Source organism: Sus scrofa, chromosome 12, assembly GCF_000003025.6.
Source record: "Sus scrofa isolate TJ Tabasco breed Duroc chromosome 12, Sscrofa11.1, whole genome shotgun sequence".
NCBI classification, from domain to species: Eukaryota; Metazoa; Chordata; class Mammalia; order Artiodactyla; family Suidae; genus Sus; species Sus scrofa.
Genome location: NC_010454.4, coordinates 39,347,941 through 39,491,067, shown reverse-complemented (window position 1 = coordinate 39,491,067; position 143,127 = coordinate 39,347,941). Strand labels below are relative to the sequence as shown.

The 143,127-nt window shown below is 45.4% G+C and overlaps 3 protein-coding genes, 2 long non-coding RNA genes and 1 pseudogene across 24 annotated transcripts; 5 read left to right on the top strand and 1 right to left on the bottom strand.

Moving 5' to 3' along the window:
- LOC106507964 lies at positions 5,688 to 7,137 on the bottom strand (annotated as a pseudogene).
- On the top strand, positions 10,557 to 11,878 carry CCL4 (chemokine (C-C motif) ligand 4). The gene is given in 3 exon segments (NM_213779.1): positions 10,557 to 10,650; positions 11,119 to 11,233; positions 11,789 to 11,878. Coding segments are annotated over 3 exon segments (279 nt in total). The 5' UTR covers positions 10,557 to 10,574; the 3' UTR covers positions 11,877 to 11,878.
- On the top strand, positions 57,414 to 126,654 carry LOC110256043 (signal peptide, CUB and EGF-like domain-containing protein 3). 20 transcript variants are annotated; one of them, XM_021067383.1, is made up of 14 exons: positions 57,414 to 57,569; positions 62,837 to 62,944; positions 65,555 to 65,656; positions 71,162 to 71,262; positions 74,281 to 74,382; positions 79,875 to 79,976; positions 82,811 to 82,912; positions 87,316 to 87,423; positions 91,822 to 91,923; positions 92,334 to 92,435; positions 99,246 to 99,347; positions 101,210 to 101,317; positions 103,229 to 103,377; positions 103,553 to 103,796. In XM_021067383.1, the coding sequence occupies exons 2-14, from the start codon at positions 62,895 to 62,897 to the stop codon at positions 103,583 to 103,585; spliced, it is 1,263 nt and encodes a 420-aa protein (XP_020923042.1). In that variant the 5' UTR covers positions 57,414 to 57,569; positions 62,837 to 62,894; the 3' UTR covers positions 103,586 to 103,796. The 20 variants fall into 20 exon arrangements, with proteins under 20 accessions (XP_020923042.1, XP_020923040.1, XP_020923036.1 ...); XM_021067381.1 differs by having other exon boundaries at positions 79,869 to 79,976; XM_021067377.1 differs by lacking the exons at positions 71,162 to 71,262; positions 103,229 to 103,377; positions 103,553 to 103,796 and adding exons at positions 126,087 to 126,235; positions 126,411 to 126,654 and having other exon boundaries at positions 79,869 to 79,976.
- Positions 118,417 to 122,327, top strand: LOC110256048. The gene is made up of 2 exons (XR_002337224.1): positions 118,417 to 118,835; positions 119,754 to 122,327. It is a non-coding gene; the product is annotated as an uncharacterized LOC110256048 (long non-coding RNA).
- On the top strand, positions 130,213 to 133,733 carry LOC110256049. The gene is made up of 2 exons (XR_002337225.1): positions 130,213 to 130,252; positions 131,159 to 133,733. It is a non-coding gene; the product is annotated as an uncharacterized LOC110256049 (long non-coding RNA).
- LOC110256045 (protein Wfdc21-like) lies at positions 135,379 to 140,039 on the top strand. Its single transcript, XM_021067397.1, has 3 exons — positions 135,379 to 135,533; positions 138,685 to 138,784; positions 139,841 to 140,039. The coding sequence occupies exons 1-3, from the start codon at positions 135,437 to 135,439 to the stop codon at positions 139,872 to 139,874; spliced, it is 231 nt and encodes a 76-aa protein (XP_020923056.1). The 5' UTR covers positions 135,379 to 135,436; the 3' UTR covers positions 139,875 to 140,039.

Genomic DNA, 143,127 nt, shown 5'->3' with positions numbered 1-143,127 from the left:
TAAGATGAAAATTCTACAAGATGAAGAATTATCCAGACGCATATGTGCACGTGTAATTGTATATGTGTGTCCATGTATACATACATATACTATAAATGTTATAACCATATGTATGTACATATGTGTATATACATATATATGGATATAAGCCTAGGCATGGAAAAAATGTAAAGCTTTGGAAATAAATGCCCAAAGCATCAATAGTACTTATATTTGTGTGACAGATGAATGAGTGACTAGTTTTGTTTTCCTTTTTTTCTGGAGCTTTCTTATTGTTTTGGAGTAAGAATGTATTACCTTCTTGGAGTTCCCATTGTGGCACAGTGGAAATGAATCCGACTAGGAACCATGAGGTTGTGGGTTCAATCCCTGGCCTCACTCAGGGGGTTAAGGATCTGGCATTGCCTGTGGTGTAGGTCACAGACGTGGCTTAGATCCCGTGTTGCTGTGGCTGTGGTGTAGGCTGGCAGCTGTAGCTCCAGTTGGACCCCTAGCCAGGGAACCTCCATGTGCCACGGGTGCAGCCCTAAAAAGCAAAAAAAAAAAAAAAAAAAAAGAATGTATTATTTTCCCGGTCAGCCCACAAATTGAGGAACACATGCTGTATGTATGTATTTATTTACTTATTTATTTATCTATCTATTTATCTTTCTTAGGGCCACACTTGCGGCATATGGAGATTCTCAGGCTAGGGGTCAAATTGGAGCTATAGCTGCTGGCCTACACCACAGCCACAGCAATGCTAGATCTGAGCCGTGTCTGCAAGCTACACCACAGCTCACAGCAACACCGGATCCTTAAACCACTGAGTGAGGCCAGGGATCGAACCAGGGTCCTTATGGATGCTAGTCAGAATCGTTTCTGCTGAGCCACAATGGGAACTCCCACATTCTGTTTTAAAACCTTTACAACACCACCAGTTGGGAGGTAGGTTGTCTTTAATTGTTTAATTTGAGAATTTTTGGATAAATGTATTTAATTCTCTTTCCAGTGGCCTTTGCTAAAATGAAGTCTTGATTTCCATGTCTCTGAACTATTCCGAGGAATCTTTAAGATATTTGCATAAGTAATGCCAAATCCAGAGCGGTTTTCCTTTCCTGTTCTTTTCAACTCAAAATTTCAATTTCAAAAAGAGTCTCCTTGCTTAGCCAGATTTGTATATTGTTTCTTTTCTATCCTTTATTATTTTATTATTACAGAACTAATAGGCGTAGATCATATTTTGTGATGAAATAGATTTAGTTCTTTCTAATGATCTTTGTCCTCTAGATGCCCCCAGGCTAGTAGAAGTTGGTGGAGTATAAAAACAGATAAGCACAGCGCTTAGCAGAAAGTACTAAGATTCCTAGGAGAAAAATAAATGAAAGCTTAGAATATGACAAGGGAGCAATGACCTCCTTTGGGAGGAGAGGGGAAGAAGCCTTCACCAGAGGGATGGAATTTTGATTTGGTCTTGAAAGCTACACAGGCTTTGAACATGTGTGGCTGGCATGGCAGTGGAGGTCCAGGTGACCCAGAGTCACAGATGAGAAACTGCCCGCCCAGAGGGAGGGGTGTGTTGTTCAGAGCAGCTACACAGCAAACAGGGAGCAAATACGAATGAGGAAGCTAAATTAGGGCCGAACCAGGAGGGTCTGAATGCCCTCCCTCAAAGGGATCTTGAACAACCGCAGAAATAAGACAGAAGCCAAGTGAGACCACACCTTGGGGTTTACTTCTCTTGAAACACAAGGCTCTGTTTCCATCCCATCCAGGGTTGCTAATGCTGGTCCTGAGGGAGGTGAAGCAAAGCCAAGGAGGAGGGCCAGGGCCATGGCAGGCTTTCCTAGGGCTTTATCACCCAGCTGTCAATGGCTACTGTCAGTTCCAAAATAAGGAGTCTATCACGTGCTTCTTCCGCTGGAAACTCTAGATCACAGACAATGCCTCCTCACCCACACACCCTCTGCCCCAGCTCTCCCTCAAGTCCCTCATTTACTTCTTAAGGGAACCCCTCCCTTCCTACTTGTGATTCAGTTTCTGAGAGCGGGCATTTCTGCTTGAGGAAGGCAAGAAGGAAATGGAAACTGCTGAATCAGCCTCGTTTCTAATAGTGGACTGCTACTATTAAAGCACTCAACCGCATTGCATTATCATTAGCTGTCTACGTAATTATCTCTTCAAAAATTTAGACCATGCCCCTGCTGATTTTATTTATTATTAAAAAACTTTTGAAGTATAGTTGATTTACATCTTTGTATTTGTTTCTGGTGTACAGCAAAGGGATTCAGTTAAATATACTCTTTTTCATTAGGGTTTATTACTAGATATTGCATGTAGCTCCCTATGTATATATTGCTATGTAGTAGGTCCTTGTTTTTATCTATTTTATACATAGTAATTTGTATCTCTTAGTCACAAACACCTAATTTATCCCTCTCCAGGCCCTTTTCCCTTCGGTAACCATGTCTCTTTTCTGTATCTGTGAGTCTGTTTCTGTTTTGTAAATCAGTTCATTTGTATCATATTTTAGATTTGACATATAAGTGATATTATAGGATGTTTGCCTTTCTCTGACTTTACTTAGTATGCTAATCTCTAGGTCCATTCATGTCACTGCAGATGACATGATTTCATTCTTTTTTATGGCTGAGTAGTATTCCATTGTGTATATATGTACCCCATCTTCTTAAACCATTCATCTGTTGATGGACATTTAGGTTGCTTCCTTGTCTTGGCTATTGTAAACAGTGTTGTAATGAACACTGGGGCGTAGTATCTTTTCAAATTAGAGTTTTTGTCTTTTCTGGATATATGCCCAGAAGTGGGTTTGCTGGATCATATGACAGTTGTATTTTTAGCTATTTAAGGAAACTCCCAGACTGTTTTCCAATTTACATTTCCCCCCACAGTGTAGGAGGGTTTCCTGTTCTCCACACCCTCTCTAGCATTTATTATTTGCAGACTTTTCAATAATGGCCATTCTGACTGGAGTGAGATGATAATCTCATGTAGTTTTGATTTGCATTTCCTGATGATTAGTGCTGTTGAGCATCTTTTCATGTGCCTCTTGCATGCCCTGTGATTTTAAACCAAATTCATACCATGTCCTCTTGGATTTAAACCAAATTCTAGTACATGGTGATGATAACATGATGAATTTTCTAACGCAGTCTTTGTTTCTTATAATTTGCTCTTGTTAATAAAGGTGATATGTTGAATATAAAGTTCTATCTTAGTAATTATATACTTATAAGATTTTTCATATCAATCCTAAAGCCAGGAAATAACGCTTTGTCATATGTGTTTTTACTTGAATCAGAAGTTCCCAGGTGTCAGAGTTCCTGTGGTGGCACAGTGGGTTAATGATCTGGCTTGTCTCTGTGGAGGCACCAGTTCATTCTCCAGCCCAGAGCAACGGTTAAGGAACCAGTGTTGGCTGCATTTGTGGCGTAGGTTGCAGCCTTGGCTTGGATTCACTCCCTAGCCCAGGAACTTCAATATGCCACCAATGTGGCCAAAAAAGAATTCCCCAGATGTTGATCTCAGCTCTCTTCCTTTAGTGGCTATGGGCTCCATGGATGGGCTCACGGATAATGACCCCCTTGTTTGGCCCAGAGTTGGCTTCCTTTTTGCAACCACCAAGTCAGGTTGCAGCAGACTTAGCCCCACCCTTCATGTGAGCAGAGACAATACCCTGGGGGCCTCTTTCCAAGACAAGTTCCCACTAATGAAAACCCTTCTTTCTGCAGCCAAGTCCTTTCCTATCTTGAGTTTTTCTTGTCATTCTCCTCTGGCCATTGTGAGTGTGTATGTGTGTGTGTGTGCGCGCGCGCATGTGCGTGCAGATCAGGGCATAGAGTTTGATCTGAATTGGACCCTTCCACCTATACCCCATCCCTACTTCTGCAACTTAGTAAAAAGCATCCCCCTTACCAAGTTTCTAAGCCAGAAACCTGGGAGTCACGCTTAACTCCTCCCCCACCCCCCATCTCCTACGTCTCTATTCAACCACCTCCTCTGTTGTGTACTTGACATTAAGTGTATCTCCTCAGCTTTTCCACTGCCAGTGTCTTCAGCAAGCCCTCATTGCTTCTTACCATGACAGCTCTAGAGTGTCCTATCAATTGTTTTTTTCCTTCCTTTTGGCCTCTCTTCAATCTGTCTCATCAGGAGGCATTTAAAGTGATTTGTTCAAATCAGTCTCTGTCTCTCTCCGTTGAAACCCCTTCACACGTGCTAAGCTGTTTCCAGGGTGAAATGGAAGCTTCTCCTCTGAGACCTGACCCCTGCCTCCCACTTTGGCCTCTTCTGTTGCCACCTTGAAACTTCCTGGAAACAAAGACTCAGCTCCCTGAACTACATGTTTCCTTAAAAGTGCACGTCTCTTGTGATGATCGTTATACAACTATAAATGTAATAAAATTCATTGAGAAAAAAATTATAATGTGGAAGTAAAATAAATTATGCACAAAGTAAGCACACCAAATATTTCAACCAATTTTAGTCCATAGCATCAGCTTCTACCAGCACCTGAATAAAAGTGTTTTTTAAATTAAAAAAAAAAAAGTTACAGTGGGAAAATAAAAAAAAAAAAAAAAAAAGTGCAGGTCTTGTCTCTGCTTTTTATGAATGTGGTGTCACCGGGCAGAGCACAATTTCCCCTTCTCACAGATCACAGGGCAGAGTGAAATTCTTTGAGCATGGGCTGTCCCATGACAGCCGCAGAGATGCGTATTTAGAACAAATAAAGGAAATCATTGTTCCATTCCCTTAAAAAGAAAGTGATCCCTAGATTGCACTGTTTAAAAATGCAAAACAAAAACATGTTTTGCATCATAATAACAGAGCTTCAGCTGCTAAGCTTTTAACATAAATTTATGATAAGTTTATTTCCCTTTTCTGATTTATTAGCACTCTGGATCCATACCTCCTTGGTGTCATTTCCAAATCTATCATATCTGAGCTGTGTGTTCTTTTGTTGGTTACTTACCTCTCTGTGCTTCAGTTTCCTCATGTGTGAAAGGGAATAATAACAGTACCTATCTCAGAGGGATTGCTATGAATTACCTTAGTATCTATAAAAGGCTCATATGAAGTGGTATGTAAGTGTTGGTGACAGTTATCATTATTACTGAAATATTTCAATCAGTCTGTTCTATGTGTTGTGAAAAGTGCAGGTCTCCTTGTTTGGCAGATCAACCCCACCCGCACACTCTTCCTGGCTCATCATCCTTCAATTCTTGGCTCAATTTGGAATAGAGAAAAGTTAGAACAACTTGCATGAGCTGATCTAAGAAACAGAATGGTTAAATATAAATTTTGGTGAAAAAGTTTGATATATCCAGGCAATGAAACATCACACATGCTAGTTTGAAATATTTTTTTGAGGTTTTAATGATATGGAAGAATGTACTGTAACAATAATAAGCTGTGTTGGTTTCAGAAAGGATATTAAGTATCACTAGTAAAATGCAAAACCCTTATACAGAATGACGGGTAATTTTTTTTTCTTATTTCTGTCTGCTTGTGTTTCCCGAATTTTCTACAGTGACCATGTATATTCTCTGTTAAAGCAAACTAATAGAAATTTTTTAAAAAATTAGGTCTCAGAGTTCCTATCACGGCTCAGCTGCAGCTCTGATTCAACCCCTAGCCTGGGAACTTCCACGTGCCGCAGGTGCAGCCCTAACACACACACACACACACACACACACACACACACACACACAAAAGAAGAAGAAGACGACGTGGAGCTGCTGGCTGAGGGGTGCAGTGTGGCTGTCACTGATGAATGGCTTCCCAGCTCACTGTCCTACAGACTCCATCCAGAATCCCATGCTTAGGGTACTTATGTACTTACCTTTTCTTTTCTTTTTTTCAGTTGTCAAATAATCCTTTATTTAATTTTTCTTTGCAGTTCTTAACTAGCTGGGCTTTGCATTGCACCACTGTTGATGTCATCTATGATGGCATGAGGTGGCAGCCAGCAACATCACAGCCCACAGACTGGGCAGTCCCCAGGATCTCTTTAATGGCTCCTGAGAGTTCTCAAGCTAAAGATCAGTACCCCATCTGTCGGTCAATATTGACAATCTCATCAAAAGTGATGTATCCGTTGTGCTTAATGTTTTTCTGCTGCTTTCTCTCTCTTGGCAGTTCTTTGAGAGCTTTGATGGGCAGGGCAGAGGCAGAAGCTACCACCTCAATCTGGGCCTGTCTGTTCTGAATGGTCAGTTTGACTATAATCCTCAGACCCTTGCAGTCACCAGTTGCCTTGGCAACGTCATCACCAACTTTTTTTGGAGACAGACCGAGGGGGCCGATCGTGGGGGCCAGGGCAGATGGGGCACCATCTTCTCCACCAGTGCACCTCAGGTATATGACTTTGATCTTGTTGGGATCAAACTTAGGCTGCATGGTGGAGGCAGCCGGTGTCGGGTGAACCCAGATTTGGGACAGCTGAAGAAAGTTGCACCTTGGCCTCCTCTGAGCCGAAAGCTGAAAGCTGTACTTACTTTTTCATAGTACAATCCAATTTCTGCTCCCATTCCCCACAAGGGATGTGGCTACCATATTGGCAAGACCAAAGGATATAACTCTTCTTGGATTATTATCTTGGCAGAAGGACCACAGATTTCAGCTCACCTTGGCTTTGCAGTCTCAAGCTTCACTCGCAAAGAATTCTCCAGTTCCAGGCATTCCATCTCTGAGGGGCTAGCACTCTTGGCCCTGACACCCAATGGTCTCCCAACACTTGCATCTCAACAATTTTCTTTCCAGGAGAGCACAGAATGTCAGGATGGACCACCTGTTTCCTGCTCTTCAACAGCTCTGCAATCTCCTCTGAGAGTCTGGTACCTTCAGAGGCTTCCTACCTGCATGACCCCAGAGAGTCACACCTGTAAAGGAGCTTGGTCATCTCTGTACCAGGAGTTGGAAGACCTTGGATCTTGACACATATCCCATGTAACCTTCACCAAGTCTTTTGACTGCTCTAGGTCTTCCTCCCTAATCTGAGCAATGACAAAACAGATTGGGATCAGATAAAACCTCAGATGTGGTTATGCTGAGGGAAATCAAAAATACCAGAACTGGGAGTTCCCCTTGTGGCTCAACAGAAACGAATCTGACTAGCATCCATGAGGACGCAGGTTCGATCCCTGGCCTTGCTTAGTGGGTTAAGGATCTGGCATTGCCGTGAGTTGTGGTATAGGTTGCAGATGTGGCTTGGATCTGGTGTTGCTGTGGCTGTGGTGTAGGCTGGCAGCTGAAGCTCCAATTTGACCCCTAGCCTGGGAACCTACATATGCCACAGGTACAGCCCTAAACAGCCAAAAAAAAAAAAAAAAATACTAGCACCCTTGTAAGGTCATATTATGGCTGAGGTCAGGGGTCCTGCTTTCAGCCTGGGAAAGATGGGAAGGCAAAATGATAAAACAGATGTGAAAGTGCACAAAACGGAATTTTGAGCAGAGTGGCAGTCCCGGGCGTGGGAGGGAAACCTCTTGTCAGCATACGTGAAGGGAAGTGAAGGGCTTCCCTGCTCAGGAGTGAGGGGATGGCCCACAAGAGGCACATGTTGATCCCTGAAACTGTGGTTGACTCTCACTGTCACTTCTCACATCTCTGAGCTGGAAAGACCTGAGTCCTAGAATAGTATCCTTTACCACAAAACCACTGGGTCAGTAGGAGGAGGAGGATTACTATCCCATCAAGGCTGGGGAATCACATTCTGGACAGAAAGTCGGAATGTCCAGTTCATTGGTCCTTCACTTAGCGAAATGGACTTCATATCCGGAGTCCACGTTACCTATCATGCCCCCTCCCATTAAAACTGGTGGTTTGCGCTGCGTCTGGACACTTATGAAACAAGTGTTCATTAAACACCTACTGTGAACACAGAGATAAGTATAACACAGTCTCTACATCAAGGAGTTGCTTTCCGGGGGGAGGAGACAACCAAGTAGACAGATATGTTATAGATGATATGTAGGAGGGTAGCACAGAGGGAAATACGGAATTCGGCTGGAAGAGAAGTCAGGGAAGCTCCTCTAGAGAAGACGAGCACTTTTGTGGTCTTATATCTGAGAAGCATTTTTTTTTTTTATCATTCTCTGTTGACTATTACTTAGAAATAGCTTCAGTGTATAAATCTTGGAGGCCACTGATTTAGCAAAACATTTTGACACAAGCCTTTGTACTTGTAGTGTGGAATTTCACTGGCATGAACACAGCATTGTTGTTGAGACCTTTATGAAGATACCATTTTACCTCCATGAACCAAAGATCCAAGGAAGCTTAGGAGGCAAGAATCAACAGTCAAACTCATCATGTGGCTCAATGGAGACCAATCACCCATGCTTATCGATCGTCACTCTTATGTATCTTCATAATCCCACTGCAGCTTGAAGATCAGCATTCCCCATGCATTTAGACAGAGGTCTCTATGTCAAGGGCTCTTCCTCAGTGCACAGTGGATTTAGCCTTGGCTTGGAGCCATTCATTTATAGCCAAGGGATGACTTTTCTCCAGCCTTTGGGCTCTCTGACGTGTTGTTTCTACCTCTGATGTGACACATATACCTCATTCCATCTCACAAGAAAGTTCTTTCTGTCACTATCAACACCATCACTAGACTAAGAACTCTTTGAGGGCAGGGATGGAGCTTCATTCAGCTCCATATACCCTGACTAGGAGCAGATGATTACTAAATTGGGTTGAATGGAAATGCCATGGATAACTAAGTCTGTGTAGATTCTGGGTATCACACAGTCTCCTTCCCTTAAAGCAAGGTTGCATGAAGATGGAGCTCCGTCCGCCAGAAGAAACCATGAGAGATTCTAGCACACGCGGTATCAAGGATCATAGAGTGTTAGAGCTGGGCGTGGGGGTCTTGGGGAAGATCAGAACACATGAAACAATACTCGTGCAAAGAAAAGGGTGAGGACAGAAAGGATGGAGGAAAGCATAGTTTGTGTTTGTGTAGGTGGTGGGGGTAGGGAGGGTGATGAGATGGAATGACATTGTACTCTATTTAATGACCCTGAAATACTCCAAGATGCTGCTCTGACCCCTTCTATCCCACATCTCTACAGTACCCAGGAGGCCTGGCTCCCTCTTCTCATTCTTCATTTTTCTTTCTCAGAGCAGGTGGCAAGGTGGGTGAGAGCAGTTGAACTGAAGGTGGGTTGAGATCTTGATCCCATCATCCTAACTGCTCTCACTTGCCCTGATTCACACACTACTGTATTCCTGGGATCTGGAAACTTCAGGTTCACAGCAGCTGCCAAACCAGGCAGGGATTTACAGAAACAAAAGGAATTCCCTCTGGATGCCTGGGAAAACCCACATGCTTAGATTACAGACTATCTGTAACATTGATGAACTAATTCCATTTTTATACTGGAGGAACATTCTTTATCTGGGTCTTCCCAGCTTGATTCTTCCTGAATTCTTTTTCCTTTTCTACTATCGGACCCAGGGAGCATACTGAGATCTAGATTTCTTTTGCATTCTCTTCTTCTAGGATAGACTGACCCAAATGCCTTTCCTGCATTCAGCCCTAATAAGATGGAATAAGATGGGTCTTTGTGTGTGGCATGGCCCCTAGAGGTCACCAGTTTCTCTGTGGTCATGTTCCAGATATGTTCTGGAGCCAACAGGGTAGAAAGAAAACGGATTTTAGAGTCTGATGAATCTCAGTCCAAATCTTGGCAGCACCCCTTAACAGCTGTGTGGCCTTGAGGTCATCAGTGAACTCTGCTCTGCTTTCTGATCCTCATTGTCTCAGGAAAACAATCACAGGGTTACAGAAGGGTTAGATATCAAGTGTATGTGTGTATGTGTGTGTGTGTGTGTGTGTGTGTGTGTGTGTGTGTGTGTGTGTGTGTAAGCCAGCTTGCTCAGTGCCTGGCACATAATAAATGTCCACTAAGTAGAAGCTATATGTCTACTGCTGGGCCCTTGTGCACATCTAAGGCTGGACCGTTTCTTTATGCCCCAGGAAACACACAGAGCAGTAAAGTCACTCAGCCCAGCAGAAGGAGGTCCAGGAATGAGAAATGGAATCCTGGCTTCCTCTTTCTTCTTGGGGCCAGGCTTGTGGCCACCCTGGAAAGACTGACACGAAACCTTCAGCTTCTGGGGGGTGCTAACCACGGAGAAGAGCACCATTCTCATCCACAAGCCCCTTCTGGCAGGTGCGAAGTCTCCATCTTTCCTCTCGGGTTTGCGACTCTCCCCCCTGCCCCACCGCCCTGTCTCAGTCACTGTCTTTGGTGTACCACTTCCCTTTAGGGCACAGCCCACTTCTCTCCTCCACCTCCCTCCGCTTTCCTCCGTGATGACATCACTGAGGAAGAGCTGTGAAAGCTCCTCGCTGTCAGCTAGCTTCAGTTTCCTTATTGGCACCATGACATCATCTGTGCTCTGGAAATTCCACTCGCCCTCCTGTACTCTCGCCTCTCTCCAAGGCCTCAGAGCTCCTATAAAGAGGGGTTCCCAACTCAGCATCAGCACAGAACACAGGAGGGTTCTGAAGCTTCTGGGTCCTCTCCTCTGAGCTCCGGGCAAGTCTCTCCTCCGCCAAGACCATGAAGCTCTGCGTGACTGTCCTCTCCCTCCTGGTCCTGGTCGCTGCCTTCTGCTCTCCAGCGCTCTCAGCACCAAGTAAGTTCACTCTCCTGGCTGCTGCTGAGTCATGATGTAGCCACCATTGACTTTCCTAGTTGGGGCTGGTCCAACAGCAGCCTCTGTGTGGTTGGGACCAGAGGGAGCCGGGAAGGTTAGCCTGCTGTTAAATGTCAAACCTGGTAGCCGTTCGGTAGGAGTCAAATTCCTGTTTTCTTAAGAAGTAGCAACCCATAGGCTTCTTCGAGCAAGTCCCTGTCTCCCTCTGTGCCTTCATGTCTCCATCTGTAAGGTGAAGGGGGTTAGACCCAATCCAGCCTCAACTTCTAGAATTCTTTCATGATCCTCTCCTAGGATGCTCTGTTCAGAATAAGACTGCTACTCGGAGTGGGTGGGGTGGAATACAAGGGACCGCATCTGGGGATCTCGGGGTCCCTAAGCACCACGAGAAGCCAAAATGAATGGTTCTGTGGAGAGCTTCTGTCTCACCTTGGCCTTCCTTTCCAGTGGGCTCAGACCCTCCCACCTCCTGCTGCTTCACATACACCGTGCGGAAGCTTCCTCGCAACTTCGTGACTGATTACTATGAGACCAGCAGCCTCTGCTCCCAGCCAGCCGTGGTGTAAGTATCAAGCCTGGGGCCGGTGGGGGCAGGTGTAGGAAGGGGGCCTGTTCGGGGCAGGGGCGATTAAGCAGTACAGAGGCAGGTCTCAGGGCTGAAGGCCTCCCTGAAAGCAGTGAGGAACAGGTCCCAAAGGCACCTGTTGAGTCCTGGAGCAGGTGCTAGGAGGGGATGGGGAGCTAAAGGAAGGGGAGGGGCTTTCTGGGAAGGAAGTTCGCCAGAGGCCAGGAAACCAGGAAAGATCAAAGAGATGACAAGAGACATGGGCTGACTTCTTAAACACATGTGGAAAAATCATTACTCGGGGCAGCAGGAACCACCTGAGGAGACCTGTCCACATTGATTACAAAACTCTCCACTTCCTAATCTGGAAAACCCAGGAGGCCACAGCTAGACCAGGGGAGGAAGTGACAAGGAGTCAGGCCCCAGCAGCAACCTGGGAAGGGTGTCCCCTCCCACTGGGCTGTCCAACATGAGCCACGGTCAAGGACAGAGAGAGACCCACCATAGGCAAAGTCCCCTGGGATTCTAACCTGTCTGCTCCTCATCCCACAGATTCCAGACCAAAAAGGGCAGGCAGGTCTGCGCCAACCCCAGTGATGACTGGGTCCAGGAGTACATGGATGACCTGGAACTGAACTGAGCTGCTCTGAACCCGGGGAAGGTGTCCTCCAGGGAAAGTCACCTGAGCCCGACGCTTCTCAGCAAGACGCACCTTCTCGAGACTCCTGACTCCGCTCAGTAGTCGCTATTCCTTTTCCTAACTTAATCTGTATTACATGCTGTGTTGCTGTATTTGGTGTTCTTTCCCCTTATTTATGCTTTTTTTTTTTAACCCAAGGACATTTGTCCCCCATGGGGATGGTCCACCATCACTATTTCTCTGCTATTGTAGATACACGGATAATGCCCTTGATTCCAAGTGTTTTCATAATAAAACCTTTAAAAAATACAGATCATTTCTTTGTGTCTTAATTTGATTTGGGGATTGTAAGGGGAATTGCCTGGTTGTATGAATAGGGACAAAGTACAGGTTTCCCAACACAATAAGGATGAGCAATTACTGAGTACATAAAATGGGCTACCATGTCTAAAGACACAATTGCACTTAAAACCTTCAACAAGGATTTTAACACCCTTAGAAAACAGGGACTGTTAGCCCCCGTCTTACAGACGAGGCCACAGAGGCCCAGAGGGGATGTGACGTGACGTGCTAAGGCTTGCAGGTCTGCTTGAGGAGCACCACGAAAGGATGATTCCCAAAAGATGGCTCTGCTGCTAAGGGTTATCATTTCAATGTCTTGCAGGAAAGTTATAAATAGGAGCAGCAGCACGATATAGAGGGAAGGCAAAGTAGCTCAGAGTCAGAAAGGTGGGTCTCCATCACTTGCTCTCAGCACATCGTTAGGAAAGTTGTTTTGCCTTACTGGACCCCGATTTTCACACCTGTAAAGTGGAAGCGATATCATCTACTTGGAAGTGTTGGTAGGAGGTGTAAAACACTCACCACGGGACCTGGCATCTAGCAGATTCTGTCTTTCCCTCTCTGAGGCTCCACCTTTTCACTTAAAATGAGCATTAATGTTTCTCCTCTCTGGGACATCAGACAGATTAGGTTAATTATTAGATCAGGTCTCTAGAACCCAAAGCAAATGGGAATTGTTTTCATAAGGACAGAAGAATGAATGTTAGATTTGGTTCTGGAGTGTTGTAGGAGTAGCCTAAGGCCACTTCTCCATAACACCCTTCTATCCGAACCGCCTGTGACGTGGCTCAGAGAGAACATGAAATAGAACTATGTGCACATCCAAGTCTTGATCCACAGGACAGAGAATCACAGTCTATTAAAGCTGGGAGGAACCTCTCAGACCATCTGATCCAGCCCCTGTATTATGGACACTGAGAGCCAGGGGCTGAGAAGTGACTTGCCACCAAGAAAGTGTGCCAAGCCCAGGTTAGTCCGCTTCTTTGTATTCCTTGTGACATACCCCTGTGGTCCCCACAAAGACAACTCATTGTATAAGTAGGGTGAAGAGGGGGCTACCTTGAAAACTGTTTGAGTGTTTTTCTTCTAATTGAACTGTAGTTGATTTACGATATTGTATTTCAGGTATCACAGCAAGGTGATTCAGATATACATACACACACGTATATATATTCTTTTATATGTATGTACATATATTCTTTTTCAGATTCTTTTCCATTATGGATTATAACAAGGTATTGAATAGAATTCCTTGTGCAATACAGTAAATCCTTATTGTTTATTTTATATATAGTGGTGTGTGTCTATTAACCCCATACTTCTAATTTATCCCTGCCCTCTCTCCCTTTCTCCGTTGGTAATTATACATGTGTTTTCTATGTCTGTGAGTCTGTTTCTGTTTTGTAAATAAGTTCATTTGTATCATATTTTAGATTCCACATATAAGATATCATATGGTATTTTTCCTTCTCTAACTTCACTTAGTATAATAATCTCTAGGTCCATCCATGTTGCTGCAAATGGCAGAATTTCATTCTTTTTTATGGCTGAGTAATATTCCACACATACACACACATATATATTCTACATCTTTATCCAGTCATCTGTTTTTTTTTTTTTTTTTTTTTTTTTTTAATTTTATTTTCCCACTGTACAGCAAGGGGGTCAGGTTATCCTTACATGTATACATTGCAATTACAGTTTTTCCCCCACCATTTCTTCTGTTGCAACATGAGTATCTAGACATAGTTCTCAATGCTATTCAGCGGGATCTCCTTATAAATCTATTCTACGTTGTGACTGATAAGCCCAAGCTCCCGATCCCTCCCACTCCCTCCCCCTCCCATCAGGCAACCACAAGTCTCTTCTCCAAGTCCATGATTGATTTTCTTTTCTGAGGAGATGTTCATTTGTGCTGGATATTAGATTCCAGTTATAAGTGATGTCATATGGTATTTGTCTTTGTCTTTCTGGCTCATTTCACTCAGTATGAGATTCTCTAGTTCCATCCATGTTGCTGCAAATGGCATGATGTCATCCTTTTTTATGGCTGAGTAGTATTCCATCGTGTATATATACCACATCTTCCGAATCCAATCCTCTGTCGATGGACATTTGGATTGTTTCCATGTCCTGGCTATTGTGAATAGTGCTGCAATGAACATGCGGGTGCACGTGTCTCTTTTAAGTAGAGCTTTGTCCGGATAGATGCCCAAGAGTGGGATTGCAGGGTCATATGGAAGTTCTATGTATAGATTTCTAAGGTATCTCCAAACTGTTCTCCATAGTGGCTGTACCAGTTTACATTCCCACCAGCAGTGCAGGAGGGTTCCCTTTTCTCCACAGCCCCTCCAGCACTTGTTATTTGTGGATTTATGAATGATGGCCATTCTGACTGGTGTGAGGTGGTATCTCATGGTAGTTTTGATTTGCATTTCTCTTATAATCAGCGATGTTGAGCATTTTTTCATGTGTTTGTTGGCCATCTGTATATCTTCTTTGGAGAAATGTCTATTCAGGTCTTTTGCCCATTTTTCCATTGATTGATTGGTTTTTTTGCTGTTGAGTTGTATAAGTTGCTTGTATATTCTAGAGATTAAGCCCTTGTCAGTTGCATCATTTGAAACTATTTTCTCCCATTCTGTAAGTTGTCTTTTTGTTTTCTTTTGGGTTTCCTTTGCTGTGCAAAAGCTTTTCAGTTTGATGAGGTCCCATGGGTTTATTTTTGCTCTAATTTCTATTGCTTTGGGAGACTGACCTGAGAAAATATTCATGATGTTGATGTCAGAGAGTGTTTTGCCTATGTTTTCTTCTAGGAGTTTGATGGTGTCCTGTCGTATATTTAAGTCTTTCAGCCATTTGGAGTTTATTTTTGTGCATGGTGTGAGGGTGTGTTCTAGTTTCATTGCTTTGCATGCAGCTGTCCAGGTTTCCCAGCAATGCTTGCTGAATAGAGTTTCCTTTTCCCATTTGATGTTCTTGCCTCCCTTGTCAAAGATTAATTGACCATAGGTGTCAGGGTTAATTTCCAGATTCTCTATTCTGTTCCATTGGTCTGTCTGTCTGTTTTGATACCAGTACCACACTGTTTTGATGACTGTGGCTTTGTAGTATTTCTTGAAGTCTGGGAGAGTTATGCCTCCTGCTTGGTTTTTGTTTCTCAGGATTGCTTTGGCGATTCTGGGTCTTTTGTTGTTCCATATAAATGTTTGGATTGTTTGTTCTAGTTCTGTGAAAAATGTCATGGGTAATTTGATAGGGATTGCATTGAATCTGTAGATTGCTTTGGGTAGGATGGCCATTTTCACAATATTGATTTTTCCAATCCAGGAACATGGAATATCTTTCCATTTTTTTACATCTTCTTTGATTTCTTTGATTAAGGTTTTATAGTTCTCGGCATATAGGTCCTTTACCTCTTTGGTTAGGTGTATTCCGAGGTATTTGATTTTGTGAGGTACAATTTTAAAAGGTATCGTATTTTTGTATTCCTTTTCTAATGCTTCATTGCTGGTATACAGAAATGCAACTGACTTCTGAATGTTAATCTTATATCCTGCCACTTTGCTGAATTTATTAATCAGTTCAAGGAGTTTTGGGGTTGAGTCCTTAGGGTTTTCTAGGTATAGAATCATGTCATCTGCATACAGTGACAGTTTGATCTCTTCTCTTCCTATATGGATGCCTTTGATTTCTTTTGTTTGTCTAATTGCTGTGGCTAAGACTTCCAAAACTATGTTGAAGAGCAGTGGTGAGAGTGGGCATCCCTGTCTTGTTCCAGATTTGAGTGAGAAGGCTTTCAGTTTTTCCCCATTGAGGATTATATTTGCTGTGGGTTTATCATAAATGGCTTTGATTATATTCAGGAATGTTCCCTCTATACCCACTTTGGCGAGGGTCTTGATCATGAATGGATGTTGAACTTTGTCAAATGCTTTTTCTGCATCTATTGAGATGATCATATGATTTTTGACTTTTTTCTTGTTAATGTGGTGTATGATGTTGATTGATTTGCGTATGTTGAACCATCCTTGTGAACCTGGGATGAACCCAACCTGGTCATGGTGTATAATTTTTTTGATATGTTGTTGGATTCGGTTGGCTAAGATTTTGTTGAGAAGTTTTGCATCTATATTCATCAATGATATTGGGCGATAGTTTTCTTTTTTGGTGGTATCTCTGCCTGGTTTTGGAATGAGGGTGATGGTGGCCTCATAGAATGTCTTTGGGAGTATTCCTTCTTCTTCAACCTTTTGAAAGAGTTTAAGGAGGATGGGCACCAATTCCTCTTTATATGTTTGATAGAATTCACCTGTGAAGCCATCTGGTCCTGGGCTTTTATTTGTAGGGAGTGATTTTATGACCTCTTCAATTTCATTTCTAGTGATTGGTCTGTTCAGTTGGTCTGCTTCTGCTTGATTCAGTTTTGGCAGGCTGTAAGATTCTAGAAAATTGTCCATTTCTTCCAGATTGTCAAACTTATTGCCATATAGTTGTTCATAGTATTCTCTTATGGTTTTTTGAATTTCTGCTGTATCCGTTGTGATTTCTCCTTTTTCATTTATAATTTTGGTGATTTGGGTTCTTTCTCTCCTCTTTTTAGTGAGTCTGGCCAGGGGTTTATCAATTTTGTTCACCTTTTCAAAGAACCAGCTCTTGGTTTTATTAATTTTCTCTATTGTTTTTTGAGTCTCTATTTTATTGATTTCTTCTTTGATCTTTACAATTTCCTTCCTTCTGCTGACTTTAGGACTTCTTTGTTCTTCTTTTTCTAATTCATTTAGGTGGAGGGTTAAGTTGTCAATTTGGGATCTTTCTTCTTTTTTGAGAAAGGCCTGGATTGCTATAAATTTCCCTCTGAGCACTGCTTTCGCAGCATCCCATAGATTTTGAGAGGTTGTGTCTTCATTATCATTTGTTTCAAGATAGTTTTTAATTTCCTTCTTGATTTCCTCATTGACCCATTGGTTTTTTAGTAGCATGTTGTTTAGTCTCCATGGAGTAGGTTTTTTCTCTTTCCTTTTCCCATGGTTGATTTCTAATTTCATGGCATTGTGGTCAGAGAAGATACTTGAGATAATTTCTATGCTCCTAAATTTATTGAGATTCGCTTTATGTCCCAATATGTGGTCGATTCTTGAGAATGTTCCATGAGCATTTGAGAAGAATGTGTATTCTGATTTTTTTGGATGTAGTGTCCTGAAGATATCAATTAAGTCTAACTTTTCTATTGTTTCCTTTAGGATCTCTGTTGCTTTATTGGTTTTCTGTCTAGAGGATCTGTCCATTGATGTGAGGGGGGTATTTAGGTCTCCTACTATGATTGTATTCTCATCAATATCTCCCTTTATGTCTGTTAATATTTGTTGTATGTATCTGGGTGCTCCTATGTTTGGGGCATATATGTTGATGATAGTAACATCCTCTCCTTGGATGGATCCCTTAATCATTAAATAGTGTCCTTCTTTGTCTTTCTTTATGTCTTTTGTTTTAAAGTCTATTTTGTCTGATATGAGCGTTGCAACTCCTGCTTTTCTGTCATGTCTATTGGCATGAAATACTTTTCCCCAGCCTTTCACTTTCAATCTATATGTATCTTTTGTCCTAAGGTGAGTTTCTTGTAGGCAGCATATTGAAGGTTTTTGCCGTTTTATCCACTCAGCCACTCTGTGTCTTTTGATTGGGGCATTCAGTCCATTGACATTTAAGGTGATAATTGATAGATGATTATTTATTGCCATTTGATCCTCGTGTTCCAGTTGATTCTATGGTTCTCCATTCTTCTTTTTTTTTTTCTTTTTTTTTGGTTGGATGGTCTCCTGTTATTATCTGCTTGAGTGTATTTTTTTTTTTCATTTTTTGCAAATGCAATATTTGGTTTTGGCTTGTGGTTGCCCTGTTTTTTAAGTATGCTAACCCCTTCCCATAATTGTGTGTTTTAGCCTGATGGTCCTGTAAGTTCAAACACTTCATTATTATATTAAAATTAAGAAGAGAGACATACATACAAACAAAAAGGATTATTTACCTCCTAACATCCCTTGCCCACATTTTATGGTTTTGATGACTCTTTTATTTTTTTCTTTTTAATTTTATTTTGTTTGAAGCATGTTCATGATTAAATCTGTATGCTGGCTTATTTGAGTGACTGCTCTCTGATTGTATCTTCCTCAGTCCTAGTTCTTCCTCTTCTTCTTCTTCTTCTTTTTTTTTTTTTTTTCTTTTCTTTTTTCTTCCCTTTCCTTCCTTTCTTTTTGGTTTAGAGAAGCCCTTTCAATATTTCCTTTAACCTGGGTTTTGTGTTGCTGTATTCTTTAAGTTTTTGTTTGTTGGGAAAAATTTTTATTTCCCCTTCTATTTTAAATGATATTCTTGCTGGATAAAGTATTCTAGGTTGCATATTTTTTCCTTTGAGCACTTTAAATATCTCTTGCCATTCCCTCCTGGCCTGTAGTGTTTCTGTAGAGAAATCAGCTGATATTCTTATGGGGGTTCCCTTGTAGGTAACATTCTGTTTTTCTCTTGCTGCCTTTAGGATCCTCTCTTTATCACTAACTTTTGCCATTTTTATTATGATGTGTCTTGGTGTGGGTCTGTTTGGGTTCAGTTTGTTTGGGGCCCTCTGTGCTTCTTGTATCTTGAATCCAGTATCCTTTAGATTTGGGAAGTTTCCAGCGATAATTTCTTCAAATATATTTTCCATTCCTTTATCTTTTTCTACTCCTTCTGGAATTCCTATTATGCGTAGATTGGCCCGTTTTATATTATCCCATAGGTCTCTTATATTGCTTTCCAGTTTTTTGATTCGGTTTTCTGTCTGTTGACCAGATTGAGTGATTTCCATTATTCTATCTTCCATATCACTGATTCGTTCTTCTGCATTATTCATTCTGGTTTTTACTGCCCCTAGTTCAGTTTGCATCTCTGCAAATGAATGTTCTAGTTTTTCTTGGCTCCTCCTTATATTTTCTAGCTCCTTTCTGAGGGTATCTGCATTGCTGTTCATATCTTCTCTTAATTCCTTCAGTATTTTCACTATTTCTCTTTTGAACTCCAGGTCTGTCAGACTGCAGAGATCAGTTTCATTGTTGACTGTTTTAGGTGAGTTCTCCTGTTGGTTTGACTGGGGGTGGTTTCTCAGCTTCTTCATCTTGCTTGTTGTCTTCTTTCTCCTGAGGGAGTTGTACTCTCCGTTATCGGGTAGTGTTTGCCTTGTCACTGCCCTGGAATATTTCCTGAGGGCTGTCGTTGTTGGTCAATCTTTTTTTGAGGCAGTGTGGCTTTTCTGGAGTGTTGATGGGACTAACAGTGTTTCTTTGAAGCAAAGGAGGACTTCCTGAGGGCAGACAGGACTGGGAGGTCCACCCCACGATGGTAGCAGATTTCACTTGGTTCTCAGCACCCCCTGGGGTCTTGGGCGGGTAGCAGGGCCCTTGGAGACTCAAGAGGCTCCTCCCCAGGGCAGCCCGACTCAGAAAGACCGTCTGAGATCTTTTCCCGATTCGGCCAGGCTTGTTGCAGCTTTTCTGGGCTGCAGGGGGTCCTGCCTGGAGCTGGCAGTCCTATGCAGCTGGTCCACTAGGTCTCAGCACCCCTTGGGGTCTTGGGCGGGTAGCAGGGCCTTTGGAGACTCAAGAGGCTCCTCCCCAGAACAGCCCGACTCAGAAAGACCGTCTGAGATCTTTTCCCAATTCGGCCAGGCTTGTTGCAGCTTTTCTGGGCTGCAGGGGGTCCTGCCTGGAGCTGGCAGTCCTATGCAGCTGGTCCACTAGGTCTCAGCACCCCCTGGGGTCTTGGGCGGGTAGCAGGGCCCTTGGAGACTCAAGAGGCTCCTCCCCAGGACAGCCCGACTCAGAAAGACCGTCTGAGATCTTTTCCCAATTCGGCCAGGCTTGTTGCAGCTTTTCTGGGCTGCAGGGGGTCCTGACTGGAGCTGGCAGTCCTATGCAGCTGGTCCACTAGGTCTCAGCACCCCTTGGGGTCTTGGGCGGGTAGCAGGGCCCTTGGAGACTCAAGAGGCTCCTCCCCAGGACAGCCCGACTCAGAAAGACCGTCTGAGATCTTTTCCCGATTCGGCCAGGCTTGTTGCAGCTTTTCTGGGCTGCAGGGGGTCCTGCCTGGAGCTGGCAGTCCTATGCAGCTGGTCCACTAGGTCTCAGCACCCCCTGGGGTCTTGGGCGGGTAGCAGGGCCCTTGGAGACTCAAGAGGCTCCTCCCCAGGACAGCCCGACTCAGAAAGACCGTCTGAGATCTTTTCCCGATTCGGCCAGGCTTGTTGCAGCTTTTCTGGGCTGCAGGGGGTCCTGCCTGGAGCTGGCAGTCCTATGCAGCTGGTCCACTAGGTCTCAGCACCCCCTGGGGTCTTGGGCGGGTAGCAGGGCCCTTGGAGACTCAAGAGGCTCCTCCCCAGGACAGCCCGACTCAGAAAGACCGTCTGAGATCTTTTCCCAATTCGGCCAGGCTTGTTGCAGCTTTTCTGGGCTGCAGGGGGTCCTGACTGGAGCTGGCAGTCCTATGCAGCTGGTCCACTAGGTCTCAGCACCCCTTGGGGTCTTGGGCGGGTAGCAGGGCCCTTGGAGACTCAAGAGGCTCCTCCCCAGGACAGCCCGACTCAGAAAGACCGTCTGAGATCTTTTCCCGATTCGGCCAGGCTTGTTGCAGCTTTTCTGGGCTGCAGGGGGTCCTGCCTGGAGCTGGCAGTCCTATGCAGCTGGTCCACTAGGTCTTAGCACCCCCTGGGGTCTTGGGCGTGTAGCAAGGCCCTTGGAGACTCAAGAGGCTCCTCCCCGGGGGAGCCCGTCTCAGAAAAACCGTGGGAGAATTAGGTCGATCTATTCACGGCCTGGCTAGGCTTGTTCTAGCTTTTCTGGGCTGCAGGCCTTTTCTAGGGGGCTGGTGGTGTTTGGTGCTGCTCTGTGGAAGTGTAGCCCCTCCAAAGGGCAAGCAGGCCTGTGCAGGGAGAGCCCCTGCGGTGGTAGGCTTCAGGCAATTGTTGAGGCCAGCCCTCCTGGATGGCAGGCAGCCCCAGGTTCGGCGAGAGCATAGGGGGTGGCGGGGGTGGGGGGAGGGAATGCACTGGGAAGCACAGCTTTCTGCTAGCTAGCGGGCCTGTAAGCTTGCTGTGGCGTGGGGGGTATTCTATGGGGACCCACCCCTTCTTCTCTCCCCTCCCCAGCACGGGCGCAGACCAGGCTCTTCTCCCAGGTTCCCTCTGAGGCGGCTTTCCACTTCCCCGCCCCTAGAGTATTGCTCCCTTCCTCTGCGACAGCTTTGTTTTCTAGTCTCCCAGGCAGTCTCTGCCCCGTCAAATGGTTTAGAGACCTCCCAAGCAGTTTCCGCTCTTCCCCGCCCCCCTAGCCCAGGGACTAATCTCTGGAGCTGAGGTCTCGGTGCCCAGCCCCCCCACCAGGCGTCCCCCGGCCCTTTCTTGGGGACTAACCTTCGGAGGCGAGGTCTCGGTGCCCAGCCCCAACCCAGGCGTCCCCCGGCCCCCTCTCGGGGACCAACCTTCAGAGCTGAGGTCTCGGTGCCCAGCCCCCACCCAGGCGTCCCCCGGCCCTTTCCCGGGGACTAACCTCTGGAGCCGAGGATTCGGTGCCCAGCCCCCACCCAGGCGTCTCAATTTTTGCTGACTGTGCCCGTAGTTCAGATGGTCCGTTGGGTTCTTGATCTTTTTTCCGTACTCCGACTTACTGCTACACTCTTCTCTGCATCTGGAGATTCCTCCGGTTCGTTTGATCTTTCCCCCGGTAGGAGACTTTCCAGGGTGCGGGATCCCTTTCTCCTCCGCAGTTCCCTTTCGGGAGCGCCCGTCCCGCTCGGATTCACCTTCTCTCACTCTCCTCTTTTCTCCCGTTCTGCCCAATAATGTCACGAACTTCTTGCCGTTATTGGAGTTTAGGTTCCTCTGCCAGCGATTGGTTGTTGTTCTGTGCGAGTCATTTCTTCTGTAGATGTGCTTTTTTTGTTGTGTTTGTGGGAGAGGGCGAGCGTGTCCCCCTACTCCTCCGCCATCTTGTCCTCTCCCCAGTCATCTGTTGATGTATACTTAGAGTGTTTCTATGCCTTGGCTACTATAAATAATGTTGCAATGAACACTGAGGTGCATGTATTAAAATTAGAATTTGAATCTTTTCTGTATATATGCCCAGGAGTGGGATTGCTAGATTGTACGGTGACTCTAATTTCAGTTATTTAAGGAACATCCACACTTTTTTCCATATTGGCTGCACCAATTTATATTTCTACACACAGAGTAGGGGGATTCCCTTTTCTCCACATCCTCTCCAACATTTATTATTTATAGACTTTTTAGTGATGGCCATTCTGACTAGTGTGAGAATGTGAGGAAACCTCATTGCGGTTTTGATTTGCATGGCTTGTTTGAGTGTTCTTAGTCCAATGAGAAAGGAGAAGTGAGACCTCATACCTCTTTGGGGCCCACAGAAACAATTCCTTTCCTTGCCCTACCCTCAGCCGCTTCCCCATCCCACAGCTCCAGAGAAACGTCCTTCAGATTCTGTAGGGACTGAGAGAAGGAGGGGGCAGAACTAATCCCAAAAGGTGTGAGAAGAGGCTAGCAGCAAAGAACCGAGAGCAGTCTTGGCTTCTGCTTTTCATCTGCCTAGATCCAAGCTGTTCAATACATAGCCACAATCCACAAGCGGCTCTCTGAATTTCAATTTAAATGATTTTTCCTTGGCTGTGTCCATGGCGTGTGGAAGTTCCCAGGCCAGGGACCGAATCCACACCATAGCAATGACCTGGGCTGCTGCAGTGACAATGCCAGATCCTTAACCAGCTGTGCCACAAGGGAACTAAATTTCAATTATTTTTTTTATACATTATGTATAGTGTCCAATTTGATAAATTTCAACAGGTGTATATTCTGTGAAATGATCACCACAATCAAGATAATGAATAAATCCGTCACCTTCAAAATAGATCTGCTTTCTGTCACTGTTTATAAAATTCTAGAATTTTACATTATGGAATCATACAGGATGTACTTTTTTGGTGGGGTCTAATTTCTTTCACTCAACCTAATTATTTTGATTTTCATCCATGCTGTTGTGTGTCAATAGTTCATTAATTTTTATTCCTGAGTAGTGTTCCACTGTGTGCATGTACCTCAGTTTGTAAATCCATGCATCTGTTGGTGGATGTTTGAGTTGTTTACAGTTGCTATCACAAATGAAGTTGCAATGAGCATTCATAACTACATGCTTGCATGAAAATATGGTTTCATTTCTCTTGGGTAAATACCTAAGAGTGGAAAGAAACTGCCAAAGAGTTTCTCACAGTGGTTGTACAATTTAGCATTTCCACCAATTGCATATGAGTGATCCAGTTGCTCCCTGGACAACACTTGGTGGGATTATTAGTCTTTTCAAGTATTTTTTAGCTATTCCTGTGGATGAGTATTAGTATCTCCTTATGCTTTTATTTTGCACTTTGCTAATGACTAATGGTGAGTATTTTTTCATGTGCGTATTTGTCTTCCAAATCTTGGGTGAAGTGTCTTAAAATTTTTGCTTGTTTAAAAAGTTGGGTTGTTGGTGGTCCCACTGAATTTTCAGAGTTCTTCATATAGTCTTGCTACAAGGACTTTGTTGGGTAAATGTGTCGCAAGTAGTTTTCCCAGTGTTTGACTACCTTTTTCATTTTAATAACCATATCTATTGAAAACTAAATGTTTAAGATTTTGATGAAACTCTATTGATTGATTCTTATAGTTGGTGCTTTTTGCATCTTATTTATGAATTCTTTGGCAAACCCAAAGTCACTGAGATTTTGTCTATGTTTTCTTCTAGAAGTTTAGCAAGTTTAGCTCTTACATTTAAGTTTATGAGCCATTGAATTAGTTTTTGGTGTATGGTGCAAGTTATAAATCCACATTTTAAAAATACATGTATCTAATTGCTAAAGGCTTATGTGTTAGAAAGATTATACTTTACCCACTGCCCGGCACCTCTGCGCAAAGTCAAGTGACCGTATTTATGTGGCTCTAATTCTAGGCTATAATTTTCTTTGATCTTTACACCACTACCATACTATCTTGATTCCTGTTGCTTTATAATATATCATAAAACCAGAGAAAGTCTTTCAATTTTGTTCTTTTTCAAAGTTATTTGACTATTCTAGGTCCTTTGTATTTTCATAAAATTTTTAAATCAGTTTGTCAGTTTTTCCCAAAAGCCTGCTAGGATTTTGATTGTGATTCCATTGAATCTGTAGATCAGTTTAGCAGATATTTGACATCCTTACAATATCAAATCTCCTCATCTGTGAACTTAGTGTATCTCTCTATTTGTTTCTTTTGGTTAATTTTCTTAGCAATGCTTTCTACTTTTCAACGTACAGGTCTTACACATCTTTTGGCAAATTTCTCCCTAAGTATTTCATACTTTTCCATGTTATTATAAATGGCAGTGTTTTGCAGTTCTCATCGTGGATCAGTGGTTAACGAATCCAACTAGGAACCATGAGGTTGCGGGTTCCATCCCTGGCCTTGCTCAGTGGGTTAAGGATCTGGCATTGCTGTGGCTGTGGCGTAGGCCCGTGGCTACAGCTCCGATTCAACCCCTAGCCTGGGAACCTCCATATGCCGAGGGAACGGCCCAAGAAAATGGCAAAAAGACAAGTAAATAAATAATAAATGGCAGTGTTTTAAATTTCAATTTCTGACCACTCATTGCTAGCATATAGAATTATATTTTTTTGTATATCAATCTTGAATTCTACAGTCTTCCAACTCACTTATTAATTCTAATAGCTTATTATAGGTTCTATGTAAGTGATCATTTTATCAGCAGATAAAGACAGTTTTGCTTCTTCTTTTCCAATATAGATGCTTTTAATTTATTTTTCTTTCTTGATTGCACTGAATTCCTATTGTGGCTCAGTGGGTTAAGAACCCAACATAGTATCCATGAGGATGCAGGTTGGATCCCTGGCCTTGCTCAGATCCTTGGGTTAAGGATCTGGTATTGCTATAAGCTCCAGTGTAGGTCACAGATGCAGCTTAGATCCAGCATTGCTGTGGCTGCAGTGTAGGTCTGTGGCTGTGGCTCCAATTCAACCCCTAGCCTGGGCACTTCCATATGCCGCAGGTGCGGCCATAAAAAGAAAAAAACAAAACAAAATGCGGAGCCCTTTGCTTTCATGTCTCTTTCCCTTCATGTTTCTGGAGGGGAAGAGAGGGAAAGAGAGGGGGAGAGAAGGGAAGGAGGGAAGGAAGCACAATTACCTTTGGGTAGTAGGAAGCAAAGGAGATGAGGCAGAGAGGCCCTTTCAGCAAGATTCAGTGACCTGGTTGGCAGTAAGAAGTTATCAAGCTGACCAACCATGTCAGGAATAGCTTGAGGACCCAGAATCAAATATTCCATCCCTACCCTCAAGGCACTTGCAGTCTCCATGAGGCATAGACCAAAACAGGGCAAAGAACACACTGCCCAAGGCTAACTCCATGGTCCTCTAACTGGTCCTAAAATGCCATCCCTTTGAGCTTGTCCAGAACTTACCAGGGCAGATAAGAGCCAAGGATGAGGGCAAGGCTGAACACTTCCCTGCTGTGTATGACTCAGAAGGCAAGGAAACCCACTCTTACCATTCCTGTTCAACATGGTATTGGGGTTGAAGTCAGTGCCGTTACATTTAATTTAAATTAAATACAGTTTAAAATTCAGTTCCTCAGTTGTACCCATTACATGGCTACACGTGTCTGCCGTGCTGGACAATGCAGATATAGAGCAGTTCCATCATCATAGAAAGTTCCATTGGATGGATATTCACAGGGCCTAAAGGAAGTGAAAGGAGGGGAGTTTGGGTGGACTAGAGGGTGGGGGTGTGGTCTTTGGTGAAAGATACAGATCCCGGTCTGAGGGACGGGGTTGGGAGAGAGAAGAGATGAGCCCCAGGCCTCAGACATGGTGCAGATCACAGCAGCAAGCTGAGTAGTGGCCCCCAAGGTGTCCACATCCTAGTCATATGACAAAAAGGATTTTGCAGTCAAGTGAGGGATCTTGAGATGAAGAGATTAGTCTGTATTATTTTTCTGGACTCTAAATCTAGCCATAGTGTCCTTATTATATATGGAACAGGTAGAGACCGGGCTAGAGAAGAGATGACAGTGTGATAACAAAAGCAAGATGCCTTTGCCACTGGCTTTCAAGATGGAGGAAGCAGCCCACAAACCAAGGAATGCAAGACTGCAGTTCTAGAAGCTGGAAAAGGCAAGGAAATTGCTTCTCTCCTAGAGCTTCCAGAAGAAGCACAGCCCCCTTGATTTCAGCTCAGATCTTGGACATGTGACTCCCAGAACTTTAAGAGAATGAATGTATGTTGTTTTAGGATACCAAGTCTGTGTAACTTGTTGCAGCAGCAATAGGAAACGAATGCAATCCCCAGCTAAAGAGTCACTGACAGTGACCCCCTGAAGCTCATTGGGGGAAGCGATGGAACATTCTAGAAGGCGAGACAAACTTCCCCACAGGAAAAACCCAGGGTGAAGTGGATATATGCCAAGCTGATGAACTATGACCAGGTGAGGCACCTCAGAGTGAGTCACTTTAGCCGCTGAATATGCAGGCTGAAGCTTCACCAAGGATTCAACACCCACCAACAACATTAAGAAGAAGCCTGAATTAGAGTTCCCGTTGTGGCGCAGTGGAAATGAATCCGACTAGGAACCACGAGGTTGCGGGTTTGATCCCTGGCTTTGCTCAGCGGGTTAAGGATCTGGCATGGCCATGAGCTGTAGTGTAGGTTGCAGACATGGCTTGGATCCATTTTCGCTGTGGCTGTGGTGTAGGCTGGTGGCTGTAGCTCCAATTAGACCTCTAACCTGGGAACCTCCATATACTGCGAGTGCAGCCCTAAAAAGCAGGAAAAAAAAGAAGAAGAAGAAGCCTGATTCTTCCCGAGACTCCAGTGGCCCTCTGGGCATCTTAGATTTTTTTTTTTTTTTTCTGAAAGCTTTCACTCTCTCATTTGTCTGATGAAACCCAGAGCAGAGCCATAACTTATTTCTGGTTTCATTACTAGTGAGAGGACAGGGTTAAGGCCAGAATCTGGACCTTCTCCCTCGCAATGGAGCCCTCTCCCCACTGAGCAAACTGGGAGGGAGGAACTCAGTTCCACAGAGGCTGGAGGGACGATGGTAACGAAAAAACGAAAAAACGCTTTACCCAGGAATTGCAGTCGACCACGTGCGGCAATATTGGACTTCACCTGTTGTGCAACATCAGACTTTGTTTTCTCCTTTTTCCTTTTTCATGAAACTTCCCTTTCTTACCCAGACGCCAGGGAGCCCATTTCTGCTTATGGGACCATCCCGTTGGGGTTTCTCTGGGTTTCTGGGTGGGAGGCAGGAGCCACCACCAGACACCAAGCCTGTATTTTCTGCTCTCGTGCTGCGCCTACTTCCCCCATTTTCCTCTCCAGCAGGGAAGGAGCCTGTTTCCTCATGCTCTGGTTTATGCAAACTTTCTGTCCTCTCACTACCTCACCCCAGTCCAGAATCTTCTGTCATGTTCCCATGACAGGCATTTTCCTCTGAAGGGTCCAGAAGCTGAGCCAGCAGAAGCAGGAGCAAAGGATGCACGCTGAGCAGCGGATGCTGAAAGAAACCACAGCTCTGGAGTTCCCGTTGTGGCGCAGTGGAAACAAATCTGACCAGTATCCCTGAGGATGAATGTTCGGTCCCCGGCCTCGCTCAGTGGGTTAAGAATTCTGCAATGCTGTGAGCTGTGGTGTCGGTTGTTAATGTGGCTCAGATCCCGCGTTGCTGAGGCTGTGGTGTAGGTAGCTCTGACTTGACCCCCTAGCCTGGAAACCTCCATATGCCTCGGGTGAGGCCCTAAAAAGAAAAAAAGAAAAAAAAAAAAAAAAAAAAAAAAAAAAAAAAAAAAAGAAGGAAAGAAACCTCAGCTCTTCCCAAGGACCAGGCCCAGCGGCCCCACGGCTGTCCTGAGCTGCTCTGCATACTCACCTTCCACAGACCCAGGGACCTGTCCCCTGTGTGTCTGCTAGTTGTCTCTACCCCTTCTCCTTTCGAACACCTCTCCTCCTGGGTTCCTCTTGAGTCTAAGCAGACAGGAAAATGGAAAAAATGCAGGAATTGAGAGGCACATCTGTGACTGCTTTTCTCTACCTCAAAAATAATTTCATTTTTAGGTGTTCCCTTTGTGGCTCAATGGATTAAGAACCCGAGTAGTATCCATGAGGATGCGGGTTTGATCCCTGGCAGCGCTCAGTGGGTTAAGGATCCAGCGTTTCCGAGAGTTGTGCTGTAGGTCACAGATGGGGCTTAGATCCCATGTTGCTGTGGCTGTGGTGTAAGCTGGCAGCTACAGCTCTGATTCAACCCCTAGCCTGGGTACCTCCATATGCCACAAATGTGGCCCTTAAAATAAAAGAAAAATTAATAATTTTATTTTTAGGTATATGATAACGGTGTAATATATATTTAGAAGAGAAGATAAAATCACAGCCTTTTTGTTTGTCTGTTTGTTTTTTTAAAGGAAAGACAGGGGAGTCCCTGTCGTGGCACAGTGGAAATGAATCTGACTAGGAACCATGAGGTCATGGGTTCGATCCCTGGCCTTGCTCAGTCGGTTAAGGATCAGGTGTTGCCATGAGATGTATATAGGTAGCAGATACGGCTCAGACCCCATGTTGCTGTGGCTGTGGCATAGGCCGGCAGCTGTAGCTCCGATTCGACCCCTCGCCTGGGAACCTCCATATGTTGCAGGTGCGGCCCTAAAAACAATTTAAAAAAATAAAAAATGAAAAATAAAGGAAAGATAGTCTTTGTCCCAACAGGTCTGGGGTCTCCTCACTTCTATCACAACTTCCAGCTGGGAAAACAGCCTAGAGGCAGGGAAGCCATTTTTTCAGGCTGTATTAGCTCCTTCACAATCTCAGGGTTCTGGGCCCTGGGCCTCCCCAGGGGCATCTCAGTTATGTACAGTGACTCCTGATTCATCTTCTCCAGGAGGTTCCTCTTCCTCTGCGAAAAACATTTTTATGCCAGGCACTGTACTGCCTGGGTTTCATGTATAATCCTCTTTAATCCTGGCAAATACTTGGGTAGGTATCATTATTCCCATTTTATTTTATTGGCCGCCCCCATGGCATATGGACGTTCCTTGGCCAGGGGATCGAACCCAAGCCACCAAGGTGACAATGCCGGATCCTTAACCCATGGAGCCACCAGGGAACTTCATTATTCCCATTTTCAAGATGAGAAAACTGAGATTCTGAAAGGTCAAGTTGTGGATGCAGTGTGGGGACACAGGTTTTATCTTGTTCGTCTCAGCCATGATCTCTGCAGGCCAATTTGATTTTCACTAGCCCTTCTTTTCTCTCTTTTTTCCTTTTTTTTTATAACCTTCCTACCTGTCCGCCTTGGAATCATTAAGCTTCTCTCCTTTCTATCCTCCCTCTCTAGCTCCTTGATTGGGGAGGTTACAGAAGCTTATCTTCTCTCCTTGTATTTCTTAAACAATTTTTTTATTATAGTTGATTTGGAGTGGATAAGCAATGAGACCCCCTTTTCTTTCTTTCTTCTTCTTCTTTTTTTTTTTTTTTTTTTTTTTGTCTTTTTTGCCATTTCTTGGGCCACTCCCACGGCATATGGAGGTTCCCAGGCTAGGGGTCTAATCAGACCTATAGCTGCTGGCCTACACCACAGCCACAGCAACGCCAGATCCTTAACCCACTGAGCAAGGCCAGGGATGGAACCCACAACCTCATGGTTCCTAGTCGGATTCGTTAACCACTGAGCCACGACGGGAACTCCCCCCTTTTATTTCTTAAAAGAGCAAATCCCTTCTGGCATTGCCCCAGCTGTGGTGCAGGCTGCAACTGCGGCACAAGTTCCATCCGTGGCCTGAGTGTGGAGGAGGCTATAATATCTGTGACTCAAGATGACGCCTGGGGATTGAAGTCCTAAGCGGCAGTTGGAATTACTGACAGATGAGCACACGCCTAGTAATCTGATATCACACACTCTATGGCCTTAAAATGAATAACTTTTGATTTAGGTAACAGTGGACATTGCATATAACTCAAAATGCTATCTGATCAAAGTAAATCTCCCTCCCGCCTCCATCGCCCAAGCATCCTGTTCCCCAGAAGCCGGGAGTGATTGGTACCGCTCTGTAGTGACTTACCTCACTCACAGACTCAACAACCTTCCAAAAGCATCAGGAAATGGAACCACCAAAGCGGTAATAAGGACAGCTCAGGGCTTTCAGTTTCTAGCCATTATCCCGAAGGAGTTTTAAACCTCTCCTTTGACACATCTGGATTTCCAAAGTTCTTGCCGGGTGTGCTCCGGGACAAGCTTAATCCCAATCCCAAACACTTCCTTGAGCTTTGAAAAGGCTACTTTCTCTGCCCTTTACACCCTAAACCAAAGGCTGCTGGAAGCATCCTGGGGGAATTTCGTAAGACTGCCTAGATCATAGGATGTTTTTAAATGCCAATGTCCCAGACTTTGGGGTGCCAAAATGTAACTTTATTTTTCCCATAAATGAACCCAGCTCTGCAGTCCCTGTCTCTTTCGGTGGTAGAAAATTTCACCTGGCCGCAGGTAAACATAATTTCTTCCTGATGTTTTTTTCTCTAGTTATGAATCTTCCATCTGCCATCATTCTTCCTTGTCTCCCATCCTCCTTGGGTCCCCCTGCTGGTATGAAATTAGGCTGTTAGGGGGCAGAGGAATCCTACTCCTTGTTGTCTCCTGACCTCTACTGGCATTTGCTGAGATGTATCTCAGCCCTCTGGTCGTCACCCAACTAAACTTGGGTTCACCAGCCTGCACATAGTAAAGCCGACCTACGGACCCCAGGTTGCGGTGGCCCTGAAGTGGTTGTAAGGCCCTGAGGGAGGAGCATGCATGGCTTGTGCTCCAAAACCCTGAACTCCCTGCCTGAAGGGTTTTAGCAAAACATTTTTTTTTAATTTTTTTTTTTTTAATTTTCCCACTGTACAGCAAGGGGGTCAGGTTATCCTTACATGTATACATTACAATTACATTTTTCCCCCCACCCTTTCTTCTGTTGCAACATGAGTATCTAGACATAGTTCTCAATGCTATTCAGCAGGATCTCCTTGTAAATCTGTTCTAAGTTGTGTCTGATAAGCCCAAGCTCCCGATCCCTCCCACTCCCTCCCCCTCCCATCAGGCAGCCACAAGTCTCTTCTCCAAGTCCATGCTTTTCTTTTCTGAGGAGATGTTCATCTGTGCTGGATATTAGATTCCCGTTATAAGTGATATCATATGGTATTTGTCTTTGTCTTTCTGGCTCATTTCACTCAGTATGAGATTCTCTAGCTCCATCCATGTTGCTGCAAATGGCATTATGTCATTCTTTTTTATGGCTGAGTAGTATTCCATTGTGTATATATACCACCTCTTCCGAATCCAATCATCTGTCGATGGACATTTGGGTTGTTTCCATGTCCTGGCTATTGTGAATAGTGCTGCAATGAACATGTGGGTGCATGTGTCTCTTTTAAGTAGAGTTTTGTCTGGATAGATGCCCAGGAGTGGGATTGTGGGGTCATATGGAAGTTCTATGTATAGATTTCTAAGGTATCTCCATACTGTTCTCCATAGTGGCTGTACCAGTTTACATTCCCACCAACAGTGCAGGAGGGTTCCCTTTTCTCCACAGCCCCTCCAGCACTTGTTCTTTGTGGATTTATTAATGATGGCCATTCTGACTGGTGTGAGGTGGTATCTCATGGTAGTTTTGATTTGCATTTCTCTTATAATCGGTAATGTTGAGCATTTTTTCATGTGTTTGTTGGCCATCTGTATATCTTCTTTGGAGAAATGTCTATTCAGGTCTTTTGCCCATTTTTCCACTGATTGATTGGTTTTTTTGCTGTTGGGTTGTATAAGTTGTTTATATATTCTAGAGATTAAGCCCTTAGCAAAACATTTTTAAGGGGGAGGGTCAGAGTTCCCGTTGTTGTGGTGCAGTGGTTAACGAATCCGACTAGGAACCATGAGGTTATGAATTCGATCCCTGGCCTTTCCCAGTGGGTTGGGGATCTGGCGTTGCCTTGAGCTGTGGTGTAGGTTGCAGACGTGGCTCGGATCATGCGTTGCTGTGGCTTTGGCGATTAGACCCTTAGCCTGGGAATCTCCATATGCCGAGGGAGCGACCCTAGAAAAGGCAAAAGGACAAAAAAGGGGGGGGGGTCCAGGGGAGGGTCCCAGGGTATATGATGAGCTCATGCACAAGTTCTGTTGGAGTGATGGTGCAGTAACACGTCAGTATCACAGGGGTTAAGGTTAATAATCCTTAGGTGTCAGTAGGTCTGGAGACCTCGTGCTCATGATCATCAAGTGGTGAATGTCTTCCATTTGGCTGTGGTTTTAGCATCTGCAAACAACTCGGGAAAATGTGCATCAAACCCTATTATCATCTAGGTACTTCGGAGAGGAGCTCTAGCAGAGGACATGGGTGCATTACATTTATTTATTTATTTATTTATTTTTCTTTTTTTGGCTTTTTAGGGCCGTACCCGTGGCATATGGAGATTCCTAGGCTAGGGGTCTAATCGGAGCTGTAGCTGTGGGCCTACGCCAGAGCCACAGCAACACCAGATCTGAGCCGCACCTGCGACCGACACCACGGCTCACAGCAACAATGGATCCTTAACCCGCTGAGTGAGGCCGGGGATCGAATCTGCAACCTCATGGTTCCTAGTCAGATTTGTTTCTGCTGCGCCATGACGGGAATTCTGCATTATGTTTATTGATTTTTGCCACACGTGCCTTCTTGGGATAAATCCTACTAAGTCATGATGTATAATCCTTTTAATATGTTGTTGGAATTAGTCTGCTAGTATTTTTTGGAGGATTTTTGCCTCCCTTTTTATAAGGGATATGGGTGTATAATTTTTTTCTTGTGATATCTTTATCTGGCTTTGATATTAGGATAATGTTGGCCTCATAGAATGAGTTAGGAAGCATTCCGTCTTCTATTTTCTGGAAGAGTTTGAGAATTGTTATGGAATTTAAAATTTTTTGCATTATGGTTAGATAACCTAATCTGTACAATGGGAATAGGTTTTGAATTTTTCTGTGGCCTAGTACATGTTTGGTTTTTGTGAATATTCTATACACACTAAAAAAAAAAAAAGAGTATTCTCTGTTGTTGAGCATAAAGTTCTCAGAGTTCCCTGGTGGCTTAGCATGTAAAGGATCCAGTGTTGTCACTGTTGTGGCAAGGGTTTGATCCCTGGCCCTGGAACATCTGAATGCTGCAGGGGTGGCAAAATAAATAAATAAATACTTTAAAAATAAGGTTCTCTATTATCTACTAGATTTGAAATTTTTTTTCTTTTTTCTTTTTCTTTCTTTTTTTTTTTTTTTTGCATTTTAGGGCCTCACCCACGGCACATGGAGTTTCCCAGGCTAGGGGTCAAACCAGAGCTGCAGCTGCCGACCTACACCACAGCCACAGCAGCACCGGATCCTTAACCCACTGAGCAAGGCCAGGGATTGAACCTGCATCCTCATGGATACTAGTCCGGTTCATTATTGCTAAGCCACAACAAGAACTCCCTGAATTTGTTAATCTTTATAATTTAAATTATCTTTATTTCTCATTATTTTTGTCTATATTATCCATCAGCTTATGAGAGGGATATGATAAAATTTTAAATTATTTATTCATGTAGTCCTTATACTTTTATCAGTTGTTGCTTTGTATACATTTCAAGTAATATTTTTAGGACTGTCTATGCCTATGATCCCAATTATCTTCTTAATTACCTTTATATGTTTGACACTAAAGTCTATTTGCTAAATATCAAAGTTGATAATTCAACCTTTGTTTAGTTTAGCCCAGTAAAATTTTCTTCTCTTTGAGACTTACTATTAATTTTTTTTCATGTGTTTCCTAAAGAAATACATTGCTTGATTTATTGTTCTCATTTTTATCCAATCTGAGAGGTTGTGTGGTCAGTAAGTTTTACCCATTTATATTTATGACCCTAACTGTTAAACTAAGATTTGTTTCTGTCAACCAAATTTCTTGTTTCTTATATTTTATTTTATTTTATTTTTACTATTTTATTTTGTTTTTATGGCTGTGCCTGCAGCCTATGGAAGTTCCTGAGCCAGGGACTGAATCCAAGCTGGAGCTGTGACTTATGCCAGAGCTGCAGCAATGCCGGCTCCTTTAACCCACTGTGCCCCCCGGGCCAGGGTCCTGTGATGCCCTATGACACAAGGAGGTAGAAGCCCTCAAAAGGGCCTTTCTCTTGGTGCACACAGCTTGTCTCAGGACTTAATGAAGCTCTGGTTCTTCATGTCTCCGGGCAGAAAGGATGCTTGTGAAGGATACAATCAGGCAGACAAAAGAGCTCTCCCCTGAGAACTAAGTGGGCTACATTTTTATTTTCAAAGGAAAAGTGGGGAGGGGAGAAGACCACCTTCTTCCTCATTCTTTGACTAGAGCTCAAGCTCACCGCCTCAGCTCCTCCTTCACATGGGCAGGAGAGTTTCTGACCCACATGGTCAAACCAGGACTCTCGCCGCGTCTATGGTTCAAGGTCCAGTGGAAGTCACATCTTCCACATCTGGGGCCTGGTCGGTTCTAACCAGTTTATGTTGTACCCTCAATGGCTGTGTCATTCTTTTAATGGTTGTGCTCTGGTTCCCTTCCCTCCTGGCTCAGTATGAGGTGGCTGACCACATGACACCCAACATTGGATGAATGAGATGGGCAGCAGTTTATTTTATTTTATTTTTATTTATTTATTTTTTGCTTTTTAGGGCTGTACCCAAGGCACATGGGAGTTCAAATGGAAGTTCCCAGGCTAGGGGTCCAATCGGAGCTGCAGCTGCCAGCCTACACCACGGCCACAGCAACACAGGCTCCGAGCCATATCTGCGACGTACGCCATAGCTCACGGCAACGCTGTATCCTTGACCCATCCTTGACCCACTGAGCAAGGCCAGGGATTGAACCCGCATCCTCATGGATACTAGGCGGATTCATGTCCGCTGTCCCACAAGGGGAACTCCAGGCTGCAGTTTATTAGTCGCAGGTACTCAAGCCAGGGGGAGGAGGATCCTGTATGCCGTGCAGTGACCCCCGGGGATTGCACTTGGAGGCAGAGGGAACCAGCAGAAGCTGTGGGAGGCAGGCTTTGTCATACCAAGTGGGCGAAATGCCCATTGGTGCCCATGGGGGAGGGTGATGGGCTTGTTTGAGTAACTTCACAGGTTGGCAGGGAAGTGAGACTCGTCAAGTGGAGGACTGGGCTGGGGAGCCAGCCACGTGGGGAGCCTCTCCCCTGAGTGAGGGGCATGTTTGGAGAGAGCTGGAGAACTCACAGTTAGAACATGGGGCCTCAAAGATATCAAGGCAGCTCTTGAAATATTAGACCTTACAATACAAATGGGCCAGATGCTCTTTGCCTGGCTTCTTTCTTTTGAGATCCACAGGCACCTGTTGTCAAGATCTCTTGGTTCACGGAAAAAACTGGAGAAACCAGCAAAGATGCATGCCTGGTAGCTGCCCACAGTGCACTGAAGGCAGACTTGCTTCTTTCTGAACAATAAGCCTTTCAGCCAACAGCAATGTGTAGAGACATCCATAAGTGCAGAGAGAGTTCAGGCGGAAGAACTGGTGGGTTACATAGTGGATGCCGTCACCATAGATGGGCTTGAACAGTATCCAGTTTCATCCCTATAATAACCTTTAGAAAGAGGGCCTGCCTGGAAATGCCAAAAGGAACCTATTTGTGCCCTACGTGTGCCCAGAAGATTAATCCTGTCAGATTTATGTGAAATGCATTAGCAATGGCTGTGGCCATGGGTGCAAAGTCGTTTGTGAGGTCAGTAAAACCAGTCCCAGGGATTTTCACAGAGGAAAATGCGGTCTGGTCTTCCTTAAACTAACTGTGGGAAAAGCAGGATTGTCTTGCTTCCTCCAGGATTTCTGGCTCCCTTATCTGAATGTTTCTGTTGTCCTGGCTTTCCCAAAGAGAACCAAGCCAAGCAGAAGAGACAGCTTGATCCTGGATGCATGGAAAGGGAAGTTGTGTTAAGGCTTTGCCCAGATGTCAATAGTTTCCCAAATTCTGTGGGCCTTTTGAGCTCATTTCAGCCTGACAATAGGGCTGATGGTTTGGGAGAGGGAGAGAGAGAGAGGGACCCCCTTCATGGAGCTGCTGCTCTGGGTCAAGTGCCTGAATATAAAAGACGAATATGGAAATGTCACTCTCTTCAAATGCTTTCAGTCTAGATGGGGAGTTGGAACCGTAAAACAAACGAAGAAGCAATGTGACAAGGGAAACGAGTTCAGAGGAGGCACTTTCATCAGCGGGCAGCTGAGTCTCCAGAAAGCAGGTAAGACTCCAACTTAGGTCTTCACACGGAGCAGGGCTTAAGGGCAGGAAGAGGAGGACGCTCTGAGAGCTGGAGCCACAGAATTCAGAGGGGACAATGGGACATGGCCTTCCAGGCGCCAGACTGAGGGGGCTTTAGAGCACAGGAGGGGAATGAGGGGACTGGCTGTGGAGCACTGCAGGAAGAAAACTATAAGAGGAGGATCCAGACAGATTCTGGAGCACCTGAAAGAGCCCACCAGAGTTTGAAGGGGCACTGTGATAGGCGTTTCAGCAGGGGAAGCATGCTGATCAATTCCGCCTTCTATCTCTGCAGCAGTGACGGAGGCATTAATCTTTTTTTTTTTTTTTCTTTTGTCTTTTTTGTTGTTGTTGTTATTGTTGTTGTTGCTATTTCTTGGGCCGCTCCCGCGGCATATGGAGGTTCCCAGGCTAGGGGTTGAATCGGAGCTGTAGCCACCGGCCTACGCCAGAGCCACAGCAACGCGGGATCCCAGCCGCGTCTGCAACCTACACCACAGCTCACGGCAACGCCAGATCCTTAACCCACTGAGCAAGTGCAGGGACCGAACCCACAACCTCATGGTTCCTAGTCGGATTCGTTAACCACTGCGCCACGACGGGAACTCCTGGTTTTTTTGTTTTTTTTTTGGGAGGCATTAATCTTGATAAGAGTTGCCTGGCCGCCTCCTCAGACGATTCCTTCTCCATCCCCTGAGCCGCAGGAGAAGCACAACACTCTTCCACCGGCCTTTCCTGGGTCTTCTTCATCCTTGGAATCGCAACCAAGGGAAGAAATGTTGTAGCTACTCAATTTCTAACATTTTCAGGACTCAAGATTTATGCAGAAAGTCTTCATCTTGAAAATATGTATCCAGGGAGTTCTGGTTGTGGCTCAGCTGGTTACAAACTCAACTAGTAACCATGAGGTCTGGGGTTCGATCCCTGGCCTTGCTCAGTGGGTCAAGTATCCGGTGTTGCTATGAGCTGTGGTGTAGGTCACAGATGTGGCTCGGATCCTGCGTTGCTGTGGCTGTGGTGGAGGCCAACAGCTGTAGCTCTGATTTGACCCCTAGCCCGGGAATTTCCACATGCTGTGGGTGTGGCCCTAAAAAGACAAAATAATAATAGTAATAAAAATAAATAAATTCATTAATTTGCCTTTTTTCCTAAATCATAAATACAGCCTACTAAGGTCCAACTCCACTTACATCAGAAAGGAGATTATTGGCATCCTCTTGTGGTGCACCAGGCGAAGGATCTGGTGTTGTCACTGCTATGGTGCAGGTTCAATCTCATCCCTGGCCTGGGAACTTCCATGTGCTGCAGGTGTGGCCAAAAAAGAAAGAAAAGGAAAAAGAAAGAAAAGGGATTATCAAGAGACCAGGTGTACTCAGATCTTCCTTTTTGTTCCTTAAATCAGAATATAAAACTCCCAAGTGAAAAGCGCCCTCCCTATACCAGGAGAAAAGGACATTCTTCTCCAGGGACCCGGGACCTGAGGCTGGGAAATCGGTACAAACCCCCCTTGTTAAATGAACTCCTATCTTCCTAGTTACTTCTCCACAACTTACCACCCTTAGCCCAAACCCCTTTGTCTTGTCCACTCTTCAAATTTACTGTTTTACTGCCTGAAAGGTCTAAAAGCTTTCTGCTCTGGTCACTTCTTTGGTCTTCATTCTCCTGAGAAGTTTCCCAGGTGATCTTAAAGGTTAGGTTCTTGTCTCGTTGCAGAAGGAACTCAGAAATGAGATGGAAATTGCGAAGGAAAAGTGAGGATTTATTTAAATGAGAAATGTACCCCTTCAAGAGAGGCAGGCAGAGAGGCAAGCAGTTGGCATGCCGGTTATAAGGGTCCATCCAGAAGTTCCCACTGTGGCGCAGTGGAAATGAATCTGACTAGGAATCATGAGGTTGTAGGTTCAATCCCTGGTCTTGCTCAGTGGGTTAAGGATCCGGTGTTGCTATGAGCTGTGGTGTAGGTTGCAGACGTGGCGCAGTTCTTGTGGTGCTGTGGTTGTGGTGTGGGCCAGAGGCTACAGCTCTGATTAGACCCCTAGCCTGGGAACCTCCGTATGCCGTGGGCGAAGCACTAAAATGCACAAGAAAGGGAGGGGGACATCCATTCATGTGGCTTTATTGGTTATTCATTGAGTATTCATTGGGAAGTTTGGGTTTGGGGGTTGTATTCCTTAATTTTCATCCCAGCTCTGCCTTCTCAAAGGGAGGAAGGATTTTTGTCCTTATTTAGCATGATGGGTATTTCTTATCTGCATTGTTAATTTTATTGTAATTTTATTATAATGAGTGCATAATGAACAACAAGTTATATTTGGATGCTGAAGATTTGTGCCCTTTTCCACTTTTCTTTGTCTGCCACCCAGGTACTTATCACCCCCAAATGTGTGCTTTCCTGTCAGTTTGGAAGTTCCTGCTTTTCTTTGCCCATGGACCCTGCTGTTTGCGTGATGTGTCGTTTCCTGCCATCTGGCCCCATATTCCCCTTCTCTGCTCATACCTAACTGCTTGCCTGCTGTAACACAGGAACATGCAAATTTTTTTAAGTTATTTTTTTATTACCCGATGAATTTATCACACCTGTAGTCAGGTACATGTAAATGTCAATAAAACTTGTGTGCTTTTCTCATGTTAATCTGTCTTAAATCAGCTCAATCCTCAGGCCCAAGGAGTAGGGGGGAGTTTTTCTTCCCTCCAAGCCTCATATCCAGCCTCCCATCTCCCCAGCCACAGTCAAGGTTGCAGCTACCAAAGCTTCATCATCATAGATGCAACAAGGTCAACCTCGCAAGACAGAAAAGAATATTCCTCTCAACACCTGTGCCAAGGGCAACGAAAGTTCATAATTAAAGAACCAGCTGAACAAAACTGTAAAGAGCATAAAGTGATTGTGAAATCAGACTTTAAAATTCATTTTATGTGTATTTTATAAAAGCTGGCAAAAGGGAAGGAACACGATCCTATCTAGGGATGGCTGCTTCTCGTCACCATACAGTGTATAGCGAGAGACTGATTCATCGAGAAGAACTGCAGACTGCTGGTCTCGTAGGTGGTGGGGCCAGTAAAGAACTTGAGACAGGTGAGCAGAGTTAAAGAAATTGGGAGGGAGTGGGAGGGGGTGCCCAGCTCCTCCTTGCCCTGCCCCCTGCAATGTGACAGGCACACCTGAGCCTAAAGAGGGATGGGCAGTAGAGGAAAAGGCAGGGCAGGTGGTGTGGAGGGCAGAGCATGTGAGCTGAGGAGCCAGAAAGAATTTCTCTCCCACCCACCCCTACAACTAAGTTGCTCAGTCACGTAAACAAGGCAAGCTGCGTCTGATCTCTCACCGTGAACTGGAGATGCTCAATACGATGACATCTTTGGCTCAGCACAGTGAGGTGATGCCCATAGTGGGTGTGTTCCTCACTGAATCTCAGAGACAGAGTTTGGGGGGAAGGAGAAAAGAATAGCTTTATTGCTTTGCCAGGCAAAGGGGGGCAGAGTGGACTCATGCCTTCAAAACCTGTCCCAACCCAGGAGAATTTGGTGAGTAGTTATATAGCGACGGTTCAAGGGCAGAGTGGCTGATAAGGATCAGGGTATGGGCAGAGCCTGCTTTCCTTTCATCTGGCCTCAGGGGGCGGGTCTCCTGATGAGCTTCTGGTTCTCAAGGCTAGCCAACTGCGACCTTCTCTCTGGAATGGAGACTTCTGCAGAAGAGCTCAAAGGTAGTAATGTGTCCATCCCGCAGGGTCCTGCTTGGTTTCAGGTGTGGACAGGTACTCACTTAATGCTAGTTCTGTCCTCCCAGCTCCACTTTTCCTTCATTGGCTCACGTGGCAGTCCTTAGTCTTTAGCAGTCCTGGAAGGCAGTTGCTGTTAGACAAAGATCTTGTTTGGGAAAGAGGCACTCAGGGGTGTGTGTTATCCTTGGCCTGCTGCCTAATGGGCTCAAGCTTCCAGAACATGCTCTGGCTCAGCTCAGTAGGTGAGAGGGAGGTCGGCCTCCCTCAGCCCTGCTTCGGCTTCACGGAACCAAGGCTTCAAGCGACGACATGGACTCCTGGTGGGCCTCTTCTCCATGCATGGAACTAGAGACCCCCTAAAGCCGGAGAAATCACAGGTAACAGCTATTTCTTAATCTTAGGAGGATGGACGTGAGAAAGAGAAACCAGAGTCTCAGCATGGTGTTTTTGCCTTGCAGCCTAGTGCCCTCACTGGCTCAGGCAGAATTCATAGGGACCGAGGACAAATCCTGGTTGCAGTCCCCAAGCCAGATGGGTCCCCATCATCTCTGGCCACTACAACCTTGTTACTGTTGCCAAAACTCAGCCTCTGTTCATGGTTGCTGAATAGAAATGCAGAGGCAGAGTTTGGGGCAAAGGAGAAATGAGTAGCTTCTATTCCTTTGCCTGCAAAGGAGGCCACAGAAGGCAGAGGCCCTAAAGGCTATGCCCTTCTTTGGGAGGGAATAGGAGGTAGTCTTATAGTCTCAGGAATGGAAAATAGGGCCACAGATAAGGATGGGATAGATGCAAGCTTGCATTCTTCTTCAAAGCTGGCTTCAGGCTTCTCTGAAGAGGTTCTGGTGGTCCTTGAGGTTATCACACAGTGACTTTCCTTCTGAATATAGCAGTTAACATCTTCCGTTTGCTAGGGTTTTAATTCTGCAAAGGAGCTCAAAGACATTGTTAGGTGTGTCCTGTTAGGTTTGCGAGGCCGTTAGTAAAGCTAAAGAGATTTATGAAGGCATCAGAGGGGGACCGGCTGAGCTTAAGATGGTGTCAGCTCTAAAAAAGAAAAGAAAAGAAAAGAACGGGAGTTCCCGTCGTGGTGCATTGGAGACGAATCCGACTAGGAACCATGAGGTTGCAGGTTCCATCCTGGGCCTTGCGCTGTGGGATAGGTTACAGACACAGCTCGGATCCTGTGTTGCTGTGGTTGTGGCTATGGCCGGTGGATATAACTCTGAAGTGAGTGCGGCCCTAAAAAGATGAAAGACCAAAAAAAAAAAGATGGCGCCAGCTCTGACTGTGAGGAGGTGCTAGGCTTATAAAGGATCTGCGGCTGGCGTTCAAGGCAGAACGACAAAGGAGGAGGGGAAAGTCGAGGGAGGGGTAGGTGGGGAGGGGTAGGTGGTTGAGTCCCGTGGCAGAGGGCAGTTAATCCTTGTAGGTGGTTAATCTGTGCTCCACATTCTGGGAAAGTGTGTAGCTCTTGTGCTGGGCTGTACCTATGTCCACAGCAGGTCTCCAAGGTGAACAGTCACAATTTGGGGGGCGGGGCTCTGTCTCCATCCTCCTGGGAACCTATCATACCCTTGAGGTGAAACCAGGACCCTGCCCTCAGGCTGCGTTATTGTTTCTTGACTGCTCCCTTCTCTTGTTTCTGAATCCCCTGATTAGCACCTGTTTGAACCTGCCCCTTGGAACTCAGGGAGGGTCATGGAGGCTGAAGCCTATTCCCAGTGGGCAAGAAATGGAGGGACACCAAGAGGCTTCCATGCCCAGGAGCCCCACAGGGTCTTGCTCAGTTTCATTATTGGGCTGAATTCTCCTGCTTCTGTCTCTTCTTGCCCTCAAGGTGAGCCTGCCCTCACTCTCTGCTCCTCACTCTTTCAAGGCTAAATGACACCAGGCAGAGCCACCCAACTGCCTGGTCTGACCAAACTCAGCCATGCCCTCCTGTGAGTTAATTTACACAATTGGGTGGGGAGAAGCTCCCAGGAAGCCTGGGGCGCAAATGTCAGAGATAGAGGCGGGAGAGATGGAGGAACTGGTTTTCTACCTGTCCTCTCTAACCGATACCTCCCAGGACTTCTCAGCCCCGTGAAGAGAGGGGGCAGTCTCCCCATTGCTATCCAGAACACGAACTGACCATGTGAGTGTGGGACTTCAAGGCCTCTTTAAGGAGATAAGATGCAAAAAGCCTCTGGCCAAGACAAGAATTACCAGACTCTTATCATCCCACCTGTTTCATCGTAATTGTTACAAAGTTCCTGAGGCTCCCCCCAACAACCTGGCCTACCCCTTCCTACCCCTACTAGGAAAGGTATGTGGCCCACTCCCCACTCCACCCCTATAGGGGCATTATATTCCCTCAACCAACCAGCAAGTATATAGGAAGCCCCCATTTCACCCAACCAATCAGCTGGCCAACAGGTGGGTGGTAAGACCTCTATTCTCTCCCCTTTGTCCTTGGGCTATAAAAGCAGACTCACCCATGTGCTCAGGAGTCAGCTCTCCCTGATCAGCAAGAAATCAGGGAAATGTTAAACAGCATTTCTTGCCTCAGTCTTTTCTTCACCCTGATCTGAGTCTGGAAAATTCATTTTCCAATCGGGACTGCGACCACAACAGTGAGGATTAATGTCACCATTGTGGCACTTGGATGCAGCAAGGCTGGATCCTTAACCCATTGACAGAGGCCAGGGTCCTACATCCTCATGGACACTATGTTGGGTTCTTAACCCCCTGTGCCATAACGGGAATTTTTGTATGTATCTTTTTAAGGTATAGTTTTGTCCAGATAGATGCCCTGGAGTGGGTTTGCTGGATCATATGATAACTCTATTTTTAGTTTTATTGAGGAACCTCCATACTGTTTTCCCTAGTGGTTGTTCCAATTTACATTCCCACCAACAGGGTAGGAGGGTTCCCTCTTCTCCACACTCGCTTCAACATTTATTATTTGTAGACTTTTGGATGATGACCATTCTGACTGGTGTGAAGTGATACCTCATTGTGGTTTTAATTTGCGTTTCTCTATGAAGTAGAGCATCTTTTCATGTGCCTGTTGACCATCTGTGTGTCTTCTTTGGAGAAATATCTATTTAGGTCTTCTACCTATTTTTTTATTAGTTTTTTTTAAATTTTGAGCTATATAAGCTATATATTTTGGAAATTAAAATCTCTCGTTGGTCATATTGTTTGCAAATATTTTGTTGCATTCTGTAGGTTGTCATGTTGTTTATGGTTTCCTGTGGTCTGCCAAAGGTTTTAAGTTTAATTAAGTCCTATTTATTTGTTTTTGCTTTTGTTTCTAGGAGACAGATCCAAAAAAATATTGCTGCAGTTTATGTCAAAGAGTGTTCTGCCTATGTTTTTCCTTTAGAAGTTTTGTAGTATCTGGTCTTACATTTAAGTCTTTAATTCATTTTAAGTTTATTTTTTGTGCATATGGTGTTAGAGAATGTTTTGATTTCATTTTTTTTTACATGTAGCTATCCAGTTTTCCCAGCACCACTTATTGAAGACATTGTTTTTTCCCCGTTGTATATTCTTACTTCATCATAGACTAATTGACCATAATTTCTGGGCTACCCATCCTGTTCCATTGATGTATGTGTCAGTTTTTTGTGCACCATACTCTTGATGACTGTAGCTTTGTGGTATAGTCCGCAGTCAGGGGGAACCTGATTCTTCCAGCTCTGTTCTTCTTTCTCAAGATTGTTTTGGCTATTGGGAGTCTTTTGTGTTTCCACACAATTTAAAAAATTGTTTGTTATAGTTTTGTGAAAAATGCCATTGGTAATTTCATAGGGATTGCACTTAAGGTAGGGATTGCACGGAAGGTCACCTTGGGCAGCATGGTCATTTTAACCATACTGATTCTTCCTTGACTGGCCTTTTTGAAATGCCAAACCCCTGAGTACATTCAAGGAAGGATTTCTTTCCATATCACGTGCAGAATATAAGGCTGGGGAAATGGTAGCTTTAGGCCTAATTTGGGTCACTCCCCTTGCTCTGTTTTTCAGTCTTCTGGAAGTCTGTGGTAGGAAAGTATCATCTGGGAAGGAGCATCCTTCAAAGTTTGTTTCCTTAATCCCAAATGAGCCCTTGACTTGGAGAAAAAAAACAAGTCATAGATTCTGAAAGAGTCTTTCTTTCAGTATCAAGAAGTAAAAGCCTTATTTTCTTGTAAGCCATGATCACTCATTGCAAAATGATTGAGAAAACAGCAAACAAAAGAATGATGCCCATAGAACCAATAAACCAATTAAAAAAAAATCCATCGTGATACTTAATAGCTCCCCCCAGTTCACAAAGAAGATTGGCTTATTTTAAGCTTCTTCCCACCCCCTCGTCCCCCAAATTTATTCAAACCTCAGTGTATAAGGCTTACTCATCTTGAGCTGTTTGGATAGGTATGTGGAAGTAATGAGCAGGTCAGAATGGGAGCATTGGATGTGAAGTTGGGATACACACAACACTCCAGTGCAGGATGACTTTCTCAAGGAGAAATATCCTCTGAGGCCCAGATCCTACAGGACGTGCAAGAGAAAGTCAACATTTTCTATTTTAATCTGGGATTACTTAGTAGAGCTCAGTGGGTAAGGACAAATAGGATTTCTATTTAGCCCTTCTACTCAAAAAGTATCCTTTGCATCTGCAAAGGTAGGGCAAGAACCAGGCTGTTATGTAAATATATTATTTATGGCAAAGTGTATAGTGAATGAACCATTCTAGGAACTTGAAACGGAAACTCCAAGAGTTTGTGTGTGTGTATTATTTATGAAATGCTGAAACAGCCTCTTTGGGAGGTCATGCTATTGTATAGCTTAGATCTTCACTTTTGACATGCATGAGAAACTCCTTGAACATAATTCTCAAGGATACCAGGAAATTTTGTGTCAGAGTCTGTAAATAGATGAGGAAATTAGTTGAGGACTTTTTCCAACTATAAATTGATTTGCATCTTTCTCTCTCCAAAAAATCATCTGAACCAGATAGAAAATTCTCCCCCTGCAGTAAAACAGAATAAAGGAACTGCATTGAAACTGACAGCACTAATGGCTTGAACCCAGCCAAAACCCAGTCTGGGACATAAACACACACTTTTAAATAGAATCACTCACCTGGTGTCTGGATTTACCGAGGTTCAGGTTCTTTACACCTCCGTGCAGAAGGAATTCAGCAAGAGACAAAGTGATAAGCAAGAAATAGATTTATTAAGATAGGATACTTGTGAGAAATGCAAGCGGGCAGGCAAGGAGGATTCAGTGAGCTACAGTTTTATCATCCTAGGACAGTGGGGGTGGGAAAAGACCACCCCTTCCTCTTTGAGTAATAGCTCCTCCTTGGTATCTGGTCATGGTACTTATTCAAATCAGCAGAAGGGCGGTCTTCAAACTCCTGCCCTTGGTCTGAATGTCAAGGCAGGCCTCACCCCATCGGCCATCCAATGATCTGAGGCATCTCTCATTCCTCCACTAGTCAGGCAAGCCTACCTTGTTCTGATGGCCCTCTTGAGCAGTTATTAACTTACAGTGATCTCCCAAAGTCCCCTAGGTTTCCCTCTCTATCTGTGGTCCCTTACTGGGACACCTATGACTACCTGTGCCTACTCCATCCCTATCAACATTACCGTGTGTGTATTAGTACCATGTGTGTACTCAGTGCCTCTCCTACCCTGGCCCAGCCCAGCTGCATTCCTGCATGATGGAAAGTTACCAAATGGGCTGTACCTGAATGTTTACCACACTGTCTGCTAACAGAAGGCTGGGTGCCTTCTTCATTCTGGCGGCTCTCTTGGCTTTGGGGATGGTGATGCCTGGGCTTATAGACTTGGTGCAATAGGTTAATCTGTTGAGGGCTTTCCAGTCATCAGACTTTGTGCTGCCCAAACTCTTCATTCACTGAACAGAAATGTGAGACAGGGGAATTCCCACTGTGGCTCAGTGGTAATGAACCCGACTAGTATCCACGAGGATGTGAGTTCGATCCCTGGCCTTGCTCAGTGGGTTAAAGGATCCAGCACTACCATGAGCTGTGGTGTAGGTCACCGACTCAGCTCAGATCTGGTGTGGCTGTGGCTGTGGTATAGGCTGGCAGCTGTAGCTCTGATTCGGCCCCTGGCCTGGAAACTTCCATATGCCCCAGGTGTGGCCCTAAAAAGACAAAAACAAACAAACAAACAAACAAAAAAAACGGAAACACAAGACAGAGTTTTAGGCAAAGGAAAAGAGAATAGCTTTATTGCTTTGCCAGGCAAAGGAGGCCACAGCAGTCTAATGCCCTAAAGACTGTGCCCTCCTTTGGAAGAGAATAGGAGGTGGTTTTATAGTTTAGGAGTAGAAAATAGGACCACCGATCAGGATCCAGGTATAAGCAAGCTTGGATTCCTCTTCAAAGTTGGTGTTTAGTGGCCCCAGGGCTGGTTCTGATAGTCCCCTATCTGGTTCTGATAGTCCCCTATCTGGTTCTGATAGTCCCCCCATCTGGTTCTGATAGTCCCCCCATCTGGTTCTGATAGTCCCCCTATCTGGTTCTGATAGTCCCCTATCTGGTTCTGATAGTCCCCCTATCTGGTTCTGATAGTCCCCCCATCTGGTTCTGATAGTCCTCCTATCTGGTTTTCATTTGTTGGTGGTTTTAGTTCTGCAGAAGAACTCAAAGATATTGTTCTGTGTATCCCTTGAGGAGGAACCAGGACCTACACCAAGGCTGCATTGTTGTTTCTCTACTGCTCTTCTCTTGTCTCTGCATCCCCTGTCTTCTCTGCTTAGCGACTGTGTGAACCCACCCTTTGGAACTCATGAAGGTCATGGCGGCTGAAGCTTATTCCCTAAAAACCAGAAATGGGAGACACAGAAAGGCTTTTGTGCCCAGGAGGCCCCTGCTCAGTTTCTTTGGGGAAGATTAGAAAAGGGAATTGAACCTTTAACCTAGGACTAGAATCTGGCACTCTCTCTACAGCAGATGTGAAAGATTTTCAGTTCTGAGTTCCAGTTCCTTAGATCCCTATGGACATTCTTTTTCCAAACATCTGCACAGCTCGAGTGGGAGTTTGTTGCAACTGGAGTAGTTGGGGACAGAATGGGGGAGGGCCTCCTCCCACAAGGAAGTATGAGTTTGTTTTGAGTCTTGACTCTAGAACAATTGCAGTATATTATAAAGACACCAAGATTGAGGCCTGCCCAAAAGGGCTTACAGTGCTTGCTTCATAGTCTGCACTGCGGTCAGAAATGTGGTGGCATTGGTGTGGGCTGTGAGTGTAAGGAAACTGTGCCCTGCTTGTGGGGGGAAAACAGCCCCTCTCATCTTCTCAGGTGGAACCAACATCCACCTGCCCCTCTGCCCACAGAAGCCTGTGTAAGTCCTGTGGAAGAGCAGTTGGTGGCAAAGGACCGGAGAACTTGAATTGTCCTACCTAATGTGAACTGGAGTTTGGCACTTGCCACCTGCCTCTACATGGCTTAAATCATGAGCCACTGTAGCTGCCCATCCACAGCACCCCCTGAGCGGAGCTCAGGGTGGAGACTGGGAGTAAGGCACCCTGTGCTCTGGGAAAACCAGAAGAACAGGTCTTTGTGTAATTAGATATTTTTTAGGAGAAGATTTTATGAGCCCAATTCTTGTATCTCCTCCTATCTGGGAAAACACTAAAAAGCTGTCAATAAAGACTGATGTCTGTGACTCGTAGCCGCCTTCACAAGACCAGCAGCAAACTTCTGTAAAATGTGTGCCTGGCTGCATGCCCCCCCCCTCCCCTTCACCTTTAGGACTTCTATCTTGATAGTCCCCCTTTCTTCTTGGGGGAAGTGTTTCAGAGCTGCTCCTTCAGAACTCCTTGTTCTCTGCCTCCTGGGCTGTAGCTAGTGGACAAAACAAAGATGTCAAGGTCATCTATGAGAACATCCACTCCCAAGGGTGGGCCAGTGAGCCCAGAGGGAACGCTGGGAAGAAACAAGACTGGCCCACAGTGGAGGTACATATCAAAAGAGTGATTCCAGGAAGCTCAGACCTTTACATCTTCCCATAGAAACTGGTTTTCTGTAAATCTTTTTATTCTGTAAATCCAGTTATCTGTAAATCATTTTTTTCCTACAACCTTCCCTTTATTGCAAAATCTCTTCTATCCTAGCTCCCCCCTCACCTCCTCAGAGCGGTTTCTCAGGGCTCCCTGAGAGGCTGTCTCCCTGCTTTAAGTCCTAATTTTGTTCAAAATAAAACTTAATTATCAATGTTCAGGTTGTGCTTTTTTTTTTTTTTTTAGTCGACCCTCCCAGATTCCCAAGGTCAAGTTGTCCCAGGGCTGATCAAACACTGATCAAAATTCCTTGAGCTAGGTCCCTTCTGCCTAGTTGGGATAAAAGAAAAAATCTAGAGAGTAAGGAAGCATTTCTTGATTGCTGGTTGACACCAAGGAACTGTGCTTCTTGATGGAGTAAGAACAGCGATGAGGCAAGTTCAGCAAGACAGACCCATGTAGGTCATTATAATATAACCCACCTGATGCTATGGCAGAGATTTGTGCAAAGTTCTGCAGGAGCGTAAGGGGAATTATTTGTTATTTCCCAGGAGGTTGGGGAAATTTTTGGTGATATGAACAATGTGCGCTGGAACCTGAGAGGTGAGATTAAGATCACCAGATGGAGGGGAGCCAGATGAACTATCCAGGCACCAGGACAAGCATACACAAAGCCTTGGGAATAGGGGCTGGGGATAGGAGCATGAGGAAGCAGGGATCATGGGAAAGTGGGTGGGGAGGGAATTCTAGAGGGACTTATGCCAAGCAAGGTGGATAGAAATTCATTGGCAATATCAAGTTGGGGAAGTAGGATGATCAACTTTGTAGTTTAGAATAGCACCTCTGGTGGCAGTGAGGATAAAATCCCTTCTACCTTATACAATGACTAGTCCCAGAAAAGTCCCCTGAAATCTGTGTGCCCAGGATCCAGGGTCCTTTCCTGGCTGTTCTCTACTCCTTTTTTCTTTCTTTTCTTTCCTTTCCCTCCCTTCCCTTTCCTTTCTTTTCTTTTCTCCTTTTCTTTCCTTTTTTTCAGTATGGATCCTTAACCACTAGGCCACCAAGGAACTCCTTTTTCTCTACTCCTAGAACCACAGTACTGGAAGGGAATTTGTTGCAGGAAGAGAGACTCTTCCAGGGCCCAAGAATGGGCTCCTGTCTAACACTCAGAAATGAATTATCCAAGGAGACACATGTGCTGACAAAGCAAGAGATTTTATTGGGAAGGGGCCCCTGGGTGCTGTGAAGGAGAGTGGCAGGGTGAGGGAACCCAGGACAGCTGCTCTGCCATGTGACTCACAGTCTCCGGTTTTATGGGAAGGGGGTTAGTTTCTGGGTTGTCCCTGACCAGTCAGCTTGCTTGGCCCATGCTTGGTCTGTCCCAAGGTCCTTCTTGGTGGCGTGTGCACCTCTTAGCCAAGGTGGATTCCAGCACCAAGGATCCTGGGAGGTTGGTCATCTTCTCCCTCCTATTGGCCTCTCCGCAGTCCTCCCGGTTAGTCTTCAGGGCAGCACTTTGTTCCTTTTCAGGGCCTCCTGCTGTGAGACAGCTCATGTTAAGTGGCTGTTTTCGTACTTGGCCAAGGTGGGCAGTTTTGGTCAATGGTCCCCTAACAAACTGACCATGAATGTTTGATTTCTGAGGATTTCAGGTAGCACTATCCGGTGACCCATTTTCTAGAAACTTTTATTCCGAATAAACTCTTGCTTTACTCTATCCATGCTGGCTCATCCTAACTATCTGAGACGTATGCAGAAGTTCCTACAGCCAGCATCATCTTAACAAGGAAATACTGAGTACCACTTGGTCAGGGCTTACTCTAGATGATGGAGATGCCAGGAAGGCAAAGAAAATATCCTGCTCTCCAGTCCCTTCTTACCTACATCCTCCAGGCCAGGTCACCTGTACTCACTCATATGGGTCTATTGTTTCTGCCAAGGGCAGAAAGAATTCTCTCTGCATGGCCATCAGCAGTATAGCTCCTCCCTGGACTGTGAGACAGTAAGTAGGCTGTGTTCTTACTTTATGTACTTCTTCTGGTCAGAGTAAATCTGTAGGCTCTGAGTAAAGCAAATGTAAAAACATGGGTGGGCCTCATCCAATCAGTTGACAGCATTAAAAGAAAAAGACTGAGGTTCCCTGAGAAACCAGAAATTCTGCCTCCAGGCTGCCCTTGAACTCGAGTTGTAACTCCAACTCTTCCTCATGTCAGAACCTTTTTTGTCGTGGTCTATGCACATGCGTCAGAAAGAAGAATTTTCTGGCATGGCGAGGTGAAGAGAAAGAAGAGTTTACTGAGATAAGATACGCAGCTAGTGCAGTGGGACGACTTCCTTATAATCAAAAAGAGCCAACCCTGGGTGTGTGGTCATGTCTGTTTTTATAGCCTAGGGAGAGGAGAGGCCTTAGGATACACCTGCTGACCTGCTGATTGGTTGGAGGAAGAGGAGTCTTACGATAAACTTGCTGGTTGGTTGGGGCAAATAAGGTCCCCATAGGGATGGGGTGAGGAGTCAACCCTGTACCTTCCCTGGTAGGGGGCAGGAAGGGGTAGGCCAGGTTGGTCCAAGTGGGGTGATGATAAGGGTCTGGTAATTCTTGTCTTGGCCAGAGTCTTTGAGTTCAATCTCCCTGAATGGGACTTGAAGCCCAACACTTTCCCTTGAGTCCAAGAAGGTGAAAACCTCTTACTCCCAACAGGGATGAGTTTTAGGGTCTACCCACCAGCAGGGCATACACTGACTTGGAGTTCTGTGGGGCCACTGCTCTAGAAGAGAAGGCAGTCAAGGGACTCTAACATTGACAGTTAAATACTTTAACTGAGAATCCAATTTCATTTCTTTTACAAAGAAATTTTATTACAGTTGATTTACAATGTTCTGTCAATTTCTGCTGTACAACTAAGTGGCCCAGTCATGCATATATACACATTGTTTTTGGGGTTTTTTTGGTCTTTTTTTTGTCTTTTTGCCATTTCTTGGGCTGCTCTCGCGGCATATGGAGGTTCCCAGGCTAGGGGTCGAATCGAAGCCGTAGCTGCCAGCCTACACCAGAGCCACAGCAACGCGGGATCCGAGCCACATCTGCAACCTACACCACAGCTCACGGCAATGCCAGATCGTTAACCCACTGAGCAAGGCCAGGGATCAAACCCACAACCTCATGGTTCCTAGTCGGATTCGTTAGCCACTGTGCCACGATGGGAACTCCATCATATATACACATTCTTTATCTCACATTATCCTCCATCACGTTTCATTACAAGTGACTAGATATAGATCCCTGGGCTATACAGCAGGATCTCATTGCTTATCCACTCCAAATGCAATCGTTTGCATCTACTAACCCCAAACTCCAATTTCATTTTGAGTGAAAAGGAAATAGTCTTTGCCTAGCCAGGCACTCGTAAGGTATAACTAAGATCTGAAATCCGACCTCTCTACCACTCTGCCCTGGCTCGAGTCCCATGGCAGGACACGGAATGGATGTGAGTCAGTACTGGGAAGGCAGCTGTGTTCACTGCTCTTCTACCAAAGATGCCCCAAGAAGGCCAGAGGCTTGGGGACTGACATCTAAATTGTAGGTAATGATCCTTCCTTGTACTAGGGTTGGACCTTTTACAGGGTCATGTTCGGAAAGCAGCCAAGACCTGGAAGTGAATGACCTTGTCAGCTCACCATCTGTCATGTATTTTTTGTGTCTTTCTGAAAACTTGAGCGGAAGACAGGGAGCCTGAAGCAAGTGCTGTAAGATTTTGGTTCTTGGAATTCCCATTGTGGCTCAGCGATAATGAACCTGACTAGTATCCATGAGGATGTGGGTTTGATCCCTGATCGCACTCAGTGGGTGAAGAATCCAGTGTTGCTGTGAGTTGCAGTGTAGGTCGCATATGCGGTTCAGATCCTGCATTGCTGTGGCTGTGGCTTAGGCTGGCAGCTGCAGCTCCAATTCGACCCCCGCCTGGCAACTTCCGTATGCAGCAAGTGCAGCCCTAAAAAGCAGCAAATCACCAAACAAACAAAGAATTTGGTTCTTGTGGCCTTTCCAACACAGGTTTCATTGTGGCCCAGAGGGCTCTAGAGTATAAAATAGAGAGCTCCTGGGCTGGAGATCCACTCCAGCTAGTGATCGGAACAGGCTAACTGGGGACTAATTTGTGGTTTGTTAAGCTGTGCAAGCTCAAGAATATTTCATCCCTCTTTCCCTTGGGTTTGGCCGTCTAAGCTGAGAACCTGGTGCCCTGAAGTTTGGATTAGTTCTTCCCTTTCCTACAAACAACCTACAGCACAGCCACACAACTTCAGCGTCCCAGATTCCCCAGCCTGGGAATAGCGCCCCCTGGTGTGTGCCCTCTGCATAGCTCCGCACTTTGCCCAAAGGTGGCTCTTCAGATTCCTCCACTTCTCTGCCTCCCCAGCTTCCCAGGTATTTCCAGGACTGTCCCTCCTTTGACTACGAATAAACCTTTCATCATCATCTTTTTTAAGATTTTTATTGGAGTATAATTGATTTACAATGTTGTATTAGTTTCAGGTGTACAGCAAAGTGGATCACTTATAAATATATCCATTCTTTTTTCTCATATAGATTGGGGAAAAAAAAAATATATATATATATCCATTCTTTTTTCCCCATATAGATTGGGTAGGTTTTCCTGTGCTATATACAATAGGTTCTTGTTAATCCTCTATTTTATACAGGAGTGTGTGTATGTTATTCCCACCCTCCCAATTTCTTCCTCCACCCAAAGTTTTCCCCTATGGTAACCATTGGATTCATCGTCTTCTCTGCTGGCTTGTCTGTCCTGGTCTGACTCTCGTGAGGCCCCTTGTGTGCGGAAACTCCCCATCCATTTTGGGCCCCAGGGCCCTGTGTCCTGATGGCAATATTCTTCCTCCAAACCCGTAATACCAGTCGATCATGAGAAAGTCACCAGACACATATACAAATTGAAAGATGTTTTACAAAACATCAGATGAGAAGAGTCTGAGGCGCTGTCACAGAGCAGAGGAGAGTAAGGAGGGCTAACAAATGAATGCAATGAGATATCCAGGATCAGATCCTGAACAGAAAGAAAACATTACTGGAGAGATTCATGAAGGTCCAATAACTTCTGTGCTTTGGTGCTAGCAACATGCCAATATTGATTTTTTTTTTTAATTTGACTGAAGTGTGGTGGTTGGGTACAATGGTAACAATAGGAGACTGGTGAGATGTATATGGAAACTCTGTGTGATCTTTGCAATGACTTTGACAATTTTCGTGAAAGAGCTACATCCCTCAGAAGACACACGCTATTCTTGCACTGCCTCTCGAGATTCACCCTTTTAGCCTGTTCTGTGAAAGTAGATTGGGGTCCCTTACATTTTTTTCTCTTTGCTAGACTGCGCTGGAAGTGGAGAGATTTTAGGGGGAAGAGTTTTGCCTCCTGCAGCATCCAAGGTGACCACGATTCCATAAACCTGACTTTTCCAACAAGGTCTGCCTCTCAGGCCTGGGGGCAAGGAGTTGGGTCGGGGGTGGAGGGTGGGGGGTGGGCAGGGCTCTTTCTTGGACCCTCTATCTCAGGCCCAGGGTTAGTGGCTCTTCCTTATACCTGCCACTCTGACACTCTCAAGAATTCTCTTCATTCCGTACTAGTCAATCCCTTGTTACTCCAATCCCCTCTTATAGATGGTCATTCCTTGTTTTTTTTGTCTTTAAAAAAAGTTTTTTTTAAATTGGAGTTGATTTACAATGTATTAGTTTCAGGGGTATAGCAAAGGGATGCAGTTATATTCATTCTTTCTCAGATTCTTTTCCATATAGGTTATTACAGAGTATTGAGTAGAGCTCCTTGTGCTACGCAGTAGTCCTTGTTGATTATCTATTTTGTTATTCTTTTTAGGGCCGCATCCATGGTATATGGAAGTTCCCAGGCTAGGGGCTGAATTGGAGCTACAGCTGCCAGCCTGTACCACAGCCACAGCAACGTGGGATCCTAGCCTCGTCTGTGATCTACACCAGAGCTCATGGCAAAGCCGGATCCTTAATCCACTGAGCAAGGCCAGGGATCAAACCCGGATCCTCATTGACTCCAGTCAGATTAATTACCGATGTGCCACAAGGGGAACTCCCCATTTTAGTCATTCTTTGTATTAAATTTACTCTGTTCAAATTACTGTGTGGTGTCTTTTTCCAGATTGGACCCAGATGGATACCTAACCGAAATTAACTCAAGAAGAACTGGACGACCTGAATAGCCCCCTCCCCTGCCACCGCATCTCTTTTTAGGGCTGAACCTGCGTATAGAATTTCTTGGCTTAAGGGTCGAATTGGATCTGCAGCTGCTGGCCTATGTCACAGCCACAGCAACACCAGATCCGAGCTGCATCTGTGACCTATGCCATAGCCTGCAGGCAACCCAGGATCCTTGACCCACTGAGCAAGGCCAGGAAGCGAACCCACATCCTCATGAAGACTAGTCAGGTGCGTAACCCTCTGAGCCACCATGGAAACTCCAAGCCCTGTATCTCTTAGATAGATTAGGGGTTTAAAATTTTTCTCTGTAAAGTAAGAGGCGAGGTCATCTGTTGAGTGGGAGGGACTGAAAGAGATTAAGGTGTGAGGGACCTGGACAATGTTTGCAATAGTTCTTAGGAAGCATGGGAGCTTGTGCTGAAATTGTACTAAAATTGCAGGCCAGTGTCGAAGTCCTAAATGAAGCGGTCAATGATGAATTTATGTTGGGACTTAGGCGTGGGAAGGATAAGGTGCATAGTTAGGTGCCTCCAACAGGGGATTTGCCAGCAGGTGCTATTGAAAGAAATCAGAATTAGGGGCCTTCAGGGTATTGGCAAGGGGTTAGAAAGATGAAAGAGAAAGTTTAAAATGTGAAGGGGGCAGTAGAGAGAGAGAGATGGAGGGAGGGAGAGGGAGAAAGAAACCGAAAGCAGAGAAGAGTTTGCACTGATTTATAATCACGTGACTGCGCGGAATGAACAGCTGGATTTCAACTCATCTCTCTAGAGTCTCATTCTCCCCAGATAGGGTCAAGATTGAGACAATTTGGCTTCAGTGTGGTACATTCCATACGGTGGGGGACAGCTGGGGCGGGAGGGAAAACCGAAGTTGTTTACACACGAGAGCTGGCTCCGCTATTTTTTGGACTGATTACGCAAGAAGACTTCCAATTTTATTTCTTCTGAACATGTTAGGGTGGGTAGAGGGAGTAAGTGCCTTTCAGTGGTACCCAGCCTGGAGAAAGAGGGCTTGGCATCCAGGGACAGCTTTGTTCACTTCCCTCCCGGCACCAGCTAGTGGATTCTCAAGTCTTGTGGGGGAAACAGAATATCAGAGAGTTTAGAGGGGATTGGGGGCTTGGGAGGCAATTGGATAGCTGTGTTTATTTATCCTATAACATGATATGTTTAATAAGCCCCCCTAAGTGCATTTCCTGGCTCTAGTCATGCAACCTTCCAATCTAAACTCCATACTTTAGGGAGGGTTTCTTCCTCCTCTTTTTAACATAAATATATATATATATATTTTTTAAACATAATATATATATTTATTTTTGTCTTTTTAGGGCCGCACCTGTGGCATATGGAGGTTCCCAGCTAGGAGTCCAATCGGAGCTGTAGCAATGAGGAATCTGAGCTGTGTCTGCGACCTACACCACAATTCATGGCAACACCTGATCCTTAACCCATTGAGTGAGGCCAGGGATCGAACTTGCATCCTCATGGATACTAGTCAGACTTGTTTCCACTGAGCCATGATCATGACAGGAACTCCTCCTTTTGTTATTTTTTTTTTTTTTTCTTTTTAGGGCCACACTTTTTAGGGCACATGGAGGTTCCCAGGCTAGGGGTCAAATAGGAGCTACAGCCACAGCAATGCAGGATCCGAGCCACGTCTGCGACCTACACCACAGCTCACAGCAACACCAGATCCTTAACCCACTGAGCGAGGCCAGGGATAGAACCCACAACCTCATGGTTCCTAGTTGGATTCGTCTCTGCCGTGCCACAGCAGGAACTCCCTCCTTTTGTTAATTTTTAATTGTACAAGTATTACATACCTAGTCTTACTTCAGTTGAGTCTAAAGACCTCTTGGTTACCTAAAGCCTCCAACTCATTCTACTATTTTGGTCTTTTTGCCTTTTCTAGAGCCGCTCCCGCAGCTTATGGGGGTTCCCAGGCTAGGGGTCGAATCAGAGCTGTAACCGCCGGCCCACGCCAGAGCCACAGCAACACGGGATCCGAGCTGCGTCTGCGAACTACACCACAGCTCACAGCAATGCTGGATTCTTAACCCACTGAGCAAGACCAGGGATCGAACCCGCAACCTCATGGTTCCTAGTCAGATTCGTTAACCACTGAGCCACAACGGGAACTCCCTCATTCTACTATTCTTAAGAAGTGGTGAGTGCTGTCATTATTTGAGAGGTTATGGTTCCAGAATTTTTCTGCATTTTGTGTGTCTGTTTATCTATGTACATATACATCTATATGCATATAAATGCCCAACTATTTAGCAGTGCCTCAGGGAAGAGGGAGAACAGATACGTCTCTGAACAGTATCACACAATGCAATATAATACTTAGACCTAGGTCCTGATGCAGCGACAAAGTGTCATAGAAAAGAAGTCATGAGATATGATGCCCTATTTCGTAGCTCTGTAACTTCGAGCAAGCTATTTAACCTTGTCGTAACTCAATTGTGGTATTTAACAGGTAAAGCATCTTGCATGTAGATATTCTTGAGTTACCTCTCCTTTTGTCTGTCTGTCTGTCTGTCTGTCTGTCTATCTATCTATCTATCTATCTATCTATCTAATCTTCTTTCATTCTCTCTCTCCTTCTCATCTGATACATTTCTTTATTACACTAAGGAGATATTCCCCTTGCCTCAGAGAACTTGTTTAGAAAAAACAAACATTGCTCAATACCACAAAGGTGGGGTGTTTCTCTCTCTCTCTTTTTTTATTTATTTATTTTTTTAGAGAAGTCAGCTTCTTGGCAGAGCCTAAGTTTCAATTTTCTTACACGCTGATGGTGGCCTTTGACCTCTGGCCCAGTTTAACCATTCCAGGAGAGTATAAATGTCAGCTGCTCTAGTCTTGGCTGCATTACCACCGACCAGTCCTCAGCCGGCAACATGAAGCTGGGTGGCCTCTGCCTCCTGCTCCTCCTCGCCGTCCTTCTCACCCTCAATGCAGAGCTCCAGGCAGTTGGTAAGTCCAGGCATTGGCAGGTCCCACCTCTCAGAAGGAGAGTCAGAACGTGGGATGCCTGGGGCTGGGCAGGTGCAGCGTGGCAGAGGGGATGGAGGGGAGGCTGGGTACATAGGGGGACCGTCCACATGGGAGACCCGGGGGCACATTTTAACTGCCCCCTCCACCCCCATCAGGATGCCAGCATCCCTCTGTGTCTGCCCACCTCCTCTCTCCTCTCTCTTTGTGCCAAGGCCAGCCCCTCCATTTGCACGTTCCAGTCCTTCCTTGCCTCCTGCTCTGCCTTGGCTGCCTTGGCTCCTGGGTCTCTCTCAGGCATCTTTAACCCTTTTCTCTCCTTTTGTTTCTACCTGCAAACAGAGAAATCTCCCTACTGTTGAGAAGACTTTTTTCTGAACTCTGCTTTTGTCGTCTCTGCCTCTCCCCAACCACTGAGTCCCTTCCAGTCTAGCTCTAGCCACTAACTACCACCACCACCATCACAACCACTGCCAATATGCCCCCTCGCATGGTACCAATAACTTCCTGGTTGACAATCTTTTTTTTTTTCTTTTCAGGGGCACACCTGCGGCATCTGGAGGTTCCCAGACTAGGGGTCGAATCGGAGCTGTAGCCGCCAGCCTATGCCACAGCCATAGCAATGCCAGATCTGAGCTGTGTCTGTGACCCACACTGCAGCTCATGGCAATGCCAGATCCTTAACCCACTGAGGGATGCCAGAGATCAAACCTATGTTCTCATGGATGCTAGTCTCATTCTTTTCCACTGAGCCACGACAGGAGCTCCTGGTTGACAATCTTAATAGTTTTCCTCAGTTGTCAGTCTCCTTGAGATCTTTGCAGTATCTGACATTGTTCAGGATTCTTTCACTCTGAAACCCTCTCATGAGATTCCTCCAACTCTTTCTTGGTCCTTCTTTTTCTGCGCCTTTTGTTTCTTTTTCTCTATTTGCTCAACATTATGGGCCTTCAGACAAAGGTGGTTTCTCTCTTTGCCTTGCTCCCCGCTCCCTGTCTGGAATCAATCACCAGACTTTGTCTGATCTTCTTTCAAAATTTCTTACATCCTTTCCAAGCCCACTGCCACCCCTCTAATCACATAACTGGATCATTGCAATACTCTTGAACCCTCTCTCTTCTAAAATATGCATTGTGGGAGTTCCCACTGTGGCTCAGTGGAAATGAACCTGACTAGTATCCATGAGGTTTCGGGTTTGATCCCTGGCCCCCATCAGTGGGTTAAGGATCCGACATTGCCGTGATCTGTGGTGTAGGTCACAGACATGACTTGGATCTGGTGTTACTATGGTTGTGGCGTAGGTAGGGAGCTGCAGCTCTGATTCATCTCCTAGCTTGGGAACTTCCATCTGCCACACCTACAGCCTTAAAAAAAGAAATAAATTTAAAAAATAAAATATGCAATATATATTGAGTTCCAGCCAGTTCTATGCATAAATGTGAGATTGTTCCTCCCAAAATGCAGGTCTCATCAGGCTTTTGATTTCCTCAAAATGCAATGTATTCTCTCATCTGACAACCCCCCCACCTCTGGCTATTTCCACCATAAGCATAATCAATATACACAGTCATTCTAGCTAGAGCAGTATTTCTCAAGTGTTGATATGACAAGAAGATCCTGTTAAAACACTGGTTGTGATTCAGGGCTGGGGGCTGGAGATCCTGCACTAACAAGCGTCCAGGTGATGCTGCTGCTGCTGCTGCTGGTCCACAGACCACATCTTGGGTAGGAAGAGGCTCTGCCAACATGTTAGAACCACCTGAGAAGCTTTTTTAAAAGACCAGTGCTGAAACCATACAACTCAGATGGGACTGGAGCCCATAGGCTGGGACTCAAACCAGCCCAAACCCAGATTGGGACTGGAGCCCACTGTCTTTTCATTAAAATCGCACACCTGGTCTCAGGACTTAACTGAAGTTCAGGGCCTTTGTGTCTCAGGGCAGAAGGAATTCAGTGAGAGGCAAAGACAGGTAAGAAGCAGATTTATTGAGAGAGAGAGAGAGTGTGGGCCATCTCAGAAGATGAGAGCGACCTGGAAGATGTACTTTCTGTAGAGAGAATGCCCTCCGCAGCCCATCTGAAAAGGTTTGAGAGCGGCTCCAAAGTAGGGGGTGGTTAGTTTTTACGGGCTGGGTAGTTTCATTGGCTAATGAGTAGGAGGGCTGTTTCAGATATTTCAGGGAAACGGCAGGGATTTCCGGGAAGTGGGCCACGGTCCACTTTTTGGACTTTTAATCAGTTTATGTCTTATCCTCAATGGCTATGTCATTCTTTCATAGGTTGTGCCCTGCCCCCCTTCCCTCCAGTTTCACTGCCAGGACCCTCTGCTGGACCAATTAAATCAGGCTTTCTGGATGTCTCTTGTTCTGTGTGTGTGTGATATAAAAGTCACCATTTTAAGGGGTACACTTTGGTGGGTTTTAGTCTATTGACAGTGTTGTGCAGGCATCACCACTATCTAACTGCAAAACTTTTTCACCACCCCAAAAAGAAACTCCATCCCTATTGGCAAACTCCCTGTTCCCTCCTTCCTCTAATCCGCTTTCCATCTCCAAGCCTTGTTCTATTCCGGGTACTTTATATTAATGAAATCATACAGTGGCATCTTCTGTGTCTGGCTTCTTTCATTATTTTCAAGAATCATCTAAGTTGTGTCTGTCAGTACTTTTCGTGGCTAGGTGATATAGCTGTACCAGGTAATATTTATACATTCATCAGTTGATGGACATTTGGGTTATTTCCATTTTGCGGCTCTTATGAAATAATGCTACTATGAGCATTCATAGTAAAGTTTTGTGTGGACATGTTTTCAGTTCTCTTGGATATACACGGAGGAGTGGGATTGCTGAGTCATGTAGGAACTTTGTGTTTAATTTTTCGAGGAACTGCCTAAGTCTTTTCCATAGAGCCTGCAACAACTTACATCCCCACCAGCAACATATGAAAGTTCTGATTGCTACAATGTCCTTGCCAACACTTGTTGACATGTGACTTTTTTATGCTAGCTGTCACAGTGAGGGTAAAGGGGGCTCTCATTAGGTTTTTCCTTGCATTTTCCTAGTAACTAATGATGTAGAGCACTTTTTCATGTTCTTAGTGGTCATTTATAAATTCTTTGGAGAAATTCTCTATTCACGTTCTTCTCCCTTTTCATAATTGGAGTGTTTGTCCTTTTGCTGTTGGGCTATAGGAATTCTTTATAGAGTCTGGATAGTAATAACCCTTATCAGATATAAGATTTGCAAATATTTTCTCCCATTCTGTGGCTTGTCTTTCTACTTACTTGATAGTGTTCTTTGATGCATAAAAGCCTTTAATTTTATAAAGCAAAATTCACCTACCTCTTTTGTGGCCTGACTTTGGTGTCATATTTCAGAAACCATTGCCCAATTCAAAGTTACAAAGATTGACATCTATGTTCCCTTCTCAGAGTTTTATACTTTGAGCACATACATTTAGGCCTTTGATCCATTTTGAGTGAATTTTTGTATGTGTATTTGTATAGGTACATGGCTTGAGGTAGTGGTCCAATTTATTCTTTTTCATGTGGATGTCCATTTTCCCCAGAACCATTTGTGGAAAGACTTCTTTCTCCATTGAATGGTATTAATGTGTATGTATGTGTGTGTGCGTGTGCATTTAAATCCGCAGCTAATTCTCTACAGCACTGATGGTTAAGCCACTCATATCCTTTAACTCTTAGCAGGACCTCCTTCACGGTACTTACTACATGTATAGTGCTGTGAAATGTAGTTATAAGAGAACAAACTTTGATTTCCCATTCTAGATTTTTCCTGCCTTGCTCACACAAACCCTGACTTAATCTCTACTTCCTGAAAGATCTAGTCCTGTCCCTTACATACAGGAGGTAATTAATTAATTTATTTATTATCTTTTTAGGGCCACACCCACGACATGTGGAAGTTTTCAGGCTGGGGTCAGATTGGAGCTACAGCTGACAGCCTACTCCACAGCCACAGCCAAGCCAGATCTGAGACGTGTTTGCGACCTACACTGCAGCTCAAGGCAACGCCGGATCCTGAACCCACTGAGCAAGGCCAGGGATCGAACCCGCATCCTCATGGATACAGTCTGGTTTGTTAACCGCTGAACCACGATGGGAACTCCTCCAGTAGGTAATTTTTAAACATATAAGTTAATTAATTAGGGACAAGAAAAGAAATGAATGAGTAAATGAACAGTGAATGAACGAATGCTTAAATATTGATAGAGAATTATGGTCCCCAGTTTTCCTTCCCAAATTGGCAGCAGCTTGTGGACTCCTATCGTGTCAGAGCCACACTGGCTCTGGGAGGGTCTCTAGGCCAGTTCTACATCAGTGTTATTGGGGACACTCATTAAAATCTGCATCTATAGGCTCAGCCTGGAGAACCTGAGCTATCAGGTCTGGACCAGGTCCTGCTCTCTGTACTTCTTTCCAAAGCTCCCAGGTGATTCTGAGAATCAGCCACATTTGGGGAGTCACTCAACTGGTCTAGTCTTTCCCCACTTCCCCAGACCACACCCAAGACAACTTCAGTTTGCAGATGATAAAAGGGAGGCTGAGAGAGAAGGACAGGGCTAGTGGCAGAAGCAGGTCAGCCAGGTGTCAGGACCCGCAGTGAGAATTCTCTTGTTGATGGTGCTGTGATGATGGCACAAGTGTTCTTTTAACAGAGAACTGGGTAAAACGAACCCAAGGCTTTGATGTAGCTTCCAGGCCTGTCCCCGTCTTTCAGCTCTATCTCCTACAGTAGCAAGAAGTCACATTGAGACTTTTTAGGGGTTAGAATCCAAGAAATTGTCTACTTCCATCAGAAAGAATTTTGGGAACTCAACTTTGTACTTAAGGGTAATTTCACTGAGCTGTAGAGCAAAAGGGACCTGAGTTTTCAAGGGAAAAACTCCTGAATTCAAATCCCAGCTCTGCCATTGACCAGACAACCTCTGCATGTCCTCATCTATAAAATACAAAGAAAACCTACTGATTAAAGCCTATTTGTGTTACCATTAACCGGCTTTCTTTGCAGCTTTCTCTCCTACAGATACTTCAATCTTAAGGAAATCCTGCAAATACTCTTGCAAATACTGCAGATCTTCTTTGTTAGAGGTCAGATAAGGTTCTATGTGAGATCATGTTTAAACAGTGAAGTGTTAGATCAATATGTAAAGGACTATTATGAGGTCAGGGTCATTTATAAGAAAAGTACTGGTTTCATGTAAGCATCTCAAACCTGTCTTTTCTCAAGATGTAGGTATCTGTGTGACGGAGTGCAAGGTAGACCAGGACTGTGGGGCAGGAAGACGATGCACCAGCAATGGATGTGGCCGGGTCTGCTCCCCAGTCCGGCGAAGAGGTAAGGCTGAGAGCCCTGTGGGCACATGAGCTTGGTCCTGCCCACCCTTTCCAGATTTGTTCAATAGTAATGAATGCTTGAGTATGGTTTTGGAGTTTTCATCATAAAATACAAAATAAACGGGATTCTTTGGATTTCTCCATCATGATCCATCCCATTGCTTCAGTCATTCTCAGCTTTTTTCATTGTGGGGATTTCTTTTTAAGAATAACTCTTGGGGAGTTCCCGTTGTGACCCAGCGGTAATGAATCAGACTAGTATCCATTAGGATTCGGGTTTGATTCCTGGCCTCACTCAGTGGGTTAAGGATCCGGTATTGCCATGAGCTGTAGTATAGGTGACAGACATGGCTTGGATCCCAGGTGGCTGTGGTATAGGCTGGCAGCTACAGCTCCAATTGGACACCTAGCCTGGGAACTTCAATATGCTGCAAGTGGGGCCCTAAAACCAAAAAGAAAGAAAGAAAGAAAGAAAAAATCACTCTTGGAGAGTTTCCATTATGGCTCAGCAGGTTAAGAACTCGACTAGTATTCATGAAGATTTGGTTTCGATCCTTGGCCTTGTTCCATGGGTTAAGTATCTGTCATTGCCACAAGCTGTGGTATAGGTCACAGATGTGGCTTGGATCCCACACATTACTATGGTGTAGGCTGGAAACTGCAGCTCCAATTCAACCTCCAGCTGGGAAACTTCCATATGCTGTGGGTGTGGCCCTAAAAAAGAAAAATAAGGATTTCCCATTGTGGCTCAGTGGAAATGAATCTTGCTAGCATCCATGAGGATGCAGATTCGATCCCTGGCCTCGCTCATCAGGTTAAGGATTTGGCGTTGCCATGAGCTGTGGTGTAGGTCACAGCCACAGTTTGGATCTGGTGTTGCTGTGGCTGTGGTGTAGGCCAGTAGCCTGGGAACCTCCACATGCCTTGGGTGTGGCCCTCAAAAGATGAAAAAAAAAATTAAAAGAATAGCTTTTGGGAGTTTTCTGTGCCTCAGCAGGTTAAGGATCCAGTGTTGTCACTGCTGTGGCATGGATTCCATCCCTGGCCAGGCAACTTCCCCATGACATGGGTGTGGCTTACAACAAGAATAACTCTTAATATTTTTATCCCCATAAATATATGTTTATGGTTGAAAAACAAGACTCAACAGCCCAAAGTATTTAAACAAATAAATGGCACCCACAAGAGCACCATCCGGAAACATCATTGGTGACCTTTCAGGGTGTATCTTTCCACACTTTGTGTGTGTATTAGCATCTTAGTGATTTCACACTCTTAGTTAAATTGATGTGATTTTTTTAATATTCATATCAATCATTTTATATTTTAATACCTGATATTAATGTGTAATTTTCCCATTGAGTTATTCTGAACATCCCTCAACCTATTTTAACTCTTTATTATGGGAATTTCTAAACACATACAAAGCAGACATTGGTCTAACAACAGACCAGACCGTATACCCATCACCCGGCTTCAGCCATTGTCAGTGTCATTCTTCCTTCATCTCTAACCCCACCCACTTCCCCTCATCCTCTAATATTTTCAAGCAAATTCCAGACATTATTCATAACATGTTATTTCCATAGGTATTTCATGAAAATAAGAACTCCTTTTGATCGTATGGTTTATCCTGCCTTTTGTTATTATTTTATTTACTGTTGTAGACATCTTTTTTAGAGAGAGTCTTTCATTATATAGTCTATGTTATTTGTGTAATCGCTCTCTTTCATTTTTTCTCTCTCTTACTATATTTGCATTAGGAAAGATTTATGTTTTTGTTCTAATAGTTACCTTATTACTAAGACTTTTGAGTATTATCCTTGCTCTCTCTTTTTATTTTATTTTATTTTATTTTATTTTATTTTATTTTATTTTTTGTCTTTTTGCCATTTCTAGGGCCGCTCCCGCGGCATATGGAGATTCCCAGGCTAGGGGTCGAATCGGAGCTGTAGCCACCAGCCTACAAGAGTCACAGCAACTTGGGATCCGAGCCACATCTGCGACCTACATCACAGCTCACGGCAATGCCGGATCCTTAACCCACTGAGCAAGGCCAGGGATCGAACCCGCAACCTCATGGTTTCTAGTCGGATTCATTAACCACTGAGCCACTACGGGAACTCCCTCTCTCTTTTTAAATTATTACCTACGGGTTTCCTACTATGAGTAAAAGTCCTAACAAAATTAGATCATTTCCTCCTTTCCTTCCTCCCTCTGCCCATGCCCCCACCCCCAGCAGCTGCTCTTAGGTAATGTCCTTGCATTCCCACTTAACCATTTTCAGGTAGTTGTCAAGCTTAGTCTCCTTTTCATGTGTTCTTTCCATCCCCTTCCCCAGTGTTTGATAGGTATAGTGTGTTTACATTGTCAGAGCATATAGCTATTCCATAGACTCTCTCCATATACTGTTAATGAGTCTCAGTTCTACTGTGAATACATATTTAATGGCTTTATTAGGCCCCATGTTGATGTCTCTCCAGGCACTTTGGTTGGCTGTTTTATTTCTAGGTAACTGATAGACTTTTGAATGATACTGTAAATGCAATTAAAACCTTATTTTCTGATTATAAGACTTCAGAGCTTTTAACCGAGTCTTTCCTCTCATCAGAGGCCTGCGAGCACCAGTGCAGAGAAGACAGGGACTGTGGGAGTGGACATCAGTGCGTGAGGAAGGGCTGTGGGCACGTCTGCGCCCCCGTCCATCAAGTCGGTGAGTCCTGAGGGCCTCCACCCCAGCCTGTCCCAGGAGATGTAGGAGCTTGGCGTGATTTCAACTTTCACAAGTATGTGGTTCCCCCAGAAAGGTGGGGGAAATAAATACACTGACTGCCTGGGGTCTCCTCTGCTCTTTGAGAAAAACTGCAGTCATGAGATCCTTTATCCCAACATTTTCAAGTCTGAGAATCCCGAGAGAAAAAATTTTTATCAAGGAATACATACTCATTAGAAAAAATCAGGAACCATGGACAAGAAATAGAAACAAAATGTGCCCATAATTTCATTAAGGAGGAGATAAACATTGTTCTGTGCTTGTTCATATCCTTCCGCATGTATGTTCAGGGGGTATGGTGCCAAAAAATCATGGCATCACAGCTCATAGACATTTTAAAACTTTCCCTTTTGTGTGTGTGTGCTTTTTTTTTTTTTGCTTTTTGCTTTTTAGGGCTGCACTCATGGCATGTGGAGGTTCCCAGGCTAGGGGTCAAATAGGAGCTACAGCCACAGCAACACAGGATCTGAGCCTCATCTGTGACCTACACCACAGCTCACGGCAACACCAGATCCTTAACCGGCCAGGGATCACACCTGCAACGTCATGGTTCCTAGTCAGAGTCATTTCCACCACAACACAATGGGAACTCCAAAAACTTTCCTTTTTTGAAAAACAATTAGTAATACGGAGCAAAAAGTTTTCTATGAATATGGACATATTTCTACAGCTCTATTCTTTATTCAAAGGCTTCACAGCATTTTCATTGTGGATATACCACATTCTGTTTTCTGATTCTTGACCAGTAGATTTATAAAATTTCTCTAATATTTTATGATCAAAGGATTCCCTTTGAAGTAAATCTCTCTGTGTAAAACTTGGTTATTTACTTAGGAAACATCCCCAGAAATGGTATTGCTGACTCAGAGCCTGCGTGTTTTCTTGATCCAAATATACTTTGCCAATTTTCCTTTCTGAGGAATGTATTGTGTATGTCAAAAAGTTGACAAAATTAACAGGGCCGGAAATATTTTATTTTTTTGCTATTTGTCAATGGTAGAAATGTCATACCAATTTATGACATTTTTAATTACATGCAACTTATAAACAAACTTCAATGATGTTTATGAAATATTTACTTGTCTTTAGGGATAGTCCTTAGCAATAGTTAGCATCCCCCAAACTGTGAAGAATGAAAAACATCTATTTGGCAACGTCTCTGTGCCAGGTCTTTTCAAAACCTATTATTTTGTTTAATTTTGCGAACGTTAGGTAGCAGAGATGGAGATATTCATCTCACGTCCATTTTACAGATGAGAACACTGAAGACTGATCCAAATATTTTTTTTCTTCTATTCACCTTCCCCTGATTCTTCTCTACCCTCTTCCTTTTTTTTTTTTTTTTTTTTTTTTTTTGGTCTTTTTAGGGCCACACTCACAGCACATGGAGGTTCCCAGGCTCGGGATCAAATCAGAGCTGTAGCCATTGGCCTACTCCAGAGCCACAGCAAAGCCAGATCTGAGCCGAGTCTGAGACCTACACCACAGCTCATGGCAACTCTGGATCCTTAACCCACTGAGTGAGGCCAGTGATTGAACGTGTGTCCTCATGGATGCTAGTCAGATTCGTTTCCTCTGAGCCATGATGGGAATTCCCTCTACCCTCCTCCTTAGGTCACTTGGCTCACACTGCAAATAGTGCCCCCAAGAGGTGCCTTAACAGTGCCCCCCACTGGACAATGTAAATATCCACAAAATGGCAGGTAACCCCATGATGGTTGATTATCCAGTGGACTCGGTGATGCTCTTAAATTGTTTTGTAATTTATTAGGTACAACGGATTCCACAAGTGTTTGAAATATGGCAGTGTGAACTGTTTGACAATATTTTGTGTCTAGAAGGCTTTATCAGCCTTATGCATTAACTGATTCCCTGACAGACACACAGGCACTGTGGGAAGAAGCATCAAATTCTCAACTCCTGCCATTTGCCAGGCATGTTGTGAGATGACTGCTTTTAAATTTCAGAGTTAGAGTCATACCAGGTATCAGTGTTACACAGCTGAGGACACCAGGCTTAGAGCAGTGAGATGACTTACCTGTGGCCACATTGATAAGGATGGGGAGAGCCCAGGTCTGTCTGTGAAGCATAAGGAAATTAGCCCAAACCCTCTACTGTGGCCTCAATTTGCCTAAATTAACATATCCTATTTTCTTGTATAAAGTATTGTATCATGCATAACATAAACATTTTACAGTTTAACATTAGTCCTGGACATCTTTCCATGTCAACACAAATGCATCTCATTCTTTTTAGATGATATGAATACTAAGGAACAACCTTATTGTAATTCATTTCAGGTACCCTTTGGTGGTCATTTTATTTACTTGATATTCTTTACTGTTGCTCAGGAAGCTTTAATGAGTGTGATTTTATGTTTTTGTCCATCTGTGGAACTGTCTCCTGTAGAATATTCTTCTTAGGAGTGAAAGGAAAAGGTCCAGGTTATGAATGTTCATTTTCATACATATTCTCTCCCCTTTCCTCTCCCTCCTTCCCCCCTCCCTCCTCCCTTCCTTCTGATACCCCTTTCCACCCTCCTTCCTCATTAACTACAAAGACTTTCCCCTCTTCTGTGGGATGAGAACTCACATATGTCCTGCATCTTCTCTCTGCTCAGACTTCTAAGCCTTGTATGTGTAAAGAGGCACTTCTGACATTTAGAAAACCTTTTCTCTTTCTGCAGTTCTGTTGTCTAGTTCAACACTGCCTGGTTTGAAACTCTCTGCCATGTCCTCTCCCCTTTGTTCCAGGCTGGTGTGCCCTTCCCAGGAAGCACGGGCTGCCATTGACTCCATGAGTTGTAGGGGTTGGGGAGAGGGCGTTGGCAGGGGAAAACTAGGAGGAGTCAGGAACAGTAGATACACTGGATCAGCATCTCAGAATAAAATCATCTCCTTTACGTCATGTACCTTGTAAAAGCATTCGTTAAAATGTTAAATTCTATAGAGATTGTGAACTTTTTTGGCAATAGTAGATTTTTAAATAAATTGTACAATCCTTTTTTCTTTCTTTCTTTCTTTTGTTTGTTTGTTTTGTATTGTTTTTGGCTGAGCCTGCAGCATATGGAAATTCCTGGGCAACAACTGAATACACACCCCAGCAGAGGCAGCACTGGATATTTAACCCTTGTGGCCACAAGGGAACTCCTAAATTGTATAATTTGTTAAAGTGATAAAATGCCCAGATGCTAACACTTAGGAAGGGGTCCATTCATTCTTTGCTTCAGCCCTTTCCTAGCATCTGCTCCTGAGCCTTAAGTTTTGTGTGTTTGTGTCCATGCGTCTCTGTGTGTGTGTTTAAATCCCAGATTATTCTCTAGCACATTAATGGTTAAGTCACTCCTATCCTTTAACTCTCTGCAGTACCTCTTTCAAGGTATGAATGTAGTTATAAAAAAGCAAACTTTGCTTTCCCATTCTATATTTTGTCTGCCTTGCTGACATAAAACCAGTCTTACATCTCTAATTCCTGAAACTTTCAGTCCTATCCCTGACATATAGGAGGTAATTTTTTAAAAGAATAAGGTAATGGGAGTTCCCATCGTGGCTCAGTGCAATGAACCCAGCTAGTATCCATGAGGATGCCAGTTCAGTCCCTGGCCTCGGAGAGTGGGTTAAGGATCTGGTGTTGCTTTGAGCTGTGGTGTAGGTCACTGATGTGCCTCGGATCCTGGATTGCTGTGGCTGTGGTATAGGCTGACAGCTGTAGCTCTGATTTGACCTGTAGCCTGGGAACCTTCATATGCTGCAAGTATGGCCTTAAAAAAAAAGAAGAAAAAGAATAAGGTAATGAATTAGGGACAAAGGAATGAATGAATGAGTAAATGAACAGTGGATGAATTACTGAATGAGTGGTTAAATACTGAAAGAGAGTTATGGTCCCCAACCTTCCTTCCCAAATTGGCAGCAGCTTGTGGACTCCTATCGTGTCAGATCCACACTGGCTCTGGGAGGGTCTCTAATTCAGCTCTGCATCAGCATCATCAGGAGACACTCATTAAAATCAGCATTTAAAGGCTCAGCCTGGAGAACCTGAGCTATCAGGTCTGGACCAGGTCCTGCTCTCTGTACTTCTTCCAAAGCTCCCAGGTGATTCTGAGAATCAGCCACATTTGGGGAGTCACTCAAGTGGTCTAGTCTTTCCCCACTTCCCCAGGCCACACCCAAGACAACCCCAGTTTGCAGATGATAAAAGGGAGGCTGAGAGAGAAGGACAGGGCTAGTGGCAGAAGCAGGTCAGCCAGGTGGCAGGACCCGCAGGGAGAATTCGCTTGTTGATGGTGCTGTGATGATGGCACAGGTGGTGTTCTCTTACCCAAGGCTTTGATGCAGCTTCCAGGCCTGTCCCCATCTTTCAACTCCATCTCCCTCAATAGCAAGTAGCCACACTGAGACCTTTTTAGGGGTTAGAATCCAGGAAACTGTCTACTTCCATCAGAAAGAATTTCTTGACCTTTGGGGGCTCAACTTTGTATTCAAGGTTAATTTCACGGAGCTGTAGAGCAAAAGGGACATGAGCTTTCAAGGCAAATAGCCCTGAATTCAAATCCCAACTCTGCCATTGACCAGATATCTCTCTATGTCCTCGTCTGTGAAATATAAATAAGAAAACCTACCAATTAAAGCCCGTTTGAGTTACTATTAACCTGCTTTCTTTGCAGCTTTCTCTCCTACAGATACTTCAGTCCTCAGGAAAGCCTCCAAATACTCCTGCAAATACTTAGATCTTATTTATTAGAAGGGTCCTATGAAGTTCTATGTGAGATCGTGTTTAAACAGTGAAGTACTAGGGAGTTCCCGTCGTGGCGCAGTTGTTAACGAATCCACCTAGGAACCATGAGCTTGAGGGTTCGATCCCTGCCTTGCTCAGTGGGTTAAGGACCCGGCATTGCCGTGAGCTGTGGTGTAATTTGCAGACGCAGCTTGGATCTTGCATTGCTGTGGCTCTGGCATAGGCTGGCAGCTATAGCTCCGATTCGACCCCTAGCCTGGGAACCTCCATATGCCGTGGGAGTGGCCCTGGAAAAGGCAAAAAGACAAAAAAATAAAATTAAATTAAAAAATAAACAGTGAAGTACTAGATCAAAATGCAAATTGCCATTATTAGGTCAGGGTCATTTATAATAAGATAAATATTGATTTCTTTTTTGTTTGTTCGTTTTTTGTCTTTCGAGGGCCGCACCCACAGCATATGGAGATTCCAATCGGAGCTGTAGCTGCCTGCCTACACCACAGCCACAGCAATGCCAGATCTGAGCTGCGTCTGAGACCTACACCACAGCTCAAGGCAATGCCAGATCCTTAGCCCACTGAGCGAGGCTAGGGATCGAACCCGCAACCTCATGGTTCCTATGGATTTGTTTCCGCTGTGCCACGATGGGAACTCCAAGATAAGTATTGGTTTAGTGTGAGCATCTCAACCCGGTCTTTTCTCATGATATAGGTATCTGTGTGACGGAGTGCAACGTAGACCAGGACTGTGGGGAAGGAAGACAATGCACCAGCAATGGTGTGGCCGTGTCTGCTCCCCAGTCCAGCAAGAAGGTAAGGCTGAGAGCCCTGCGGGCACATGAGCTTGGTCCTGCCCACTCTTTCCAAAATTGTTCAACAGGAATGAACTCTTGAGTATGGTTTTGAGAGTTTTCATCATAAGATGTAAAATAAATGGGATTCTTTGGACTTCTCCATCACCATCTATTGTTTTCAGTCATTCTCAACTTTTTCAGTATGGAAATTTCTTTGTAAGATACCTTTGGGAGTTCCTTGGTGGCTCCACAGATTAAGGATATGACATTCTCACTGCTGTGGCTCTGGTTAGCGCTGTGGAGGGGGTTGGATTCCCTGGCCCAGGGAACTTCCATATGCTGCTGGTGTGACCATTAAAAAAAAAATCTAGTTAAATTGCTGTGAAATTTTAATGCCTCATATTAATCTTATTTTAGTGTTTTAATATCTTATATTAATAAGTTTCACATTAAGGTATTTTGACCACCCCTCCACATAATTTATTTGTACCCTTCCTATTATGGGAAATTCGAAACACATACAAAGCAGAGAGCGTAGTATAACAATAGACCATGTACCCATCACCCAGCTTCAACCATTATCAGTGTGTAGTCATTTCATCTGTAATCCCACCCACTTTTCATCTCCTGTTATTTTGAAGAAAATTCCAGACTATTTCATTACATATTATTTCCACAAATATTTCATAAGAACTCCTTTTCATTGTGTAGTTTATCCTATCCTTTTGTAGTTATTTAATGTGTGTATCTTTATTAGACACATAATCTTACATTATATAATCTGTTTATTTGTGTAATCTTCTCTCTCTCCCCCTTTTCTCTCTTTTTACTATATGTTTTGCATTTTAAAAAGTTTATGTTTAGGGAGTTCCACAGTGGCGCAGTGGAAATGAATCTGACTAGTAACCATGAGGATGCGGGTTTGATCCATGGCCTCGCCCAGTGGGTTAAGGATCTGGCGCTGCTTTGAGCTGTGGTGTAGGTTGCAGACGTGGCTTGGATCTGGTGTTGCTGTGGCTGCAGTGTAGGCTGGCAGCTGTAGCTCCATTTGACCCCTAGCCTGGGAACCTCCATATGCCGTGGGTGCTACCCTTAAAAAAAAGGGGGTTTATGGTTAAACCTTATTTTAAAAGGTTTATGTTATTGTTCTAAAGGTTACTTTGTACTAAGACCTTGTAATACCATCCCAGATCCCTCTTTTTAAATTATTACCTGCAGGTTTCCTTCTATGAGTAATAGTCCTAATAAAATTAGCTCATTTCCTCCTTTCCTTCCTCCCTCTGCCCATGCCCCCACCCCCAGCAGCTGCTCTTAGGTAATGTCCTTGCATTCCCACTTAATCATTTTCAGATACTTATCAAACTTACTTTCCTTTCATATGCTCTTTCCATCCCCTTCCCCAGTGTTTGATAGGTACATTGTGTTTACATTGTCAGAGCATGTAGCTATTCCATAGACTCTCTCCATAGACTGTAAATGAGTCTCAGTTCTACTGTGAATACATATTTAATGGCCTCACTAGGCCCCATGTTGATGTCTCTCCAATCAGGTTTGTTGGCTGAAGATCAGGCTCTAGTGGATTCCTCAGGACGTTGTCCTGGGAACAAGGTCCCAGGTCTTCTCCATCCGTCACCTCACTGCCCCTGCAGACTCTGCACAGAGCAGACCCTCGCTGGTCTGGTGGAGGATGGTGCTTTGTCCCCTTCCCTCCACTCAGATTTGCAGTTTGAGGGGATAACCTTTTTTCCCAGTCTTGTTGTCTATGTGTTTTCAGTTTTGCTATTTTAATTGCTCTGTGTGTTTTTATGGGAAGATGTTGGAAGATTCAAAAATTATGTCAACCAGCACAACTAAAACCACCTTCCCAGAATCTAACATTATTTTTAACAACTTGCAACATTTTCTTTGTGAAGTGTCTGTTAGCCTTTTGCTTATTTTTCAATTTGGTTATCTCTATTTTTCCTATTGATTTGTAGGAGATTCTGGAGACAAGTGTTTTATTGTGTGTGTGTATGTGTCCTAATTTTAATGTGATGCTGTTTCTCTATTTTCATGGTCAATAATATTTCTGTAATATTTTTTAAAACTTGCCTATCCCAAGATCATGAAGCTATTTACTACAGTATCTTCCAGAAGTTTTAAGGCTTTCCCTTTCCCTTAGGTTCATGACCCATTTGTTTTTGTTTTTTTGTCTTTTTGCCTTTTCTAGGGCCACTCCTGCGGCATATGGAGGTTCCCAGGCTAGGGTGTCTAATTGGAGCTGTAGCCACCGGCCTCCACTACAGCCACAGCAACGCTGGATCCTTAACCCACTGAGCAAGGCCAGGGATCAAACCCGCAACCTCATGGTTTCTAGTCAGATTCGTTAACCACTGAGCCACCACGAGAACTCCCATGAACCATTTGGAACAGACTTTGTTGTGTGGTGTGAGATAAGTGACAAGGATTTTTTTTTTTCATGGGGACAGTCTTGTTGATCCAACCACATTTCCTGAAAAGACCATTCTTTTCCCTTTTGTGTTTCAGTGGGTCCTTGGTCATAAGCTAGGAGATCATGTGTGTGTCTCTGTCCCATTGGTCTCCTTGCCTGTCTTGTACCAACACCACACCATCTCGTTTCCGGCCACATTTTAATTAGTCCTGATGAACAGTAACTTAAGTCCTTCAACTTCATTTAAGACTGTCTTGAATATTGCTCATTTTTGGATTTTCATGTAAAGTTTTAGAATCAGCTTACCCATTCTCATGAAAAAACCTTCTGAGATGTTGACTGGAATTGGATTCCATTTCAGCTTGGGGAAAACTGACATCTGTGTAACACCGAGTCTTTTTATCCAGGAACATGGCATAGCTCTCCATTCATTAAGACATTTAAAATGTTTTTCTTAGTAATATCATGCCGTTTTCTAAACATAACTTGCTAGCATTATTTCTAGGTAACGGATGAATTGTGAATGATATTGTAAAGATAGCTAAAATCATTACTTTTCTAATTGTAAGACTTCAGAGCTTTTAACCGAGTCTTTCCTGTCATCAGAGGGCTGCGAGCACCAGTGCAGAGAAGACAGGGACTGTGGGAGTGGACATCAGTGCGTGAGGAAGGGCTGTGGGCACGTCTGCGCCCCCGTCCATCAAGTCGGTGAGTCCTGAGTGCCTCCACCCCAGCCTGTCCCAGGAGATGTAGGAGCTTGGTGTGATCTCACCTTTCACAAGTGTGTGGTCCCCAGACAGGTGGGGGGAATAAATACACTGACTGCCTGGGGTCTCCTCTGCTCTTGCTCTTTGAGAAAAACTGCAGTCATGAGACCCTTTATCCCAACATTTTCAAGGCTGAGAATCCTGAGAGAAAAATCATTGCATTTGCTCAAGGAATACATACTCAGTAGAGAAGATCAGGAACTACAGCCAACAAATGGAAGGCAAAATGTGCCCATTATGCCATGACCAGAGGATAAACATTGTTACATGTTTGTTCATATCCTTCCACATATATATTCAGAGGGTACGATGCCAAATAATTATAGCATCACACTCCACAAATGTTTAAAATCTTGTCCGTTTTCTTTTCTTTCTTTCTTTCTTTCTTTTTTTTTTTTGTCTTTTTGCCATTTCTTGTGCTGCAGAGGAGACCCCAGGCAGTCAGTGTATTTATTCCCCACATTCTGGGGGACCACACCCTTGTGAAAGTTGAGATCACGCCAGGCTCCTACATCTCCTGGGACAGGCTGGGGTGGAGGCACTCAGGACTCACCGACTTGATGGACGGGGGCGCAGACGTGCCCACAGCCCTTCCTCACGCACTGATGTCCACTCCCACAGTCCCTGTCTTCTCTGCACTGGTGCTCGCAGCCTCTGATGACAGGAAAGACTCCGTTAAAAGCTCTGAAGTCTTACAATCAGAAAAGTACTGATTTTAGCTATCTTTACAATATCATTCACAATTCATCCGTTACCTAGAAATAATGCTAACAAGTTATGTTTAGAAAACGGCATGATATTACTAAGAAAAACATTTTAAATGTCTTAATGAATGGAGAGCTATGCCATGTTCCTGGATAAAAAGACTCGGTGTTATACAGATGTCAGTTTTCCCCAAGCTGAAATGGAATCCAGTTCCAGTCAACATCTCAGAAGGCTTTTTCATGAGAATGGGTAAGCTGATTCTAAAACTTTACAGGTTCTGTATAGCAGCTCTTTGCTATAACTTGGGTTCAGCTAAGTCTGTCTGTCTTTCTTTCTTTCTTTTTTTTTTTTTTTTTTTTTTTTGGCCATTTCTTGGGTCACTCCCGCAGCATATGGAGGTTCCCAGGCTAGGGGTCTAATCGGAGCTGTCGCCGCCAGCCTGCACAACGCGGAATCCGAGCCGAGTCTGCAACCTACATCACAGCTCACGGCAATGTCGGGTCCTTAACCCACTGAGCGAGGCCAGGGATTGAACCCGCAACCTCATGGTTCCTAGTTGGATTCGTTAACCACTGCGCCACAACCGGGAACTCCCTTGCCCATTTTCTTTGTACAACTGGTAATATACAGTGACTAGCTTTCTCTGAGTGTGGACACATTTCTACAATTCTGTTCTTCTTGAAAGGATTCAAAGCATTTTCGTTGTGAGATACCACATTCTGTTTACTAATTCTTGACCATGGGACTTTGAAACTTCTCTGATATTTTGCTATCAGAGTCTCTCAGAACAAAATCTTTCCATGTGTAACTTGATTATTTGCCTGGGAAACATTCCTAGAAATGGTACTGCTGACTCAAAGAGCAGGCATGTTTTTTTTGATCCAAAGATACTTTGCCAGTTTGCTGTTGTGAGGATGCATTGTGTTTGTCACCAAGTTTGATAGCAGTTCCCACTGTGGCCCAATGGGATCAGCGGCATCTCTGCAGTGCCAGGATGAAGGTTTAAAGCTGCAGGGTTGCAGTTTCCATGGCATAGGTCACACATGTGACTCTGATCCCTGGCTCAGCAACTCCATCTGCTGCAGAGCTGCCAATACATACATACATATATAAATATTAAATGTTATTCTTAAAAAAAGTTTGATAAACTTCATAATGCTGGCTATATTTTCATTTTTCACTATTTGACAATGGTAGAAATTTCATATGAGTTTATGGTTTTTAAATTACCTGCAATTTATCAACAAACTTCAGTGATGTTTATGAACTATTTACTTGTTTTTAGAGATTGCTTCAATAATCCTTTGCAATAAGTTGGCATCCCCCGGAGTGTGAGAGAGTGAAAAACACCCATTGGGCAACCTCTCTGTGCCAGGTCTTTTCAAAATCCATGGTTTTGTTTAATCGTGAGAACTTTCGGGAGCAGAGATGGAGGTATTCCTCTCACCTCCATTTTATAGATGAGAACACTGAAGACTGAACCTAATTTTTTTTTCCTCTGGCTCTCCATGCCCTGATTCCTCTCTACCCTCTTCCTTCAGTCACTTGGCTCATACTGCAAATAGTGCCCCACCCCAAGAAGTGCCTTAACAGTGCCCCCAACTGGACAACATAATTATGTACACAATGGCAGGCAACCCCATGATGGTTGATTATCCAGTGGACTCAGCGATGCTCTTAAACTCTTTGTAAGTTGTTGGGTAAGAGATTCCATGTGTGTTTGAAAAATATCAGTGTGAACTATTTGACAATATTTGGTGTCTAGAAGGCTTTATCAACCTTATCCTTTAACTGATTCCCTGACAGACACACAGTCACTGTGGGAAGAAGCATCAAGTCCTGAGCTCCTGCCATTTGCCAGGCAGGTTCTGAGATGACTGCTTTTACATCTCAGAGTTAGAGTCGTGCCAGGTATCAGTGTTATACAGCTGAGGACACCAGGCTTAGAGCAGTGAGATGACTTACCTGTGGCCACATTGATAAGGATGGGGAGAGCCCAGGTCTGTCTGTGAAGCATAAGGAAATTAGCCCAAACCCTTTACTGTGGCCTCAATTTGCATAAATTAACATATATCCCATTGTCTTGTATAAAGTATCCTATTATGTTTCACATGTATCTTTTACAATTTAACATTAGTCCTGGACATCTTTCCATGTCAACACAAATGCATCTCATTCTTTTTTGGGTGAAATGATTATGAATGAATAAATTTATCATAATTTAAGCAGTACCCTTTGGTGGTCATTTTATTTACTTGACATTTTTTGGCCTTTCCTCAGGAAGTTTTAATGAACGTGGTATTATATTTTTGTCCATCTGTGGAACTGTTTCCTGTAGAATATACTTCTTAGGAGTGAAAGGAAAAGGTCAAGGTTATGAATGTTTGTTTTCATCAATAGTCCCTCCCCTTTCCTCTCCCTCCTTCCCCCCTCCCTCCTTCCTTCCCTCTGATACCCCTTCCCCACCCCCTCTTCCTCATTAACCAGAAGGACTTTCCCTTTTCTGTAGGATGAGAACTCACGTATGTCCTGCATCTTCTCTCTGCTCAGAGTTCTAAGCCTTGTATGTGTAAAGAGGCACTTCTGACATTTAGAAAACCTTTGCTCTTCTGCAGTTCTGTTGTCTAATTCAACAAAGCCCAGTTTGAAACTCTCTGCTGTGCCCCTGGACCTTTTATTCCAGGCTGGTGTGTTCTCCCCAGAAGCAAGGGCCGCCATTGACAAAATGGGAGTTGGGGGCAGGGCCTTGGGTAGCTGGAAACTTTGAGGAGACAGGAACAGAAGATACACTGGATCAACATCTCTGAATAACATTGTCTCTGTTATGTCATGTACATTATGAAAACATTCCTTAAACTGTAATGTTCTGTAGAGATTGTGAACTATTTTGCAATAGTATGCATTATTTTTTTTTCTGTTTTCAGCCTCACCCATGGCATATGGAAGTTCCTTGATCAGGGACTGAAACCAAGCTGCATCTGCAACCTACACCACAGTTGCAGCAAGGCTGCTGGAAGTTGAACCCACCGCTCTGGTCCAGGAATCAAACCATCCCCTCTACAGAGACAGGCTGGATCATTAACCCTCTGTGCCACAGCAGGAACTCCTAATAGCAGACATTTTTTAAATTGTAATATTGGATTTTATTTATTTTTTGGCTGTTCCTGCAGCATGTGGACGTTCTGGTGCCAAAGATGCACCCAAGCCACAGGAGCAAAACGGGCCATAGCAGTGACAATACTGGATCTCTAGCCCACTGTGCCACAAGGGAACTCCTAAATTCTATAATTTGTTAAAATGATACAGTGCTGACAGTAACTCTCAGGAAGGGCTCCATTCATTTTTGCGTCAGCCCCTTCTTAGCATCTGCTCCCGAGACCTATGTTTTGTGTGTTTGTGTGTGCGCGCGTGCCTGCCTGTGTGTGCATGCAGTTGTGTGTCTATGGGTAGGTATTTAAATCCCATCTTATTCTGTAGGATAGTAATGATTAAGCCACACCTCTCCTTTAACTCTTAGCAGTACCTCTTTCATGCTACTTTACTGTGAAATGTAGTTATAGAACAGACTTTCATTTCCCATCCTAGATTTTTTTCTGCCTTAAGGACTCCTGACATAGATCTCTACTTCCTGAAACATCTAGTCCTCTCCCTTACATATGGTAGGTACTTTTTTAAAAGAATAATTTAATGAATTAGGGACAAGGGGATAAATGAATGCATAAATGAACAATGGATGAATGAATGAAGGAATGGTTAAATATCAATAGACAGTTATGGCCCCCAGGTTTCCTTCCCAAGCAGGCAGCAGCTTGTGGATTCCTACAGTGTCAGCATCGCTGGGGACACTCATTAAAATCTGCATCTATAGGCTCAGCCTGGAGAACCTGAGCAATCAGGTCTGGACCAGGTCTTGCTCTCTGTAGTTCTTTCCAAACTCCAGGTGACTCTGAGAATCAGCCACATTTGAGGAGTCACTCAACTGGTCTAGTCTTGCCCCATTTCCCCAGGCCACACGGATGATAAAGGAGGCTGAGGGAGAAGGAAGGGCTAGTGGCAGAAGCAGGTCAGCCAGGTGGCAGGACCCGCAGTGAGAATTCTCTTGTTGATGGTGCTGTGATGATGGCACAGGTGGTGTTCTCTTACCCAAGGCTTTGACGCAGCTTCCAGGCCTGTCCCCATCTTTCAACTCCATCTCCTACAGTAGCAAGAAGCCACACTGAGACCTTTTTAGGGGTTAGAATCCAGGAAACTGTCTACTTCCATCAGAAAGAATTTCTTGACCTTTGGGGGCTCAACTTTGTATTCAAGGTTAATTTCACGGAGCTGTAGAGCAAAAGGGACATGAGCTTTCAAGGCAAATAGCCCTGAATTCAAATCCCAACTCTGCCATTGACCAGACAACCTCTTCATGTCCTCGTATATAATATGCAAATAAGAAAATCTACCAGTTAAAGCCCATTTGGGTTACCATTAACCGGCTTTCTTTGCAGCTTTCTCTCCTATAGGTAATTCAGTCCTAAGGAAATGCCGCAAATACTCCTGCAAATATTCCTGCAAATACTGCAGATCTTATTTGTTAGAGGGTCAGATGAGGTTCTGTGTGAGATCATGTTTAAACAGTGATGTATTAGATCAAAAGGCAAATCGCTATTATGAGGTCAGGGTCATTTATAAGATAAGTACTGGTTTAATGTGAGCATCTCAACCCGGTCTTTTCTCAAGATGTAGGTATCTGTGTGACGGAGTGCAAGGTAGACCAGGACTGTGGGGAAGGAAGACGATGCACCAGCAATGGATGTGGCCGTGTCTGCTCCCCAGTCCAGCAAAAAGGTAAGGCCGAGAGCCCTGTGGGCACATGAGCTTGGTCCTGCCCACCCTTTCCAGACTTGTTCAATGGCAGTGAACCCTTGTGTATGGTTTTGAGAGTTTTCATCATGAAATGTAAAATAAGTGAGATTCTTTGAACTTCTCCATCACAATCCCATTGCATTCAGCCATTCTCAACTTTTTTCAGCATGGGAATATCTTTTTAAAATAACTCTTGTGGGGAGTTCCCATGATGACTCAACAGGTACTGAACCAGACTAGGATCCATGAGGACACAGGTTTGATCCCTGGCCTTGTTCAGAGGGTTAAGGATCCAGCGTTGCCGTGAGCTGTGGTGTAGGTCGCAGACATGGCTCGGATCCTTATTGGCTGTGGCTCTGGCGTAGGCCAGCAGCTGTAGTTCCAACTTGACCCCTAGCCTAGGGACCTCCATATGCCGTGGGTGCTGCCCTTAAAAAGAAAAAAAGAAAGAAAAAAGAAAAATAAAAATAAGGTAAAATTAAAAAAAATAACTTGATGGTTCCCTGCAGGCTCAGTGGGTTAAGGATCCATCATTGTCACTGCTGTGGCTCAGGTTCTCAGGTGACTGCTGTGATGTGGGTTCTGGCCCAGCAATTTCTATATGCTGCCAGTGCAGCCATTAAAAAAAAAAGTTAAATTGATGTGAAATTTTAATACCTCATATTAATCTTATTTTTATATTTTAATACCTTGTATTAATGTGTAATTTTCACATTAAGATATTTTGACCACTCCTCAACATAACTTATAACTTCCTATTATGGCAAATTCAAAACACATGTAAAATAGACAGACTAGTGTAACCATGAACCCATCACCCATTATCATTGTGCAGTCATTCTCTTTTCATCTCTAATCCCACCCCTTTTCCTCGTCTCCTGCTATTTTGAAGCAAATTCCACACCTTATTTTATTACATATTATTTCTATATGTATTTTGTGGTAAGAATTCCTTTTAATTGTGTGTTTTATCCTCCCTTTTTGTTATTATTTTATTTACTGTTGTAGATATCTTTTTCAGAGAGATAGTCTTTCATTATATAATCTACTTTATTTCTGAAATCTCTTTCTTCTTCTCCTTTTCACCTTTTTTCTCTCTCTTAGTATATATTTGCATTTAGATAGGTTTTATGTATTTGTTCTAATACTTACCACATACTAAGACCTTTTAGTACTATTCCTGGTCCTCTCTCTTTTTTTTTTTTTTTAATTATTATTACCTGCAGGTTTCCTTCTATGAGTAATAGTCCTAATAAAATTAGCTCATTTCCTCCTTTCCTTCCTCCCTCTGCCCATGCCCCCACCCCCAGCAGCTGCTCTTAGGTAATGTCCTTGCATTCCCACTTAACCATTTTCAGATATTTCAACTTATTTCCTTTCATATGTCTTTCCATCCCCTTCCCCAGTGTTTGATAGGTATAGTGTGTTTACATTGTCAGAGCATGTAGCTAGTTCATAGACTCTCTCCATAGACTGTAAATGAGTCTCAGTTCTACTGTGAATACATATTTAATGGCCTCACTAGGCCCCATGTTGATGTCTCTCCAATCAGGTTTGTTGGGCTGAAGATCAGGCTCTAGTGGATTCCTCAGGACGTTGTCCTGGGAACAAGGTCCCAGGTCTTCTCCATCCGTCACCTCACTGCCCCCACAGACTCTGCACAGAGCAGACCCTCGCTGGTCTGGTGGAGGATGGTGCTTTGTCCCCTTCCCTCCACTCAGATTTGGAGTTTGAGGGGATAACCTTTTTTCCCAGTCTTGTTGTCTATGTGTTTTCAGTTTTGCTATTTTAATTGCTCTGTATGTTTTTATGGGAAGATGTTGGAAGATTCAAAAATTATGTCAACCAGCACAACTAAAACCACCTTCCCAGAATCTGACATTATTTCTAATAACTTTCAACTTTTTCGTTTATGAAGTATCTGTTTAATCCTTTTGCCCATATTTCTGTTAGGTTGTCTGTATTGTTCCCATTGATTTGTAGGAGATTCTGGATAAGTAAACAGTTTCTCCCAATGTAGCTTTTCTTTTCACTCTCTTAATGGTTTCATTCAACGAAGAAAATTCCTAATTTTAATGAGATCTCATCTCTCTATTTTAATGATAATATTTCTGCAGTATTTACAAAATATTTACCTATCCCAAGACCATGATGAAACTGTTTACTATCTTCTAGAAGCTTTATGGCTTTCCCTTTCCCTTAGGTCCTATACCTATTTGGGACAGAGTTTGTTGTGTGATGTGAGATACGAGACAGTGTTCTTTTTCTTCATATGGACAGTCCAGTTGATCCATCCTCATTTCCTGAAAGACGATTCTTTCCCCTTTTTTTGTATGGCAGTGGGTCCTTTGTCGTAAGCGAAGGATATTGTGTGTGTATCTGTCCCGTTGGTCTCCTTGCCCTTCTTGTACCAACACCACACCATCTCGTTCCCTGCCACAGTGTAACAAGTCCTGATGGACGGTTGCTGAAGTCCTTCTACGTTGCTTAAGTTTGTCTTGAGTATTGCGCATTTTTGGATTTTCATGTAAAGTTTTAGAATCAGCTTATCCATTCTCATGAAAAAGCCTTCTGGGATTTTATTCCATTTCAGTTTGAGGGAAACGGACATCTTCGTAACACTGAGTGTTTTCATCATGAACATGGCATATCTCTCCATTCGTGAAGATATTTAAAATGTTTGTTCTGCACATAACTTGTTTGCTTTATTTCTAGGTAACTGATGACTTTTGAATGATAGTGTAAACATACCTAAAATCGTTATTTTTCTGATTGTAAGACCTCAGAGCTTTTAACCGAGTCTTTCCTCTCATCAGAGGCCTGCGAGCACCAGTGCAGAGAAGACAGGGACTGTGGGAGTGGACATCAGTGCGTGAGGAAGGGCTGTGGGCACGTCTGCGCCCCCGTCCATCAAGTCGGTGAGTCCTGAGTGCCTCCACCCCAGCCTGTCCCAGGAGATGTAGGAGCTTGGCGTGATCTCACCTTTCACAAGTGTGTGGTCCCCCAGAAAGGTGGGGGGAATAAATACACTGAATGCCTGGGGTCTCCTCTGCTCTTGCTCTTTGAGAAAAACTGCAGTCATGAGACCCTTTACCCCAACATTTTCAAGGCTGAGAATCCTGAGAGAAAAATCATTGCATTTGCTCAAGGAATACATACTCAGTAGAGAAGATCAGGAACTACAGCCAACAAATGGAAGGCAAAATGTGCCCATTATGCCATGACCAGAGGATAAACATTGTTACATGTTTGTTCATATCCTTCCACATATATATTCAGAGGGTACGATGCCAAATAATTATAGCATCACACTCCACAAATGTTTAAAACCTTGCCCATTTTCTTTTTACAACTGGTAATATACAGTGACTAGCTTTCTCTGAGTGTGGACACATTTCTACAATTCTATTCTTCTTGAAGGCTTCAAAGCATTTTCATTGTGAGATACCACATTCTGTTTACTAATTCTTGACCACGGGACTTTGAAACTTCTCATATTTTGCTATCAAAGAGTCTCTCAGAACAAAATCTTTCCATGTGTAACTTGATTATTTGCCTGGGAAACATTCCTAGAAATGGTACTGCTGACTCAAAGAGCAGGCATGTTTTTTTTGATCCAAAGATACTTTGCCAGTTTGCTGTTGTGAGGATGCACTGTGTTTGTCAACAAGTTTGATAGCAGTTCCCACTGTGGCCCAATGGGATCAGCGGCATCTCTGCAGTGCCAGGATGAGGGTTTGATCCCCAGCCCGGCACAATGGGTTTAAAGCTGCAGGGTTGCAGTTTCCGTGGCATAGGTCACACATGTGACTCTGATCCCTGGCTCAGCAACTCCATCTGCTGCAGAGCTGCCAATACATACATACATATATAAATATTAAATGTTATTCTTAAAAAAAGTTTGATAAACTTCATAATGCTGGCTATATTTTCATTTTTCACTATTTGACAATGGTAGAAATTTCATATGAGTTTATGGTTTTTAAATCTCATGCAGTTTATCAACAAACTTCAGTGATGTTTATGAACTATTTACTTGTTTTTAGAGATTGTTCAATAATCCTTTGCAATAAGTTGGCATCCTCCGAGTGTGAGAGAGTGAAAAACACCCATTGGGCAATCTCTCTGTGCCGGGTGTTTTCATGGTTAATCACTGTGCCGCAACGGGAACTCCCCAGGTCTTTTCAAAATCCATGATTTTGTTTAATCTTGAGAACTTTCGGGAGCAGAGATGGAGGTATTCCTCTCACCTCTATTTTATAGATGAGAACACAAAAGATTGAACCTAGTTTCTTTGCTTTGGCTCTCCCATCCCCTGATTTCTATCCTCTTCCTTAAGTCACCCCACTCACACTGCAAACAGTGCCCCCAACTGGACAACATAATTATGTACACAATGGCAGGCAACCCTATGATGATTGATTATCCAGTGGACTCAATGTGTTTTGTAACTTATTGGATACAACAAATTCCTTGTGTCTTTGAAATACTGCAGTGTGAACTATTTGACAATATTTGGTGTCTAGAAGGCTTTACCAACCTCCTGTATTAACTGATTCCTGACAGATACACAGGCACTGTGGGAAGAAGCAAGTCCTGATCTCCTGCTATTTGCCAGGCAGGTTCTGAGATCACTGCTTTTACATCTCAGAGTTAGAGTCGTGCCAGGTATCACTGTTATACAGCTGAGGACACCAGGCTTAGAGCAGTGAGATCTAAGACTTAGCAGTGGCCACATAGATAAGGATGGGGAGAGCCCAGGTCTGTCTGTGAAGCATAAGGAAATTAGCACAAGCTCTATATTATGGCCTCAATTTGCATAAATTAACATATATCCCATTGTCTTGTATAAGGTATCCTATCATGTTTTACATATATCTTTTACAATTTAACATTAAATATGGACATCTTTCCATGTCAACATAAATGCATCTCATTCTTTTTGGATGAAATGATTACTAATGAGTAAATTTATCATAATCCATTTAACCAGTACCCTTTGGTGGTCATTTTATTTACATGACATTTTTGGCTGTTGCTCAGGAAGCTTTAATGAATTTTAATTTTTGTCTATCTGTGGAAATGTGTCCTCCAGAATATACTTCTTAGGAGTGAAAGAGGTTATGAATGTTTGTTTTCATCAATAGTCCCTTCCCTTTCCTCTCCTCTCACTCCCTCCTTCCTTCCTTCTGATACTGCTTCCCCACCCCCTCTTCTTCATTAATCAGAAAGACTTTGCCCTTTTCTGTAGGATGAGAACTCACATATGCCTGCATCTTCTCTCTGCTCAGAGTTCTAAGCCTTGTATGTGTAAAGAGGCACTTCTGACATTTACAAAACCCTTTCTTGCTCAGCAGAGCCTGTTGTTGTCTAATTCAACAGAGCCTAGTTTAAAACTCACTGCCAAGCCCTGGCTCCTTTACTCCAGGCTGGTGTGCCCTTGCCAGGAAACTCAGATTGCCATTGACTAAAGAGGGTAGGGCATTGGGTAGGCAGAATCTAGGAAGAGTCGAGAGCCATAAATACATTGATCAACATCTAAGAATAAAATCATCTCTGTTCATTCATGTACCTGGTGAAACCACTCTTTAAACTATAAAGTTCTATAGAGATTGTGAACTTTTTCGCAATAGTTGACAGTTTATAAAGTGTATAATTTCCTTTGGTTTTGTGGAGTTTTTTGGCTGCTCCTGCAGCATGTGGAAGTTTCCAGGTCATGGCTTAACCCAGGCTAAAGCAGGGAGGTCCTTATCCAACTCGGCCACAGGGAACTCCTGAATTGAATAATTTGTTAAAGTGAAAAATGAGGATGGTAACTCTTAGGAAGGGCTCCATTCATTCTTTTTTTTTTTTTTTTTTTTTTTTTTTTTTTTTTTTTTTTTTTTTTTTTTTTTTTTTTTTTTTTTTTCCATTCATTCTTTGGATCAGCCCTTTCCTAGCATCTGCTCCTGAAATCTAAATTTTGTCTGTTTGTGCAGGCACATGTCTCTGTGTGGGCATTTAAACCCCAGTTATTTTCTAGCACAGTAATGGTTAAGCCACTCCTATCCTTTATCTCTTTGCAGTACCTCTTTCATGGTACTTACTACATGTATAGTGCTGGGAAATGTACTTATAGGAGAGCTTGGATTTCCCATCCCAGGTTTTTTCTGCCTTGCTGACACAAACCCTGACTTACATCTCTACTCCCTGAAACATCTAGTCCTGTCCCTTACATATAGTAGGTACTTTTTAAAAAAAGAATAAGGAAATGAATTAGGTACAAGGGAATGTATGAATGAGTAAATGAACAATGTAGGAAGGAAGGAAGGAAGGAAGGAAGGAAGGAGGGAAGGAAGGATTAAATACTGAGAGACAGCTATGGTCCCCAAGCTTCCTTATCAAATTGGCACAGCTTCTGGACTCCTACAGTGTCAGAGGCACACTGGCTCTGGGAGGGTCTCTATCCCTGGGGACACTCAGTAAATTCTACATTTATAGGTTCAGCCCTGGAAAACCTGAGCAATCAGGTCTGGACCAGGTCCTGCTCTCTGTAGGTCTTTCTAAAGCTCCCAGGTGACTCTGAGAATCAGCCATATTTGAGGAGTCACTCAACTGGTCTAGTCTTCCCCCACTTCCCCAGGCCACACGGATGATAAAAGGGAGGCTGAGAGAGAAGGACAGGGCTAGTGGCAGAAGCAGGTCAGCCAGGTGGCAGGACCCGCAGTGAGAATTCTCTTGTTGATGGTGCTGTGATGATGGCACAGGTGGTGTTCTCTTACCCAAGGCTTTGACGCAGCTTCCAGGCCTGCCCCCATCTTTCAACTCCATCTCCTACAGTAGCAAGAAGCCACACTGAGACCTTTTTAGGGGTTAGAATCCAGGAAACTGTCTACTTAATCAGAAAGAATTTCTTGACCTTTGGGGGCTCAACTTTGTATTCAAGGTTAATTTCACGGAGCTGTAGAGCAAAAGGGACATGAGCTTTCAAGGCAAATAGCCCTGAATTCAAATCCCAACTCTGCCATTGTCCAGATATCTCTCTATGTCCTCGTCTGTGAAATATAAATAAGAAAACCTACTGATTAAAGCCCATTTGGTTACCATTAACCGCTTTCTTTGCAGCTTTCTTTCCTACAGGTACTTCAGTCCTAAGGAAATGCTCCAAATAGTCCTGTAAATACTTCGGATCTTTTTTTATTAGAGGGATGAAGTTCTATGTGAGATCATGTTTAAACAGTGAAGTACCAGATCAAAATGTAAAATGCTGTCATGAGGTCAGGGTCATTTATAAGATAAGTACTGGTTTAATGTGAGCCTCTCAACCCAGTCTTTTCTCAAGATGTAGGTATCTGTGTGACGGAGTGCCGTGTAGACCAGGACTGTGGGGAAGGAAGACAATGCACCAGCAATGGATGTGGCCGTGTCTGCTCCCCAGCCCAGCAAAGAGGTAAGGCTGAGAGCCCTGGTGGATTCCCTTAGCCCAGTGGGTATATGTGCTTGGTCCTGTCCAAACTTTCCAAACTTGTAGTAATAAACCCTTGAGTTTGGTTTTGAGAGTTTTCATCCTAAGATGTAAAATAAGTGTGATCTTTTGGACTCCTCTGTCATGATCCTATTGCATCAGTCATTCTCAGCTTTTTTCAGCATTGGAATTTCTTTTTAAGAACAGCTCTTGGTAAGCAGCTTGGGGTAAATAGATGCAGAATGTTGCCTTTGGGATGGATTAGCGATGGGATCTTGCTGAGTCACACTGGGAACTCTGTCTAGTCACTTATGATGGAACACGTAATGTGAGAAAAAAGAATGTATATATGTATGTGTAACTGGGTCTCCATGCTGTACAGTTGAAATATATATATATATACATATATAAATAAATGATAAAAAAAAGAAAAAGAAATCTGGGACCTGCCATGAGCTGTGTTGGATGTCACAGATGTGGCTCCAATTTGACCCCTAACCTAGAAACTTCCATATACCATGGGTGTAGCCCTCAAAGAGAAAAAAATAAAAGAAATCCAGGACTCAAAAAAAAAAAAAAAAGAAAGATTAACTCTTGGGAGTCTCCTGGTGGCTCATCAGGTTAAAGATTCAGTGTTGTCACTGCTGTGGCTCAGGTCACTGTTGTGTCACACATTTGATCCCTGGCCAGGGAACTTCCCCATGATGTGGGTGCAGCCAATAAGAAGAATAAATCTTTTTTTTTTTTTTTTTAATTTTCCCACTGTACAGCAAGGGGGTCAGGTTATCCTTACATGTATACATTACAATTACATTTTTCCCCCACCCTTTCTTCTGTTGCAACATGAGTATCTAGACATAGTTCTCAATGCTATTCAGCAGGATCTCCTTGTAAATCTATTCTAAGTTGTGTCTGATAAGCCCAAGCTCCCGATCCCTCCCACTCCCTCCCCCTCCCATCAGGCAGCCACAAGTCTCTTCTCCAAGTCCATGATTTTCTTCTCTAATCTTAATGTTTTTATCCCCCATAACTACGTAGTTATGATTGAAAATCAAGACTCTACAGCCAAAACTATTTAAACAAGTAAATGGCACCCCCAATATCATCACCCAGAAAAACAACATTGGTGATCTGTCAGGGTATAACTTTCCACATTTACTGCATCTGTTTGTATGAATACATTAGTGTTTTCAAATTAAGTTAGTTAAACTGATGCGAAATTTTAATATCTCATATCAATCTGATTTTTATATTTTAGTACCTTACATTAATGTGTAATTTTCACATTGAGGTATTTTGACCATTTCTCAACATATTTTAATTTAAAATTTTTTTGGAGTTCCCATCGTGGCTCAGTGGTTAACGACTCCAACTAGGAACCATGAAGTTGTGGGTTCAATGCCTGGCCTTGCTCAGTGGGTTAAGGATCTCATGTTGCCGTGAGCTGTGGTATAGGTTGCAGACATGGCTCGGATCCCACGTTGCTGTGGCTCTGGTGTAGGCCGCTAGCTCCGATTAGACCCCTAGCCTGAGAACCTCCATATGCCGCGGGAGCGGCCCAAGAAATGGCAAAAAAATAAATAAATAAATAAAATAAAATTTTTATTGTTGGAATTTCTAAACACATACAAAGCAGATATAATAGTATAATGATAGACTATATACCCACCACCCCACTTCAACCATTGTCAGTGTGTAGTCTTTCTTCTTTTATCTCTAATCCCACACACTTCCCTCATTTCCTGTTTTTTGAAACAAATTTCATACATTATTTCATTACATGTTATTTCTGTAAACATTTCATGAAGAACTCCTTTTAATCGTATGGTTTATCCTGCCTTTTGTTATTATTTTATTTACTGTTGTAGATATCTTTTTTAGAGAGAGAGTCTTTCATTATATAATCTATATTATTTGCATAATCTCTCCCCTTTTTTCTCTCTCTTACTATATTTGCATTAGGAAAGGTTTATATTTTTGTTCTAATAGTTACCTTATTACTAAGACTTTTGAGTACTACTCTTACTCCCTCTTTTTTTTTTTTTTTTTTTTTGTCTTTTTTTTTGCTATTTCTTTGGGCCGCTCCTGCGGCATATGGAGGTTCCCAGGCTAGGGGTCCAATCGGAGCTGTAGCCACCGGCCTACGCCAGAGCCACAGCAACGCGGGATCCGAGCCGCGTCTGCAACCTACACCACAGCTCACGGCAACGCCGGATCGTTAACCCACTGAGCAAGGGCAGGGACCGAACCCGCAACCTCATGGTTCCTAGTCGGATTCGTTAACCACTGCGCCACGATGGGAACTCCACTCCCTCTTTTTTGATTGTTACCTACAGGTTTCCTGCTATCAGTAATAGTCCTAATAAAATTAGCTCATTTCCTCCTTTCCTTCCTCCCTCTGCCCATCCCCCACCCCCAGCAGCTGCTCTTAGGTAATGTCCTTGCATCCCCACTTAACCCTTTTCCGGTATTTGTCAAGCTTATTCTCCTTTTCATGTGTTCTTTCCATCCCCTTCCCCAGTGTTTGATAGGTATAGTGTGTTTACATTGTCAGAGCATGTAGCTATTCCATAGACTCTCTCCATAGACTGTAATTGAGTCTCAGTTGTACTGTGAATACATATTTAATGGCCTCACTAGGCCCCATGTTGATGTCTCTCCAATCAGGTTTGTTTGGCTGAAGATCAGGCTCTAGTGGATTCCTCAGGACGTTGTCCTGGGAACAAGGTCCCAGGTCTTCTCCATCCGTCACCTCACTGCCCCCTGCAGACTCTGCACAGAGCAGACCCTCGCTGGTCTGGTGGAGGATGGTGCTTTGTCCCCTTCCCTCCACTCAGATTTTGCAGTTTGAGGGGATAACCTTTTTTCCCAGTCTTGTTGTCTATGTGTTTTCAGTTTTGCTATTTTAATTGCTCTGTATGTTTTTATGGGAAGATGTTGGAAGATTCAAAAATTATGTCAACCAGCACAACTAAAACCACCTTCCCAGAATCTGACAGTATTTTTAACAACTTCTAACTTTCTCTTTTGCAATGTCATTTGATTCTTTTGCCCATATTTCTGTAGGTTATCTGATTTTCCTATTGATTTGTAAGATATTCTAGATACATCATTATTTTGTCTGTGTGTATATATATATATACACACACATATGTACTGTATATAAATATGTGTACTACTCATATTATATGTATTATATATGTGTATATATATATATATATAGTAAACATTAATCTCCCAGTTTAGCTTTTCTTTTCTCTCTGTTAATGATTTCATTCAACGAAGAAAATTTCCTAATTTTTTTTTTTTTTTTGTCTTTTGTCTTTTTTGTTGTTGTTTTGTTGTTGTTGTTGTTGCTATTTCTTGGGCCGCTCCCGCGGCATATGGAGGTTCCCAGGCTAGGGGTTGAATCGGAGCTGTAGCCACCGGCCTACGCCAGAGCCACAGCAACTCAGGATCCAAGCCGCGTCTGCAACCTACACCACAGTTCACGGCAACGCCAGATCGTTAACCCACTGAGCAAGGGCAGGGACGAACCCGCAACCTCATGGTTCCTAGTCGGATTCGTTAACCACTGCGCCACGACGGGAACTCCAAATTTCCTAATTTTAATGAGATTCCATCTCTCTATTTTAATGGTCTGTAATATCTGTAATATTTACAAAATATTTGCCTAACCCAAGATCATGAAACTATTTACTATAGTATCTTCTAGAAGCTTTATGGCTTTCCCTTTCTCTTAGGTCTTATACCTATTTGGGACAAATTTTGTTTTCTTGTATAAAATAGGAGACAAGTTTCCTTTTTTCACATGGACCATCCAGTGGATCCAACCACATTTCCTGAAAAGACCATTCTTTCCCCTTTTGTGTTGCAGTGGGTCCTTGGTCATAAGCTAGGAGATCATGTGTGTGTATCTGTCCCGTTGGTCTCCTTGTCTGTCTTGTACCAACACCACACCATCTCGTTTCCTGCCACATTTTAATTAGTCCTGATGAACAGTAACTTAAGTCCTTCAACGTCATTTAAAAGTGTCTTGAGTATTGTCGATTTTTGGAATTTTCATATAAAGTTTTCAAATCAGGATATTCATTTTCATGAAAAATCCTTCTCAGATTTTGACTGAGACTATATTCCATTTCAATTTGGGGGAAACAGACATCTTTATAACACTAAGTATTTCCATCCATGAATGTGGCATATCTCTCCATTCATGAAGATATTTAAAATGTTTTAGTAATATCATGTGGTTTTCTACACATACTTGTTCAGTTTATATCTCAGTAACTGATGGCTTTTGAATGACATTGTAAAGGCAACTAAAATATTTATTTTCTAATTATATGACTTCAGAGCTTTTAACTGAGTGTTTGCTCTTGTCAGAGGCCTGCGAGCACCAATGCAGAGAAGACAAGGACTGTGGGAGTGGACATCAGTGCGTGAGGAAGGGCTGTGGGCACGTCTGCTCCCCCATCCCTCAAGTAGGTGAGTCTGGACTTTCTGTAGAGTGAAATGGACTTGAGCTTTCAAGGCAAATGTCCTTGGATTCAAATCCCAACTCTGCTGTTGACCAGACAGCCCCTTCATGTCCTCAATCTATGAAATACAAAATAAGAAAACTTACCAGTTAAAGCCCATTTGGTTACCATTAACCTGCTTTCTTTGCAGTTTTCTTTCCTATGGATACTCCATTCCTAAGGAAATGCTCCAAATACTCCTGCAAATACTTCAAAACTTATTTGTTAGAAGAGTCAGATGAGGTTCTATGTGAGATTATGTTTAAACAGTGAAGTGTTAGATCAAAATGCAAACTGCTATTATTAGGTCAGGCTCATTTATGAGATAAGTACTGGCTTTATGTAAGCATCTCAACCCGGTCTTTTCTCATGACGTAGGTATCTGTGTGACGGAGTGCAATGTAGACCAGGACTGTGGGGCAGGAAGACGATGCACCAGCAATGGATGTGGCCGTGTCTGCTCCCCACCCCAGGGAGGAGGTAAGGCCGAGAGCCCTGTGGGCACTTGAGCTTGGTCCTGCCCACCCTTTCCAAACTTGTTCAACAGTAATGAACCCTTGAGTATGGTTGTGAAGTTTTCATCATAAGATGTAAAGTAAATGGGATTCTTGGACTTCTCCATCACCATCTATTGCTTTCAGTCATTCTCAACTTTTTTCATCATGGGGATTTCTTTTTAAGAATAACTCTTGGGGGAGTTCCCATTGTGGCACAGAAGTATTGAATCCAACTCATATCTATGAGGACGTGGGTTGGATCCCTGGCTTTGCTCAGTGGGTTAAGGATCTGGCGATGCCGTGATCTGTGATGTAGGTCGCAGACACAGCTAGGATCTGGCATTGCTGCGGCTGTGGCATGTAGGCTGGCAACTGCTGCTCTGACTAAACTCCTAGCCTGGAAACATCCATACGCTGCAGGTGCCACCCCCCCCCAAAAAAAACAAAAAAACTCTTTTAAGTTCCCTGACGGCTCAGTGGGTTAAAGATCCAGTGTTGTCACTGCCGTGATGTGGGTTTTGCTTCCTGCCCAGAAATCTTCCACGTGCCATGGGAGTGGCCAAAAAAAAAAAAAAGAATAACTTAATGTTTTTATACCCCATATATATATATATATGGTTGAAAACCAAGACTCTCCTTTAATTTTTTCCTTTTTTAAAGACTATTTTTAATTAAATTAATTAAAATCTGCTCCTTAATTTTTTCATATCTCTCCCCTTTCCTCTCCTTTCTCTCCCTCCCTGCCTTCTCCCTCCTTCCTCTGATACCCCTTCCCCACCCCGCTTCCTTATTCGCCAGAAGGACTTTCCCCTCTTCCAAGGGATGATAACTCACATCATGTCCTGTGTCTTCTCTGTGCTCTGAGTTCTAAGCCTTATATATGTGAAGAGGCACTTCTGAAATTTAAAAAACATTTTCATTCTCAGAAAAGCCTGTTGTCTAATTTGAAAGTCACTGTGGAGCCCTGGCCCCTTTATTCCAGGCAGGTGTGCCTTCCCCAGGAACCACAGGCTGCAATTGCCTCACTGAGTTGTGGGGGCTGGCGGGGGGTGGGCATTGGGCAGCCAGAAACTAGGAAGAGTCAGGAACAAAAGATGCATTGGATCAACATCTCAGGATAAAATCATCTCATTATGTCATATACATTGTAAAAGCATTCTTGATACTGTAAAGTGCTACAAAGTCTGTGATTTTTTTTGTAGTGGTAGATACTTTATAAATTCTGTAATTTGTTAAAGTGTAAAAATGCAGACACTACCTCTTAGGAATTGCTCCGTTCATTCTTTGCTGTAGCCTCTTCCTGGCATCTGCTCCTGAGACTTTTTTTTTTTTTTTTTAAGCTCTTTAGAGCTGCACCTGCGGCATACGAAAGTTCCCAGGCTAGGGTGGAATCGGAGCTGCAGCTGCCGGCCTACACCACAGCCACAGCAATGCAGGATCTGAACCGAATCTGCGGCCTACAGCACAGCTCATGGCAACACTGGATCCTTAACCCATTGAGTGAGGCCAGGAATCAAACCTGCATCCTCATGGATCCTAGTCGGGTTCATAAACTGCTGAGCCATGACGGGAACTCCCTGAGACCTTTTTTTGTTTTTCTCTCTTTGTTTTTTGGTGTGTGTGTGTGTGTGTGTTTGGCTCTTTTTTAAATTTTTAAAAATTCTATTGAAGTATATTTGATTTACTATGTTGTTGTGTTAACGTCTGCGGTTACAACAGAAGTGATTCAATTATACAAATACACATATCCACTCTTTTCCAGATTCTCTTCCCACATAGGTTATCACAGAATATTGAGTAGATTTCTCTGTGCTCTCCAGTAGATCCCCATTGACCTAATGTTTGATGGATCTTCTCTGGCAGACCTCTGTGAGATCCAGTGCAGGAGAGACTTAGATTGTGGGGCTAGGAGACAGTGCATCAGGAAGGGCTGTAGCCAATTCTGCTCCCCTATCCCTGAAGCACGTAAAACCTGGAGCCTTGCCTGATTCCCCAACCAGGTGTACCAGGGTCACTCCTGCCTGGCCTTTCCACAACTGTGCTGCTGACCAGAAATGGGATGGAAACCCCTCAGGGTCCCCGGGGCATCTCCTCCACTCTTGCCCTACAGAGGGAATCAGGTCAGAGGGCTGTGTGCCCAGCATCTCATCAATAAAGACCCCTTCAAAAGATCTTTAATAATTTCCAAGAGTTCCCATCGTGGCTCAGTGGAAACAAATCTGATGAGCATCCATAGGGACACAGGTTTGATCCCTGGCCCTGCTCAGTGGGTTAAGGATTTGGTATTGGTGTGAGCTGTGGTATAGGTCAGAGCTACAGTTCTGATTCTACCCTTAGCCTGGGAACCTCCACATGCCACAGGTGCAGCCCTAAAAATAATAATAATAATAATAATTTCCTTTTTCTTTTTTACAAGTAATGCTCATTCTATAAAAAATCTGAAACCACTGATGAGCCTATATATATATGTATATGTACATGTATATGTATTGTGATTATAATATGATCATTATATCCACATGGGATGCTTCTCTACAATCATAAGATTTTAACTGCCTAGAAAAGAACATTTCCACAGCATACTATTTATTATTTGTACTCATCTAAATATTAACAATATTTACTAATATTATATTTTTAACCCCCCAAAAAGGTCATCCCCTTTGTTGTTGGGAGCCTCTCTTACTGTCAATGCTAAATGTATTTCATTTCACTTTATTTCCCATCTTTAATTACTAAACTTAAAAAACTTATTTAACAAATTAAGTTTACTGTACCCCCACCATATAGAATATACTTCATCATCTCAGTAAATCACCTTCTAGTGGACATTTCAGTGGAATTTTGTTTTGTTTTCTTATTTTATTTACTTTGGCTATTCTGAGCAGGGCATCCATGCCAGCTCTTCTCACCAGATTTTATGTACCTCTTTATGATGCCTGAATGAATAAACTGAGGTTTCTTGGGTTTAAGTGGCTGCAAAAGCCGAGAATGACTAAGTCGGGATTGATCCTGGGTCTGTGCTTGGCAGCGTGGGAGGTGCAGGGCAGGGCTCCAGAGCTTTCAAATCCCACCTCTGCAGCTCACCAAGGCAGGGTTTCAGGCAAGTTACTTAACCTAGAGTTCTTCTGCTGTAACATGGGGACTACCTATCCCAGAGGGTATGGTGAGGGCTGAATCAACTAATGTAGATCATGTATCTGACCCTAGCGCATAATTTAAAAAATTAATAATAGGGAAGAGAATAGAGTAACAGGGAACATTTCTGTAGAAGGTAACATCTCATGGGATTAGGAATTTATTTCAAAGTGTTGCTCTGGGGACACTAGGTAATATTTTTAACCCTCAGTTTCCCCATCAAGGAAACCCAGAAAGTTATATCTCTATGACTGCATTGTATGGGGATTAATGAAAGTGTATGCATAAAGCACTGTTAACCTTTTTCTTTAAAAAGGTTAACAGTGATTCAGCCAGCAACATCAGAAAACAGCAGTGATGCAGCCAGCAACATCAAGTTTATTTCTTTTTGTGCCTTTTTTTTTTGTCTTTTTAGGGTTGCACCTGCAGCATATGGAGGTTCCCAGGCTAGGGGTCGAATCAGAGCTGTAGCTGCTGGCCTACACCACAGCCACAGCAACACAGGATCTAAGCCGCACCTGCAACCTAAACCACAGCTCAAGGCAACGCCGTATCTTTAACCCACTGAGTGAGGCCAGGGATTGAGCTTGTGTTCTCATGGATGCTAGTCAGATTTGTTTCCGCTGAGTCAGGACAGGAACTCTAAGTTTATTCCTGAATAGCAGAGGAATTACAACTCTGAGACAAGCAAACTCAGAGTTTGCCTGGGCAAGTCTGGAAAGCAAAAGAGTGTTCTTTTATAGGGGACAGGAGGAAGTTGGGAGGGGTCGTTTTGGACAGAAGTTCATTGGAGGAAAATGAGAGTCAGAGATGGTAGGGACTTCCCATTGGCTGCAGGCGAGGGTGGGCTCTGTAGCCAGCCAGCAGGAAATCTTCCTTGTTCCTGCCAGAGGATGCAAGCTGCCATCCATGGTACCTGCGTGACAGCCCTCTAATACATGGCTGTCCCAATGTTGAGTTAGGTTTCCTTAATATATTTTCACAGTATAAATATCTGGTGAAGTAGAAGTGCCCTGTGGCTGAATTCAGGGGAGCTGGGAGAAGCCAAAAGAAGCTTAGCATCCACTCTTCCTCCACTCTCTTTTCTCCTTAAACCAGGTGGATTTAATTCAGGTCACCCAGAAGGAAATGAAGCCAAAATTGGAAAGGACCAAAGAAGACTTTCAGTTCTGGCATATAGTTTGTTGGATATGGATCAACCTCTGCTCTCAAATTACTTTATTTGTGAAAGGAAATCCATATTTCAAACAAGGACTCTATCCTGGAGAAGAAAGGAAGCCCGGGTTTGTGCGCTGGCTTAGCTGGGAGAACTATAGCCAGGAGTCTTTGTTCTGCTCTTCCCTTAAGGGCAAAGCTCTGGAAATGATAGTGGGATGAGCTGCTTCATGGAACAGTCCCAACAGGCCAGATGCAGGCAGGGTTAGACTGTGCTCTAGCCAGGAGTCAGAAGCAGGAAACCTGGAGCCTCAACTCTCCCCGTCATCAGGCCTGGGGGGCTTCTGATCAGGACCCCAATCTGAGGTCTCCCAGCCAGGCTCACTGGGAGTTTGCTGGTGCCCAGGTTAGCCTAGTTTCCCAAAGCCACGGGGGTGCCAGCTCACCGCGGATCAAGGGTGTTGGTTTCCCTGCAGGCTGCCATACTTCTTTGACAGGATTTGACATACTTCTTCTCTTGTGCTCTACTCCTGGGGCACGTAGCAGGGTGGCCCCACTCCCTGTCCCCTAAGAAGGCTGTGGTGCACATTCTCTTCAATTTGGCTTGCTCTTTCAGGGTGTCCTACCCCCACCCCCAAGTCTCCCAAGCAACCTTTCTGCTCCATTTTTTTGCACACCTGGATCAGGAGAAAATTTGAGAGGCCTTTTAAGAAGCTCCATCCCCAGCTGTCCCCCCACTTTGCCTTTAACCAGTGCCCCATTGCAAACCTTTGCTCCCCCAGAGTGATTTTCTTTCCTCTCCAATATAATTTTCTAACATGCAAGTTGGTGATAATTAAGGTCTGGATTCTGATAGGTGACTCCAAAAGCACAAATAGCGAATTCAGTCAAGTCACCTGAAGAGCAGATATTCTTTTGAACTAAAAGGATGTCGGTAACAACGGTCACCTCATAAGCACACCCTCGGCCTCACTGCCAAGACAAGGCTGTGCTTCTGCTGTGGCCAGGATGAGAGAAGGACCTGTCCTGGACCTGGTAACTTGAATAGTTTTTTCTGTCACTCAGTTTCAGGGCTTCAGTGACACAAGGTGGCTTTTTCTCAGTTAGCCTGTGAGCAGTTACCTTCTGCCATTCTATACCTTGGTCCTCCAATCCCAAGGAAGGGAAGAGGAGGCATTAGAGTTGGACTTGAGCCACTGGAAACCCCTGGTGTTGACTGCTGCCCATGCCCCTGGGATGGTGAGACCCACAGAGATCTCAGGAGGCCCCAGGGATTGGGAGGCTGAGAACCAGCACCATCTCCCAGGTGAGAGAGGCTCTAACTGGGTAGAATAGGGTAGAATGCCCCCCCCTACATACGTAGGAGAGGAAAGCCCTATTTGCAGGTGCACTGGTGTTAAGCAGGGAAAGGTTTACACTGCACTGCAAAAGATGCCACGGAGGTCGGGGTGACCGTGGGTCCTCTAGGGTTTATAGGTTTCTACGCTGAAGGCTGACTATTCACCCCTCCCCTCAAAAGTCATCGTCCCTCCCAAAAGACACTTCAGATCCTCAGGTATTTAAGACCCCAGCAGAACCAGTGCAAGAATCCGTGAGGGCATACATGCCTGTCAGGAAATCTCAGAGACAGTCTCTAGTCAATATGGACTTTGGGGCCAGGTCCTCCTAGGGTCCAGCCCCAGGCCCACCATGCACAAGCCCAGACTGTGGGCAAGTCAGTTATGTTCCCTGAGCTCCTGTTTCCTCGTTTCCTAAATGGGAGTGAAACACATCTCATCTCTTTGTGTGTGTGTGCAGCTGTCACACATAGGAATGGCTCTTTAAGGATGAAAATCCTTCTCCTTCTGTTTTCCTGCAGATCGACAGCGTTGGCCAAAACAATGAACTTATTTCTCTGAGTTTTCTTTATTTTCTTAATATAGGCTTTTTTTGGGTTTATTAACATTATACATTTCTTGCCAATGTTAAAATGTTAACACTAATCAAAAAGGGCTAATCTGTGTACAGTTCTGTCCCCTTGGAATAATCACTATTAACGGTTGGGTAAACACTGTTTCAATTTCCTCTATGAATAGGCTAATATATACTTTTTTTTTTTCTTGTCTTTTTAGGGCTGCACATGTGGCATATGGAGGCTCCCAGGCTAGGGGTTGAATTGGTGCTATAGCCACTGGCCTACACCACAGCCACAGCAATGTGGGGTCTGAGCCACGTCTGTTACCTACACCCCAGTTCATGGCAATGCCAGATCCTTAACCCACTGATCAAGGCCAGGGATTGAACCTGCACCCTCATGGATACCAGTCAGATTCGTTTCCACTGAACCATGATAGGAACTCCTGCACTTATTTTTATATGTCCTGTGTCATTCTCCATTTCACTGTGTGACGTATGTCATGTACAGGTGGGTCCATTGCCCAGTCTCCACCATGAGTGTGGCAGTCTCCAGATACCCACACCTAAGGCTCCTTTGTGCTTACTGAGTCTTTTCTGATGATAGGACTCTGTGTGGACCGCTGCCGAGGAAACTGGGACTGTGGGGCCGGAGAAGAATGTATCAGGAAGGGATGTGGACGGGTCTGCTCTCCAGCCCAGGAGCCAGGTAAGAGCCCTGCCTAGGTCTCCAACCCCACACAACCCAGGAGGGGACTGTGTGCTTACCTCTGCCTGGACTCCCCTTCCTTAGAGGGTTAATTCCCAGGGTCTCTGCTTTCACGCTTGTCCTTCCAGAGAGAAAAGCATGTCACAGAGCTGTGTGTCCTGACTTTTTGAGCGCAGAAACTTCTTTTATTTGGTGATAGAACTAATGCGTAGTAGAGAAAACTCAGAAATAGTACTAATTAAAAAGACAAATTATCCATGATCTCATTACCCAGATAACTATGTTAACTCAAAAGCTTCCATAATTCACACACACATAAACATGCAGATTTTTTTTTTTTTTTTTTTTTTTTTTGGTAAATCTTGGCACTATGCTGAGTGCTGGGAGATATTAAGGAGAGGTCTATGTCCTTGAAGATCTTTGAGGAACAGAGATAGACATAAACAAACCAACAAAAATCTAGGATATATGATTTTTACAAATATGGTATCATAGACCACCCCAATCAATAAATACAATTCTGACACATGTTTTTAAAAGCGTCATTGTTTTCTACTATGTGGATATGCCTTATTTTTCATTCCTCCTTCTACTATTACAGAATTAGATACTCTATCATTTTGAGTTACTCTTTAAAATAACAAATGCAAGATAAAGGCCCTTGAGTTAAATCCGACTTCTTTTATCCAAGTACTAACCTGGCCTGAGTCTGCTAAGCTTCCAAGACCAGACGAGATCAGGCATGTTCAGGGTGGTATGGCTGCAGACTAAATCATATTTCTTTAGGATAAATTCCTAAAAGTGGAATGTCCAAATCACTTTGGAAAGCTTTGATAATAGATTGCTAAATTATCTAATGAAGACGCCTTTCTCTTTTTTTGCCATTTCTTGGGCCACTCCCGCGGCATTTGGAGGTTCCCAGGCTAGGGGTCAAATTGGAGCTGTAGCTGCCGGCCTACACCAGAGCTACAGCAACTCGGGATCTGAGCCGCGTCTGCAACCTACACCACAGCTCACGGCAACGCCGGATCCTTAACCCACTGAGCAAGGGCAGGGATCGAACCCGAAACCTCATGGTTCCTAGTCAGATTTGTTAACCACTGCGCCACGACCGGAACTCCTGAAGATGCCTTTCGATACCAAAATAAAAATAAAAATAAAAGCATAACCTCACTCTACATATTTGTAATTTAATAAACATCTACTTGCATGATGTATGCATATATGTGTGTTCTCGATGTGCTTCTGTTTATATTTGTATGAGCACAGTGAAAATTCCAGGAGGAGTTGCCATTGTGGCTCAGCAGTAACTAACCCAACTAGTATACATGAGGATTCGGGTTCGATCTCTGACCTCTGATCAGTGGCTTGAGGATCTGACATGGGCACAAGCTGCGGTGTAGGTCACAGACACGGCTCAGATCTGGTGTGGCGTAGGCTGGCAGCTGCAGCTGCAATTCAACTCCTAGCCTGGGAACTTCCATATGCCATAGGTGCAGCCCTAAAAAGACAAAAAGACAAGAGGGAGGGAAGGAAGGCAGGAAGAAAAGGAAGGAAGGAAGGAAGGAAGGAAGGAAGGAAGGAAGGAAGGGAAAGAAAATTCCAGAAGGAGCTGGAAGAAATAGTAGATGCCTCCTGGGAAATGGACCCAATGGGTTAGGGGAAAGAGAGACTTACTGATATAGTTGAGTATTTTTTATGTTTAAAAATAAAAATGTACAACTTTAATAATAGTGCACAACATGCAGATATCCTGTCTATGAGTTGAATAAAAGTTTAAAACAAACAAGTCCTCTGAGAGCCTCCACCCCCACCCCCGTGGTCCTGCCAAGTTTAAGAGTTTTCAATTGAAATTTTTCTAGTGGTAGGTATCTGTGTGGATCAGTGCCGAAGACACTGGGAATGTGGTCCACGGATGCGGTGTGTCTCCACTGGATGTGGCCACATCTGCTCACCAGCCCAAGACCAAGGTAAGAGGTGCAAGCCTTGCCTTCCAAGCCCCTGACTGACTGAATGCTTAGCTCTGTGAGACAACAGCCATCAGGGCCAGCTGCACAGAGCAAAAAGAGGTGGCAGTTGCCATGGGGCCACTACTGGCCTCTGTGAGAATGAGAAAAGATGCCCCTTGTTCCAGGTCTAGAAGACCATGAAGACAGATGAATAATATCTTGCTTTTGAAGTATTTGTAAACGTAAAAAAGCTGGTGATGCTCTTAAAAATGAAATAACATTAAGGTACCAAATGATTCTTCAACTCAGGCTGAAAAGAACCCATTTATGGATAAGTTCGCTAGTATCTCAAACCCAAATGAATGCCCATGCTGGTGTGAGCCACACAGGTCCATTCATTCAGACCACCAATATGTAAGCCTGCCCAGGCTGATTCTTGCCAGCAGTGGCTGGCCAGTGCTATTTCCCCACAGAACCTTCAATTCCATTTCTTTCTTGACGGAAAGGCCTTATCAGCCACCCTCCATCTCCTCAGCTTCTCTCTCTCTCCATCAGTTTCTTTGTCTCTTGCTACAATACATTGGATTGACTGGAAAAAAACACTTTCTTGACTATATGAAACATCATCTTTCCAATTTCCTCTTTTCCATTCACCACCACCATCCTCAAAGGAACAATCTTAACTCTCTGCCCTTTCTTCCCCATAAGTCACTCCTCCAGCCCTTGCAGACTGACGATAGTCTCCATTGCTGCCCCCATCCCTCGCCTGGACCTTCTGGACAAATCCTTGACTCTCTGCAGTAGCCAGAGTCTTTAACCTCTGCAGCACTTGACACTATTGGCCCCCCCATCAACCCTCCAACTTTCTTCCCTCTTGGGCTCTCTTCTCCGTCTCTTCGTCTCCTCCCAAGATATCACTGGATTCCACTCTTACTCCTCTCTCTTCTTTGTTCCTCCCCCTACAATTAATGAACCGGTTGCCAAATACCACTCCTTCTTTGCAATTGTTTCTTGCACACGTGCCTTCTTCTCCAACCTCCATTGCCACACATTTCCAGCCCCGATTAGTCCATGCTTGGGCCATTGCAACAGCTTCCTGAAAGCTCTCCCTGTCCCTCTCTTCCTTCTGAAGTTTGCTTGCTTGTTGAATCCTGGTCCAGTCTATGCTCTCACCCTAGAAAAATCGTCATACGTAAACTGCCATCCTATCCCTCTCTTGAGCTACCGCTTGAAATCCCCACTCCTCAACATTCATCAGATCTATTCCATTTGATTCACAAGAGTAATATCCATCTTGCATTTCCCATGCCACTAGCTCGACAGCATAGGCTCTTTTGGGGAGGAGATGCAGCAGGGGTTCTGCAACATCAGCTTGCTTAACCTGAGGGGCTTTTGAAAATGTTAATTGCTGGACCCCAGCCCCTGAGTTCCTCTTTCAGTAGCTGTGGGGTGAGGTCCGAGAATCTGAATTTCTCCCAGGCTCCCAGGGGATGCTAATCCTACTGGTTCATGGGACCCAGTTTGAATAGCCCTAGGTACTGGGTTCAGGTTCTCTCTCAGGAAGGAAGGGTGGCAGGCTGTGGGAATCAGTGTTCACTGGCACCTGAAGGTGCATAGAATTGGTGGGAATCTGGCTCTGCCTGGCACCTGGGATTTAATGGTCTAGGTGACAAAAAGAAGGAGGTTAGTAGCAGTGCTCTGTCCTCTTCTCCCAAGATGCTGCACCTGCCGGTCATCGGTGCATTTTCCCATGGACGACACGGTACTATTGCTTCCAAGGCTGAGTGGGGAAGGATTAGGGGCATCAAGTAGGGAAGAAGCTAAGGGTCCATCGGGGAGTGAGACGCATCAGCCCTCTCTTTCTTAGCACCAAGCCCTACTCCCTTGTACAGAGCCAGCCTGGGTTTCTGGAAAGACTGTTTTGTGTTTCAGTTGAACAGAGACCCGGAAAATGTCCAGTGTTGCCAAAAGGAACGATTGGACTTTGTGCTGAATTTTGCTCTGGGGATGACTCCTGTCCCAGCGGACAGAAGTGCTGCAGCAATGGTTGTGGACACTCTTGCCAGACTGCTGTTCCAGACGTGAGTAGAAGATAGCTGCTGGTGGGGAGGATGAGTCCCCACTGGCCTCGGCCAGCCCAGAAGGGACCCCAGCCACCCCTCTGCTCCCTGAAATCTGGGTGGCACATGGAGAAAGCTGGTTGGTAGCAAGGAGCAGGAATTTGGGGGAAGTGACATCATGACCTTTGTATTCTAGGAGAAAACCTTCCCTAGCCGTTTGGATGACTGATGAACCTTGGCCTCCTTCCATAATTGTTCCCACATGTCACCTTTATTTGAAGAGCTGGGCTTTTCCAGGAACTCCACCTTTGCCAGGAACCCCAGGATCATGGGGTGAGGTTCTAGAATAACTTGGCTTAAGGGTTGAATTCTGGCAATTGTTTAAGGAATAGTGCTTGCAAAGGATCCTTCTTCTGAATAAAACGACTTCTCTGGCATTATCCAACCTGGGTCGTTATTTCTGGGTAAGGTTTCTGGTTCACTTACCTTAGTAGCTCCACCTCCACAAGTATTTAACTCCGGTTCTCTCTCTCTTTCATCACCATTCCCACTCATGACCCTTCTTGCTTCCTTTCTCCTGGGAACACTAAGCAGCCCAGGCACTCAACACTGCCTGGGAATTTAACCTCATTTCCCTGTGAAAATTCACTCTCCCCATAACCAAGATGGCCATTTCCTAGTTCGCTTTCTTCAAAGCGCCATCTCATGCACCTTTCACTCCAGCCTCCACCGTTCAAGTCTCACCACCTATCTCACCACATCCTTCATTGAGAAAATGGGTGCAAGTCAACACAAATTCCCTCCTCTTCTGTCCCCCTGTATTTGTACCCATTGACTCTGCTTCCTCCCCCGTAATAGTGGAAAAGACACAACCTACTCCTACTTAAGTCCAGCCCCTCCACTTACATTCTGGATAGCATGCCTTTGCCTTCCTCTCCAATCACAGCCTTCGCTTCCCTTAATTATCACCTCCAGGAACAGAGACACCTCCCCTGTTACTGGATCACCCCACCCGACATACACCTGTGCCTTGACTGCATGTTGCAATCTAGCGACCACCCACTCCACAGCTGGAATTCCAGCTATCAGTGTCTGTCTGTATTGACTTCTCTGCTTCCTGGCCACTGCCTCCCACGCTGCCTATTCTCTCCTCACAGAGCACGCTTCCCTCTTCCCTGTGGTTGGCTCCAAACCCCATTCCCCCCTCATTCCAGGACTCTAACCAAGCTTCCCCGGGTCTACCCCACACACCAAAACTTGGATAATGCCCGGGGTCTACCCCACATACCGAAACTTGGATAAGGCCACCCATGCATTAACACCTCCTGAAGGTCACCTCCTACTGAGACCCTCTGAGCAGGACACAAGGAATGGAAAGCTAGCACGCCCCAAACGGAGAGCTCTCAGGACATAGTAGAGGAGCTGAGGGCCCCTGATCTGGAGGACGATGCCCAACAGGGTGGCAATTAAATTGTGGTTCTTTTCGTGGTACCAAAGCTCCGTAAACGTTGTAAAGGTAAGAATAGCCTCTTGCCTTTAGGAACTGGAAACCCAACTAAGGGAAAGGATCCATTTACAGCAGTAGGAAAATATGTTGATATATTTCTACATGTGAGCTATTTTCCCCACATTACTTCCTTATCCGTACATCAGCCGCACGAGTTGAGGAGGCTGAGCTTGCAGCTTTTTGATTTTATTTTTTTCCTCTTTTGGCTGCATGTGTGGCATGGGGAAGTTCCTAGGCCAGGGACTGAACCCGTGCCACAGCAGCCACCTGAGGCATGGCAGTGACAACACTGGATCCTCAACCTGCTACACCACCAGGGAACTCCAGAGCCTCCAATGCCTGATGAGGAAACCTAAAGAAATTCATTGTCAAGGTCACACGGCCCGGTTGTGGTTGAACCTGCATTTAAATAGAGCTTGGTGACTCCAAAACGTCCTCTTTTTCTTATACTACCTCCAAAAATAAAAACACAGGATATATACCTAGACATTTAACTCCAGCTATATCACTTTGTAAGCTCTGTACTCACTCCTCTCCCACAGTGGGAAGCAATTGACCCTGAAGGGTTTCCTAATACTTGGTTAGTGAGCTGTTACAGATCTGGCTTAACATTTGGGCAACCAGGAGCTTGAAAGACCTGGATCAGGGAGTTCCCTTTGTGGCTCAGCAGTGAACAAACCCGACTAGGATCCATGAGGGTTTGATCCTCGCCCTCGCTCAGTGGATTAAGGACCCAACCTTGCTGTGAACAGTGGTGTAGGCTGCAGAGGTCTCTTGGATCCCGTGTTGCTGTGGCTGTAGTGTAGGCTGGCAGCTGGGGCTCTGATTCAACCCCTAGCCTGGGAACTTCCCTAAAAAGCAAAACAAAATGAAAAGGAACACCTGGATCAACTACAGAGTCTCTGTGCCGAGCTGATTTAACAGCCCCTAAAAGAGAGGCTGTGGGTGCTGGGTGGTCCCGAAACTTGCAGAGATAAAGAGGAACCCTCTAAGGTTGGGTTGTGAGAATAGCACCATCTCACCTTGAGTGGACTGCTGTCCCCCAGAGTCTAACGGCTACACGACGCTGCCTGGGGAAGCAGCTGCTTTCTGGCCAGTGCATTTGGATCCATGCAATAAAGAGTTACATGTGGCCCAGAGATCTGTACTTGTTTCCGGCTAGTCCAACTCCAAAATGCCTGTCCGCCTTACCCCTTTTCTCCTCTTCACTGCACTTCACTTTCTCAGTCTCATGCTGAGTCCCAGGACTCACGGATATTCCCCCTCCGATGCCAGAAAAATGCACAGTGGGGTCACGCCAAAGCCCTGGAGCCTCGCCAGCGTGTCATGTCAGGAAAGAGTGAAATTACATCTGAATTACAGCATAGGCTGACACGCCTTAAGTGCAATAAGAATGTATTTCCTGGAGTTCCTGCCGTGGCTCAGTGGTTAACACATCCGACTAGGAACCATGAGGTTGTGGGTTCCATCCATGGGCTTGCTCAGTGGGTTAAGGATCTGGCGTTGCCATGAGCTGTGGTGTAGGTCCCAGACTTGGCTCGCATCTGGTGTTGTTGCGGTTGTGGTGTTGGCTGGAAGCTACAGGTCCCATTAGACCCCTCACCTGGACACCTCCATATGCCACAGGTGCAGCCCTAAGAAAGACAAAAAGGCAAAATAAAAACAAACCAAAAAAATAAAAAAACCCAAAGTATTTATTTCAGGACAAGAGCATGGCCACAATAATTCAGGAAACATTAATACTGACTTAGGAAACTGGAACCACCCCCAACCGTCCCCCCACAAAGTTGCCATTCTCTGTAGGAGTGAAGTGTGTGTGTGTCAGTGGGGGCTGTATATAGGGGCAAGAGATCAGGCGGGTTTGTCAAAAGCGACATGAGTAATTAGAGTTCACATTGTATGAATTAGCAGCTGTAACCAATAACCCCCCAAATGCTACTGGCTTCACTCAGTTCAGGTTTACGCTCTCTGGTGTAAAATCCAAAACTGATGCATTTTTTGTTCTTTTCGGCCACACCTGCAGCATACGGACGTTCCCAGGCTATGGGTCCAATCGGAGCTGCGGCTGCCAGGCAACAGCCAGAGTCACAGCAACGCCAGATCCAGCCCCTTCTGCAACCTACACTGCAACACCAGATCCTTAGCCCACTGAGCAAGGGCAGGGATGGAACTCACGTCCTCATGGATACGAGTCAGGGTCATTTCCACTGAGCCACAAGAGGAACTGCCAGCATGGATATTCCTGCACAGCAGGCAGCTTTCCTCCAAGTGGTGGTTTGGGGACCGGGCTCCTCCCATTCGCTGGTGTTCCCTGACGTCAACACTTGGCTGCCAGGACCACTTGCCTGTGTGCTTCAGACTAACCCGAAGAAGGAGAATGGAGGGCATGGGTCTGGGAGGGGCGGTCGGAACCTCGCCCCAGAAGAGGGGCACATCTCTTCTGTTCACCTGCCCCACGGCCATGGAAAACTGCAAGGAAAGCTGGGCGCTGTGATTAATCGACTGTGTTCTCAGGAAGAAGAAACAAGTTTGGGAAAGTCATTTCCCCGGTAAGTCTGATGCGCATCGCCCTTAATGGCCAAAGAGAGCCATGCTTGTGAAAGAAATGTTCTCCCAAACAGCTTTAGGAAAGCTGCAATGAAAAGTTTCATGTAAAAGCTGGATCCGCTTTTCCCAGAAGGTGTAAAAAGGAGAGGCTGGAGGATTCTGTGCAGGGTGGAAGGAGGAAAAAAGCCATTTAGACTCAGCAATGGAGTTCTCCTTCCATCTGAACAGAGCAGGAGCCTTATCTCCCCAAGAGAATTTCTAGTCGTTGGCAGGTGAGGTGTGTGACCCAGGGAGGAATCCCAGAGGGTTCCGTGGCAGTGGGGGGAAAAGACCAGGGGATGGTCCTTAACACGGCGAGACCAGCCTCGAGCCCTGGGGTCTTAATACCTAGGTCTAGAATCCAGTGGGTGGGACTGCGAAGGAAAGGGCATAAACCGTGTTGGGTGGAGGACAGAGCTTGAGATTTAGAGCCAGGAAGACCTGGGTCATGAAGAAGCTGTGGAATCCTGGGGAAGTTGTTATCTCCTCCTGTGTGAGGGGGAGAGAACCCCTGGGAGTGTTTTTGAAGTTAAAACACGAGTGGAGATCATGTGTGTGTGTGAGTGAGTGTGTGCACGTGCTTTAAGTGTATATATTTAAAATACATACATGTGTGTATTAGTGTGTGCATGAGTTTGTAAAACCTGGCACATTGAAGTGCCCAGTAAATCCCAGGTCCCTTTCTTCCCACCTCCTTTCCCTCTGTCACCTTGAGTGACCTCCATTCTTTGGCACTCTTGATTTTTAGGTGGAACAAGCTGTGTCTTTTGGCTCAGAGAGCTTGTTTGCAAATCCAGCATGGCTCAATGTTAGCTCCAGGTTTCTGTCATCCAGAAAGGTCCGCCGCCTATCAACATTCAATTATCCGTGTCTTGATCCAGGTTCCCCACACTGCTTTGCAGAGGCATGAAGCACTTGGTGAGGGGCAAGTTCAGTGTGTTGAGGACTCTGCCAGGATAGGTATGTGTGTAAAGCTGTCCATATACACTTGTCTGCCCAACAACCCTTTGAGGTAGGAAGTATGCCCACTTAGCTGATGAAGAAGGGACGCTCAGAGAGGGAAATGAATTTTCCCAAGGTCACACACAAGCTAGCAAGGAGGGGAGCCAGGGGTAAGCCAACCTGTCCCCCTGCAGAGTCCTCGCCCTTCTCTGCTGTGCTGTACAGGCACCGGTCTTCTTTTCACAACCTCGAAATGCCCTAGCAAACAGCCAGAATTAAGAGCCACCTGCTGTTCCTCAACTCTCCTAAAACCAAAATGACAGTTTTAGGTGGGTGAGCCCTCCCTTCGACCTGGCTGAGGGCTCAGAATCCTTCCTAGCCAGTGCCTTAGCTCCAAGCACCTGCGCTCTGCTAATAAGCTCTTGACAATGAGTACCATGCGAGATGAAGTGGGAGTTCTGTGTCCTCAGGAGCTCATCTTTCTGTGCCCCACAGGAGTCAAGATATTTCCTAAGAATTTGGACCTAACCTGACAGTAGTGCATTCTACTTAAGAGCCCTGTCTTTGGAGGTTGATCTTGGGTCTGCATTTAGCTATTATTTGGGGTCGATTACTAGACCGCTCTGGCACTTAGTTTTCTCGTCTGTAAAACGGCAGTAATCCTGTCTGTATTGGAAGCTATGTGGTGTGTCTTCCTCATGACAATGGCTCGCACGCACCTTCCCACACCCAGAGCCCTCAGCAACTTGGCGTTATCCGTCTCGGGGCGGGGAGGACATCTGACTCACGGGAGGGCTAGCCACTTCTCTCCTCTGGCATTTTCGATGTGGGATTGAGCACATCTAGTCCTTTTGTCTCTAGGACTCATTTCGACCTCGAGGGCTCAGGGGAGGTCACAGTCTCCCAAGCACAGGGTGTGAGAAACGGAGGGAGAGGATCGGCAGAGAAAGAAAAAAGATGTAGCCGTGAGAGCGAGGCAGAGATGACACCTTTGCCTTTTCAAACCAGATTCCCCCTGTCAGCAATGGGAATCCTAACCACCAAGCCACCTCACCGCCTCGTTAGGATGAAACGAGGAGAGGTCTGTAAAGAGCCGAGCCTGTAAAGCAAGAGCTCAATAAGTGGCAGCTGTGACTTCTTGTGCCCTTCACTCCTATCTGGGGCGGGATTCTCTTCACGTACAGGTCTTGCTGAGGTCCAATTTTTTGTGTCACAAGACAAATTCTTCTTTTTCAGTTTTTCTTAATTATACTTGATCAAATTTTTTCTTTAAGCTTTATAGACCAGTAAGGCTTTAATGTCCAACTGCCACAACAAAGAGCTGCACCCGAAGGTAAACCCAGGGAAGAGAGTGATGCGTCAACCCCTAGGGACCCTTCCAAGGTCACTGCTACTGTCCTGGGCAAGTTGGGAGCCCCACCACGTTTCAGTGCCAGTGGGGTTCTCCCGGACGGGCCTCAGGAAGCCAGACGGTGGCTGGTTTCCACTTCACGTGTGTATGAGCAGAGCATGGTCTCACATCACCCGGGTGCCGCCCAGCATTGACTCGTTCGCCCCCTGCCCTTGAAGAGCAAGCCAGCCGTGTTCACACCACACCCCCCACATTTGACACAGGGCGTGGCACGTGGCAGGAGTTCAGTAAGTATTGTTCCAAAAGTGGAATGCCATTTTATAGTCCCTGTCACATACCCAGGAAGTGGCCCCATGGAGGGATTCAAACGGAGGGTTCTCCAGCTCCAAAGCTGTGTCCTTTCTGCTGTTGGTGTCTTTATGGAGCTTCCACCCCAGCAACTAAAAGCTGCCTCTGCTCTGGGTCCTGTGTAGACTCAGCCTCATCCTCAGGTGTTCACCGTACCCATCTTCACCACCCCCACCCTTCAGTCAAAACTCTGATCCACGTATCCTCCTCTCCATCCTGGGCTCATGTAATAATTATTGAGCAGGATAAATAGCCACTGTTCAGCATGGAAGAACAAAAAGAAAAGAAAAGGAAAGCAAGCCTCCCCTCCCCCATTCTAGCCATCAGGATAGTCACAGAAAATATTTAAAAATAGTGATGATTAATTATGATATAGTGTGCTGAGTACTATGGCCAAATAAGTATGCAAAAAAAGTGAACGCTCCCAAGGGTAGGAGCTACAGAACGTTTCAGAGGTGACATTTGTGCTGACCCTTGTGGGATACGGCAGAGAAAGAAGAGAAAATGGAATTCCAAGTTCAAGGAACTGCCTGAACTGCTTTGCAGACACATGAAGCACTTGGTGAGAGGCAGCAGCCAGAGCAGGGCCACATGCCTGGGTGGTTAGAGACTGCAGGAGGAGGGAGGGGAGCAGACTGGGGACCCATCACCAAGGCTCTGAAGGCCCCACTCAGCTCTGAGTGACCAAAAGGACACACTGGGCATGTGCTTAAGGTACCAGCGAGACAGCCCCAAAATAAAACCACAAAAGAGAGGACATCGAAAAAGAAGGGAATGGAATTTCCACAGTCCTTGGAGTTTTGTGCACTCTTGAAAGATTTGTTTTTTAAGATCTAGACTTACATATGCAGTGATAGTCTGTCCAGGGTTTAGCATCTCTAAAAATGTCCTTCTGGCTCTGACCCTCTTGGAGAAATTAGACACCAGTCTATCTCAGCTGTGGGACAGGCAGGCCTGAATCAAGGACTGATCTGCAAAACTGCTTGAGGAGTAGCCCATAAATGTACCCCTCAACCCACCTAGGGGTACTAGCAATTTATGAGGTCAGGTGTTTGCCCAAAGCACCTCTAACTGGTGGATCTGGGGAACCGTGACAAGTGGAGCGCTAACGGGTCCGCCCCAGAATTAGGAACCAGGGCCCCTGGTGAAACATCCAGTCCTCCACTTTCTAAAGAGAAGTCAACCATCTGCAGGCCAGGTCTTCATTAAGGGCAGGCAAAGTGGTCCTGCCATCACCAACTAGCCCAGTCACCCTCACCTCCCGTTAAGGTAGACATCCTATGGAGACAGTATTTTCTTTTTCTTTTTTTTCTTTTTGTTTTTTTGTTTTTTTGTCTTTTGTCTTTTGAGGACCATACCTGCAGCAGATGGAGGTTCCCACCGAGCTGTTGCCGCTGCCCTATGCCAGGGCCACAGCAACACCAGATCCGAGCCGCATCTGAGACCTACACCACAGCTCACGGCATCGCCGGATCCTTTACCCACTGAGCGAGTCCAGGGATCGAACCCACAACCTCATGGTTCCTAGTTGGATTTGTTTCTGCTGTGCCACCACACAAACTCCCCTATGGAGACTGTATTGATGGTCACAGGGATACAGGCCTCCCCCATGCCCCCTGCCACTGGGGAGAGGAGAGTACATAGCCCTCCAAGAAACCAAGGGGAATCACCTTCAGAGGGTCACCTCTCCAGATCAGTGTCTACAAGAAGAGAGGAAATGAAATCTCACTCCCTAGCTGGTGGTTGACTGCAGCCCCACCGCACTCCCACCCCACTGCGTCACCATGAGAGACATTCTGGAAGAGTGGAACGTGTATGTCAAGAGTTTGGGTTCTCAGAAATGAAGGTGGACAACATGAGATGGAACTCCATCCCAAGAAAATCACACAAAATCATGTCGGCAAAGAGCACCGCACCTGCCTAGATACCCAGCCGTCAAGAGAATCAGACCAAGAAAGACGGAGACCAGAGGGGCCTCCATCCCACGAGCAGGTGGCCTAGGAGCACCCCTGCTGGCTGTCCCACTGCCCTTCCCTGCCCGCAGTACCAGAGATACCAGGGCCCAGAGCAGGGAGGGGTGAATGAGAGAGCAGGCTGCACCTTCACTAGCTAGCACCCAGTGTCTACGCTGTCCTCACTATAAGAACATATTCCCCATGCCTAGCAGTGGCCTGGCCCAGGGGAGACACCTGATACTTGGGTTGAAAAACGAATGAGGTGAATGAGAGTACCCCCACCCCGATCCACCCCCTTTCTCAGCCACTCACTGCTTTCTTATTTGTCAGTCAGAGAAGGGTGTTCCCTTGGGTCAGAGACTTGCTTAGGGAACAATGTGGTGTTACCCAAGGTACATTCACGTGGTGTGTGTGTTCTCCGGAAATACCAGCTTCTGGGCAGGGCTTAGGCTCCCACAGCCCCTAGCCCCACCCCTGGCCTCTCAACCCAGCTCACGGGGCCGGCCAAAGAGAATAAATTTCAGCTGTTCTCAGCCCTGCTGCATTCTTGCCAAAGACTCCAGCAGCAGCATGAAGTTGGGAGGCTTCCTCCTCCTTGTGGCCCTGCTCATGCTCAGCTCAGAGGTACAGGAGCTGCAGGCTGCAGTGAGACCAGTGAAATTTCCAGGTGAGTCTCTGCAGAAGGCAGTCCATCCTTCGTCCAGTGAGAGATTCAGAAAGCAGAACTGCAGCGACCAGGGACTGCAGGGTTAGGAGGGGAAGAAGGGAGAGAGGGCAAGATATTCCAGGTAAGGAGCCATTGCTGGCACCCATCTTAACAGCAGACTCTGCTGCTTTTACTTTTCCCCTCTCTGTCCCCAGGTCACCCCGCCATCTGAACTCTCCAAAAGAGGTGACTTTTGCCCCCTCATCAGCCCCGCACTCTCTCTCTTCAGAATCTCTCTCCATCACTTCCTTTGTTTCTTGCTACCAATACATTGGACCACCTAGAAAAAAACACTTTCTTGACTATACAAAACATTCATCTTTCCAATTTCCTCTTTTCCATTCACCACCACCATCCTCAAAGGAGCAATCTTAACTCTCTGCCCTTTCTTCCCCATAAGTCACTCCTCCAGCCCTTGCAGACTGACGATAGTCTCCATTGCTGCCCCCATCCCTCGCCTGGACCTTCTGGACAAATCTCTTGACTCTCTGCAGTAGCCAGAGTCTTTAACCTCTGCAGCACTTGACACTATTGGCCCCCCCATCAACCCTCCAACTTTCTTCCCTCTTGGGCTCTCTTCTCTGTCTCTTCGTCTCCTCCCAAGATATCACTGGATTCCACTCTTACTCCTCTCTCTTCTGTGTTCCTCCCCCTACAATTAATGAACCGGTTGCCAAATACCACTCCTTCTTTGCAATTGTTTCTTGCACACGTGCCTTCTTCTCCAACCTCCATTGCCACACATTTCCAGCCCCGATTAGTCCATGCTTGGGCCATTGCAACAGCTTCCTGAAAGCTCTCCCTGTCCCTCTCTTCCTTCTGAAGTTTGCTTGCTTGTTGAATCCTGGTCCAGTCTATGCTCTCACCCTAGAAAAATCGTCATACGTAAACTGCCATCCTATCCCTCTCTTGAGCTACCGCTTGAAATCCCCACTCCTCAACATTCATCAGATCTATACCATTTGATGCATAAGGGTACTATCCAACTTGCATTTCCCGTCCCCCCAACTCGACAGTGTAGGCTGGTTTTGGGAGGAGACGCAGTAGGGGTTCTGCAACACCAGCTTGCATAGGGATCACCTGAGAGGCTTTCTATAGTCCTAATTGCTGGACCCGAGCCCCAGAATTCCTGTTTCTTGGAGAGGTCTAAGAATCGGAGTTTCTCCAGGCTCCTGCAGGATGCTCATCCTACTGGTTCATGGGACCCAGTTTGAATAGCCCTAGCTACTGGGTTCAGGTTCTCTCTCAGGAAGGAAGGGTGGCAGGCTGTGGGACTCAGTGTTCACTGGCACCTGAAGGTGCATAGAATTGGTGGGAAGCTGGCTCTGCCTGGCACCTGGGATTTAATGGTCTAGGTGACAAAAAGAAGGAGGTTAGTAGCAGTGCTCTGTCCTCTTCTCCCAAGATGCTGCACCTGCCGGTCATCGGTGCATTTTCCCATGGACGACACGGTACTATGGCTTCCAAGGTTGAGGGGGTGAAGATTTGGGGCATCAAGTAGGGCAGAAGCTAAGGGGCCATCAGGGACTGAGACACTTCAGCACTCTCTTTCTTTTTCTTTTCTTTTTTTCTTTTTCTTTTTTTTTTAGTGTCAAGGTGGGGACTTTATTTGTTTATTTATTTTTTTATGTATTTGCTTTTTATGGCCACACCTGCACAAGTTCCCAGGCTAGGGGTTGAGTAGGAGCTATAGCCCCCAGCCTACACCACAGCTCATGGCAACGCCAGATCCTTAACCCACTGAGCGAGGCCAAGGATCGAACCCGCACCTCATGGTTCCTAGTTGGATTCCTTTCCGCTGCCCCACCATGGGAACTCCATCACTCTCTTTCTTAGCACCAAGCCCTACTCCCTTGTACAGAGCCAGCCTGGGTTTCTGGAAAGACTGTTTTGTGTTTCAGTTGAACAGAGACCCGGAAAATGTCCAGTGTTGCCAAAAGGAACGATTGGACTTTGTGCTGAATTTTGCTTCGGGGATGACTCCTGTCCCAGCGGACAGAAGTGCTGCAGCAATGGTTGTGGACACTCTTGCCAGACTGCTGTTCCAGACGTGAGTAGAAGATAGCTGCTGGTGGGGAGGATGAGTCCCCACTGGCCTCGGCCAGCCCAGAAGGGACCCCAGCCACCCCTCTGCTCCCTGAAATCTGGGTGGCACGTGGAGAAAGCTGGTTGGTAGCAAGGAGCAGGAATTTGGGGGAAGTGACATCATGACCTTTGTATTCTAGGAGAAAACCTTCCCTAGCCGTTTGGATGACTGATGAACCTTGGCCTCCTTCCATAATTGTTCCCACATGTCACCTTTATTTGAAGAGCTGGGCTTTTCCAGGAACTCCACCTTTGCCAGGAACCCCAGGATCATGGGGTGAGGTTCTAGAATAACTTGGCTTAAGGGTTGAATTCTGGCAATTGTTTAAGGAATAGTGCTTGCAAAGGATCCTTCTTCTGAATAAAACGACTTCTCTGGCATTATCCAACCTGGGTGGTTATTTCTGGGTAAGGTTTCTGGTTCACTTACCTTAGTAGCTCCACCTCCACAAGTATTTAACTCCGGTTCTCTCTCTCTTTCATCACCATTCCCACTCATGACCCTTCTTGCTTCCTTTCTCCTGGGAACACTAAGCAGCCCAGGCACTCAACACTGCCTGGGAATTTAACCTCATTTCCCTGTGAAAATTCACTCTCCCCATAACCAAGATGGCCATTTCCTAGTTCGCTTTCTTCAAAGCGCCATCTCATGCACCTTTCACTCCAGCCTCCACCGTTCAAGTCTCACCACCTATCTCACCACATCCTTCATTGAGAAAATGGGTGCAAGTCAACACAAATTCCCTCCTCTTCTGTCCCCCTGTATTTGTACCCATTGACTCTGCTTCCTCCCCCGTAATAGTGGAAAAGACACAACCTACTCCTACTTAAGTCCAGCCCCTCCACTTACATTCTGGATAGCATGCCTTTGCCTTCCTCTCCAATCACAGCCTTCGCTTCCCTTAATTATCACCTCCAGGAACAGAGACACCTCCCCTATTACCGGATCACCCCACCCGACAAACACCTGTGCCTTGACTGCGTGTTGCAATCTAGCGACCACCCACTCCACAGCTGGAATTCCAGCTATCAGTGTCTGTCCGTATTGACTTCTCTGCTTCCTGGCCACTGCCTCCCACGCTGCCTATTCTCTCCTCACAGAGCACGCTTCCCTCTTCCCTGTGGTTGGCTCCAAACCCCATTCCCCCCTCATTCCAGGACTCTAACCAAGCTTCCCCGGGTCTACCCCACACACCAAAACTTGGATAATGCCCGGGGTCTACCCCACATACCGAAACTTGGATAAGGCCGCTCATGCATTAACACCTCCTGAAGGTCACCTCCTACTGAGACCCTCTGAGCAGGACACAAGGAATGGAAAGCTAGCACGCCCCAAACGGAGAGCTCTCAGGACATAGTAGAGGAGCTGAGGGCCCCTGATCTGGAGGACGATGCCCAACAGAGTGGCAATTAAATTGTGGTTCTTTTTGTGGTACCAAAGCTCCGTAAACGTTGTAAAGGTAAGAATAGCCTCTTGCCTTTAGGAACTGGAAACCCAACTAAGGGAAAGGATCCATTTACAGCAGTAGGAAAATATGTTGATATATTTCTACATGTGAGCTATTTTCCCCACATTACTTCCTTATCCGTATGTACATCAGCCACACGAGTTGAGGAGACTGAGCCTGCAGCTTTTTGATTTTATTTTTTTCCTCTTTTGGCTGCATGTGTGGCATGGGGAAGTTCCTAGGCCAGGGACTGAACCCGTGCCACAGCAGCCACCTGAGGCATGGCAGTGACAACACTGGATCCTCAACCTGCTACACCACCAGGGAACTCCAGAGCCTCCAATGCCTGATGAGGAAACCTAAAGAAATTCATTGTCAAGGTCACACGGCCCGGTTGTGGTTGAACCTGCATTTAAATAGAGCTTGGTGACTCCAAAACGTCCTCTTTTTCTTATACTACCTCCAAAAATAAAAACACAGGATATATACCTAGACATTTAACTCCAGCTATATCACTTTGTAAGCTCTGTACTCACTCCTCTCCCACAGTGGGAAGCAATTGACCCTGAAGGGTTTCCTAATACTTGGTTAGTGAGCTGTTACAGATCTGGCTTAACATTTGGGCAACCAGGAGCTTGAAAGACCTGGATCAGGGAGTTCCCTTTGTGGCTCAGCAGTGAACAAACCCGACTAGGATCCATGAGGGTTTGATCCTCGCCCTCGCTCAGTGGATTAAGGACCCAACCTTGCTGTGAACAGTGGTGTAGGCTGCAGAGGTCTCTTGGATCCCGTGTTGCTGTGGCTGTAGTGTAGGCTGGCAGCTGGGGCTCTGATTCAACCCCTAGCCTGGGAACTTCCCTAAAAAGCAAAACAAAATGAAAAGGAACACCTGGATCAACTACAGAGTCTCTGTGCCGAGCTGATTTAACAGCCCCTAAAAGAGAGGCTGTGGGTGCTGGGTGGTCCCGAAACTTGCAGAGATAAAGAGGAACCCTCTAAGGTTGGGTTGTGAGAATAGCACCATCTCACCTTGAGTGGACTGCTGTCCCCCAGAGTCTAACGGCTACACGACGCTGCCTGGGGAAGCAGCTGCTTTCTAGCCAGTGCATTTGGATCCGTGCAATAAAGAGTTACATGTGGCCCAGAGATCTGTACTTGTTTCCGGCTAGTCCAACTCCAAAATGCCTGTCCGCCTTACCCCTTTTCTCCTCTTCACTGCACTTCACTTTCTCAGTCTCATGCTGAGTCCCAGGACTCGCGGATATTCCCCCTCCGATGCCAGAAAAATGCACAGTGGGGTCACGCCAAAGCCCTGGAGCCTCGCCAGCGTGTCATGTCAGGAAAGAGTGAAATTACATCTGAATTACAGCATAGGCTGACACGCCTTAAGTGCAATAAGAATGTATTTCCTGGAGTTCCTGCCGTGGCTCAGTGGTTAACACATCCGACTAGGAACCATGAGGTTGTGGGTTCCATCCATGGGCTTGCTCAGTGGGTTAAGGATCTGGCGTTGCCATGAGCTGTGGTGTAGGTCCCACACTTGGCTTGCATCTGGTGTTGTTGCGGTTGTGGTGTTGGCTGGAAGCTACAGGTCCCATTAGACCCCTCACCTGGACACCTCCATATGCCACAGGTGCAGCCCTAAGAAAGACAAAAAGGCAAAATAAAAACAAACCAAAAAAATAAAAAAACCCAAAGTATTTCAGGACAAGAGCATGGCCACAATAATTCAGGAAACATTAATACTGACTTAGGAAACTGGAACCACCCCCAACCGTCCCCCCACAAAGTTGCCATTCTCTGTAGGAGTGAAGTGTGTGTGTGTCAGTGGGGGCTGTATATAGGGGCAAGAGATCAGGCGGGTTTGTCAAAAGCGACATGAGTAATTAGAGTTCACATTGTATGAATTAGCAGCTGTAACCAATAACCCCCAAATGCTACTGGCTTCACTCAGTTCAGGTTTACGCTCTCTGGTGTAAAATCCAAAACTGATGCATTTTTTGTTCTTTTCGGCCACACCTGCAGCATACGGACGTTCCCAGGCTATGGGTCCAATCGGAGCTGCGGCTGCCAGGCAACAGCCAGAGTCACAGCAACGCCAGATCCAGCCCCTTCTGCAACCTACACTGCAACACCAGATCCTTAGCCCACTGAGCAAGGGCAGGGATGGAACTCACGTCCTCATGGATACGAGTCAGGGTCATTTCCACTGAGCCACAAGAGGAACTGCCAGCATGGATATTCCTGCACAGCAGGCAGCTTTCCTCCAAGTGGTGGTTTGGGGACCGGGCTCCTCCCATTCGCTGGTGTTCCCTGACGTCAATACTTGGCTGCCAGGACCACTTGCCTGTGTGCCTCAGACTAACCCAAAGAAGGAGAATGGAGGGCATGGGTCTGGGAGGGGCGGTCGGAACCTCGCCCCAGAAGAGGGGCACATCTCTTCTGTTCACCTGCCCCACGGCCATGGAAAACTGCAAGGAAAGCCGGGCGCTGTGATTAATCGACTGTGTTCTCAGGAAGAAGAAACAAGTTTGGGAAAGTCATTTCCCCGGTAAGTCTGACGCGCATCGCCCTTAATGGCCAAAGAGAGCCATGCTTGTGAAAGAAATGTTCTCCCAAACAGCTTTAGGAAAGCTGCAATGAAAAGTTTCATGTAAAAGCTGGATCCGCTTTTCCCAGAAGGTGTAAAAAGGAGAAGCTGGAGGATTCTGTGCAGGGTGGAAGGAGGAAAAAAGCCATTTAGACTCAGCAATGGAGTTCTCCTTCCATCTGAACAGAGCAGGAGCCTTATCTCCCCAAGAGAATTTCTAGTCGTTGGCAGGTGAGGTGTGTGACCCAGGGAGGAATCCCAGAGGGTTCCCTGGCAGTGGGGGGAAAGGACCAGGGGATGGTCCTTAACACGGCGAGACCAGCCTCGAGCCCTGGGGTCTTAATACCTGGGTCTAGAATCCAGTGGGTGGGACTGCGAAGGGAAGGGCTTAAATAGTGTTGGGTGGAGGACAGAGCTTGAGATTTAGAGCCAGGAAGACCTGGGTCATGAAGAAGCTGTGGAATCCTGGGGAAGTTATTATCTCCTCCTGTGTGAGGGGGAGAGAACCCCTGGGAGTGTTTTTGAAGTTAAAACACGAGTGGAGATCATGTGTGTGTGTGAGTGAGTGTGTGCACGCGCTTTAAGTGTATATTTTTAAAATACATATGTGTGTGTATTAGCGTGTGCATGAGTTTGTAAATCCTGGCACATTGAAGTGCCCAGTAAATCCCAAGTCCCTTTCTTCCCACCTCCTTTCCCTCTGTCACCTTGAGTGACCTCCATTCTTTGGCACTCTTGATTTTTAGGTGGAACAAGCTGTGTCTTTTGGCTCAGAGAGCTTGTTTGCAAATCCAGCATGGCTCAATGTTAGCTCCAGGTTTCTGTCATCCAGAAAGGTCAGCCGCCTATCAACATTCATTTATCCGTGTCTTGATCCAGGTTCCCCACACTGCTTTGCAGAGGCATGAAGCACTTGGTGAGGGGCAAGTTCAGTGTGTTGAGGACTCTGCCAGGATAGGTATGTGTGTAAAGCTGTCCATATACACTTGTCTGCCCAACAACCCTTTGAGGTAGGAAGTATGCCCACTTAGCTGATGAAGAAGGGACGCTCAGAGAGGGAAATGAATTTTCCCAAGGTCACACACAAGCTAGCAAGGAGGGGAGCCAGGGGTAAGCCAACCTGTCCCCCTGCAGAGTCCTCGCCCTTCTCTGCTGTGCTGTACAGGCACCGGTCTTCTTTTCACAACCTCGAAATGCCCTAGCAAACAGCCAGAATTAAGAGCCACCTGCTGTTCCTCAACTCTCCTAAAACCAAAATGACAGTTTTAGGTGGGTGAGCCCTCCCTTCGACCTGGCTGAGGGCTCAGAATCCTTCCTAGCCAGTGCCTTAGCTCCAAGCACCTGCGCTCTGCTAATGAGCTCTTGACAATGAGTACCATGCGAGATGAAGTGGGAGTTCTGTGTCCTCAGGAGCTCATCTTTCTGTGCCCCACAGGAGTCAAGATATTTCCTAAGAGTTTGGACCTAACCTGACAGTAGTGCGTTCTACTTAAGAGCCCTGTTTTTGGAGGTTGATCTTGGGTCTGCATTTAGCTATTATTTGGGGTCGATTACTAGACCGCTCTGGCACTTAGTTTTCTCGTCTGTAAAACGGCAGTAATCCTGTCTGTATTGGAAGCTATGTGGTGTGTCTTCCTCATGACAATGGCTCGCACGCACCTTCCCACACCCAGAGCCCTCAGCAACTTGGCGTTATCCGTCTCGGGGCGGGGAGGACATCTGACTCACGGGAGGGCTAGCCACTTCTCTCCTCTGGCATTTTCGATGTGGGATTGAGCACATCTAGTCCTTTTGTCTCTAGGACTCATTTCGACCTCGAGGGCTCAGGGGAGGTCACAGTCTCCCAAGCACAGGGTGTGAGAAACGGAGGGAGAGGATCGGCAGAGAAAGAAGAAAGATGTAGCCGTGAGAGCGAGGCAGAGATGACACCTTTGCCTTTTCAAACCAGATTCCCCCTGTCAGCAATGGGAATCCTAACCACCAAGCCACCTCACCGCCTCGTTAGGACGAAACGAGGAGAGGTCTGTAAAGAGCCGAGCCTGTAAAGCAAGAGCTCAATAAGTGGCAGCTGTGACTTCTTGTGCCCTTCACTCCTATCTGGGGCGGATTCTCTTCCCATACAGGTCTTGCTGAGATACAATTTTTTGTGTCACAAGACAAATTCTTCTTTTTCAGTTTTTCTTAATTATACTTGATCAAATTTTTTCTTTAAGCTTTATAGACCAGTAAGGCTTTAATGTCCAACTGCCACAACAAAGAGCCGCACCCGAAGGTAAACCCAGGGAAGAGAGTGATGCGTCACCCCCTGGGGACCCTTCCAGGGTCACTGTTACTGTCCTGGGCAAGTTGGGAGCCCCACCACGTTTCAGTGCCAGTGGGGTTCTCCCGGACGGGCCTCAGGAAGCCAGACGGTGGCTGGTTTCCACTTCACGTGTGTATGAGCAGAGCATGGTCTCACATCACCCGGGTGCCGCCCAGCATTGACTCGTTCGCCCCCTGCCCTTGAAGAGCAAGCCAGCCGTGTTCACACCACACCCCCCACATTTGACACAGGGCGTGGCACGTGGCAGGAGTTCAGTAAGTATTGTTCCAAAAGTGGAATGCCATTTTATAGTCCCTGTCACATACCCAGGAAGTGGCCCCATGGAGGGATTCAAACGGAGGGTTCTCCAGCTCCAAAGCTGTGTCCTTTCTGCTGTTGGTGTCTTTATGGAGCTTCCACCCCAGCAACTAAAAGCTGCCTCTGCTCTGGGTCCTGTGTAGACTCAGCCTCATCCTCAGGTGTTCACCGTACCCATCTTCACCACCCCCACCCTTCAGTCAAAACTCTGATCCACGTATCCTCCTCTCCATCCTGGGCTCATGTAATAATTATTGAGCAGGATAAATAGCCACTGTTCAGCATGGAAGAACAAAAGAAAAGGAAAGGAAAGCAAGCCTCCCCTCCCCCATTCTAGCCATCAGGATAGTCACAGAAAATAAATATTTAAAAATAGTGATGATTAATTATGATATAGTGTGCTGAGTACTATGGCCAAATAAGTATGCAAAAAAAGTGAACTCTCCCAAGGGTAGGAGCTACAGAACGTTTCAGAGGTGACATTTGTGCTGACCCTTGTGGGATACGGCGGAGAAAGAAGAGAAAATGGAATTCCAAGTTCAAGGAACTGCCTGAACTGCTTTGCAGACACATGAAGCACTTGGTGAGAGGCAGCAGCCAGAGCACGGCCACATGCCTGGGTGGTTAGAGACTGCAGGAGGAGGGAGGGGAGCAGACTGGGGACCCATCACCAAGGCTCTGAAGGCCCCACTCAGCTCTGAGTGACCAAAAGGACACACTGGGCATGTGCTTAAGGTACCAGCGAGACAGCCCCAAAATAAAACCACAAAAGAGAGGACATCGAAAAAGAAGGGAATGGAATTTCCACAGTCCTTGGAGTTTTGTGCACTCTTGAAAGATTTGTTTTTTAAGATCTAGACTTACATATGCAGTGATAGTCTGTCCAGGGTTTAGCATCTCTAAAAATGTCCTTCTGGCTCTGACCCTCTTGGAGAAATTAGACACCAGTCTATCTCAGCTGTGGGACAGGCAGGCCTGAATCAAGGACTGATCTGCAAAACTGCTTGAGGAGTAACCCATAAATGTACCCCTCAACCCACCTAGGGGTACTAGCAATTTATGAGGTCAGGTGTTTGCCCAAAGCACCTCTAACTGGTGGATCTGGGGAACCGTGACAAGTGGAGCGCTAACGGGTCCGCCCCAGAATTAGGAACCAGGACCCCTGGTGAAACATCCAGTCCTCCACTTTCTAAAGAGAAGTCAACCATCTGCAGGCCAGGTCTTCATTAAGGGCAGGCAAAGTGGTCCTGCCATCACCAACTAGCCCAGTCACCCTCACCTCCCGTTAAGGTAGACATCCTATGGAGACAGTATTTTCTTGTTCTTTTTTTCTTTTTGTTTTTTTTTTTTTTTTTTTTTTGTCTTTTGTCTTTTGAGGACCATACCTGCGGCAGATGGAGGTTCCCACCGAGCTGTTGCCGCTGCCCTATGCCAGGGCCACAGCAACACCAGATCCGAGCCGCCTCTGAGACCTACACCACAGCTCACGGCATCACCGGATCCTTTACCCACTGAGCGAGTCCAGGGATCGAACCCACAACCTCATGGTTCCTAGTTGGATTTGTTTCTGCTGTGCCACCACACAAACTCCCCTATGGAGACTGTATTGATGGTCACAGGGATACAGGCCTCCCCCATGCCCCCTGCCACTGGGGAGAGGAGAGTACATAGCCCTCCAAGAAACCAAGGGGAATCACCTTCAGAGGGTCACCTCTCCAGATCAGTGTCTACAAGAAGAGAGGAAATGAAATCTCACTCCCTAGCTGGTGGTTGACTGCAGCCCCACCGCACTCCCACCCCACTGCGTCACCATGAGAGACATTCTGGAAGAGTGGAACGTGTATGTCAAGAGTTTGGGTTCTCAGAAATGAAGGTGGACAACATGAGATGGAACTCCATCCCAAGAAAATCACACAAATCATGTCGGCAAAGAGCACCACACCTGCCTCGATACCCAGCCGTCAAGAGAATCAGACCAAGAAAGACGGAGACCAGAGGGGCCTCCATCCCCCGAGCAGGTGGCCTAGGAGCACCCCTGCTGGCTGTCCCACTGCCCTTCCCTGCCCGCAGTACCACAGATACCAGGGCCCAGAGCAGGGAGGGGTGAATGAGAGAGCAGGCTGCACCTTCACTAGCTAGCACCCAGTGTCTACGCTGTCCTCACTATAAGGACATATTCCCCATGCCTAGCAGAGACCTGGCCCAGGGGAGACACCTGATACTTGGGTTGAAAAACGAATGAGGTGAATGAGAGTACCCCCACCCCGATCCACCCCCTTTCTCAGCCACTCACTGCTTTCTTATTTCTCAATCAGAGAAGGATGTTCCCTTGGGTCAGAGACTTGCTTAGGGAACAATGTGGCGTACCCAAGGTACATTCACGTGGTGTGTGTGTTCTCTGGAAATACCAGCTTCTGGGCAGGGCTTAGGCTCCCACAGCCCCTAGCCCCACCCCTGGCCTCTCAACCCAGCTCACGGGGCCGGCCAAAGAGAATAAATTTCAGCTGTTCTCAGCCCTGCTGCATTCTTGCCAAAGACTCCAGCAGCAGCATGAAGTTGGGAGGCTTCCTCCTCCTTGTGGCCCTGCTCATGCTCAGCTCAGAGGTGCAGGAGCTGCAGGCTGCAGTGAGACCAGTGAAATTTCCAGGTGAGTCTCTGCAGAAGGCAGTCCATCCTTCTTCCAGTGAGAGATTCAGAAAGCAGAACCGCAGGGACCAGGGACTGCAGGGTTAGGAGGGGAAGAAGGGGAGAGAGGGCAAGATATTCCAGTGAAGGAGCCATTGCTGGTGCCCATCTTAACAGCAGACTCTGCTGCTTTTACTTTTTCCCCTCTCTGTCCCCAGGTCACCCGCCATCTGAACTCTCCAAAAGAGGTGACTTTTGCCCCCTCATCAGCCCCGCAGTCTCTCTCTTCAGAATCTCTCTCCATCACTTCCTTTGTTTCTTGCTACCAATACATTGGACCACCTAGAAAAAAACACTTTCTTGAGTATATGAAACATCATCTTTCCAATTTCCTCTTTTCCATTCACCACCACCATCCTCAAAGGAGCAATGTTAACTCTCTGCCCTTTCTTCCCCATAAGTCACTCCTCCAGCCCTTGCAGACTGACGATAGTCTCCATTGCTGCCCCCATCCCTCGCCTGGATCTTCTGGACAAATCCCTTGACTCTCTGCAGTAGCCAGAGTCTTTACCCTCTGCAGCACTTGACACTATTGGCCACCCCATCAACCCTCCAACTTTCTTCCCTCTTGGGCTCTCTTCACTGTCTCTTCGTCTCCTCCCAAGATATCACTGGATTCCACTCTTACTCCTCTCTCTTCTGTGTTCCTCCCCCTACAATTAATGAACCGGTTGCCAAATACCACTCCTTCTTTGCAATTGTTTCTTGCACACGTGCCTTCTTCTCCAACCTCCATTGCCACACATTTCCAGCCCCGATTAGTCCATGCTTGGGCCATTGCAACAGCTTCCTGAAAGCTCTCCCTGTCCCTCTCTTCCTTCTGAAGTTTGCTTGCTTGTTGAATCCTGGTCCAGTCTATGCTCTCAGCCTAGAAAAATCGTCATACATAAACTGCCATCCTATCCCTCTCTTGAGCTACCACTTGAAATCCCCCCTCCTCAACGTTCATCAGATCTATTCCACTTGATGCATAAGGGTACTATCCAACTTGCATTTCCCGTCCCCCCAACTCGACAGTGTAGGCTGGTTTTGGGAGGAGACGCAGTAGGGGTTCTGCAACACCAGCTTGCTTAGGGATCACCTGAGAGGCTTTCTATAGTCCTAATTGCTGGACCCGAGCCCCAGAATTCCTGTTTCTTGGAGAGGTCTAAGAATCGGAGTTTCTCCAGGCTCCTGCAGGATGCTCATCCTACTGGTTCATGGGACCCAGTTTGAATAGCCCTAGCTACTGGGTTCAGGTTCTCTCTCAGGAAGGAAGGGTGGCAGGCTGTGGGACTCAGTGTTCACTGGCACCTGAAGGAGCATAGAATTGGTGGGAAGCTGGCTCTGCCTGGCACCTGGGATTTAATGGTCTAGGTGACAAAAAGAAGGAGGTTAGTAGCAGTGCTCTGTCCTCTTCTCCCAAGATGCTGCACCTGCCGGTCATCGGTGCATTTTCCCATGGACGACACGGTACTATGGCTTCCAAGGTTGAGGGGGTGAAGATTTGGGGCATCAAGTAGGGCAGAAGCTAAGGGGCCATCAGGGACTGAGACACCTCAGCACTCTCTTTCTTTTCTTTTCTTTTTTTTCTTTTTTTTTTTTTTTTTTTTTAGTGTCAAGGTGGGGACTTTATTTGTTTATTTATTTTTTTATGTATTTGCTTTTTATGGCCACACCTGCAGAAGTTCCCAGGCTAGGGGTTGAGTAGGAGCTATAGCTGCCAGCCTACACCACAGCTCATGGCAACGCCAGATCCTTAACCCACTGAGCGAGGCCAAGGATCGAACCCGCACCTCATGGTTCCTAGTTGGATTCCTTTCCGCTGCCCCACGATGGGAACTCCATCACTCTCTTTCTTAACACCAAGCCCTACTCCCTTGTACAGAGCCAGCCTGGGTTTCTGGAAAGACTGTTTTGTGTTTCAGTTGAACAGAGACCCGGAAAATGTCCAGTGTTGCCAAAAGGAACGTATGGACTTTGTGCTGAATTTTGCTTCGGGGATGACTCCTGTCCCAGCGGACAGAAGTGCTGCAGCAATGGTTGTGGACACTCTTGCCAGACTGCTGTTCCAGACGTGAGTAGAAGATAGCTGCTGGTGGGGAGGATGAGTCCCCACTGGCCTCGGCCAGCCCAGAAGGGACCCCAGCCACCCCTCTGCTCCCTGAAATCTGGGTGGCACGTGGAGAAAGCTGGTTGGTAGCAAGGAGCAGGAATTTGGGGGAAGTGACATCATGACCTTTGTATTCTAGGAGAAAACCTTCCCTAGCCGTTTGGATGACTGATGAACCTTGGCCTCCTTCCATAATTGTTCCCACATGTCACCTTTATTTGAAGAGCTGGGCTTTTCCAGGAACTCCACCTTTGCCAGGAACCCCAGGATCATGGGGTGAGGTTCTAGAATAACTTGGCTTAAGGGTTGAATTCTGGCAATTGTTTAAGGAATAGTGCTTGCAAAGGATCCTTCTTCTGAATAAAACGACTTCTCTGGCATTATCCAACCTGGGTCGTTATTTCTGGGTAAGGTTTCTGGTTCACTTACCTTAGTAGCTCCACCTCCACAAGTATTTAACTCCGGTTCTCTCTCTCTTTCATCACCATTCCCACTCATGACCCTTCTTGCTTCCTTTCTCCTGGGAACACTAAGCAGCCCAGGCACTCAACACTGCCTGGGAATTTAACCTCATTTCCCTGTGAAAATTCACTCTCCCATAACCAAGATGGCCATTTCCTAGTTCGCTTTCTTCAAAGCGCCATCTCATGCACCTTTCACTCCAGCCTCCACCGTTCAAGTCTCACCACCTATCTCACCACATCCTTCATTGAGAAAATGGGTGCAAGTCAACACAAATTCCCTCCTCTTCTGTCCCCCTGTATTTGTACCCATTGACTCTGCTTCCTCCCCCGTAATAGTGGAAAAGACACAACCTACTCCTACTTAAGTCCAGCCCCTCCACTTACATTCTGGATAGCATGCCTTTGCCTTCCTCTCCAATCACAGCCTTCGCTTCCCTTAATTATCACTCCAGGAACAGAGACACCTCCCCTGTTACTGGATCACCCCACCCGACATACACCTGTGCCTTGACTGCATGTTGCAATCTAGCGACCACCCACTCCACAGCTGGAATTCCAGCTATCAGTGTCTGTCTGTATTGACTTCTCTGCTTCCTGGCCACTGCCTCCCACGCTGCCTATTCTCTCCTCACAGAGCACGCTTCCCTCTTCCCTGTGGTTGGCTCCAAACCCCATTCCCCCTCATTCCAGGACTCTAACCAAGCTTCCCCGGGTCTACCCCACACACCAAAACTTGGATAATGCCCGGGGTCTACCCCACACACCAAAACTTGGATAAGGCCACCCATGCATTAACACCTCCTGAACGTCACCTCCTACTGAGACCCTCTGAGCAGGACATAAGGAATGGAAAGCTAGCACACCCCAAACGGAGAGCTCTCAGGACATAGTAGAGGAGCTGAGGGCCCCTGATCTGGAGGACGATGCCCAACAGGGTGGCAATTAAATTGTGGTTCTTTTCGTGGTACCAAAGCTCCGTAAACGTTGTAAAGGTAAGAATAGCCTCTTGCCTTTAGGAACTGAAAACCCAACTAAGGGAAAGGATCCATTTACAGCAGTAGGAAAATATGTTGATATATTGCTACATGTGAGCTATTTTCCCCACATTACTTCCTTATCGGTATGTACATCAGCCACACGAGTTGAGGAGACTGAGCTTGCAGCTTTTTGATTTTTTTCTTTTTCCTCTTTTGGCTGCATGTGTGGCATGGGGAAGTTCCTAGGCCAGGGATTGAACCCGTGCCACAGCAGCCACCTGAGGCATGGCAGTGACAACACGGGATCCTTAACCTGCTACACCACCAGGGAACTCCAGAGCCTCTAATGCCTGATGAGGAAACCTAAAGAAATTCATTGTCAAGGTCACACGGCCTGGTTGTAGTTGAACCTGCATTTAAATAGAGCTTGGTGACTCCAAAACGTCCTCTTTTTCTTATACTACCTCCAAAAATAAAAACACAGGATATATACCTAGACATTTAACTCCAGCTATATCACTTTGTAAGCTCTGTACTCACTCCTCTCCCACAGTGGGAAGCAATTGACCCTGAAGGGTTTCCTAATACTTGGTTAGTGAGCTGTTACAGATCTGGCTTAACATTTGGGCAACCAGGAGCTTGAAAGACCTGGATCAGGGAGTTCCCTTTGTGGCTCAGCAGTGAACAAACCCGACTAGGATCCATGAGGGTTTGATCCTCGCCCTCGCTCAGTGGATTAAGGACCCAACCTTGCTGTGAACAGTGGTGTAGGCTGCAGAGGTCTCTTGGATCCCGTGTTGCTGTGGCTGTAGTGTAGGCTGGCAGCTGGGGCTCTGATTCAACCCCTAGCCTGGGAACTTCCCTAAAAAGCAAAACAAAATGAAAAGGAACACCTGGATCAACTACAGAGTCTCTGTGCCGAGCTGATTTAACAGCCCCTAAAAGAGAGGCCGTGGGTGCTGGGTGGTCCCGAAACTTGCAGAGATAAAGAGGAACCCTCTAAGGTTGGGTTGTGAGAATAGCACCATCTCACCTTGAGTGGACTGCTGTCCCCCAGAGTCTAACGGCTACACGGCGCTGCCTGGGGAAGCAGCTGCTTTCTGGCCAGTGCATTTGGATCCATGCAATAAAGAGTTACATGTGGCCCAGAGATCTGTACTTGTTTCCGGCTAGTCCAACTCCAAAATGCCTGTCCGCCTTACCCCTTTTCTCCTCTTCACTGCACTTCACTTTCTCAGTCTCATGCTGAGTCCCAGGACTCGCGGATATTCCCCCTCCGATGCCAGAAAAATGCACAGTGGGGTCACGCCAAAGCCCTGGAGCCTCGCCAGCGTGTCATGTCAGGAAAGAGTGAAATTACATCTGAATTACAGCATAGGCTGACACGCCTTAAGTGCAATAAGAATGTATTTCCTGGAGTTCCTGCCGTGGCTCGGTGGTTAACAAATCCGACTAGGAACCATGAGGTTGTGGGTTCCATCCATGGGCTTGCTCAGTGGGCTAAGGATCTGGCGTTGCCATGAGCTGTGGTGTAGGTCCCAGACTTGGCTTGCATCTGGCGTTGCTGTGGTTGTGGTGTTGGCTGGAAGCTACAGGTCCCATTAGACCCCTCACCTGGAAACCTCCATATGCCACAGGTGCAGCCCTAAGAAAGACAAAAAGGCAAAATAAAAACAAACCAAAAAAATAAAAAAACCCAAAGTATTTCAGGACAAGAGCATGGCCACAATAATTCAGGAAACATTAATACTGACTTAGGAAACTGTCCCCCCACAAAGTTGCCATTCTCTTTAGGAGTGAAGTGTGTGTGTGTGTCAGTGGGGGCTGTATATAGGGGCAAGAGATCAGGCGGGTTTGTCAAAAGCGACATGAGTAATTAGAGTTCACATTGTATGAATTAGCAGCTGTAACCAATAACCCCCCAAATGCTACTGGCTTCACTCAGTTCAGGTTTACGCTCTCTGGTGTAAAATCCAAAACTGATGCATTTTTTGTTCTTTTCGGCCACACCTGCAGCATACGGACGTTCCCAGGCTATGGGTCCAATCGGAGCTGCGGCTGCCAGGCAACAGCCAGAGTCACAGCAACGCCAGATCCAGCCCCTTCTGCAACCTACACTGCAACACCAGATCCTTAGCCCACTGAGCAAGGGCAGGGATGGAACTCACGTCCTCATGGATACGAGTCAGGGTCATTTCCACTGAGCCACAAGAGGAACTGCCAGCATGGATATTCCTGCACAGCAGGCAGCTTTCCTCCAAGTGGTGGTTTGGGGACCGGGCTCCTCCCATTCGCTGGTGTTCCCTGACGTCAATACTTGGCTGCCAGGACCACTTGCCTGTGTGCTTCAGACTAACCCAAAGAAGGAGAATGGAGGGCATGGGTCTGGGAGGGGCGGTCGGAACCTCGCCCCAGAAGAGGGGCACATCTCTTCTGTTCACCTGCCCCACGGCCATGGAAAACTGCAAGGAAAGCGGGCGCTGTGATTAATCGACTGGTTCTCAGGAAGAAGAAACAAGTTTGGGAAAGTCATTTCCCCGGTAAGTCTGACACGCATCGCCCTTAATGGCCAAAGAGAGCCATGCTTGTGAAAGAAATGTTCTCCCAAACAGCTTTAGGAAAGCTGCAATGAAAAGTTTCATGTAAAAGCTGGACCCGCTTTTCCCAGAAGGTGTAAAAAGGAGAGGCTGGAGGATTCTGTGCAGGGTGGAAGGAGGAAAAAAGCCATTTAGACTCAGCAATGGAGTTCTCCTTCCATCTGAACAGAGCAGGAGCCTTATCTCCCCAAGAGAATTTCTAGTCGTTGGCAGGTGAGGTGTGTGACCCAGGGAGGAATCCCAGAGGGTTCCGTGGCAGTGGGGGGAAAAGACCAGGGGATGGTCCTTAACACGGCGAGACCAGCCTCGAGCCCTGGGGTCTTAATACCTGGGTCTAGAATCCAGTGGGTGGGACTGCGAAGGAAAGGGCATAAAAGTGTTGGGTGGAGGACAGAGCTTGAGATTTAGAGCCAGGAAGACCTGGGTCATGAAGAAGCTGTGGAAACCTGGGGAAGTTTTATCTCCTCCTGTGAGGGGGAGAGAACCCCTGGGAGTGTTTTTGAATTAAAACACGAGTGGAGATCATGTGTGTGTGTGAGTGAGTGTGTGCACGGCTTTAAGTGTATATTTTAAAATACATACTGTGTGTATTAGCTGTGCATGAGTTTGTAAACCTGGCACATTGAAGTGCCCAGTAAATCCCAAGTCCCTTTCTTCCCACCTCCTTTCCCTCTGTCACCTTGAGTGACCTCCATTCTTTGGCACGCTTGATTTTTAGGTGGAACAAGCTGTGTCTTTTGGCTCAGAGAGCTTGTTGCAAATCCAGCATGGCTCAATGTTAGCTCCAGGTTTCTGTCATCCAGAAAGGTCGCCGCCTATCAACATTCAATTATCCGTGTCTTGATCCAGGTTCCCCACACTGCTTTGCAGAGGCATGAAGCACTTGGTGAGGGGCAAGTTCAGTGTGTTGAGGACTCTGCCAGGATAGGTATGTGTGTAAAGCTGTCCATATACACTTGTCGCCCAACAACCCTTTGAGGTAGGAAGTATGCCCACTTAGCTGATGAAGAAGGGACGCTCAGAGAGGGAAATGAATTTTCCCAAGGTCACACACAAGCTAGCAAGGAGGGGAGCCAGGGGTAAGCCAACCTGTCCCCCTGCAGAGTCCTCGCCCTTCTCTGCTGTGCTGTACAGGCACCGGTCTTCTTTTCACAACCTCGAAATGCCCTAGCAAACAGCCAGAATTAAGAGCCACCTGCTGTTCCTCAACTCTCCTAAAACCAAAATGACAGTTTTAGGTGGGTGAGCCCTCCCTTCGACCTGGCTGAGGGCTCAGAATCCTCCCTAGCCAGTGCCTGAGCTCCAAGCACCTGCGCTCTGCTAATAAGCTCTTGACAATGAGTACCATGCGAGATGAAGTGGGAGTTCTGTGTCCTCAGGAGCTCATCTTTCTGTGCCCCACAGGAGTCAAGATATTTCCTAAGAGTTTGGACCTAACCTGACAGTAATGCGTTCTACTTAAGAGCCCTGCCTTTGGAGGTTGATCTTGGGTCTGCATTTAGCTATTATTTGGGGTCGATTACTAGACGCTCTGGCACTTAGTTTTCTCGTCTGTAAAACGGCAGTAATCCTGTCTGTATTGGAAGCTATGTGGTGTGTCTTCCTCATGACAATGGCTCGCACGCACCTTCCCACACCCAGAGCCCTCAGCAACTTGGCGTTATCCGTCTCGGGGCGGGGAGGACATCTGACTCACGGGAGGGCTAGCCACTTCTCTCCTCTGGCATTTTCCATGTGGGATTGAGCACATCTAGTCCTTTTGTCTCTAGGACTCATTTCGACCTCGAGGGCTCAGGGGAGGTCACAGTCTCCCAAGCACAGGGTGTGAGAAACGGAGGGAGAGGATCGGCAGAGAAAGAAGAAAGATGTAGCCGTGAGAGCGAGGCAGAGATGACACCTTTGCCTTTTCAAACCAGATTCCCCCTGTCAGCAATGGGAATCCTAACCACCAAGCCACCTCACCGCCTCGTTAGGATGAAACAAGGAGAGGTCTGTAAAGAGCCGAGCCTGTAAAGCAAGAGCTCAATAAGTGGCAGCTGTGACTTCTTGTGCCCTTCACTCCTATCTGGGGCGGGATTCTCTTCACATACAGGTCTTGCTGAGGTCCAATTTTTTGTGTCACAAGACAAATTCCTCTTTTTCAGGTTTTTCTTAATTATACTTGATCAAATTTTTTCTTTAAGCTTTATAGACCAATAAGGCTTTAATGTCCAACTGCCACAACAAAGAGCTGCACCCGAAGGTAAACCCAGGGAAGAGAGTGATGCGTCAACCCCTGGGGACCCTTCCAGGGTCACTGCTACTGTCCTGGGCAAGTTGGGAGCCCCACCACGTTTCAGTGCCAGTGGGGTTCTCCCAGACGGGCCTCAGGAAGCCAGACGGTGGCTGGTTTCCACTTCACGTGTGTATGAGCAGAGCATGGTCTCACATCACCCGGGTGCCCCCCAGCATTGACTCGTTCGCCCCCTGCCCTTGAAGAGCAAGCCAGCCGTGTTCACACCACACCCCCCACATTTGACACAGGGCGTGGCACGTGGCAGGAGTTCAGGAAGTATTTTTCCAAAAGTGGAATGCCATTTTATAGTCCCTGTCACATACCCAGGAAGTGGCCCCATGGAGGGATTCAAACGGAGGGTTCTCCAGCTCCAAAGCTGTGTCCTTTCTGCTGTTGGTGTCTTTATGGAGCTTCCACCCCAGCAACTAAAAGCTGCCTCTGCTCTGGGTCCTGTGTAGACTCAGCCTCATCCTCAGGTGTTCACCGTACCCATCTTCACCACCCCCACCCTTCAGTCAAAACTCTGATCCACGTATCCTCCTCTCCATCCTGGGCTCATGTAATAATTATTGAGCAGGATAAATAGCCACTGTTCAGCATGGAAGAACAAAAAGAAAAGAAAAGGAAAGCAAGCCTCCCCTTCCCCATTCTAGCCATCAGGAGAGTCACAGAAAATAAATATTTAAAAATAGTGATGATTAATTATGATATAGTGTGCTGAGTACTATGGCCAAATAAGTATGCAAAAAAAGTGAACGCTCCCAAGGGTAGGAGCTACAGAACGTTTCAGAGGTGACATTTGTGCTGACCCTTGTGGGATACGGTGGAGAAAGAAGAGAAAATGGAATTCCAAGTTCAAGGAACTGCCTGAACTGCTTTGCAGACACATGAAGCACTTGGTGAGAGGCAGCAGCCAGAGCACGGCCACATGCCTGGGTGGTTAGAGACTGCAGGAGGAGGGAGGGGAGCAGACTGGGGACCCATCACCAAGGCTCTGAAGGCCCCACTCAGCTCTGAGTGACCAAAAGGACACACTGGGCATGTGCTTAAGGTACCAGCGAGACAGCCCCAAAATAAAACCACAAAAGAGAGGACATCGAAAAAGAAGGGAATGGAATTTCCACAGTCCTTGGAGTTTTGTGCACTCTTGAAAGATTTGTTTTTTAAGATCTAGACTTACATATGCAGTGATAGTCTGTCCAGGGTTTAGCATCTCTAAAAATGTCCTTCTGGCTCTGACCCTCTTGGAGAAATTAGACACCAGTCTATCTCAGCTGTGGGACAGGCAGGCCTGAATCAAGGACTGATCTGCAAAACTGCTTGAGGAGTAGCCCATAAATGTACCCCTCAACCCACCTAGGGGTACTAGCAATTTATGAGGTCAGGTGTTTGCCCAAAGCACCTCTAACTGGTGGATCTGGGGAACCGTGACAAGTGGAGCGCTAACGGGTCCGCCCCAGAATTAGGAACCAGGGCCCCTGGTGAAACATCCAGTCCTCCACTTTCTAAAGAGAAGTCAACCATCTGCAGGCCAGGTCTTCATTAAGGGCAGGCAAAGTGGTCCTGCCATCACCAACTAGCCCAGTCACCCTACCTCCCGTTAAGGTAGACATCCTATGGAGACAGTATTTTCTTTTTTTTTTTTTTTTTTTTTTTTTTTTTTGTCTTTTGTCTTTTGAGGACCATACCTGCGGCAGATGGAGGTTCCCACGAGCTGTTGCCGCTGCCCTATGCCAGGGCCACAGCAACACCAGATCCGAGCCGCCTCTGAGACCTACACCACAGCTCACGGCATCGCCGGATCCTTTACCCACTGAGCAAGTCCAGGGATCGAACCCACAACCTCATGGTTCCTAGTTGGATTTGTTTCTGCTGTGCCACCACACAAACTCCCCTATGGAGACTGTATTGACGGTCACAGGGATACAGGCCTCCCCCATGCCCCCTGCCACTGGGGAGAGGAGAGTACATAGCCCTCCAAGAAACCAAGGGGAATCACCTTCAGAGGGTCACCTCTCCAGATCAGTGTCTACAAGAAGAGAGGAAATGAAATCTCACTCCCTAGCTGGTGGTTGACTGCAGCCCCACCGCACTCCCACCCCACTGCGTCACCATGAGAGACATTCTGGAAGAGTGGAACGTGTATGTCAAGAGTTTGGGTTCTCAGAAATGAAGGCGGACAACATGAGATGGAACTCCATCCCAAGAAAATCACACAAATCATGTCGGCAAAGAGCACCACACCTGCCTAGATACACAGCCGTCAAGAGAATCAGACCAAGGAAGACGGAGACCAGAGGGGCCTCCATCCCACAAGCAGGTGGCCTAGGAGCACCCCTGCTGGCTGTCCCACTGCCCCTCCCTGCCCGCAGTACCAGAGATACCAGGGCCCAGAGCAGGGAGGGGTGAATGAGAGAGCAGGCTGCACCTTCACTAGCTAGCACCCAGTGTCTACGCTGTCCTCACTATAAGGACATATTCCCCATGCCTAGCAGAGACCTGGCCCAGGGGAGACACCTGATACTTGGGTTGAAAAACGAATGAGGTGAATGAGAGTACCCCCACCCCATCCACCCCCTTTCTCAGCCACTCACTGCTTTCTTATTTGTCAGTCAGAGAAGGGTGTTCCCTTGGGTCAGAGACTTGCTTAGCGAACAATGTGGCGTTACCCAAGGTACATTCACGTGGTGTGTGTGTTCTCTGGAAATACCAGCTTCTGGGCAGGGCTTAGGCTCCCACAGCCCCTAGCCCCACCCCTGGCCTCTCATCCCAGCTCATGGGGCTGGCCAAAGAGAATACATTTCAGCTGTTCTCAGCCCTGCTGCATTCTTGCCAAAGACTCCAGCAGCAGCATGAAGTTGGGAGGCTTCCTCCTCCTTGTGGCCCTGCTTATGCTCAGCTCAGAGGTACAGGAGCTGCAGGCTGCAGTGAGACCAGTGAAATTTCTGGGTGAGTCTCTGCAGAAGGCAGTCCATCCTTCTTCCAGTGAGAGATTCAGAAAGCAGAACCGCAGGGACCAGGGACTGAAGGGTTAGGAGGGGAAGAAGGGGAGAGAGGGCAAGATATTCCAGGTAAGGAGCCATTGCTGGCGCCCATCTTAACAGCAGACTCTGCTGCTTTTACTTTTTCCCCTCTCTGTCCCCAGGTCACCCCGCCATCTGAACTCTCCAAAAGAGGTGACTTTTGCCCCCTCATCAGCCCCGCACTCTCTCTCTTCAGAATCTCTTTCCGTCACTTTCTTTGTTTCTCGCTACCAATACATTGGACCGCCTAGAAAAAAACACTTTCTTGAGTATATGAAACATCATCTTTCCAATTTCCTCTTTTCCATTCACCACCACCATCCTCAAAGGAGCAATCTTAACTCTCTGCCCTTTCTTCCCCATAAGTCACTCCTCCAGCCCTTGCAGACTGATGATAGTCTCCATTGCTGCCCCCATCCCTCGCCTGGACCTTCTGGACAAATCTCTTGACTCTCTGCAGTAGCCAGAGTCTTTACCCTCTGCAGCACTTGACACTATTGGCCACCCCATCAACCCTCCAACTTTCTTCCCTCTTGGGTTCTCTTCACTGTCTCTTCGTCTCCTCCCAAGATATCACTGGATTCCACTCTTACTCCTCTCTCTTCTTTGTTCCTCCCCCTACAATTAATGAACCGGTTGCCAAATACCACTCCTTCTTTGCAATTGTTTCTTGCACACGTGCCTTCTTCTCCAACCTCCATTGCCACACATTTCCAGCCCCGATTAGTCCATGCTTGGGCCATTGCAACAGCTTCCTGAAAGCTCTCCCTGTCCCTCTCTTCCTTCTGAAGTTTGCTTGCTTGTTGAATCCTGGTCCAGTCTATGCTCTCACCCTAGAAAAGTCGTCATACATAAACTGCCATCCTATCCCTCTCTTGAGCTACCGCTTGAAATCCCCACTCCTCAGGTCTTCAAGATCTGCCCTCTTTAACTTTGCCCCTTGCTTATCTTTCCTGCCAGATTTCCAGCTGCTCCCTAAGTATCCAGCCTCTCAGTTGCTATTCTTCTTGTATTCCATCTATTTCAGGGTGAAGAGTGAGGAGATGGGGCACCTCAGTTGCAAAATTTCAGGAGATGCTTATCCTCAAGGATGAGCAAGTGCCTCCTTACATTTGTGCCCTGGGTCCCCCCCATACCTCTCCCTAGTTCTACCGTGGTCCATTTTCCCCCTTGTGAACTTTCTCTCATACTTCTTTTCTCTTTTCATGACTCTACCATCCCCCACCTCAATTCTGTTTTAAAAGATTCCAATACTTCAACTCATTTTTCCTGATTCATCTAATTGGACGTAATGTCTTCTCTTTTCTGAGCCCCTTTAGTCCTTTGGATAAACCTCTGTCAGGACACATGTCACATACTGCTTTGCTTTTAGTTCTTTATTTTTTTAATTTGTTTAATTTAGTTCTTTATTTTTTAAATTTTAATTCCCAACATAGCCTCAGAAGAGCCATCTCATAGTTGATTTACAGTGTATCAATTTCCATTGTACAGCAAAGTGACTCATATTCTTTATCTCATTATCTTCCATCATATTCTATCACAGGAGATTAGATATAGTTTCCCGTGATGTAGGAATGCAATAGGATGCTTTTAGTACTTTAAACACAAATCTTTATCGTTAGACTCTAAGCGGCCTGAAGGTACCAACCTTGTGTTACATCTTTGTACTTCCTAAATAACTTACCTCTGTGTTTTGTATACGGCAAGAAATCAACAGATATAATGAGTATCCAAACTGCTATGAGTGGAAACAAGATGTCTTCAGTTCTTTCACTGTAAACCAAGAACAGCTAATAAAAGCCTGGAGGGATCATATCGATTTTCTCTGAGGTCTGCAAGTACACTGTAGACATCTCACCAGGCCCCTGACTTCCATCCTCAGACACTGCTAATCAGTCACAGCACTCTCTCTCTCTCTTGAGCCTGGACAAGGCATCTCAGCCTTCCCAACATAGCCTCAGAAGAGCCATCTCAGGGTTTCCATTATGGCTCAGCAATAACGAACCTGACCAGTATCTATGAGGCTGTGGGTTTGATCCCTGGCCTTGCTCAGTGGGTTAATGATCCAGCGTTGCTTTAAGCTGTGGTATAGGTCACAAACACGGCTCGGAACTCATTTGCTGTGGCTGTGGTATAAGTCAGCAGCTAAGCTCCAGTTGGACCCCTAGCCCAGGAACGTCCAAATGCCGCAGGTGCAGCCCTTAGAAGGCAAAAAGGAAAAAAAGCCATCTCTATTGATTGGCATTGACACTGGAGAGTGAACTTCATCCAGCTCTGCTGGATTCAAGGGCTTCCTTTTATATATGAAGAAACAAAGGCCCAGAGAACTTCAGAGGCATACTCAGCTAGGGATCTCCTGACCACAGCTGAGTAACCAACCCAAGCACAGTCCACATTCATCCAGAGCTCTGCACATGTCTTGTTAGAAACCTTGTGGGGTCTTAACCAGCTTTTTGAATCTAATTCCTTGGCCCACAAAGACTTACTTCCTGAAGATCTAGGAACATGAGAAGCCTCCACTCAGATCAGGAAAGACTCCTTCAAATCTGGAGGTCAGCTCTTCATGTCAGGGTCAGTTTCACTCTCTGGGGTGGCAGATGAAGTTTGGCCTGGGAGCCTGGCAGGTCTGGGTTGGATTCCATTTCTGTACCTACTAGTAGGTGAGTCACTTCTGTGTGCCCCGGCTGCCACACCTATAAAATGGGGCCAGTCAGAGTCACTGCATCGGGTGATGGCAGGGCACCCTTGATGGTATTTGATAAATGTGAGCCTCCCCGTCTTTGCCCTTTCCCTGAAGAGAGAGGACACTTTAAGTGGGCTTCTTTGTACTTCCCCTCCACAAACACAATTATCTTCTTCTTTAGGGTGGGTCTTGCTTTGTTGAGACTGTGTGAATGCATTGTTTTTAGCTGAAACCCATGAATGCTAATGAGTATGATTCTGCAAGTAATCATTTATAAATTATATTATATATTGGACTAAATGAAGAACTAGGAATTGGCTCCTTAATCAAGGGTGGCCTCTTTAGTACTTGTGCCTAAAGCCCGGTGGTTTTCAATTGGTCTGTTCTCACATAGGCTCCTGTGTTGATCTCTGCCATGGGATTGGGACTGTGATTCAGGAGAACGCTGTGTCAGCAATGGTTGTGGCCACATCTGTGTTTCAGACTAAAGACAGGTAAAAATATCATGCCCTTTCCTGCTTCCTCAAACCTTGTACAAGCCAGGCAAGCAGTACACTTGGCCTTAATGGGATTGACCAGAAATAAGTGGAACAGGATTTACCAGAAATAAGTGGAACAGAAGCTCTCTGGCCTCTCCCTCTTTACCCACATTTCCTAAGAAGCATCTGTCATAGGATGGTGGTTTCCAAATCTTTAAAATAATTTCATTATCTGGTATGTCCTAGAGAAAAATCAGACTATTTGAGCAGAAAAAAAGAAAAATTCCCCATAATCCCCCATCCCCAAATGGTATTTGCTTAACACTTTGGTGCATATTGTAAACACACACACAGGGTATTTACATAAAAATGAGATGATCCTGCACTTATTTTGATTTCTTGATTACTTCACTTAGAAATAGCTAGTGAACAACTTTTAACATCAACACTAATGCTTCTATATCATCATCTTTAATAATCTTGTATATCATCATCTTTAATAATCTTCCTGTGTGCTTCATATGTACATCTGCCATGCATGGTCATATACTTAGCAACCTCCATTAATACACATTAATAAGTTTCTTTTTTATATTATCAGTATGGCTGTACATGCCCTTATTAATTTCCTTGGAATAAATTCTAAGGCATATAATTGATGACCAAGGAATATGCTTATTTTAAGCCTTGGATGCACATTGCCATATGAAACTATAAGAATCCCTTTTAGTTAACAAGATTTCAGGGGCCTCACATGATAGTTGCTTTATGTTCAGTAGCCATTGATTGAAAAAAATGCATAATAAAATGCTACCAGGATTCAGTTTTGATTATAAATCAAGTTGTATCAAACACCACAGAACCAACACATACTTTTAAAATAAGCCATTTGTGTTCCAAATGTATTACTTGTCCTATCCTCTGTCTTTAGGGTACTTGTGGCCTTGCTGGCTCCAGGCAGGTTCTTATTGATTCCCAGAAATGGGAACTCTTGCCTCTCAGTTGTATTCTGTGGATGGAGATCCCCCAAACAACAGGTCTCATGCATAATTTTTTCTGTCCATTTCTCAGAGGAAGATTTATCCTAAAGACCATCCTTCTGTAATCATTGCTCATCCTTTCCTGGAGTTCCTATCTTCAAAGATGTGATGATTTGAAGCTCCTTCCCAGGAAAACAGATGAAAATGGGGCCCGTGTCTGGAGAAGACAGGGGATGTGATGAGGAAGGAAAATAATTGTTCCTTTTAATAAATCAGCATCACTGAAAGTATCCATGCTACTCGATTTAATTGGTGCGGAGGGGATAAGGAGGAGGAAGAGGAGAAGTTGGGGGATAAATGACATTTGTTGATCACTTGCTATGCAACAAGGACTGTGTTATATGCCCCATAAGAATCATCTAATTTGGGAGTTCCTGTTGTGGCACAGTGGTCAATGAGTCCGACTAGGAACCATGAGGTTGCGGGTTCAATCCTTGGCCTCGCTCAGTGGGTTAAGGATCCGGTGTTGCCGTGAGCTGTGGTGTAGGTTGCAGACGCAGCTCAGATCTAGCATTGCTGTGCCTATGGAGGCCTGGGAACCTCCATATGCCATGGGAGTGGCCCTAGAAAAGGCAAAAAGACAAAAAAAAAGAATCATCTAATTTATCTTCATAATAACTTTGTAACTATGCTTATTATCATGGCCATTTTATATACAAGGACACCAAGGTTTAGAGAACGTGAGTAATTTTCTCAAAGTCATACAGCAAATAAGTGTCAGAGCCTTAACTATAATTCCATGTCAAGGACTTCCTGTGTGGCTCACAGTATAATTCCATGTCAAACTCTAGGGCCTATACATTATAGCATAGTGGGTTAGGGGAATCCAACTTTGAAATTTGCATCCAGGCCCACTATACAACTGTATGATTTTCAGTGAGGTCCTAACCTTTCTGTGCTTAGTTTCCTCATCTACATAACAGTATATACTTCATAGAGTTGCCCATATGAAAGAGGTTAGTTCATATAAAGTGCTTGGAATAGTGTTACATAGGAAGCATTCAATAAATGATAACTAAATTGTTATTATTATTACCAAATTGATGGACTGATGACCCTAAGTCCTAATAGTCTAAGACTCCAGAACTGAACCCAAGGCTAATCCTCCTTCCTAGCCTCTCATAGTTCATTTGGATACTAAAATCCAGCACCTCTTTCCTGGTTTTCACCATTGAGAGATGTGGGAAGTTAAAAGAGAGCTGCAATTCTTGTCCAGCTTTTTCACAATCACAGTCTTAAGATTCAGCTGGCCCAGGTTGTAATCTGATGTTGACTAATTTACTGCCTTCGACAAATTATTTCAACTGTTTAAACTTCTTCAACCATTTAAACTGTCCTTACCTGTAAAAGAGGGGGAATGATAATAGCTACCTACCTCATTTGGATCCTAAGGTTTATAGAAATTTACAGTTTACAGAACATTTTCATGAACATACCATTTGCTTTTCACATCAACCAACAGATGGCAAATGCAGGGCTCTGAATACACAAGCATGAATTCATTCATTCTGTCCACAGGTATTGTGGGTTGCCTGTCACATCCCAGGCACTGTGTTAGCACTGGGGACATAATAACAAACCAGACAGATGGCATTTGTGCCTTCACAAAGCTCACAAAGAAGAAATAAATAATAAACAAGTAAATGAGTAATGGAGATAATGATACATTATGGTCAATGTTCTAAAGGAAATAAATAAGAATGTGAATTAAAAGGAAGGGGGGCAGTAAAGACTGCTTTAGTTAGGATGATCCAGACCCCAGTGAGGTGACAAAAATGAAGTCTTGACAGGGTTCCAAAACATGAAAGAAGTGAAATTCCAGAGTAAGACTCCAGATCACCTTATGCAGAATTTATAAAAGGAAGTGACTGCGAAATTACTTAGCATCCTTTAAAGCACCTCAGTCATGGCTATATTATAAAAATATTGAGAATGGGGCAAGGGAAGGATGTGTGAGGAGAATTTCTTGGGAGAGCTTTTGCCGAGCTGTGAGTTTCCACAGTTTGGAGGTTACTGTTTAAATATAAGCCAATAGGGAGAACTTTAAAGAATGTTCATTTCCTTGGAAAAATCACACTGCCATCCACAAGGATACATCAGAACTCAACAAATGGTATAGTTTACAATACCTGAACTCTTCAGTCTGGAATAACACTAAGTGTGAGTCATCCACATTTCAGACTAAAATGAGCCACACCAAACCCAGGTCCCTTCCACAGTTTCTTTCACACCACCTTCATGTGGCGATGGCCAGGCCTCACAGCCTTCTAGCCCAATGTGTTGGATATCTACTACACAATGCTTCAAATATTCTTGGCCTTACAAGCTTACCCTAATCGTTGCCATAGCAACCAGTATATCTTCTGCATCTACTAACTCAGCAGACCAAACTTGTCAGAGCCTTGCCTCATACTCGAACCCTAGTAGCCCACACCTCTCACTTTTGCCTCAGGACTTCTCTGTCTATGCAACAAGAGGCTCCTACAGGAACTACCACACACCCATGCACACTCAATTCAGAAGCACTGAAGGAGTCCCGTCATGGTGCAGTGGTAACGAATCTGACTAGGAACCATGAGGTTGCAGGTTTGATTCCTGGCCTTGCTCAGTGGGTTAAGGATCTGGCATTGCTATGAACTGTGGTGTAGGTCGCAGACGTGGCTCGGATTCTGCATCGTTGTGGCTCTGGCATAGGCCAGTGGTTATAGCTCTGATTAGACCCCTAGTCTGGGAACCTCCATGTGCTGTGGGTGCAGTCCTAGAAAAGACGAAAATAGACAAAAAAAAAAAAAAAAAGAAGAAGAAGAAGAAGAAGCACTGAAGAATTAATGTTGGGGGGGGGCAACACTTGAAAATAGAGGTCAAAGGCTGGCAAGTATATGCTTTCCCCTTCCATTCCTCAGGATAGGGTCCCAAGAGCATTCCATAAGGTCTCTCAGAAAGTCCTGAGGATTGAGCAATCACTCACCCCTTGCAAAGGCCAACTTCATAGCACATATTTGTATTGATTCTCCTTTTTTTCCTGAGTAACTCCCTCACCTATGAACCTAACCTGTGGCTCTGACTTACCATTCAAACTAAAACAGCAGCGACTAGTTCTCAGCTCCCGATTTTCTCTGAGCAAATGTTTGAATATCACAAATACACACACATATGTATACATGAATCCTAAGACAAAACAATATACAAGCATAATGAAATCTAAATTAAACTGTAAAGTATTTCTCCCTGAAATACTTTGGGAAAAATTCTTTCTGAATCTCAAAGACTTCAGAGAGCTAGCTCTCCCAAAGCATACCCTCACTTTTCATTGCTAAA

Excerpts from the sequence above, each read along its gene's own strand:
- LOC110256045 (XM_021067397.1), top strand. The coding sequence starts at position 135,437 with ATGAAGTTGGGAGGCTTCCTCCTCCTTGTGGCCCTGCTTATGCTCAGC. Across the intron at positions 135,534-138,684 it reads GAGACCAGTGAAATTTCTGG|GCTCCTGTGTTGATCTCTGC; the intron begins GTGAGTCTCTGC and ends GTTCTCACATAG. Across the intron at positions 138,785-139,840 it reads GTGTTTCAGACTAAAGACAG|AGGAAGATTTATCCTAAAGA; the intron begins GTAAAAATATCA and ends TCCATTTCTCAG.
- LOC110256043 (XM_021067377.1), top strand. The coding sequence starts at position 57,494 with ATGAAGCTGGGTGGCCTCTGCCTCCTGCTCCTCCTCGCCGTCCTTCTC. Across the intron at positions 65,657-74,280 it reads CGCCCCCGTCCATCAAGTCG|AGGGCTGCGAGCACCAGTGC; the intron begins GTGAGTCCTGAG and ends TCCTGTCATCAG. Across the intron at positions 82,913-87,315 it reads CGCCCCCGTCCATCAAGTCG|ATGTAGGTATCTGTGTGACG; the intron begins GTGAGTCCTGAG and ends TCTTTTCTCAAG.